Source organism: Chelonoidis abingdonii, chromosome 1, assembly GCF_003597395.2.
Source record: "Chelonoidis abingdonii isolate Lonesome George chromosome 1, CheloAbing_2.0, whole genome shotgun sequence".
Taxonomy (NCBI): Eukaryota; Metazoa; Chordata; order Testudines; family Testudinidae; genus Chelonoidis; species Chelonoidis abingdonii.
Genome location: NC_133769.1, coordinates 258,819,061 through 258,963,239, shown reverse-complemented (window position 1 = coordinate 258,963,239; position 144,179 = coordinate 258,819,061). Strand labels below are relative to the sequence as shown.

Sequence of the window (144,179 nt, the reverse complement as noted above, 5' to 3'; positions counted from 1 at the left end):
CTTCTACCTTGCGCCCTTCCCCATCCCCGAGACCCCACCCTGAGGCGCTCCCCCCCCGCAGGTTTGAGGCACCCCCCTGCGGCAGCTCCTTATCCCCCCATCCTCCACCCTGAGGGCACCCTCCCGCCCCAGCTCATCCCTGCTCCATGCATGAGCACCCCGAGCATGCCATCGCTGCTTCACTTCTCCCTCCTCCCAGGCTTACAGCGCCTAAGCTGATCGGTGCCGCAAGCCTGGGAGCTGGGAGACGTGAAGCAGCTCACCCCTGCCCTGCCTCCTCCCCAAGCACGCCATGGCTGCTTCACTTCTCCTGCCTCCCAGGCTTGCAGTGCCAATCAGCTTAGGCACCGCAAGCCTAGGAGGCAGGGAGAAGTGAGGCAGCCACGGTGTGCTGGGGAGAGGAGGGCAAGGGGTGCACTAGGTGTGGAAGTTCCACTGCAGCCGCCCCATCTTTACTTGCTGGCAAGGCATAAGACCTCACTCCTCTGCCTGCAGCTCCCTCTGCCTAAGGATCTGGGCCGGCGACCAGGGCAGCTGAAGATCCGGTCACCAATCGGTCGCTGCCTTGAAGAAATGGACACCTCTAGCACCCTAGGCGAACCACCTAGGTTAGCCTCAAAGGGTTTGCACCCAAGCCCTATACTCTCAGGCACATATTTCGGCTCTCACATCAGCCAGTAAGCACAATCTATAATGTATTTAATTCTCACAGTAGCCATGTGAACTCCTATTAATGCCTTTTAACAGATGGGAAAGAGGGTACGTCGACAATCACGGATTATTACAATTTTACATAACCACGGTTTTTGTAAAACAGATGTGTAAAAGTCGAGTGCACGCGGCCACACTAAGCCATTAATTTCGGCGGGTGTGCGTCACGGTCCGAGGCCTAGCGTCGATTTCTGAGCGTTGCACTGTGGGTAAGCAATCGGCATAGCTATTCCATAGTTCCCCGAGTCTCCCCCACCCCTTGGAATCCGCGGTTGAGAGCCAGTGCCTGATGGGGGCAAATCTTTCGCTGGTGGTTTCTGGTACAGCCTCACCCCTAACCCTTTGAAATTCAGCAGCACGCATTTCGCGCCTTTTCCCTGGGTGAACTGTGCAAACGACATAGCCAACAAGCAGGGAGATCCTGCTCAAATCCAGATCCGCAATACTGGAATGTTGTAAACCCTGCGCATTCTCCCGTAGCAGTCCTATGCTGAATCTGGGAACTGCAAGACCAGGTATGAGGAAGAGATGGCGTGGCTATGGCACGCGTGGCAACGAGAGTGATGAGGACATGTTGGCACAGAATTATCCTTTACAAATCAAGCAGGCCCCTACACTTTGGAGATTCGCTGCTGGTAATAGGCAGGTTCTAGCCGTTGAATGCCAGATTGGGCCCGGGAAACTAGTCCATTGACTGGTGGGACCCTTCGCATAGTGTTTAGCGGTGTGGACGATTTTCCCAAGTGGCTGCGAAACTTTTCGCATGAAGATCTATCTCGCGTAAGGGCACATTTTCATGGACTTTTGACTTGCTTTCCCCTGCCTCAAACTACCATAATAGCGACAAGAATGAGAGCAGCCCTGGCACAGTGGAGAAAGCGAGTGGCAATAGGCCCAGCTGGAGCTTGCAATCGCCAGACAGCTACTGGTCAGAATCGGGTATCCAAATTTGGAAGTGGGAAAATCTACTGGTGAGGGTTCTGCTGTGAAGCAAAGTAGCCAAAGCAATATTAAGGCTGCTGCTAACAAAAGGTTTGTGACCTGGAAATCGTGCAGGTCATAGTGGGATGGCTTTGCTGCAAGTTGGAATTCCCTAACTGTGTGGGGGCGATAGATAGGACCATATTCCCTTCTTAGGCACCCGGAGCACTATAGGAACACCCAGTACTATAAACCGCAAAGGGGTAGCTTTTCCAATGGTGATTGGCAAGCACTGGTGGATCACAAGGGACGTTTCACCAACATCCATGTGGGATGGCCAGGAAAGGGTTCATGACTGCTTGCGTCTTCCACGAAGCACTGCTCTGTTTAACTGCTGAGTAGGCAAGTGAGGAATTACTTCCCAGACAGAAACATAACAGTTGGGGCGATGTTGAACCATGCCTAAGTTACTGGTGACCCAGCTATTGCCCTTGAATGTCATGGCTTATGAAGCCATAACACAGGCACGCCGGACAGTGGTCAGGCAGCTGCTTCAAGATCTAGCAGGCTGATCAGGTGCTGAATGCTGGTAAGAATGTGCATGGAGCGATTAAAGGTGCCGCTGTGGCGCACATTACTTTACTCGCTCAGACCTCGGCCAAACCATTCCCCTTTGTTATTGCTGCTTGCTGTGTGCTCCACAATCTCTGGTGAGAGTAAAGGGAACCTTTAATGGTGGGGTGGGAGGCTGAGACAAATCACCTGGCCAGCGATTACGCACGCGCCAGACACAGGGCAATTAGAAGAGCACACCAGGAAGAGTGCGCATCAGAGAAAGCTTTGAAAACGAGTTCATCGGGCCAGGGTACGGTGTTGACTGCTTGTGTTGTTTTCCCCTTTGTGAAGCGCTTCCCTGTAGCAAGCCCACCCTCCCCCTTCAATTACAGCTTGATTAAGGAAATAGTGGACTATCGTTTAAAATCATTATTTCATTAATTAAAAAAGTAATTATAAAAGAGCTGACAAGGTATCGCGGGTGTGGTTTGGGAGGAGGATAGGAGGGAAGGAAGGCCTTAACACATTTCAATGTAATGACAGCCTTTGGTTGGCTGTCCACGGGAGTGGATGGGTGGGTGCACAGAAGCCTTCCCCCACGCGTTTCTTACACATCTGGGTGAGGAAGATAATGGAACATGGTGAGTGGTGAGGGTGGTTACAACAGGGCTTGAGCGGCAACTCTGTGACCCCGCTGCCTTCCTGAAGATCCACACAGATTCGGAGGATATCAGTTTGATCATGCAGCAGCTCCCAGTGGTTGCATCCGCCACCAAATATCTTCCTGCCACACCTCTGATCTTCTGCCAGCTACCGTCTCATCTAAAGCAATCCCTTCTATCCTCATGTTTGTCCCGTCTATCCTCACTTTGGTCCTCCTATTCGCTCACGTTCACTGGCATCTTTCCTTGTACTTATGCTACAATGGTCCTCCACTATTCAGATGAGCTCTTTCCATTGGCGGGTTACTTCCATGATTTCCGAGAACATTTCGTCTCGCGTCTTCTTTTCCTCGCTTATCTGAGCTAGCCTTCGGGAATGGAGTAGGGAGCCTTGAAAATGTGATAGTTCTGCCATGAAGGGAGGGAAAAGGGAGGAAGAAGTATTTAAGAAGATATGCATTTTTACAGAACAAATGGTTATACTCTTCACGTGGAACAATATTCACACTTACATTGCAATGTGATTTCACTTCAAAGGGTCGGCATTGTGCATCTCAATATTGAGTGCCGTGCACTCTGGTTGTTACAGATCTTCACAGACACAGGTCCAAGGCATTCAGAATTCAGCTTGCATGCAGCATGGTAAGCATTGTCTTTCAGCTTCTCCAGCTTCATATACAACAGTGGCCCTCTGAGCTTTCTTTCCTGTAACCATGCCACAGCAGACAGCCAACCCACCCAATCCAAATTCTCTAGGATGATTGCTTTAAACCTCCGCGCACCGCAAGGCTGGTATCAATGCAAGAATCACTGCTAATTCACCACCCCTTTCCCCGCCCACCGCATGGCTGGTAGCTGGGAAGATTCCTGCTAGCCAAAGCAAAAAAGCTCAATGCTATCCTCCTCCCCATCCCCCTGCTTGGCTACGTGCAAGGAAAGGATTTCGTTTTTCAAGCAACAAGCCCAGAGCAAAAAAAATGGGACCCCCAAATGTTTTTTTCCCTGTCCCTTAATTAAAATTCCTGTAATTTAGCAGGTTACCATGAACGATATCACTCTGCTGATGAGGATAATCAGAGGAGATAAAGAACCGGATGTTTTTGAATGCCAACAATCACCTGGGACCTATAATCAGCAGGCTTTATGCCAAATAATACCGCGATTAACTCTGACAATGCATGCGTGGTAAAGTGTCGCTACCATGTTGACGTGAACAAGCTGCCTTGCCCAGAAACGCTTCTGCAAAGGCTTTTTGGGATACCACGTCCAGGAGTGCACCTTCATGAGGATGTCGCTGATGGATTTCGCTCCATCGCCCAGACATGTTAACAAACCTTTTCCAGTAACTTTACTGGCCGCAAATGCATCCCAAGCCCCAGGGGGCAAATCAATCATTAAAAAATGCTTGCTTTTAAACCACGTTTTATATTTACAAGGTACACTCACAGAGGTCGCTTCCATGGCTTCACTGTCTGGGCTAGTGGCTTAGGAGGGTAATTCCGTCTGGGTCACAAAAAGCTCCTGGCTGTTTGGCTAACGGAGTTGCTATGTGCTCGCTGCAAGTCGTCCTCCTCTTCCCCCTCATCTTTCCTTCTCTGCAGAATCCTCCAGCCATGGTTGAGATTACAACCCACCCCACCTCGGAATCCACGACAGGGGTGGGTAGTGGTGGCGCAGCCCCCTAAAATTGCATGCACTCAGGCATAGAAGCAGCATGTTTTCGGCCCTGACCTGGACCTACTGTTTCTGCTTGGTTTCTGGTAGGCTTGTTTGAGCTCCTTAACTTTCACTCTGCACTGCACTGAGTCCGCTGTGTGACGCTTTTTCCAACATGGCCTTTGGAAATTTTTTCAAATATTTTTTCAATTTTTCGTCTTTTGGAAAGAGTTCTGTTAGCACTGAATCCTCTCCCCATATAGCGATCAGATCCAGTACCTCCCATGCGGTCCATGCTGGAGCTCTTTTTCGATTCTCAGGAAACTGCATTGCTACCTGTGCTGATGAGCTCTGCTTGGTCACCCGTGCTGATCAGAGCTCCACGCTGGCCACACAGGAAATGAAACTCAAAAGTTTGCGGGGCTTTTCCTGTATACCTGGCCAGTGCATCCGAGTTCAGATTGTTGTCGAGAGCGGTCACAATGGTGCACTGTGGGATACCTCCCAGAGGCCAATACCGTCGATTTGCGGCCACACTAACCCTAATCCGATATGGTAACACCGATTTTAGCGCTACTCCTCTCATTGGGGAGAAGTACAGAAACCGATGTAAAGAGCCCTTTATATCGATATAAAGGGTCTCGTAGTGTGGACGGGTGCGGCGTTAAATCGGTTTAACGCTGCTAAAATCGGTTCAAACGAGTAGTGTAGACCAGGCCTGAGGGACAGAGCTACTAAGTTATTTGCCCAAGGTCACTACAGGGAGTCAGCGGCAGGACCAGGAATTGAATCAAGGTCTCACAAGTCCTGGGTTAGTGTTCTAATCTCTAGATCATCCTGCCTCTCTGATTTATCAAACAGTCATTAATCCACTCATGTCCGTTTTCCCAACTGGCACACAAGCCCCAAAATTCGTATGCAATTTCTCCCCTTTCTTTGGCTGTAATGGCAGGGGAGTGGCTCAGCAACCACTGTGCATCCACACAGTGAATTTTGGGGAATACCTCTTCCAGCCCACTAAGATCTCCTGCCCAAAAGACCATTTACTTGGATAAGCATGGGAGGTGGGAGCATTTGGGCTTGTCCTTGTCTTTTTGCTGCAGACTCCTTTCTGATTATGCTCCTAAAAAGTCATCTGCTTTTTTCCTTGACTCAGAAAAGTTATTTAAACTCCACTGTCAAAAAATGTCATTTGTTATCAATAAACATATCGATAGGTACTGGATGGCTCAGGGGATTATTAGTAATGGAATATAGAGCCTTATATAGAGAGCAGAGCTGGGATTGAAATGCATCCAGCCTGCCCCAGGTCTCTGCTGGCCTACGTATGCTGTGCCAGTTACTGCTCAGCTTAGTTTATTGCAAGCCGGTCTGAACTGAGACCAAGAAGGTAGTGACTAAAGGTTGTTAGTGTCTGACAGAGGGTGACCAGATGTCCCCATTTTATAAGGACAGTCCTGATATTTGGGGCTTTTTCTCATATAAGTGCCTATTACACCCCCCCCCCCCCACACTGTCCTTATTTTTCATATTTGCTATCTGGGCACCGTAGTCTGACAGGTCTTTGGTGGCCTATGTATAATGAATCGGTGCTCTTGGTGCTGTTCCTAGTGGACAGTAGAAAGATCACTGAATGAATGATTCTTTAGTCTGAACCACTCTTCACCCTTAAAGGTGATTATCTCCGAGTGAGCTTTAAGGCATTTTGGTGGGGCTATGTACAGAAACGTACATGACTGCTGTCTGTGCTAACCCTGTTCTGCGACAGACAGCTTCTTCATTGCCAATGTTTTCGCAAGTTTTCTCTTCTTTACTGTCAGTTCTGTCCGTGCAGAGGAATTTGGGATCAGTATGGACAACGTGCCTCCCAACTGTCCCTCATTGCAGCCCAGCATTGAATTTCATTCTACACAGACCTGATGCTCTGGCACTTGCCACCCTACATTTGACCCTGGAGATTTTGAAACAGGAGGTTGGTGATACTAAATTTCTAAGGCTCCCATCATCAGAGCACAGTATCAGGCATCAGGGCAAGCATGTTGAATAAATAATCATTGAGCTATTAGGTTGAGCGTAAAGCCTTAAATGGTGTGTGTGTGTGTGTGTGTTAGGCGGAGAGAGAAAAATGAACAACTGATTGCTCCTTATTGAGATTTTGTTACTTTGCTCCTCTCTCCTTATCCACTTCTCTGCCTCTCTTCTCTACTTCTCCTTCTGCTCTGCTGCTTTTTTCCTTCTTTTCCAGGTGTTCTTTTGCCTTTTTCTCTTATTATGTTCTACCAATTTCCTCTCCTATGTCCGATCCTACTGCTGAGCACATCACTCTCCCTTGATCAGAATCTGCCTGCTAGCCGTGGGGTTGGGCTTTTTATTTGTGGAGACTGCAACAGTTTTCAAGTTGTAAGTTTAACTAAAAGCTGGAAGTTTAACTAAGGTTTTCCACCTTCACTACATTAATATCTTGAGGGTGGCTACTGTGTTAGACAGGCAATGTACATCTTATGTGCTGCCTCACATGTCCTGTTTTGAGGATATTCTTCCCTTTGAGCCGCTAAAGAACAACTCTGCAAAGAGTATGCATTTGTACTCAGCAGTGATGTTAACAGAAAGCATATGTTATAAGTTGTTTGCCTTCTGGTAAGTGTAGTAGAAAACGCTATCTATTTTAGGAATTATTCAAAAATTATTTTTCTATTTTTTAAACATGCCTACATCAGTACAGATTTGCATCTCCTCCAGTTTATTGCAATATTCACATATCAGATACTGAACTAAATGTTGTTCACTTTTCTCACACAAATAGTTCCCTTGACTTAGCAAGTCCATTCACATGCATAAAACAAGGAAGATTTGGCTCACTGTCAAATCTCAGATCATTTCAAACTATGCTTATTGCTTTCTTGGTATGTACCACTTGTGTATACACACACTAATGCCTTGTAAGGTTGAGAACTATGAAGTGCAGTTTATTGTAAGGTGGTAGATTCTAAGAGATGCATTCACAGAAGAGAGCTAGGGGCACAGAATAGAAAAATAATACTTCAAAAACTTTAAAAAGAATAAATAAGTAGAAAGACTAAATGCTGGTGACAGAAATTCACAACTGTACATTGGTTAGTCTATCTGTCCAGTAGTACTGTAATAATATCTACTAAATCTTTTGTTGAACTGAGCTTTGCATAATACTTTATTGAAGATTCAGCATGTCATACTTGCTTCTGTGCTCAGGACACTGAAATTTGCCAACCAAGTGAATGCTTAGGAGGATTAATATATTTGTGCACATTGTCTCTACAGTTAATTTGCATAATTATTATTCTACCAAAGTATTATATAGCCAAACTGATTCTTTTTAACCTTATGTAATGGTTATATATTAGAGAGAGCATAAGGAACTAAAATATTAGTGACAACTTTCTCTCTATAGATCTATCTAATCAACTGTTTCCAGGCTTTTCTATAAATATTTTTAGCAATACAGTGGGATTGAAACCATACAGTGAAAAGAATCAGTATTTGCCAGCAGCTACTATATTATTAAGATACTGTGTTTCTCTATACTTATCTGTAGAATAGGATGTAACTGCTTGGCTATTGGTTTGTGGTAATTGTTGGTAAGAGTTGATTTTTAATTGCATATATAATACTTTGATGTGAAATCTAAGATCAAAGTAGTAAGACGCAGGATCAATGGACAAAAGGTTTTCTACCAGAAACTGGGAATAAAAATGTGATCAGACTGAGCTATAGAGTGTATTTGTTATCTGCTATAGTGTTTGCAGGAGAAAATCAACATTAAGATTCAGCATGCAGTACAGTAAAATCAGAAATCTGGCAGGTCATTAATGGAACATAGTAATAGAGTTGCCTTAGCATTGCCCTTCAGCAAAATGAGATCAGACTTCCAAGAATGAGACAGATACATTTTTACAAGTATTCTTAATCTATAGTGGAGAAGTAGGGAAGCAGGGCCATATGGTGAGGCTGCACTTGATAATCTGTTATGGGCCATTTTTGCTGAGAAAGACACAATTAATAAAAACAATGCTGTCTTGGGCTTTAAAGATAGCGCTTAACAGAAGATGTCTTTGCTGATATTGTTGAAGTTCTGGATTTGTGCATAGCAGCCAGGTCTCACCATCAGATCACCATGTTTGATTGTGAATCTCACATTATTTTGTGTTCATTAAAGTTCTGTCGCTAACAATTTTCAGTTTGATCAGTTACATTTTGACATAAGAAATAAAATATTGATTCCTAACCTAACATGTGACATTTCTCCCCTTCATACGTGTTTCTGCTTCTGTTGAGGCAGACAGTCCAGTTCAAATATAATCAGACTTATCCATAAACGTAGAAACTCGTCACAGAGAGAAATATTCAGATCAGTTTTTAGGCATAGGCAGCCCAGATTCACCACGATTTCCACTGCTTGAAACAGTTCTGGAGGAATTCATAAATAGTATGCATCCTTCACTTCCATGGCTGCTACTGTCTATAGTTTTTGTCCAGTCTTATGTTTAGTCCATGAGAACATACTATGTATCCTTTTCCCTTATCTCTAGAAAAATTGTTCATGACTGTCAGGAAATGCTTGTAGATTATACATCTAGCAGAAAGATGATAGGTGGTGTTTAATGTATCCTGGAAAGCAATGACTCTGAAAAGGAGAGTGGGGTTATTGTAAATAACCCACTGGACACGAGGTGCCAGGGATACTGGCTGGCGAAAAGGGCTAACTCAATTCTTGGATATGTAAACAGGAATATTGAGTAGAAGTAGGGAGATATTACCTGTCTATACAACATTGAGCAGGCCATATGAGACTATAATAATATGGCCAATTCTGTTGTGAGCATTTTATAAAAGATTGTTGAAAAACTGGAGAAGAGTTACAATAATGATCTGTGGTCTAGAAAACATGCCTTGGAACAGGAGACTTAAGGAACTCCTATCTAGTTTATCAAAAGAAGGCTTAGGTGGCTTGAACACATTCTAAACATGTTCCTACACAGATATAAGATCTGATATTAAAGGGCTTTTTAATTTAGCAGATAAAGGCATAACAATATCCACTGGCTGGAAGTTGAAGTCAGAAAAATTCAAACTGGAAATAAGATACACATTTTTAACAATGGGGATAATTAACCATTGAAACACAAGGGATGGAGTAAACTCATCACTTGGTCTTTGCATCAGATTTGGAAATCTTTCTAAAATTTGTGCTCTAGTTCAACCACAAGTTATGAACCCAATACAGAATTTATAGGATGAGATTTATAGGCTGTTAGTTCTCTTACCCATTATGGTCATACTGGATAGACATAACACTGCTTTGTTGGATGTCTTTTTTTGTTTGTAGTGTCTGTTATCAAACAGGACCTCCCCCTAGAATTAATGCATTTGTCCACTGCAACATGAAATTTTCTGATCCTCTGGGAACAGAAAACAGGTTGTATCTGCAAGAGACAGACTCCTATTCAATTACTTTAGAGCTTGTAGACATGTGGGGGACTCATCCCTGTGGCACCTCCTGCTGATGACTCCTGGAAATTAGCTCGTTCCAGCTCTGGCATGCCCTCTGCAGGCCAGTAATCCACCTGTCCTCTGGATCCCATGTCCCTCCCTGGACCCAGTGCCCTTTTACACAGGGTGCTACCCCCTAGCAGTAACCCCTTTCTCTTAGGGTCTTCCCTCCTCAGGAAACCCTCACCCACTATTCCCACCTTGCCTCAGTATAAGGCTACTGCCAGTCATCATCTAGCCCCACACACTGGGGCAGACTGCAGTATCAGCCATTCATCACTGGCAAGGAGTGTTTGGACCTGCTGCCTTGGCCTACCCCTGGGCTGCCCTCTGCAACCCCAAGTATCTTTTAGCCCGTTGCTAGGCTGCAGCCTGGGGCTTTCCAGGCTGGAGCTCCCCAGCTCCTCTGCTTTTCCCCAGCCCTGCTTCACTCAGATACCTTGTCTAGCTCCCTGCAGCCAAATGCTTCTCCCTCTACAGGCAGAGGGAGACTTACTAGGCTTCTGGCTCCCAGTCTCTTATAGGGGCCAGCTGAGCTTGATTGGGGCATGGCCCTAGCTGAGCCTCCTTTCCCCAATCAGCCCAGGCTTCTTGCCACAGCCACAGCCCTCTCCTGGCTGTTTTAAGCCCTTCAGGGCAGGAGCAGGGGACCACCCTGCTAAAGAGCTCAATAAGTAAATGATGGGTTGTCTGGTGAAATAGATGAATGGTATCCATTATGTCCTTTTATAACATTAAAATGTAGAATAACATTTCCTACTGGAAAAAGTTGGATGCTACATTTTACTGTGCAGAACTCTGACTCTAAATCTTTGTGTCTTTACTCCTATAATCACAGTTGATAATGAATTCCCTTGGTGGGCTTTATAATATTTCCAGGATATTGATGACAAATTGTTACACAAGCTCATATTATATGTTTGCTTGGAAGTTAGGAGACAAAATTCACTTTCCTGCATTTATACCATCAAGTAAAACCCAAAAGAATAAACTGATACTCTGAATGACCGTCTCATTACAGCCTGACTACAAGTTCCATGTACAAACTAGATAAATAATGGTCTTCGGAACAGTGCTACAAATAACAGCACAATCCACTGCAAAAGGGAAAAAAGTCGGCAGTATCTTCTTCCAGATACAGTATTTCATTGGTCAATTTTCTCTGAGCCTTAGCTAGTATGTAAAGAGGTATGCGACAATTGATTCTTGATTGGAAGAAAGCCAGCTATTCCAACTGAACACCAGACACACAAGATGCTCACACAGTAAGAACAAATTCTATTCCATGGTTATAATACAATTAAGGCTGGTCTGAACCACTTCAGCAGACTTCATATGTTTGTACATTGACTCATTTAGAGGCTCACATGCACACTATTTATCAACACACATGTACTTGCCACTATCATTTTACAACTTTTGGAACCTGACAGTTTTTAAAAAGTACCACAGAGAATAAAGAGAGGGGAATAATCTGATTGCTGGAACATTTGTACATTGATCAGCCTTTTCGGATACTCCCCACTATGGGTTACATTGTTCCTAGCTGTAACACACCAATGGAGGAGACTAGGGACCCTGAGTCCTGCTTGGGCAAGGCTCTGGTAGCTCCCTGCGGCATGGAAAGACTCCACAATGGCGAGCTGCTGGAGCTTTTCCCTACTGCCTGCCCCCTGCCAGAGTCTTTCCCTGTGGCAGGGAAAGACACTGGTGGGCGTGAGGCGGGGGGACCCTGAACTGCTGAAAATAGCATTGTAGATGGAGGAGACACTGCTTGGGTGTGTACAGAGTCACTTAGGGTACATATCCACAGGGTTCAGGTGCAATCACCAGCTTCCTCCGGGCCCTGAAGGTGCTCAACCCCCTTCTCTGCCCCAGGCTCCTCCCTGCATCCAACCCCTTCTCCCAAGCCCCCATGCTTCCTCTTCCCACGTCCTCTCTTCCGTAGGTCCCGCCTCCACTTCACCCCTTCTCCCAAGCCCCCGCCCTACCTCCTCCCACTCCACCTCTGCCCTATCTCTTCCTGTCCAGTTCCGCCCCACTCCCTCAAGAGTGCCCTCTCCCTGCTACTCCCCCATCCCACCCAGGGCCTCCTTCATGCTGCCTGAGTAACAGCTGATCATGGTGGGAGGAAGGGGGAAAAATTGATCAGTGGGGCTGCCAATGAGTGGGAGGAGGGAGAGCTGGCTGCCAGTGGGTGCTAAGCACCCACTAATTTTTTTCCATAGCTGCTCCAGTCCTGGAGCACCCACAGAGTCATTGCCTATGTTCAGATGTGTCTTTACTCGCCTAAGCAGTGCCTTGCTGTCTACACTGCTATTTATACCCATGCCAGGGGGCATGCATTGTATGTACTCTTCACGCTGCCATAAGGAGTATGTAGTGTGGGTGTGCCTTATATTTTTTTGTTATCCACATATTAACTAGTAACTATCTTTAAAAGACTTCCTATTAACCATAAATTCAGAATATACAAAAATATGAGCCTGAACTCTCTATCCTCTGTTTTGGGGGTGGAGGGTGAAAACATTTTAGGTAGTTCACTTTTACAGGGCCTAATTTTCAAAGGGGCCTCTCTTTGGCTTCTTTTTGTGCATGCCCAGATTTTAAAATGCAAGTACTTGCATATTCCCTCACATCTGTGCATGCAAATACTAGATTCATATTAAAAATCCATTTATCCACAAATGTGTTTGTGTGTATAAATTTTAGCACCTGAACTCACTGGTGTAACACTTGAAAAGAATGCATGGATTTTCTTTCTCAAATCTGTGTGCATACAAGGAAAGACCACTTTCTGAAACTATGACCCATAATGTCCAGCATTTCAATAGTCCAATCTTCCTGCAGAGACAGAAACCTATTATATTGTATTAAACTAAGTCTTTAAAAAAGATGAAATACTATATTAATATCCCTAGAGCACAATACTAACAAGTATATGCATACAAAGGGTACTTACAAATGAGAATGAAGTACAGTAATCAATAGCAATTATACAGGATTCTGTGTTCATCTTCCATCTCTGAAATCTTTTTCATTGCCAATGTCACTTTTCAGAACTGATTTTTAGTGGATGGTTAGCTGAATTAATAGCTCAGTAAATGCAGGTTTTGTTTATGTACAACATTGTTATCTTGCTGGACAGAACACGCAGTCTTCAAGTTGAGGACCTGCTACTTTTATGCCACTTGCCAGGCACTTGTCAATTTTCCTTTTGCATAGTTTGCTGTCATAATCTCTGGATTTATCATTTCTCTCCTTTATTCCTCCCCCTCCTGGCCTCAAGTGATTCCCTAATCATCCTTCTGGGAAGGAAAGGGGGGTGCAAACAAACTCTTAAGGTTTTTAACAAGGAATATATTCACTTCACTGTCTTTGAGGCAATTCCGGTTTAACCTATAGATGAGTTGCCTTCAGGACTTTTAGAGTTTGGCTGTACGTATAGAGAGAGCTTAATATGAACAAGGCTATGATCGTACAATATGCTGCACCATGCATCGTGCCAGCGTCTTTGAGATCTTGCTGTTGAGCTGTCACATCATCAAGTACATACTAGTGCATTTGGCATGGATGTTACTACAGTGGCTTATATTTGCTTGGGAGAACAAATACTGGATGGTACTGGGTATTACTAAAGCCATGTTGTATATTTCTGTAAGTTATAAGATCTTCATTCTTGTGCCTTCCAAACCATTAGTACAACCTCATCACTTCATATCAGTTCTGTGCCTTTATTTGCGGGGATGGAGGTAGGCTCATCTAGTTCACTAATGGACTTGCGATGACAAGCTACTTTTGCTTGTTTTTGCTGTTGGTGGTGATGAAGACAGTTTAGCAGCAGCTTTAGCAGCTTTAGCAGCTTTAGCAGTTTTGTTGTGACAAAAGTATTACTTAGAACTGCAAGCAAGAGACGAACAATTTTAGGGTGAGTAGAGCTGCAAAGCCACTCACAGACTTAATGCCACTACTTGCATCCAAAACCCATGGGGAATGTCCACAACACCCCTTGAGAAGTGTGGGGCTAGTCAGTCACAATTACAAAGAAGCAACGCAGAAGCCCAGAGACAGATCAGGTAAAATAGGGAAATCAGTGGATAATAACCAGATAGTCACAATTAAGACTTATTGCATTGCGTGGAGGAAGAGGGAAAATCCAATCTGAGAAACCTGCCAGACCACCCAGCAGACTCCCCGCCATTTATCCTGGCAGCTGGATAGAACTATGGATCACAAATCATCATTATTGAAAAGAAAAGCTAATTTGTCTCTCATTCTCTTTTTAATTAATAATTTAATTTTAGTTTGTAAAGTCATCATAAACTTTTGTAAAATCATTGCTGAACATATAATCACTATTACTCTGACCTGGTTAAAATACTACCAAGATTAGACTATCTACTTCCCCCTCTTCCCCTCTGAATCCTTCCATTGGCCCTCTCCTTCTGCCACATCCCATCTCAGTTTCTTCAAGTACCTTCAAGGCCCTGCATTACTCTGCCTGTGGCTACTACATGTTTCTCAAACCATTGTCACTTATCAAGTTGCCCTCTCCGTTCTACTGATGATACCAACCTTATGTGCCATTTGTCCATTTCTCCCATAAATGTCTCTGTGCTGTCTTTCACAGAGAAATCTACCCAGTTGGTTTGTCCACAAATCTCCCCCTAGCCAAACCCTGTCTTTGGAGGCCATCTACATGGTTGCCTAATTCACCTGATGGGTTATTTTTGAAAGATCTGGGAGGCCCTCCGTTTCCTTTGCCCTTTATTTTCAGTGCTAAGTGCACTGCTATTATAATCACAGGATGAGCAGGGAAACTCAGACTTAGATCTCTCAGGTTGTCATAAGAGGAGAATATCAGCTCTTTGCCTTTGGCCTAGAGCTCTTGGGCCAAATCCAGTGCTCAATTAGGGTTGGCAGTTCCTAGCCCTGGCACCTCTGGGCTTGCTGCATCAGTTCTGAATGTAAAACAGTTGCTTGAGCACCAACACCTAATTTCTTGAGCCCCAGCTCCTCTTTCATTACAAATTAATCATGGGACAAATCATCTACTGGGCTAACTCCATTAACTTCACTGGAATTATACCAGCAGAAAATTTGCCCCATTCATTTCAATTTTGTTTTAATTTTGTTTTCAAATGAGATATAGGCAAATGGATTAAAGAAAGGGTCTGTTCTATTCTGACCCTAAATTAATAGTTCTCCAAACAGCATTTTTTAAATTGAAACTTAGACAAGTGCTAAAAATCGCCCTATGGAAATAAGCTTCTATTTATTCAATGATTGTGTTTAAATGCTACCTAGAATCTGGTTTTGCAAGGGGCTCAGTGTGGCTTCTAATTTTACAGGAACTATTTTGCCCAGTTAATTGTGTTTACGAATGCTAGCACTTAGATATGTAGCTATCAGATGCACACACAAATCAGGTACAGTAATCATTTGTTTAAGTGTCAGCAACTGCACCAACAATTAATTTGCAATTGTCTGTGGGTGTGGAATTATGCCTGGCGAAAGCAAGGTCTTTTTTCAAAATCAGTTTCTTAAACCTTGTAATAATTCTTCCTCATATGTTGAGACTAAGTTGCTCTGATCTTCATACTGTAGGTCGTTGGATATTTCTGTCAATACTCCTAGTCATTTATCTTTGCTCATGTTCTTGAAACCCTGTCTTACATTTGATCCTCATATATTTTACTTGATTTTTCTGATCAGTGTGAATATCCATTGTCCTAAGATTGTGAATAAGCAAGACATCAAAAATAGCTCATTTGACTTAGCTAACTTAGATTGCACCAAATTCTGACATAATATCTAAACATTTCAGGATGGATATATGAAGGGATAGATCCTCAGCTGGTTGAAATTGGCATATCTCCATTTAATTCAATGGAGCAGTGCAGATTTACATCAGCTGAAGATCTGGCCTCCAGAATCTTTATTTTATCATAAGTGTATTGACAAGATAGAGAGGCCTGTGGGTCTGATTCTACTTCCCTTGTGCACTCCAAACTCTCATTAGGTTCATTGGGAATGTGGGATGCACAAGGGAATGCACTACCTAATCTCATGAAAAACAAACATGATTTAAGAGCCAAAGGCTCCTCAGTGACAAAAGAGTAACTTTTGGAACCATATGTTTGCAACCTGTGTGTTAGTTCCAGAATAGAGGGAGTCTCAAAGGCAATGTTTCAGTGGATCAGCAAACTTAATTAGTGCTAAAAAGAGTTATAATGAGACTGGAAGGATTAAAATGACTTCCCCATAAAATAATTTCTAATAAATCTTGCAGTCAGGGCCTCATAAGAAAAAAGAAGGTATAGATTCTAGGCAAAATGGAACAGTTTGATAAGATATGAAATCTATTTTTAATTCTGGGGGAAAACAATAAAAATTTAGTAAAACTTAATACATTTTTATTAAGATAAGTGTAAGTTCAAATAAAAGGAATAACACATGGACAGATAATTATTAAATTGAGGAAAGAACAACATTTGATTTAATTTTTTCTCTTTTTGTCTTATTTCCGCAGAGACCCAAATACTGAAAGTGAAATTCTGCCCCATTTAACACAAGGTGAGTTTTGCCATTGACTTCAGTGGTGTCAAGATTTCACCCAGAGTTTTGGTGCCGTCATTATCTAAACAAAACTCCTGCTGATTTCAGTGAAGTTTTCCTTCTAAGTAGAACTTGCTGTATACTGCAAAATCAATATTCACAAGCATTGGTTCAGTTTAAATGACTGTTTGGTCAGCCAAATTTGTAACTTCTTGTGTTATTCACAAACCTTTATGTGAATGGTATTTTGTTTGCATGAATGTTTGAGAAATGGCTATTCTCTGTGTGAACATCTATATTTAGGGCCCTACCAAATTCACAGCCATGAAAAATGAATCATGGACCATAAAATCTGGTCTCCGCCCCATGAAATCTGACCTTTTGTGTACTTTTACCCTATACTGTACAGATTTCATGGGGGACACTGTTTCTCAAATTGGGGGTCCTGACCCAAAGGAGAGTTGCAGGGTGGTGGCAAGATTACTTCTGCGCTGCCTTCAGAGCTGGGTGGCTGGAGAGCGGTGGCTGTTGGCCAGGTTCCCATCTCTGAAGGCAGCGCCCCACCAGCAGCAGAGCAGAAGTAAGGGTGGCAGTACCATACCATGCCACCCTTATTTATGTGCCGCTGCCTTCAGAGCTGAGCAGCTGGAGAGTGCAGCTGCTGACTGAGAGCCCAGCTTTGCAGGCAGCAGCTCTGCCTTCAGAGCTGGGCTCCTGGCCTGCAGCCACAGCACTCTAGCTGCCCAGCTTTGAAGGCAGTGCCACCACCAGCAGCAGCACAGAAGTAAGGGTGGAAGTACTGCACCCCCCCCCAAACCTTGTAAACCCCCCTCCCCCGACAACTTCTTTTGGGTCAGGCCCCTACAATTACAACACTGTGAAATTTAAGATTTAAGAAGCTATGAAATTGACCATGAAATTGACCAAAATGGACCGTGAATTTGGTAGGGCCCTACCCATATTCATATGTTTGTCATTAAGCCATTCATTAATGGTTCTGATGTGCTCAGGTTCTATGTACATAAAAAACACTCTGATCTGACTCAGAATGTTTGTAGAAAATTTTGAATTTGACTCTGATTTAGGTGACCAAACACACATAACCAAAAAGAAACAATGAGGAACACATAATTGAGATGAACAGTTTGCTAATATCTTATTCTCTGAAATTTATTCTCAGGAATTATTCAGAGAATATTTGCAAATAAATACGTTAATTCAGGTGACCAGATGTCCTAATTTTATAGGGACAGTCCCGATTTTTGGGTCTTTTTCTTATAGAGGCTCCTATTACCTCCCATCCTGTGTCCTGAGTTTTCACACTTGCTATCTGGTCACCCTAACATTAATAGAAATCAGGACCAATTTATGAACAACAGAGGGGCTAAACTGATCGGGTGATCTACAGTATGTGTGATGAGCAATTAAACCAGCTCTAAGCCTGAGTGAGGACTCTGGAGTTTGGCTCACATATTTTATGAATCCAACTGTATGTGTTAATGGTTGTATGAGCATGTATTTATAAATATTTAAACAGATAGAAATAGCTATGCCTATATACATTTGTAATAGCTGTTTGATGGATTGCAGAGTCATATAATTATATTTATCATGAACTTTTGACTATCTCACCTGCACTCTTCTCCATTAATCCCTCTCCTTTGGGTCTTATTCTCATATTTAAAACTCCCGAAACTTTCAAACAGCTGCCACGAACCAACCAGCCAACCCACCAACCAACCTGAAACATTTTCTTCATTTCCCCCACAAGTATGAAACCTCTCAACTGCAAATTCCTCCAATGACTCTGTCAGTGTAAAAAGGGTAATAGTCAGTACTCAGACTATGATAGATTTAAGACCTTTTTTCTCAAGACCCATCAAGTCTAGAACTGAGAGCTTTTTACAATTGGAAAGAGGAGATTCTCAGCTTTTCAAGGTGTCTCATGGCATAGATGCTTCCAAGATATCAGACCTTAAAATTGAGATATTATGGTGTATGGAAAAGCAATTTTAGGTAACTGTCAGAGAATTCTAAACTTATTAGTTACACTTTTCATTTTCCTCTGAGTCTGATATTATTGTGCTCATGACACCTGGCTATAAAGGCAGAATGATGTGAAAAATAATGCCAATATAATTTTAAAATATCTTTCTAAAACATTTCAGAAATAGTTTGTCTATGAAATATGTGGCACATACGCCACACCATCATATACTGTGTAGAACTTTTATTGGCACTTGTTTGGGATGACCTGTGTAAATCATTTGTGTCTTTGCCATTCATGAGTAATGTGGTCATCTCAACTCAAGGCAATAAACCTTTATATCACACCACACCATTATAGATTTTATCTATATGTAAGGTGTATACTACTTTATGGGCCCCAGACCCTGCAGTGAAAGGAATGCTAAGGAAACCCATGTACTTACACAGAGCCCCACAGAAGTCAGTGGATCTCTATATAGGGGTAGGAGTTTGCCTGTATTGCAATGCATTATACAATCAGGGCCCTAAGAGCCAAAGTACAGTGAGAAGTCCCATTGAAATCCATGGGATTAATCACAGTGTGTAAAGTTAAGCACATGCATAAGTCTTTGCAGGATTAAGGCCTTAGTTTTCAGTTGTTTCACTGTACTTTTGTTTGATATAAAATCAGTAGAAAAATAATGTTAAAGGAATGTTTTCTTTGCAAATTGGCAAACATACTTTAAAACCAGTTGGAGACCATGTTTACTAGATCTAAATACATTTTTAGGTCAGAATTAATAAGTCCTTAAAATAAGGATTTGCAGTGCAACTATCGCCACAATTTAACTGTGTGGTAAAAACAGACAATTTTTAAAATGCCTCTTTTTAATGGTGACCTGGAAAAATACCTTAAAATCAAGCAACTTCAGAATTGTGTGCTGATTGCCCCAAATAACAAAATAAGAGAAACCTTGAGGGCATTATCATCTTAAAACTTACTTAGAGCTGCGAGGATACATTTTTGCTGTATCTCAGAATATTCTTGAAAATAAAATCTGACAGCTCACACTTTACTGGTATTTGCACCATAATTACAAATATTTAGGTGAGCAAGGTTATACTCACAACAATGTTAATTTGAAGGAACAGGGACAGAAATAAGTAACATGAATGAATATTCACAAGGGAGTATTTATGCTGGAATTGGGCCAGGATCCATTTTAAAAAGTTTTTTTATTATTTGCATAATAGATTCAATGAACAAATACAAACGTCTGTAGATAATTTATGAATCAAAAAAATGAAATGTCCTGTTTATACAGATCAGGTTCTCTATTCAGGCAACAGAAATACCATGGTCATAGATGATCCATCACATGGCACAAACAGCAAATCTTCGTAGAACCTGAGGAAGAAGTGCCAGAGATTCCATGAAGTTCACTTAGGGCTGTGTTATTGCTATTGGTTGTACTTGGAAGCCACTTAGATACTATGGTGATGGGCAGCAATATAAAACTCAGAGCTTAGATAGGACCTGATTTAAAAGCTTATTGAAATCAGTGCAAATGCTCTCATTGACTGCAGTGGACTTTGGATCAGGCCCATAGTGGCCATTTAGCAACTAATTGGTAGCTTAAGATTTGTTTGCACAAATGATGTGAGTGGACACATTTATAAAAAATTACAACTTATTCTCAGGTGAACTGTGAATCAAAAGGAGGGCTACATTTGTCCAATTAACTGTTTCGCTGTGTGCAGCTTGACCAGCTCTAAACTTAACTTACTTTCTAGGTCCAGGAAATCCAGACACATTGTAAACTGCTGGTTCCCTGTCTGAATTATCACTCAGCATGTCTTGGTAATGTCATACCCACATAAATCCCCGCTGAATACTTAGAACTGAGTTACAGGAACCAGATAAGTACCTTTAATTTTAACTACATTTTAAACATTGTGCAAAGTTTTAATATTTATAGAACGGAGGCCAGCTGAGGGTCTGGATGTCCTGGACCTGAAAAAGAAAATACTTTGATTAGGGGGTCTGTTCTTCCATTAATGTGAACTTGTAACTTCCAGGAGCTTTAACTGAAGATCTGGCAATACATCCAAAGTAGAATATATTTCTTTGCCCAAGGTCACACAAAAGATCTGTGCCACATTTCCTGAACCTCAGTCCAGTGCTTTAAACCCAAGACCATCTTTCCTTGCCCCTTTCCCTGACCATTTGAACACCTATTTTTTTTTTCTGAGCATGTATCAACTCAGGATGAAACTCAACCCACTCCAGACTAGTGTATAGTATTTGAGATCTGACTGCGAAGCTAATTAAAAATAATTTAAAAAATGGAATTGATTCAACATACAAGGATTTAACAAAGAGAAAATGATTGGTTATGGGTTTTTAATTATATCTGCCAAGCTCAAAAACACATTATCCAGAAAACATGAAAACTGTCTGTAATAGCTTTACTATTTTTACTATTTTACAAGAAAATTAAGTTTACAAAAACTGAGTTTAAAAATTGTTCATTATGCATACCTGCTCCATATATAGCAAACTGCAACAGGATTTTTGCAACACAGAAAAGATGAGGAAAGTATATAATTATCAGATTGAATAGAATGGCTGAAAAAAAGCCACTGTTGTCTCTTAGGTAAATTAACAGGTTTCTTCTTTTAAAAAAATCATAATGATGTATTTAACTAAAAGGCTGGAATGGCTTTTGCACATCAATATTTTCACATTTACCTCCATTAGCATTTTAATGAGCACAACCAATGCAACAAAATTCATGCAGTTTCTCTTTGTTTTTGTTCACCCTTATTCCAACAATCCTTTCACTCAGTAGCACTGGAAAAACACATGATGTAGAATGAGCCTGGTTTTCCTTCATCAGTGCATAGACTCTTAAACATTTCTTGTTTCACTATGTTAAAAGGTTCGGCATGTTTGCAGAGGAATAAAGAACCTGATTTAATGTTGGCTACTTTCAATTACTGCACTTTAAAAATATGCGAGGCTATTTTTGAGAAAAAGTATGATCTCTAGTCATTTAGTAACCTTTAGTATTATCTCTCTAGCCTGTCTTCCTTTATTTCCTTTTTAATTTTTACATTATAGGCTGGCCTTTCTCCTGTTCTAATGGGCAATTATGCTTAATTGCAGAAAGGAGAACAGAGGACAAGGCAAATTTTCAGTTTTGCCTCCTGTTGTGTTTCACTTTATTGGGGTCTGCAGGTTATTTTGTCAGCACTACCCAGGGCCGGCTCTAGGCACCAGCAAGCCAAGGACATGCTTGGGGTGGCATAATTTCAGGGGTGGCATTCCAGACACCTTTTTTTTTTGCTTCAGCAGTTGTGCTCCCAGAGGTTTTTTTTTTTTTTTTTTCTTGGAGTGGCAAAAAGCCTAGAGCCGGCCCTGACACCATCTTCATCTCCACAAATCCCCTTTTGAGCACTCAACTGAATCCAGAGCCTTAGGTGCTAGGCAGGGCTGGAGGGTTCCAGTGACACAGAGAAGGAAGTTTTGCTGCCTGAGCTGAAATATTCCTGAAACAGGTTATGAAGATGGTCAGCATGATAGTGTCTGGGGAATTCTGGGGTAGGGACTGGAAAGTTTACAGAGAAAGCATATCTCCACTGCACTGAGTGGGAGACCTCCATCACCGGGATTTAGGGTGACCAGATGTCCTAATTTTTATAGAGAGAGTCCCGATATTTGGGGCTCTATCTTATATAGGTGCCTATTACCCCTCCATCCCCTGTCTTGATTTTTCACACTTGCTGTCTGGTCATCCTACATGGATTCTGCTGCCTAGTATCTCAGAATTGTGCAGAACAGGAGGCAGCAAGTTCCAGTCATTGATTTCTTCAGCATCATTGAATATTGTGAGTGAACTGCTAAAGCAACAAGCCACAATGCAGGACACACATTAGTACATGCCTCATAGACTTTAAGGTCAGAAGGGACCATTATGATCATCTAGACTGACTTCCTGCACAATGCAGGCCACAGACTCTCAGCCACCCACTCCTGTAACAAACCCCTAACCTATGTCTGAGTTACTGAAGTCCTCAAATCATGTTTAAAGACCTTAAGGTGCAGAGAATCCCCCAGCAAGTGACCCATGCCCCATGCTGCCGAAAAAGGCAAAAAACCTCCAGGGCCTCTGCCAATCTGACCTGGAGGAAAATTCCTTCCCAATCTGAAATATGGCAATCAGTTTAACCCTGAGCATGTGGGCAAGACTCACCAGCAAGCACCCAGGAAAGAATTGTGTGGTGAGTTTTGAACCACCTGAGAAATGCATCAGCCTATACATCTCAGAGCTTCCTGTGTTTCCTAGCACCACATAAATGAGATCTGCACAACAAAATGGTCTTCACAGACTCTTCTGCTCTTCTCCTTTCCCTGTCTGTGGAAGGCTCTATTTAGTAGCTAATCTTTTAAAAATTATAATTTCAGTTATGGTGGGAAAACTTTATCAAAGAGGAGGCCTGAGTATGCCTTTACAATAGTCAGACACTGGATCATGCTAATCTCCTATGGAAGTTCATTTTACGGTTGGATCTTCTTGACCAGGAGAGATTTGTCTCTGGCTCTCATGTGCTCTGTCTTGGGCTTTGAAAGGTTCATTGTCCCAGAGGAACACAGCTATCTAACTGGGTCATGGACAGAGAGACATGTAGTTCAGTCCTGGTCCACTGATGGTTTTGAAGATCAGGAACAAAGTCCTTAACTGGCAACAGCAGAAGACAGGGCGTGAGTGGAGGAACAGGGACACAGAATGCTCACGGTGGACTAGCATCATCATTAGCCTATCTTATTTATTGCTATTAGAATATGTCTCCTTCCTTTTCCACTTCATTGAAACAATTGGGGTTTGTGTGGAAAAGGGAAGGAATGGGGTATGTGCAATTTATTCTTGAACTATGAAAATTAGTTTCTAGTAACTGAAAAAAATATAGAACAAAAAATTGTACATGCCCTTTCCTTACTAGGCTGACAATTTATTTTTCTTCTTCAGACATTTTTTCTCTCTGTAAAAGTTCTTGGACTATTAGCCTCCATCTCATTCTGCCTGTACCCAGGTGCCCAGGCTAAACTTTCAGCAGCAGTCTTGGTCCAACAGCCACTTTTATCTCATTTTCTATTATTCACTATTTATTTTTTTACAACACAGTGTGACTGGAAGAGCCCAAACAGCTGTTGAAAGGATGTCTTGGCACTATGGGAAGAGGACACAGTTTAAAGTGGTTACCTTTCCCCCCCATTACTCCTCCCTCTTGCCTTTATCTCTCCAAGTAGCCTGTGTTACCTTTATGATCCTTTAAAACTGGTATTTTCAAGTCAAATAGCAGAAGGAGGCCAATCTGAAACCCTTTCTTTGTGCTGCTATAATGAAAAAAAGCTAGGAATTTCCAAGATAAAGCTGGTATTTTAATATATAATTGATGATCTTTTTCCCCCACAAGGGTATTAGTTGAGGATGCAGTGTCACTCTTAACTTAAAAATTAAAGACCATAAACCTCAACTGTGTTGAGCTCTTGTGTAATGCAGGTGAGATGGGTGTGGGGTGGGGAGGGGAGAGATCTAATGGTGATCTGGATTCAGGTGCGGGACGGAGGCTGAAACAATCAGCCAGGTTAGAACAGTAGCCTCTCTAATTTACGCTAGCTAGCCTAAGGGCAGTTCTGCTGGCCAGGGAATATCACATTCTGGACCTGCCTCTGGTCCTCTACACGTTTCCCTAGCCAGCTCTGACACATCCCTGCACTGGCTTTATGCCAGCCCAGAATTCTCCCAAACCGGGGGAATCCTCACCTCTCACTAGGTCAGCTTTATAGACACTTTGCCTCTTTAGCACTCTCTTTAAATGGGTTTTTATTCAAGTTATCTTTATGGCTAACCCTTATTTGAATTATACAAAGAAGAGTATTGCCAACATAATTAATTTGTAAAACCGATATTTATTTCCCACAAGAAGTGGGGACAGTTCTTGTCAGTTGTAGTATGTAGCTGGAGTGAGCGGCATTTCTAGTGGAAGAGAGGAAGGAAGAGATCCACTGTCCATATTGTTTTGAATATGTCTCTGCAACTAACAGATCTGCTTTTATCATCAGAATCTTAGTCTGATCCCCACAAAACCCATTTACTCTTGAATCTCTTCTTCCCTCACTCCACCCTGGCCTCCTGCCCTGGTCTTACCCACTTATCAAGTATCTTATGATTTTCAAACTTTTGTTGTTATCCTTTTCAAGTAATTTTAATATGGGAGAAACTACAGTGGATATGAGTATTGTATAAGTGTAAAGTGTACATCACTAGAACAATTATGAGAACAGTTTGACAAATTTCAGAGCAGATTACAATAACTCTCCTTCATGTTTCTGAGATGCAACTCAGTTCTTTACATTCCTCATTTCAATTAGACTGTGAAACAGCCTCCTGGGGAAGCAGTGGAAACATCTTCCCTTGAGACTTTAAAACTAAACTGAACAAAGCTTTTGAGAATATACTGTAGGGAGAAATCTTGCATTAGCAGGGAGATTACAGGGACTAACAGGTCTTTTCCATATCTAATGTACGTGATTATTAATATTCTTCAACCTTAACAGTGTTTTTATGGTGGGAATTTCAAAAGCACCTAAGGGAGTCAGGCATGGAGCTCTCAAAGAAAATCACTAGGGGTTACATGCCTACCTCTCAGGTGCTTTCCAATCCTTAGCCTAAGCAGATAACATAATTCACCATTTTCTTAAAGGATTTAAGGTTCCTTGAGGTGGGCAAGTTAGCTCGTCAAATTTTGATTTTACTGCTTATAGGTACTCTTAAATCTATACCCACCCTAAGAAGCTCTTTGTTGTTCATGTATTTCACATTTAATAAGTATTCGGTTGCTTTTGCTAAGGACATCATACACTTTGTGTTTGACATATTTATCATGATTGCCTCCACATACACTGCAAACAAATCTGGCCTCCACCTGTTGTTTACCTTCTTGCATTCTGTCTTTATTCCTTAGCATGTATTTTTTATTAAATGAATTTCAGGGTTTTTTGACTGTTTGCAAACACTTTTAATTTGGGAAGCATAGTTTTCACTAGCCTAGCAACTGCCCATTGTCTTTTGAAAAGTCAAGCTCATTTCTCACAATAGCTTGGCTTTGATATGGTTAGTGATTATACCACAAATAATTCACTCTATAATATAGTACATTAGTTAACTGCAAGTAAATTTGATCTTTTACGGTGGTTGGTAACATAATGGTCAGTAATCTCACCTGACACCTAGTTTCTTGACAAGAAAATGTACTTTTCCCATGGATCTAAATATTCTTGACTTTTTTGGAAGACTAACAGTTTCAGTTTTCTTCTTGCTCCCGCTGGAATATCTTGTAGATTTCATTGCCTCTAGGACTGAAGCATGTAGCTGAAATAAAGCGCACAGAATGACACAACCTTATAAGAGCTTACAATATCAGTTCAAAAACACTGCTTCAGGCCTTTGCTGTGCACAATTTAATGAGTTAGCAGAAAAATCACCATAAGTAGAAAATAACTTGATTAAAGAACCAAACATGGTACAGTCAAAGCTTTCATATTTAGCACTCTTAGAATATCACAATATATTTCTCAATGGTTTAAGGTGATCACCAAGTTTGAGACTTACAAACAGAAGGACAAAATCCTTAGTGCCACCATTTCTATTCTATATAGGTTCTTATACCATGCTCATCATAGTGTCTGAGGCCCAGATCCACAGACGTATTTAGACTCCTAACTTCCATTGAAGTCATGTGTGTGTTCTCTCATGCCCCCACTCCCTCTGGGGAGAAGTGTATGCAGTGGAGTGTTTTGTTTTGGATATTTTTTTATAATACACTCTATGCCAAGTAAATATATGTGTGTATACATACAGTAGATAGATAGACATGTTGCTATATGTTTATTTTAGAGTAGGTTAGAACCTTGCACTTAGATCACAAGGTCATAGATTTGGAATGATCCTTAGTTCCCTTGGGAGTTCATTGCATAATCTTGGGCTGGCCCACAAAAAAGCTGTCACCTGTCATCGAACCAACTTCTAGAGCCTAGGAAAATTAACTCTGAACAGCTGCAAAAAAGTTATATTTCAGGAAACTGGAACAGGAGAAATACTACAATAAAAATTCCAAATAGTTATTGCAAGTGGAAGCGCATATTAGTTCAAGTGTGGTTGGCATTCTGTCACTCAATCATTGATACCCTCAGGGTAAGTCTTAGAAGGAACAGAAGACATGGAAACAAAGCGAAGGAGGACACTGACTGTTTATTGAGGACATACAGAATGTTACTGACAGATGTAACACATGTACACCCAGTAAGTAAAAAACACCAAGAGTGTAAACATAGGCTCCAGTTGGGCAGATCCACTTCAGCAGCTGAAGAGGGCAAGGTAGAAGGATCTGTTTTGGGAACACAAAGCACATGTGATCAGAAAGCCATGGAGGTCCAGAGACAATAGTTCTTGACAGAAGTCCAATAAAAAGACAGAATAACACTTTCATTTGTTAAGGGCATTGTTTTTTTACTTTGACATCCATCATACATATTTCAATTTGTGCGTTTTATTAGTGAATTCTGTGTATTTTTATTGTTGTTTTTGGTTGATATTATGTTTTATTTGCAATTGATTTAAAAAAATGGGTCCCACAGGAGAGATGTATTAGCTCTAGTTTATGCAACTTCAGTGTCTGTGCAACTTTAATTCACCACCATTCTGCTTATTCATTAGAATACAGCCTTTAATTACATAATCTCATGCAATATATTCTACAGGACCTTTGGCACATTTAGGGCACAGGATGGATCAGCTCTGGGGATGAATCAGGACTGCGTAGTGAATGAAGCTACTGTCTGTAGGACCCCTGCCTCATTTGCTGTGGAAGGTTGGTAGTGAATGAAGTATTGGATTGAAGGATAATCTCATGGGAAAAGCCACTGTATGCTGTCTTGGAATATCAAATTTCACCCCAGCTCTGCCACAGAGTCCCTATATGAGCTAGGAAAGACACTTAATTGCTGTCTGTCAATGTTTGGTTTAATTGATCTGATCTGCTGAAACACTGGGCATTGGGACTGTGCTTTAAACATAGGGAATGCTATATACTCTGAAAAATCAGGTCCTAGGTGTCTCAAATTCAGCACCCACAAATAGTGGATACTTTTGACCTTAATCTTACATGCTCACTCATCCACCTAAGTAATTAAAGAGGATCATATAACACAAAGATGAATTATGGGGCATGGTGAATTAAGGCTCCCCAGGGACCCATAATACTGGTATTTCCTAATTCTGGAATGCTTAGGGTGACCAGATAGCAAGTGTGAAAAGTTGGGACAGAGGGTGGGGGGTAATAGGAGCCTATATAAGAAAAAGCACCAAATATGGGGACTATCCCTATAAAATCGGGACATCTGGTCACCCTAGGACTGCTTGACTTGGAATCTCTCACAGTGACCCTTTAACACTGTTTTTTTGGGAGGGTGGTGGTTGGGGGGACTCCCCTTAGCGCAGGGCAGCAAAGTTAAGGTACCACGCCAGGGGACATTCACCCAATTTCTCTCAGCAACCCCCAGCCTAGGGAGCTGCGGCCCCATCCCTGCAGGGGGCAGAGGAGGAGCCGTGCAGTTGGCTAGGAGCAGGGCAGGGGGGATCCCTAGAGGGCACAGGAAGGCGGGGCGAGAGTAGCCGAGCGAGCAGGTGGGGCGGGGTGCGGGGCGTCTCTCCCGGCTCCGCAGCACTGAGGAGCTCCAGGTCAGCGCCGCTCGCTCCTCCCTCTGCTCCGGCCGCTCCTCCGGGGCTCGCCGGCGGCTGGCTCGGTGCCGGTGGGGGGAAAGCAGCAGGGAGCAAAGAGGATGCAGCCACCTCCTCCCGCCACCCCAGTGCCCGCTCCTTTAGCCGTGTTGGATCCCACAGGTAAGTCCCGGCGCTGGGCACCGACAGCAGCAGCGGGCGCCTCCGGCCCGTGCCCAGAGGCACCTGCGGGGCAGAGGGCGGGCAGCTCAGGCAGCTCCGGCTCGCAGCCGTGAGGAGCCCAGCGAGGCGCTGAAGTTCTGGGGGCAGTTCTGTGCCCCAGCCCGGAGGCAGGGCCGGTGCCTGGAAACCCCCGGCAGCTCCCGGGGTTTTGCTGGTGCGCTTCTCGTTTGGGAACACGCTCTGCTTTCGCCTGACCGAGGGCTGCTTAACCAGGTCTTGTGCTTTCTCCAACGTGCGGTCAAGCCGTAACTTTCCTGCCCTGAGAGGACTGCAGTGCACATCAATCTACTGGGGGGAACTTAACTGGGAAGGCTTCTCCCCCACCCCAGCTCCCTCGCCCCCAAACCCTGTAGCCGTGCAAGGAGTCTCACGCTACTCAGAGAGTTGACACACATCACCAGGCGTATTTTTTTATTTGTCTCGGAAACAGTTTTTAAATGTAATTTAGGTAATTTATAGTTCTTGTCTTACGGTTGTTCGGTGATTGTTTAACCAGCTATGGGCACAGATGCTGGGACTCACCTATGTAGCTGATACGCTGAAAGCAGTACACTTGTTGAGTATTATTAAATTCCGGATTTGACATTTCTGATCGCAACATTGTAAAGCTAGCATGAAAGTACTATTCCCCACCCGACCCCCACCCAATATTGCAACTCTTAATTTTTCACAGGGAAAGATCTGTTACCTGGTAATCTCTGTGAGATGCGATACTACTGATTTGCCTGTTCATTTATAAATGCATGCACTTGCAATGGAGGAAATAATTTTCTGCTCAGATGAAGCCCAATTGATCACCTTCTTAAATAGCAATCTAAAAACATATCACAGAGTGCCTGACAACGGAAAGAGGAATAAGGAAAGAATGTGGAGATAGTAAAAGACAAACTCTATATATCAAACTGAATTACCTATTTTAGTTAATACTTTTAAGGTTAAAAAAGGAACCTATTCTATGAGATACGTACAGTACTAGGGTTATTGATGGGTTGTCATAATCCCTCTCTACAAATTAACTCATTGTTGAGTGTTGTCATTCTCTTTCTTGATCCAAAACCTCTGTTATCTATAAGGTGCCACAGGATTCTCTGCTGCTTTTACATTCTCTTTCTTGTCACTCTCCTTTATCACACTGGGACATTTAAAAACATTTTCAATTTATTTTTTCCATTTAGCTGTTGCATTATTTTCATGGAATTGTTGTAAGGATAATGTAATATAGAAATGACTTTGTGTATGTATGCAATACATCCTTTTCTCTCTTTACTGAAAACATCCTTTTCTCTCTTTCCTGAAAACTAACAGTTGCTATGCTTGAGCAGTTTGGAGTGTCAGCCGATCAGGGTACAGAGTTAGTTTTGGCTTTTTTCCACTTACAGATGGTTTATGGCTAAGATGGGAGTATACTATATTCAGTAGTAGAAGCAATTCCACTCAAACTTTTGACTGGTGCCGTTGAAATACCCACATGACAATTAGTTTTATTTTTTTACATTTTTATGTTGCTAAACTAATCTGTCTCTGTAAAGGTTTGTTTTCCCTTCCTAAATGTACAGGTTTGTTTTCTCTTCCTAAATGTGTCCTGGAAAATACAAATGAAATGTAAAAGAAAGGTTCAATATTTGATTATTCCCCCAAGGTTCCTTAAAGTCAAGATAATCTAGAAAGTATCAGTGGTAGTTCTTGTGTACGTCATTCAGTATTGTATACAGAGACCTTGCCTTTACCCAAACATCAGGACAGCAGTCAAAAAGGATGTATTAGACCCTTTGTATTTCTGTTATTTGGCAGTTTTGAAGAAAACAGGGAATAAGTGGTAATAGCACAGATTTATTTAGGATATTCTCTATGTGATTTAAGTATTTATTCAGTTAAACTGTCATTGTAACCATTGATTAGCTAGTCATTTAATTATTTATTAGTGAAACAATTGTTGCCAAAGCAATGAAGTCATAGTGATACTGCACAGGATCACTTACTATAGCTAAACTATTTACAGTATTAAGATAGTTTTTTTTCTTAAAGTCTACTAAAAAACTCAGCAACATTTTTTAAGTACTAGACTATACAATATACTCATGGGTTCTACAACACAACTACGTAATGGAGACAAGAGCCAGATAAAAGCTGCTAGCTTGTGCCTGGAAACGAATGCAGTTGCGTATGGTTTGGTTAGTTTTAGCACACTGTTTTAGTCAAGCATTTAACCAGAAAAGAGGAAGTAATCACCAAAAGCAGGGATGATATCTTCTTTTTTAAACATCTCAGCCCATCATGTTTAGTTTTAGGAGGCAAAGCAGGATTAGTTCAATGTCATTAGTATAGCACATTTTTTAAAAATATAGCCAAGGAAGATATGGCATTGAAGGGAAGACTGGAGTAATGAAACATAATTAATTTAGCCCCAAAGACATACAAATCTCATTCCTTAAATATTAGCTTCATAGCTACAAAAAATTAGTTGCAAAGCCTGTATTAGCCCTTTGGTGTTATATATTATGTTACACAGGGTTAACTTGTATTACATGATTCTTTGTAACATTATGTAATGTAAAACATTGAAAAATTTTCCCCTTACAAATCTTTCTCCTATAGATCAGGGATGTTAATATACGTTGTGTTCAATATTAATTAGAGATCAGTCTCTTCACATCTACATCACCTTGACTAGGGCAAGACAACAAAATGGTGTGGTGTTGATCTCCCAATAAGTGTGATTTGTGCTCTGTACTTCCTCCCTTGTCAAATCATTCCCTCTTATTTTTCCCATAGACTTCCAATTGACCTGCTTGCAGGAGACTGTTCATTGGTTTTAACAGGAGTGCTTGCATTAGCAAAGCAAAGTGGATTTAGACATTCTGGAGTTGGACTGTAGATGGCTTTTCTAGCACTGACAAGTCATGCCTCACAGGTCTCTTTCTCTCCTCACACCTTCCATCATAGACCTACTGCATCCTAAAGTTATACCTTCCCCTTCACAAGCCTCATCTTTCCCTGTTCCAAACCCATGCCTCCACCTCTACGGTTGCATCATTTCAGTCTGGCAGAAACTGAACTAGGGTCTTCCCACCAAATCATACATCTTTTGTCAATGCGGACACACTTTTCCCCAAATAGATTTCTGCTGGCTGTTGTGAAAACCGGTCCTCTAGTATATTTTCCTCAATTCCCAATTGATTGATTGACAGGCGTTCTCTGACTCTGTTTACCCATCTTTAGGGTGCTGGGAAGGGTTTGAATGTCACTGTGTTCCCTCTCAACTCTAGGAATGATGATCTGTACTACTTATCCAACCCAACTGCTGTCTGTATATGTAAGCTCTACGTGCCTTTCTCCTGTCTCTGAGCTGCTCAGAAGAGGAGATTCTATTTTCTCTTCTCTGTGTCCTGATGGCTTTCTTTGTCCTTCGATGGAGGTGGGAGTAGTATGGTTTAGAGCCTCAAATAGATACTTAGCCTGATAAACGTTTATTAGGCAGAGCAGAAAGTACTAGTGGGTTATTGCTTTTTCTTGGGCAATTTAAGACCATACCTGGTGGAGCACAGATCAGTGATGTGGAGGTTAGCATTATCTGTCTATCTAATCTGTCTCTTAGATTTTTTTTTTTTACAGTATCACTGTGGTATCTATGCTTTGTTATCACATTGCCAGCCAAGATTGTTGAGGAACATTACCATCACAATGTAATGCTGGTAATTATTTGTGACAGTCCTTATTTGATTCTTGATTGGAGCAGGGGCTCTAGTAAAGATGACTCTACTGCAGGGGTCAGCAACCTTTCAGAAGCAGTGTGCCGAGTCTTCATTTATTCACTCTAATTTAAGGTTTCACGTGCTGGTAATACATTTTAACGTTTTTAGAAGGTCTCTTTCTATAAGTCTATAATATATAATTAAACTATTGTTGTATATAAAGTAAATAAGTTTTTTAAAATGTTTAAGAAGCTTCATTTAAAATTAAATTAAAATGCAGAGCCCCCCCTGGACCGGTGGCCAGGACCCAGGCAGTGTGAGTGCCAGCGAAAATCAGCCTGTGTGCTGCTTTTGGCATGCGTGCCATAGGTTGCCTACCCCTGCTTTACCGAGAAGACTTTCCTTTCATTTGCATGATTCTTGGAGTGGTGAAATACTAACAGAAAAAATTGGGGAATTCCAGGGAGGGACAATTTAATATTTTACAGTTCCATCTTGAGTAACTATGCATCAGTTAACAGGGACTGATAATTGCTACTGAGAGTGACTTCAGCAATAACAGGTTGGACAGTTAATGGGTTTGGTGAACAATCTCCTGTCCTGGCAGGGGCAGCTGCACGGAAGAGGAATTTGCCCCTAGGAAAGATGACAGCAGTATTATCTCATTCGTTGCCTTGTTGTTCTAAGGGCCACTTTAATTCATGGCTGACACTCTGTAACAGCCCTTGCCACTGGAAACTGACTGAGGTGTATGCTGAATCAGACCCTAACTATCTTCTCCCTCAGTACCACAGGGGTACTTCTGACTGAGTAATTTGAATTGTTTTTGGCTGCAGGTAACTGTAGCTGAACACTTCTTGCCCCACAATGGGTAGCTATATTAAAAGAAAATCCCAAACATATTGCATCTGCCCTCTAAAAAGCAAACAAAAGCCATGGAATATTTTTTTTTGAAAATGGCAGCACTGCTGCAGTCAATAAAACAGTATCGAAAGGAAATAATAAAACTTTGTACTTGCAGCCCTGTTCATTTGAATATCTCAAACTACTTTACTAATAAGCCTAATAAACATTTGTCAGGCAAAATACAGAGTTGAGGCTCTAAACCACACAAATAGTTAACATTATCTATGTATGTAGCTCAGGACGATAAGCATTACGTACATTTAAAATATTACTATTCTGTTAAGACAATATTAAATTATCTCTGTAAACACCAGGGTTGCCAATAAATGTTACAGCCCAGGATGCTGGAGCATTGGAAATGCTGAGTCTCACAGGTGAATTGGATAGTGTTCTTTCCCTGCAATGTTTATGAAGGCACTTGGTATTGTTGAGATTGTAAAAAGTCTTTTTTTTTTTTTTTTTTAAAAAGAAAGGCCATATGTGCTGCCTTAAACTTATGCATGCATGTCTCACTGATGTAAAATTATACAGACATTTTTCAAAACTGTGTGTAGTATAAGTTTTACAAGTGATTTTTCATTACTGGGAATTTTACAAACACAGAATTTTGAGGCAGTATATGACCTTTAAGCCACATTGTGTAGTAGATTACACATACTAAGGTCCATTTTGAACATAAAACATTTCTGTATTAGTTCTTTTGGTCTCCTCAGAATCAGTAGTTTCCAAAGTGTTTGAGATTTCATTTTATTTTCTGGTGTGATTTTGCTAGCTTTGGAGTGTCATATGGAATGAAGATTCAAAATTCAGAATTCTAGTCTGATCCTCAAGAATGTTGGTCACATTGGAGTGTTGCTCCAGTTCTCTTTCTTCTTTGAAATGAAATATTGTTCTTGAATAGTAGCACTGAAGATCCTTTGCTAGAGATGTGCCTATGAAGTAGCAGACTTTTAAGATAAGAGAGCTTTTTCAGGGTAATGTGACTATCCTAATTTTGTCCTTTGAATCACAGTATTTCATACGTAGTTTGTGTACATTACATATTTACATCTACAAGTGTTAGTAACATTGTCAAGTTCTTAAATGTCTAAATTAATTCCTTTTAAAATGTGTATGTATCTCCCTCTATAGTTCCTTCCACCTTCTCTTCCTTATCTGGTCAGTTTGCTTGAGGATTGGTGTGTGTATGTCTCTGGGGAGGAGGTTATTAGTGGGAGCTTTCTTTTCTCTCTTGGTTTGTTCTTTGTTTTTATGTGATGTGTTGGCTTGAGGGCAAGGGAATTAAAATTCCCACTCCAAGTATTTGGGCCAGATTCAATTCTGCACCAAGATGCACTCAGCACTGGAGAGAGGTTGGAAGGGAGTTGAGGGGAGGCTTAAGGAGGGAAATGGTCATATGTCAGATGAGAATTGCTGTAGGAACTCTGCTCTCTCCTTGGCCCTGTCATGCCCTTTTCTACCACAACATACATCCTATTCTGGGGATAAAGGATGACTGGCATAGAGCCTGGCTCTCTTTAAGGTAGTTGAGAATTCTCCACCACTAGGGGAATTCTCATCTGGCAAACTGTGGCCAGGTTACGTCCCCTTTGCGCTGCTGAGGTGGTGGAAAGAGGGCGGAAATGAGACTGAGAATCCTATCCCCTTTTCTGTTTATCTTTTTGTGAGATAGTAGGGTTTTTTTGTTTTTTTTTGTTGGTGTAGATTAGAAGATGACTCTGTATGTGGGAGGTTATGGTGAGCAAAGGCACTGAGGTTACTGAAGACTGTCAGGGTGAAATAAAATCAGAAAATCCCTTTGGCTTCCATTGAAAAATACTTGAGCAGCATAGATGGAATGACTAACTTAGAAACTTCTTGCAAGCAGGCTTGACTGGTTAATGCCTGATCTGTTGTTACTAAGGCTGACACTTGATGATTCTGAATTGCCATGTCATGCAAATTTGGCATGTGGTTAGATGAAGATGCCTGGCTGGTTCTACACAAATATTCAATGATCACTAGCCTCAAGCAGAATAAAGATGTGGGCCAATAACTGTGATATTTTCATGCTGCTTGTAATGTAGAAGTTAGTCAATGATGGTGTCATAGTATAATTCCCCACTCTGAACCTTAGTGTCCAAAAGATGGGGTACCAGCATGAATTCCTCTAAGCTCAATTACCAGCTTAGTACTTGTAGTGCTGCCACCAACCAGGAATTCCAGTGCCTATCGGTACCTCTAGTATCCCCCCAAGTGGCCCGGGACCCCACCCAGATCTCTGAATTTTAACCTGAAGTAACCCTTCCCACCGTTGCTCTCCAGGCTTCCCTCCCTGTTCCCTGGAGAGATCACGTGACTTCAAACCCTTGATCGAAGAACAGAGAGGAAATTCCACCATTCCCATCCTCCTTTCTATTCCTCCTCCCCGACTGCTCCCTGAGAGAGAGAGTAATCCACACCCAGAGAATTACTTTCTCTTCCGCTTCCTCCTCTCCCAACCATGTCTGAATTAGAGACCCAGTTCGTCGGTCTCACCAACATAAAAACATCAGTGTCTTCAACAAGAAAACTTTAATAAGAGGAAAACAGTAAAAATTATCTTTAAATTTACAATGGAATAGGTACGGTCTTTCGCTCAACGAGCGGATACCCTTCCCAGCTCCATCTAAGTAACAGTAAAAACTAATCCTTTACAACAACCAACACGTTTACCAACACTAGGTGAATCCTTCAGCCCAATAACATTTGCCAAATAAAGAAACAAACGTAACTAACCTCGCCTTATCTACCTAGTACTCCACGCTTCGGACTGAAGACTGTCGGGGCTGTTGAGAGAAACCTGGTGCACGTCATGGTCCCTCGAGCCCAGACGTGAATCAACACCAAATATACAGACACACACAAACTTCTCCCTCCCTCAAGGTTGAAAGAGTATCCTGTCCTGATTGGTCCTCTGTCTGTGACAGCCAGGCTTACTGAACTTGTTAACCCTTTACAGTCAAAAGAGATATAAAGTACTTCTGTTCTATTAACTCCTACTTATCTGTTTATGACAGATGGAGATGAGTTTGTTCAAGCATATGCCTGTTTTGCATATCCATGGGGCTGTACCAAGTATACTAAGTTTTGTGGTTCTGGTTACGCAGTACGCCTCACAGATGAGTTTGGTAAAGTGGTGCTGGCAATGCAGTTGAAGTCCTCTTGGATTAGAATCCTTGGGAATTTTCAATGTACATTTGGACATCAGATTGGATAGTCTGGTCTGTGTGCTTCTTGAAGTGATGGATTGTCTTGATTTTTTTTTTCCCCTTGGAGGCTTGAGGAGTGCTCTAACAGGACCGGCTATATGCTTAAATTGGGTCTGCAACTCTCTCAATATTTGGTGTTTTTCTTAAAGCCCCAGCTCCTGGAGTTATGCGATTATGTGAGAATCTCAGCTTTCATTTAAACAAAGTTTCTAGTTTTTCTATTTTCAGAGAAAAAAATTGAAAAAGTGAAATCTAAGCACTCAGAAACAAGCAGGTAGATAACCGCATGCCCCAACAAATCTTTTTAAAAATCTCATTGTTTTTAAGACAGTTTTTGATTTTGGGTGGCAACCTGACTCATGATTTTTGAATGCTTGAGGCTGGCCATACTGGGTCTGCTTTAGATTCTTGGATTTGTAGATTAGCCAGTTGAAAGATCTGACCATACCCTCATGTATTTCGGTGCATGGGTTATTCCATACTTCTCTCCTTCCTTACCACCAATGGACCACCATAGATTAAACGTTATTGCCAAAAGATGAACCGATTGGGGAGGAGATGGCAGGAGTCACCTGGATTAATTTCTGATTGTCTGTTGTTGTTGTTTTCTTCATTAAAGCAGAGCACACTTCATACTGAAGAAAATATTTGACACGTTTACTGGTTCTGTTTGAGGAATATCAACAAACATCTCAGTTTTTATGTATGAATTCATAAAAATTAATTGATGAATTGGTTTGCAAACTGAATCTGTTCTGTGGTGTGGGATTTGAAATTCAAAAACTGAGTTGTGTTCCTGAGTTTTACTTGGTCACATGAGTCACATTGTATTGCTTCTGTTCCCTGATTGGCTCCTTGTTTGCGATTTCTCCCTCTGATTGCTTTTTTCACATTTGCCCACAGTGGACTTCTTCTCTTCAGTTCATTTAAAATGTTAAGAGGGTGTATTTTTAGATGGCTATAGTGATTATTGTATTTTTAAAAAAATATATTTTTACAGAATTTTGGTGAGCTATGGGCAGGAGCTCTAATAATTATTTTAGAAACCTAGAGTTGCGACTCAAAGATACACTTCTGCCTCAAAGTTAAAACAACAAAATGATAAACAAGGTTATTAGTGGAGCTGGCTGACTACAGTAGGATTATCTGCAATCTTTTACTCCTGGGTACCTGAGTCCAAATTGAGATGAGATTAAGTAAATTTCACAGAACAGTTCCTGTTAAATAAAATAGTATACGTATAATATAGCACAAATTCATTAGCTGCAGTACAGATTTACTTCAGAAGATACCAACTGGTTTGCTTATCTGATAAATTTTCTCCTTATATTTATTTTCTTGACAACACAGCAGAGCTTCTGCTAATCTTCTTTAAAATTCACATATTTATGTGTTGTCCACATAGAGCCAAATGGGAATTTTGCCAAGGTAAGGATGGTTTGAGGTCTGCGGAATTGGCCTACAGATGTGAACAACAACTTCATTAGAAGATTTACCACAGATAACTGAAAAAATTGTCACTTCAGCTTAGTAAAACCTCATCTTGTATGTGTAAACAATCTATTAAAGTCAACTAAGCTCCCGCTAATCTTTACATAATTTAAGATCCTCTCTCTGCTGCAAAATATTATCCCTTGTTGGGAGAAAGGGTTAAAAATGAAATAGTTGGAATAAGCTTTCATTTCATTATTGTACTGCCAAGATTGCAATGAAAAACTATTTTATATTTGTTTCCCCCAACAGGACAGTTTGCAAAACGAAAGAAGACCTCTCTCTGGTTCACAGTTTCTCTGCTGGTAGTTTCTGTGTTCATACTGACCATAGGACTTGCAGCTACGACAAGAACAGAAAATGTTACCGTCGGAGGCTATTACCCAGGAATCATTGTGAGTAGAGAAATGTATTTTAGATTATCCATTATTACCAATACACTATTATGGCATAGACACAAGCAACCACAACTGATGCATTACTGTTGAGGGAAAACCTAAGGTGCATAAGTTTAGATCTAGTTCTGTTATGTTTGTGATTCAGATATAGGCCCTAATTCTGCAACTGGCGCATGAGGGTGATCACTGTGCCTGCATGGAACCTCACTAAATTTAATAGCTTTCTGCACAGGCACATGGACTCAATTTCAAGAATGGGCCATAATTTTCTACAGTATGTTAGTAATAACTTTCAAACCACTTAATTCAGTATCACAACCTTGATTCTTAACTGGACTTTTAAATTATTATTTAGTAAAAGAGAGAATATAAGTACCACTAAATACTCTACTTTTAACGACTTCAAAAGGTAGTTTAGCATTACCTTTAATTTCATTGACTTCAATAGAATGGATCATTCACTTGCTTAAAGTTAAGCACATGCTTAAGTACACTGCTGAATTGGGACCTGAGTGATTACAGTGTACTGCTAGCTCTTGTTCATAATATAATTGTACATTTTAAGAAAAGGGATGAGTATCTGTTAATACTATGCATAAATTTTGCATTGCCAATCGTTATTTGTAAATTACAATTGTTCTTTCTAGCTAAATTCTCTAATGTGTTAATGTCATGCTGAGAACATATTTGTTGAAAGGATTAATTTTAGGGTAGTAATCTATATTAAGTGGTGTTTAAAAATGGAATTAAAATCCGTGACAGGAATAAAATTTTAAAAGAATGAATTGTCTTTGGCTCAGTTAAAATATGTAGACTAATACAACGGCATAGTCTTTAAACAGTTATTTGTAATTGAAATTAAAACATTTAAAAAATAAACTTTCTACAGTCATTCCATTGGAGCAAATGTAATGGGTAATAAGTAATAAAGTTCATCTGCCTAAAGCAGTTAATTATAGCAATTAGTTTATTTTAGGGAGAAAATGTCTGTGTACTAAACAGAAAAATATATTTCTCTAGAGCATTTTTTAAAAATAAAGTGTTACAGGTTTTTATTTAATAGACTGATAGAATAGCTAGAAATATTCAGATGAAATCCTTTTAATAATGATTTTTCCATCTATTTTGTTTTAAGGCTGTTAGAGCTGATGACATTTTGTAAAAGCATGGTTATACTTTGCACATTTGTGGTTGATCATTGTAGTAACCGAGAAAGAGCAATGATTAATACATCAATGTCACTCTGTATTGATACAATTACAGCTTCTGATAGTGAGATGGCAAGCAACTTCAACTCCCATTGACTTCAGTGAGAGCTAAAGAAGCTGAGTGCCTTGCGGAAAGTTTTATCTAAGAGGAGTATTAAAATACCTATTCTGGTTCCATTTTTCCTTCACTAGTAACATTTCATTCACAAAGTCTGACTTGACAATTCCTTTCCTGCTCTGTGAATGCACCATACAATACATAGATTTATGGTGCATTAGCTTAGGAAGTATCAGAGCAGCTGAAAATGAACACATTTGTAAAGTAAAATTATGGTTTTTCATTCTTAATGTGATAAACTAAATGTTTATTTTTATGGAACAATGAAAAAATGACTGCTTGTGAAGAGAGAAATTTAAATTGGAATTAAAAGAAGGGTGGTCGTGGCTTGCTCCCGTGGAATTCAGTAACAATGCTCTTAGTTCAGTGGGACAGGATAGGGCACCAAAGGTGCATTAGGTTTAGCTCAAGTGACTTTGGCCTTTTAAAAAAATATTTATGCAAAATGACTTAAGCCCTCAGTTCTCTTAGTACTACTAAGACTACTTCAAATATGCATAAATTTACTTGTGTCAAAGTAAGAAAGGGGAACTATGCAGAAATGAAGAGGTTAGTTAAACAGAAATTTAAAGGTACAGTGACTAGAGTGAAATCCCTGCAAGCTGCATGTACACTTTTCAAAGACACCATAATAGAGTCCCAACTAAAATGTATACCCCAAATTAAAAAAACACAGTAAAAGAACTAAAAAAGAGCTACAGAGGCTTAACAATCATGTAAAAGAAGTAGTGAGAGATAAAAAGGCATCTTTTAAAAAGTGGAGGTCCAATCCTAGTGTGGTAAATTGAAAGGAGCATAAACACCTCAAAATTAAGTGTAAAAATGTAATAAAAGCCAAAAAGGAGTAATAACAAAATGTTCAAGTACATCAGAAGCAGGAAGCCTGCTAAACAACCAGTGGGGCCCCTGGTTGATTGAAATACAAAAGGAGCACTTAAAGATGATAAAGTCATTGCGGAGAAACTAAAGGAATTCTTTTCTTCAGTCTTCGCTGAGGATGTTGGGGAGATTTCCAAACTTGAGCCGTCCTTTGTAGGTGACAAATCTGAGGAATTGTCACAGATTGAAGTGTCACTAGAGGAGGTTTTGGAATTAATTGATAAAATTGACAGTAACAAGTCACTGGGACCAGATGGCATTCACCCAAGAGTTCTGAAAGAACTCAAATATGAAATTATGGAACTATTAACTATGGTTTGTAACCTGTTCTTTAAATCGGCTTCTGTACCCAGTGACTGGAAGATAGCTAACGTAATGCCAATATTTTAAAAAGGGCTTTAAGGTGATCCTGGCAATTACAGACCGGTAAGTCTAACGTCAGTACTGGGCAAATTAGTTGAAACAATAGTAAAGAATAAAATTGTCAGACACATAGAAGAACATAACTTGTTGGGCAAAAGTCAACATGGTTTCTGTAAAGGGAAATCGTGTCTTCCTAATCTATTCGAGTTCTTTGAAGGGGTCAGCAAACATGTGGACGAGAGGGATCCAGTGGACATAGTGTACTTAGATTTCCAGAAAGCCTTTGACAAAGTCACTCAACAAAGGCTCTTACGTAAATTAAGTTGTCATGGAATAAAAGGAAAGGTCCTTTCATGGAATGAGAACTGGTTAAAAGACAGGGAACAAAGGGTAAGAATAAATGGTAAATGTTCAGAATGGAGAGGGGTAACTAGTGGTGTTCCCCAAGGGTGAGTCCTAGAACCAATCCTATTCAATGTATTCACAAATGATTTGGGGAAAGGGGTAAACAGTAAGGTGGCAAAGTTTGCAGATGATTCTAAACTGCTCAAGATAGTTAAGACCAAAGCAACTGTGAAGAACTTCAAAAAGATCTCACAAAACTAAGTGATTGGGCAACAAAATGGCAAATGAAATTTAATGTGGATAAAATGTAAAGTAAAATGCACATTGGAAAAATAACCCCAACTATACATACAATATGATGGGGGCTAATTTAGCTACAACTTAATCAGGAAAGAGAGATCTTGGAGTCATCATGGATAGTTTTCTCTGAAAGATGTCCACGCAGTGTGCAGCAGCAGTCAAAAAAAAACAGGATGTTAGGAATCATTAAAAAAGGATAGAGAATAAGATGGAGAATATCTTATTGCCCTTATATAAATCCCATGGTACGCCCACATCTTGAATACTGCATACAGATGTGGTCTTCTCATCTCAAAAAAGATATATGGCATTAGAAAAGGTTCAGAGAAGGGCAACTAAAATGATTAGGGGTTTGGAAGAGGTCCCATATAAGGAGAGATTAAAGAGGCTAGGACTTTTATCTTGGAAAAGAGGAGACTAAGGAGGGATATGATAGAGGTATATCAAATAATGAGTCATGTGGAGAAAGGGAATAAGGAAAAGTTATTTACCGTACTTGTTCTCATACCATAAGAACTAGGGGCTACCAAATGAAATTAATAGGCAGCAGGTTTAAAACAAATAAAAGGACGTTCTTTTTCACACAGTGCACAGTCAACCTGTGGAACTCCTTGCCTGAGGAGGTTGTGAAGGCTAGGACTCTAACAGGGTTTAAAAGAGAACTAGATAAATTCATGGAGGTTAAGTCCATTAATGGCTATTAGCCAGGGGTAAGGAATGGTGTCCCTGGCCTCTGTTTGTCAGTGTGTGGAGATGGATGGCAGGAGAGAGATCACTTGATCATTGCCTGTTAGGTGCCCCAGAGGGAGTGGACCTGGCATTGGCCACTGTCGGCAGACAGGATGCTGGACTGGATGGACCTTTGGTCTGACCCAGTATGGCCATTCTTATGTTCTTATGTGTGCATAAGTATTTGTAAGACTAGAGACTTAGTAATTTACTCCATTATTGAAAAATTCCCTTTATCTACATCTTTAGTTTATATTAATTATCAATTTTAGTGGCCCTGATCCTGCAAATCGCTGTATGTAGGAAGACCTTTGTGCCCACGTGGAGTTTCACTGGAGTTTATGGAGCTCTGCATTGGCTCTGGGTTCCACCTATGTCAAGCAGCTTGTAGGATCAGACCCAGAGCTTGTTCAAAAACAAACACACACAAAAAAACCCCACCAGCCAAACAACCAACCAAAGGAACCCCTAACAGCCTCCCCTTCACTTTCTGTAAATGCCGTGTGTGGTGGTGTTTGTTATTATTTTATTTATTACAGTAGCACCTAGTGACCAACTGAGATGGGAGCCCCATTTTGCCTGGCACTGGGGAGACAGACAGCCCCTGCCTCAGGGAGCTCACTGTCTGACTAGACAAGGCAGATGTGGGATTTGACAAACAAACAGTGGGAACATTGTGATGGCTTACAAACTCCATGTCTGTGCCGTGATTTTTTTTGGTGGCATTTATTTGTTCATCCATCCATCTTGTTTTTTTCCCGTGATGGGGTGTGGGTAGAGGCTGTTAAAAAGGGATAGATGAACCAAAAGGTGGGGAGAAAAGACACTGAAGGGGGGGAGTAAGAAAAGAAGGCATGGAGGGAAAGTGGCATGCGGATGAGGTAAAGTGACCATGCAGAAGTAAATAGCCAACCAACACAAGGGAAAGGATGTCCAGAGTAAAATCTTGGGAAAGAGTCTGATGACCTCATTAGCCACTAGAGCTTCCTGTTGCAGCTGCTTCTGTGTTTGTTGCTGGCTGGTCTCTGGTTGGCTCCTCCCAGGAATTTTACTTTTTTCCCAGTCCCACATGGGCCCTCGTGTAGGTCTGGTTCAAGAAGGGATCTGGTTGGAAGAGGTAACCCTGGCTGAGTTTTATTTCCCCATCCTCCCTCCCCTCATGGTTCAATTGTGCTGCTGCAGTTGCCTCCATGTTTGCTTCTGACTCGTTCCTCCCAGGAGCGGGGGATGTCCCGTGCAATTCTGGCTTTGAGGGTATTTCTCCACTGCAGCTGGGAGATGTGATTCTCAGCACAAGTAGGAAGACTCATGCTAGCTCAGCTTGAGCTAGTGCCTAAAAATGGCAAAGTCCAAGCCTGCCCTTGGATGGCTAGCCCAAGCTGTGACCAGTGGCACAATGGCCATGCTGCTATTTTTAGGATCTAGCTCAAGCTGATTTAGTGCCAGCCTGTCCACCAGTACTTGGAATCGCACCTTCCTGCTGCAGTGTAGACATATCCTGTGAGAAAGGGGTAACTCCAGCTGAATTCCATTCTCCCTCTCTTCCCGCTAGTAGTTCAGCTGTTCCTGATGCAAGTGTGTCTGTTTGCTGTGGGATGAACGGTATGAGAAACACTGTACTCTTTAGCAATTTAAAAACATCTTTTTCTTAGGACCTGCAATATTTTGCAGTTTTTTAAAAAAGGTAAACATTAGGATTTTGGGGACTTGCATTAAAATAAAACATCTATTTTTTGAAGAAGTTGCGGTTGTCTCTTGCAGTTTCATAATGTCATTTCAAAGAAGATGTCTTAAATATGTATACTTTTATAGTATAACCATAGGTAGAACAAATGTGAAATGCCACATTTTTATAATTTATTGTTGCTTTAAAATAGACATCAAAATTACTTACAGTAATATCAGTACCTATGTTATTGAACATTGATGACTATTGTCTGTATTTTCTTGTCCCAAACTCCACATTGACACCAATGGGAAGATTTGCCTTGAATAAAGAAGGCAAAGTTGGCCACCTTGGAACTGCTAAAATATAAGAAAATTCCTATTCTGATTGTTCCCTGTTGCATCTCATGATTTCTGGCCAGTAATATATTTATATTAAATATTTTGCTCTTTCTCACAAATTGTTTTAGTTGGTTTATCTGCTCAACATCTCACTCTAAATATTGTGACATTCTTGTATGTTGCCAAATAAGCTGACCTGGTGTGTTTCTGTTTTTTGTTCTTTGCCTTAGCTTGGCTTTGGATCTTTCCTAGGGATTATTGGAATCAACCTGGTAGAGAACAGAAGGCAAATGGTAAGCAACAAAACCTTTTTTTTTCTTTTCCTTTTAATATTAAAAAGCTTAATTGAAGAGAGAGAACGGATTTACTATCTGTAGTTACCATGACTGACTCCTGCAGTTCTTAGTCCCAGGGTCAATTGATTTAAATCACTGCTTTTAATCATGATTTTAAATCTGCATGCAGGACACCTTGATTTTAATCATGATTTGCATTTGTACTTTAGTTATTTTCCTAAAGAAAACCAACAACCATTAAAACATGTTGATTTGCAACTAAATATAGTCAAAGTTCCCCCAAGCCAATGGGAGGGGGACATTGTTAAGGCATGTCATTTTCATAGCCAGTGGTACACAAGGGAGTGATGTGGCCAGCATCAAATCCGACTGCCCTAACCCAGTGGATGTGGTGCCCATTTTGCAGCTGGGTGAACTGGAAGGGGCCGCCTTTTTGCTAAACAGGAGGATACGCTATATCTATATACATCAGTTTAAGCAATTATATTGCTTGACTTAAATTTATTCAGATCTTTAATTTTTACATATTTTACATTGTTAGAAAATGGGGAATGATGCATTTCTTATTTACTAGATTAATTTTTTACTTGTGGTTTGTGTCAAGCTCTATTTGGACGGAAATTCAAATTCAATTAAAATGCACAAATGGCATTTTAATTTTTTTAATTAAACCTATCTTAAATCTTGGGTCGAGTGCTGTAGCTATTTTTAGAAATTTTCATTTGGTATCTTCTTCGTTTTGTCAATCTGCTGTGAAGGTGTTCTTAAAACAAACTTGTGCTGGGTCATCATTCGAGACTGCTATAACATGAAATACATGGCAGAATGCAGATAAAACAGAGCAGGAGACCTACAATTTCCCCCCAAGGAGTTCAGTCACAAATTTAATTAACAATTATTTTTTTAATGAGTGTCATCTGCATGGAAGCATGTCCTCTGGAATGGTGGCTGATGGATGAAGGGACATACGAATGTTTAGCATATCTGGCAAGTAAATACCTTGCAATGCTGGCCACAAAAGTGCCATGTGAATGCCTGTTCTCACTTTCTGGTGACATTGTAAATCAGAAGCGGGCAACATTATCTCCCATAAATGTAAATAGATTTGTTTCGCTTAGCGATTGGCTGAACAAGAAGTAGGACTGAGTGTACTTGTAGACTGTAAAGATTTACATTGTTTTGTTTTTGAGTGCAGTTATGTAATAAAAATTGGCATTTGTAAATTGCACTTTTACGATAGAGGTTGCACTGCAGTACTTGTATGAGATGAATTGAAAAATACTGTTACTTTTCTTTCATTTTTACAGTGCAAATATTTGTAATCAACAACAATAATAATATAAAGTGAGCACTGTGCACTCTGTATTCTCTGTTGTAATTGAAATCAATATATTTGAAGTGTTTTGAGTTACTTATGGAGTTAACTGTGATTAATCGCAGTTTAATAGCCCTATTTTTTATCTACCCTCCTTAATCCTTTCTCAGGAAAATCTCTCATTGGCTTTAATGGAAGTTTTGCCTGAGTAAAAACTACAGCATTTGTCCCTTAAATTTAGTTATTCGGTTCTTTCTATCAAGATTTTGGGAACTATAGAATGCATTGTAGCCTTGTATCTACTGAGCATGGAAGCCAGGTTAGCAATGCCTCCTGCAAAACTGTGTAGTCTCAAAAAAACAGAGCCACCACCTATAGCTCGTATTACCAAGGTGATAGCAGAGTTTCTCTATCTAGTTTAGACATGGCCTGACCATTACATTTATATAGGGGTTTGCTGAATTAGGTCTGACAAACCTAATTCAGGAAATGTCTACATAAATGAGTTGCTTTTACTTGTGTGAGCACTTATTTAGGTAATTGAGACTATTTGGGTGAATAAAGTTTTGCAGGATTGGGTCTCTAGATAGTGTAATACAGTTTCCCATCTCAGTGCAAAAAGTGGTTGTGCGGTGGATGAATATCACCTTTGTCCTATATACATTTTACACTAGAAAAATCATAGTTAAACTTCATGAAATACTACAACTTCAGTGGACCTACACAGAATTACAACAGCTGAGGAACTGACCTGTTACTTTTGTTCTTTGCTATGCATTTTAGAGCAGGTTATTTTTTGAGGCTTCCTGTTTTCTTTGTCAGTAAAAACTGAATTGCTTTTGCTATTTATAAACAAACAGGAAAATAATTTTGGGACATTTTTCCATTGCACGGTAGTTTTCATAATACATTTTCAAGTATTCCCCTATGTTTTTGAACTTTTGTTTCACATTTTTCACAACTGTTGCCCCTGATTTCTATATCCGAGTTCAAAGGTGCTAACACAGCTAATTCTGATCCCTCATCTAAAGGCAGAAGAATGCTTGGCAGATGAGAATAGGATTTTGTTTCCCACTGTAATCAGGATAGTTTACTAGTTGTCATCACTCTTGACAGTAGTGTTACCTCTCAATTTTTCTTTAATTCACCTCTGTTTTCCATCTCTCTTTTTTTTAATGCCCAACAAGCAGTCAAAAAGCTGTAAAAAGTGTGTTGAATGAGACAGTGCTTGAAATTCAGATTGCATGGTATGTTTGTAACATTCATGCAATAAGGACTGTGGGAAATGCATACCATAATTGCTTAGTACCAGTGTCTGTTTGCATATCCCAACGTGAAATAGTGAAAAAGCAGGCTTTCAGTGTGAAATATGCTATGGTTGAATAGAAGGAAAAAAGTCTGACAGATGAAGAACTGGGTAAGAACATAATTAGAAGTCCAATTAAACTTGTCATCCATCAGTAGATCCCATAATCTGCAAAAACATTAAATATTATCAAAGGTAAGGATGAGTCAGTAGCTTGTTTTTAAATATTACAGAAATAGCTTCTAAAACAAGAGGGATTATATCATAGGTTGTAAGATCCAGGGCTCTAATTATTCTCTTGAGTTTAACTTAGTGTGTTCTGTTGAAGGCTTGGGGGTAGCTGAAATGGGTTTTCAGCCATCATTAACAAAGCGAGTACAAAAGCCCAGATAAGTATAGAAATTTTACAGATGTATCATATTACTATAATGTAAAAATGGTTTATGAATTCAATCCAGTACGGAAGGCAAATGATTTATCAGTGGCTCTAAGTTTAATTGAACTTAGTTTGAAATGGACCTTCAGTGCAATTTGAGACTAACCCAATGTAGAACTGAAAATGATATAGCCCTGTCTAATGACTTGATTCATTTTTGTTGTTTCAAAAATCTTAACATGAAAAATCAGTGTAGATTCAGCCACAGCAGAGAATTTTTTTTTAACTTTTCTTGGTAAACCTGTTTTTTTCCCCCCAAGTATCAGAGGGGTAGCCGTGTTAGTCTGGATCTGTAAAAGCAGCAAAGAGTCCTGTGGCACCTTATAGACTAAGTCATATTTGAGCTTTCGTGAGTGACATGCATCCGACAAAGTGGGTATTCACTCACGAAAGCTCATGCTCCAATACATCTGTTAATCTATAAGGTGCCACAGGACACTCTGCTGCTGTTTTTTTTTCCTGCAAGTTGCATTTATTTTCAGTCTACAGATGTTCATTGCTGTTAATGATAGCTTTCTTATGACTGATATTTATAATATCACTCCTGGGGGAGTTCTGCGCTGAAAATTAAAAATTCTGTGCACAATATTTTAAAATTCTGCAAAATCTGCATATTTTATTTGTCAAAATAACACTATCTAATCATGCCAGTTTTAATTATTTTGATAATTTATTTCAAAATACCTGTCAGTCAGTATGTCTGTAACAATACAGACACACAAAATTCCCCCAGGAGTAGAATGTTAAAGAAACCCCTATGTCAACACAGTTCCTGTTTCTCTGTCCCCTACCCTCCGGAGGCCAGCTGTGGGGCACCCTCCGCCCTAGCCCAGACACCTATGCTCCCTACCCCCCAGAACCCAGGAATCCAGAGGGAGGAACAGCCTGATGCTTGAACCTGGGCTTGCATGGAGTTTCCTGCGTGCTGCCTCCTTCCTTCAGGGCATGCTGGGAACTGCAGCTTCTGGGAACCCTCCAGCTTGCTTCCCCTCTTCCGGCAGTGTCTTCTACGTGCAAGCTGGGCTTTGCCAGGTCCAGCAGCTCCTAGTGGCAGCCAGCAGCTCTGCAGTCCATTTATGGCGGGTGTTGGAGAAAGGAAATTCTGTGCACACAACATTAATTTCTGCACAATTTCTGCATTGCACAGTGGCACAGAATTCTCCCAGGAGTAATAATGTATGTAGATATATGCTATGGTTAGGTAGAGTTAGTTCAGAAGAAATCCAGTGCTGATTGAACATGAAAGAAGGTGAAAGTTCTGTCTGCTAGAATGACACAGTTTGATTGTGCTTAAAGTATAACATTGATGATCACCATAGAGAGAGTAAAGTGATCAGATACTCCACTATTTCATACAATTACCAGACATAGGGAAGAATTTTAAACCTGATTCTGTGAGATATTGAATACCCTCAATTCCCATTGACTTCAGTAGACTGGCTTTGGTATAACCCAAATTCAGAGGGAATTTGGAGTATTTAGTAGCTTGCAGGATCAGGCTTGTTATCTCACTGGCTGTTTAACATTTCTCTGCTGGTGTTAATTTGCTCCCCTCTCTATGTTGTGCTGAATTTCTACCAACAAAACAAAACAAAAAAATTGCTATCAGCCAGTCAGGGGATGATCTTCCACTGGAAGAGGTAATTTGGAATGCTTGGAACAGGACAACATGAAAATGACTGAAGGAAAAAATGATGTCTCCATCCCCCTCAAAAAAAAAAAAAGAGGGAGAGAAGTGTACAGCTGGTGACACTGATAACAGAACAGCATACAATTAAAAAAGAAGAGAAGTAGAACTGTTATAGTCAGAGTGACTGTTTATTCCAGTTTGGTGCCTGGAAAATACAATCACTCTAAAATCTAGATTTGATTGTAGGACATGAAGCAACCTTGCTTGCTGTCTTCTCACCTTGGAGTACAGAGTATTTGCAATTAGAAAGCGAGATGCTGAAATTAAATACAGGGATCTGAGAGGTTGAGAATAGGCAAGGGTATCCATGACAGCAGAGTATGAGATTAGAATGTAGAGTCAGACTGACACACAGGTGAAAGTGGATGCATTTTTCAGCAGCACTACCATTTAATTTCAGGAAGGGAAATTAGTAGCTCCATGAAAAGTCTCTCGTAGGCTTTGCCTAAAGTAGGATTTAAAGGTGAGGGGTTAGAATGCGTTAGTGAACACCTTCTAACACTTTCTAAAAGTATAGCATAGACAAGCCAGCATACACTTTAACATGTGATAAACTGGTTGGGTTAAAGCATGGGCTGTCCTTTAGCTAATCCTAGTGTTAGCTAACATGTACTAACCATACACCTTTTAAAAGCTAGCCTGGAGACAGCTGTATTGTTTAGGTGGCTGAAAATAAAATGTCTTCAGTGGTGGTGCCTACCAGTGGTGGTGGTATAAAGGAGGGGAGAGTAGTAACTAGCAGGTTTATAGGTACTTTTAATGTCACAATCCCAGCAGCCAACAATGGCTAGCAGTAAGGTAGCAGTGAGGGAAGAGGTTCAGGTACCACCAAAGTCACAAGCCTGCTAATCAGTAGTGAGAATACAACAGAGCAGAAGCAGAGGGACTAGGACTAGACAAGAAATGAGAGAGAGGAAAGGACAGAGCAGCACTGATATTCCCAGGCTAGGATGAGCTACCAGATTGTTACTGATAATGTTGTAGTTTGTGATTATAGTATAGAGAGCTGCCTACAGCAGTTCTGAGGTTGGTGTTTATCTGTAGTTATATCATGTTGTATGTTTCTTTAAAGAGAGACCCTGTCAATGTTCAGAAATTGGATTCTCTTAGACATAGAGTTTTTAAATTTTAGGTTTTCCCAGTAAATCTTGGGGATCTGCAAAAATAATCTTGAAGATTTTTCCATTCTTCAGATTTATCAAAAGATAGTTAGATAGAGCACCAACAGATGACTGGTTTTAAGATCTCTGTCACGGGGGTTAAATTTCAAATAAAATGTTGAAAAAGCAACTATTACAGAGTTTGTAGAAATGAAGCAATGATAACATTTATTTGTCTCCGTGTTTGGTTGTTTAGAGTCACATGCTAATACTATTGGTCCTGTGCAGTGCTTATGAGGTACTTGTGTGGTGCATTTTGTGGTAATACTTCAACAACAACTCCAGTTTTGCTGTTAGGTGCTGCAGATTTCTTTCTGAAGCTGTTGCTGTCCCAATGCAGTTACACGTGGAAAGAGTAGTCAGAGCCAAATCTCTTTCAATTTCTGACACTGATTACATTTTATAAATAGTTTACAACCATCAGAAGCTGTGTGTTTGATATGTATTGTAAAGAAGGCAGTTATTAAACTTCCCACAAGAGTTATTGAGATTAATGCCTATCTGGATCAGTGCAGTGAATTGCACTGTTCAGACGCAAACGGAACATTCTAGAGGAAAAGAATCTGAGTGGGAGTTTTGGATAAAGGTTTAAGTTGCTGGCAGACACCTTATATATAGGGTTGCCAACTTTCTAGCTGCACAAAACCAAACACCTGAGGCCCCACCCCCCGCTCACTACATTCCTCCTCCCTTGATGGCTTGCTCTCCCCAACCCTCACTAGCTTTCACTGGACTGAGGCAGGGAGTTGGAGTGCGGGGGGGCTGGGAAGGGCTCTAACTGGAGGTGCAGGTTCCAGGGTGGGGCCAGACATGAGGGAGCTAGGGCAGGGAGTTGGAGTGTGGGAGGGGGTGAGGGCTCTGGCTGGGGTTGCTGGCTCTGGGGTGGGACTGGGGATGAGAGGTTTGGGGTGCAGAAGGGGACTCCAAATCCCTCGGCCCCACTCCCCAGCCTGGAGTGTGGGAGGGGGCTGTGGGTTGAGGTGGGGGTTGGGGTGTAGGAGGGAGTGAGGCTCTGAGTGGGACTGGGGATAAGGGGTTCAGGGTGTGGAAGAAGGCTCCAGGCTGGGCCAGGGGAGGTGTGGTCTCTGAGGTGGGGCTAGGGAAGAGGGGTTTGGGGTGCAGGAGGGGGCTCTGGGTTTTGGGGGGCTCAGGACTGGGGCAGGCAGTTGGCGCTCAGGGTTGGGGCATGGGCTGACCTTGGGTGGGTCCCAGTCAGTGATGCAGTGAGGGGGCTAAGGCAAGCTGCCTGCCTGTCCTGGCATCATGCTGTGCATGCCCCAGAAGCAGCCAGCAGGTCCAGGTCCTAGGCAGGGAGGCCAGGAAGCTCCATGTGCTGGTCTTGCCCACAGGCACTGCCCCTCCCAGTTCCCATTGGCCCCCCTGCTTAGGAGCCAGACCAACTGGCCGCTTCTGAGGTGCAGCACGGTGCCAGACAGGACAGCCTGCTTTAGCGCTGCAGCCCTGCCAGCCGAACTTTTAATGGCCCAGTTGGTGGTGCTGACCGGAGCCTCTAGGGTCCCTTCTTGACCTGCTCGTCCGGTCGAAAACCGGACACCTGATCACCCTAATAATATATTAGACTAATGAAAGCATCTTATTTGCATGAAGAGAAATTGGTTTAACTTTCTTTGTATTCCTGAGGATAGGTCTCTCCCACTCTTACATGAATAAAGGAAGAGACTTGTTTCATATTGCAAGGGGAAAAAACAGATCATGTGACGATAATCATTGTCATTACCATGGTATTATTTCCACTCTTGAACTCACACTTATGAGGTGAACAGCACTCCTGCGTGTGTGTGGTTTTTTGCCACTGTCAATCCATACTTCATATTAGGACCCAGGAAAGAAAGAGAGACAATTAATGCTAACGTAAAAAATATCAATACGAATGGAACAAAATAATGTGACTAGTAACCATTCCTATATTGTTTAACTTCCTTTTTAAAAATGAAAACCCAAGCAATCCATTATCCATGGTTTGTTGGCACCATATATGTGAGGTAGAGATTGTAATATAAATGAATTGCATAAGCTGAAAACAAACAAGGAGGTTTGTAAAGACAACCTGTTTAAGGATGCTGATAGTGTCAGAGCTCAAATATGACTTTTTAAAATTTGTGAGATATACCCTAAAAATGATGCAGATAAAGTGGTGAAGGGCATAATACCTAAGCAACTTATTCCCTGGGAGCACTTTCCTTGTTGACTTCTTGGTCCCTATTAATTTCCCCCAGTGTAGGGTTATAAGCGCTTTTTTCCCCAGAGCAGGGCCGTAACCATGGCAGAGTGACCGGGGCAGCTGCCAAGGGAGCAAAGCTGCAGGGGTGGAAAAATGAGATGGCAGGGCTCAGTCCAGTGGTGATGCCAGGCTGCCTGAGATCGCTGCTTACCTGCTATTCTATTTTCAGTTTAGGGAAATATGTTCATCCTCTGACATAACCAAACTAAAACATATATGCTTGGTAAACTGCCTAGTGGTGGTGCTGTCCCAGAGTGGCTTTAAATTCTACAGAACCAAGTAGCTATTGCCCTAATGTGGCCTTTTTGCAACTGTCTGCATCTTTCCATCTTCCAGTTGTTAAGTGTCTGTTAGGTTTCCTCTTTCATACTGCTGAGGAGATGGCACATCCTTGCTGATATCTTTGCATAGTTTTGAATTTAGATTCTTGCTACTGGGTCAGCTGATGTTTGGACTGTCACGTGTTTGCAGCACTAGAAGATGTGGGGTGGAATCCTTTGCCCTGGTTCCTTCTCTTGGCAGAATGAGGATGAGTCAGCTTTGACTTCACTTCTGTACTTGTTTGAAGCGTCGTCTGAGGGTGGTTCGTTGATATAGGGGCCTACAGATTTGTGTAGCAGGAAACAGGAGGGTTCTGAATTAAAAGAAGGTATAGGGGTAAGTAGAGGAAAAATGAAATCTTTTGGTAAAGGCTTAATTAAGTCCTGGTACCTTTCCTACCTTCCTTTGCTACCATGCACCAGGATAATCATCTCCTTCCAAGTATGCACTGTGACAAGAAAAAAGCCAATCTGGCAGTTATCAGTGGTGAAAACGTGTTGAGGTGGAAAGAGGGACAATAGCCAATAAGAAAAGAACCTTCCACAATAAAGGCAAGTGAAATTTTATATTTTATTGCTGCCATCAGTGTGAAATACATGTACAGACAGTAATAAAATCAAGGTAAATGAAAGTCTGTGTTATTGACTTTCTTTCAATCAGCTAAAATGTTGAGACTTTTTGTTTTTACATAGTACTCCTATATTTCAAGACTTCAGCATTTACTAGAATATTTCCGGGTTGATACACACTTTTTTTGATATTTCATCTTTAAGGTGCAGATATTTCAAGTAACTTTACCAGTGTATAACATCTGAGAATATTAGTCATACTTAATGGATATTTCAGAATTTCATGATCCCCATTCTGTTTTGCTTGATAAACGCTATTATTAAAAGTGCATCTTGTCTGAATGTTGGGATTGGATTGGTGATGTCTCTTATTTTGGACTCATAGTAGCTGTATTCCTCTTCCTTCATAGAGAACAAAATTATGTTTAATATTTTATGATGTGTGATCTAATGGCAAGAGCATAGATCAGGATCTAGGAGAACTGCTTTCTGTTCACAGCTCTGTCACTGAGGACGCTATATGACCTTGGGCAAGTCAACTGACCACTTTGTGGCTGTTCTCCATTGGTCAGAGGGGTGCTGTGAGGCTTGCTTAATTAATGTTTGTAAAGTGTTTTGAAATCCTGGAAGTTCATGGACTCAAAGGCATAAGTAAATGCTTACACTCTTCTTCTGTCATTCATATTGTGAATCTGCTCTTCTCTGTTCTTTGCATATTTTCCTGTGGATCAAAGTTTAGATTGTAATTCAGACATGTGAACCTGATTTATATGTAAATATTTTACCGGCATACCTATGTCAGTTAGGGGAGTGATTTTTTTTTTAAATTTATTTTATTCTGACATAGCTATGCCAACAAAGGCTCTAGCACAGATAAAGTCATACCAGCTCCAACGTACTTTTGTCGATATGGCTTATTTTGCTTGCCAAATTGGAATAAGCTATACTTTCAGAAGCATTTTGTTTGCAAGTATAACTGTGTCTACACTACAAGGGTTGAGCCAGTTATAGATTACTAGGGAAAAGCTTTTAAGTGTAGATAAGGCCCTAGTGATCCTTACATTCCACCATCATGGCCATTCCCTTGCTTCCTCTGTCTGCCATCTTATGTACAATACATAGGTGTCTAAGAGCAGATTATTCCTCTCAGGCCACGTCTACACTACGAGATAATATCGAATTAGCTAAAATCGGTTTTATAAAACTGATATTATAAATTTGATTTCATGCGGCCACACTAGGCACAGTAATTCGGCATTGTGCGTCCATGGTCCGAGGCTAACGTCGATTTCTGAAGCGTTGCATTGTGGGTAGCTCTTCCGTAGCTATCCCTATAGTTCCCGCAGTCTCCCCGCCCCTTGGAATTCTGGATTGAATCATTATTGTCGCGGGGGTTCTGGGTAAATGTCGTCAGTCATTCCTTCCTCTGGGAAAACATCAGCTGACATCCTTGTCGCGCCGTTTTTCCTGGATTGCCCTGGCAGACGCCATTAGCACAGGCAATCATGGAGCCCGTTCAGCTTTTTTTTTTTTTTTTCCGGCACTGTATGGCGTACTGGATGCCCGCAGACGGAGAGGCGATACTCCAGTGGCTACACCAGCAGCATTCACTGCTTTGCAATGATAGCAGAGATATGTGACCGGTCGTTCTGTACAATCTACTGCCGGATAAAACTGGCAATGAGATGATGGTTATCTCTCTCCTCTGTGTACTGTTCCGCCTAGCTTATCATGAGTGCCCCTGGCTGTGAATTCGGCGGGGCGCAACGCATAAAAGCAAATTGGGATGACTTCACTGGACTGAGTCAATCCCTTCCCTTATGGTTTCTAAAAATAGAGCAGTCCTGGGCCTTTTAGTGAATAAATGACCATTCGGCAAAGTGATATTTTTACCGGCAGGGGTACTCAGGTTGTAATACAGGAGCACAGTCTGCCGTCGCCCACTGGTGCGAGGGTCAGGTATCACCAGGTGCCCCTCAGACGTACTCTCCTCACCATATGTATCCGCCTACTCCCAGCCTCCTGTTGGGGATGACGTCTTGCGGGGAGGGCTCCATGTCGGAGATCCTCGAGTGTGTCATGAAGCAGCTATAAAAGAAGTCGTAGATAAAAAACAACCTGAACTGTCTTAGTCGTACAGCGACATCAAACAACTGATGACGCGTTGAACGTTAGCCCTGCCCAGAGTGCCCGCCGTGATCAGTCTCCCAGACCAGAGCACAATTAAGAGCTCCGGGGGAACCGCATGCCCCCATAGTCTGAGTAAACCGCGAGCCTCCCTGCCTACTGCATCTCAAAGCCACCCTGTTATTAATGCTTTCAACAGTTCGACCGTATCTATACTTAGCTGATTAAAACAGCGTCGTGCCTCCCCCACTGGCTATGCTTCTAGGTGACAAGATGTCCCAATAAGAATTTGGGGCTGTCCGATATTTCAACCCTTTGTCCCGTTATCCTGATATGTGTGATCAGGATGCCTAATGCTGTGGAAGGACCAGCTCGCTTGATTTTGTGTGAGTAGTGAGATCGAATATGACATGGTGGCCGGGCGGGTATCTCGGGAATCGTTTTTTCCTTAGCCGTTTTATAGGCAGACCACTAGGAAGAAGATGGGGGGGTGGCGTAGAGGTCCCCTCCTTGGCAGTGGTTTATGGATGAGGCCCCTGGATATAGTTGAGGTCTCTGGGTTCCTCTTAGCTGCTGTATAGGGGCGTTTGAGAAGTAATCGCGAGCCCATGTTCGGCCTCGATGTCAAACAATGTTTAGATATCATTCGAGGGAGCTCTGTTTACGCGCCTCCTGGATTTTAGCGCTAATCGCCCCGTGAATCATGGGGTCCCTATGGCGCCCGTTGGTGGTAGGCGTTTGAAATGGGGTTTTGGGGCCCCTAGTGTTAGGGAAGGGTCTCCTGGAGAAGAGGATGGGGTTGTTGAGAGGCCCCAAGGATGGTGCTTTAGTTGCAGCCCCTGACTGGTGCTCTAGGCCCATGCATTGCGCGTTGATTGGTGGTGCCTTTGAAGTAGTCAAGAAATTGAATTTCGTTGTCCCTTTTTTGGCTTTCCCACCTGGGGTTAGAGGGCCCTAGTTAGGTGGTGGGGAAAGAACTGAGGAGCTGTACCATGAACCCACGCCAGGACACTGTGTTTTTGAACCTACAGACATGGGAGCTCGACCAAGAATGCAATACGTTTCAAGAGACTGCTGTGACGTGGGATAGCTGGAGTCTCAGTCCCCCTCCTTCCATGAGCGTACCATTTTGAGCTCTGGCTTTCCCGTTAAACGCCTTGTTCCATGCAGCGCTGTGAATATCCTGGGAGAAGATTATTTTCCAAAACACTTGGCATTATCGTATATACCTGTAACGGAGTTCTGATAGAAAGATTTCTCCCCATACAGCGATCAGATCTACTATCTCCCGTATGGATACCATGCATGGAGCTCTTTGGATTTGAAGACTTGCATTCGCCTACCCGCTCGCTGATCGAGCTCCCGCTGGGCAGATATTTAGGACGCCCTGGAGTTTAGGTGAAAATGTTCACCTAGGAGTTGCGGTGTTTGTGGGGCTTCTCTGTGTTTTTCCATTGTGTGTGCTCCCCTCTTGCGCCGGAAACCTGGGGTGTTATTCCGGAGGTTGCGCGCACTTGGATGTGTGGTGTGCACGCTTGGAAATGTGGCTCTGGTTCAGAGTGCGCTGTGAGGTATGGGGATGCACACCCCTCGTAAAATGGGGGTTGGGTCCCCTGAGGGGTTAGGGGGTCCCCTGAAATATGGGTTTTAGAGCCATGCGCGGTTAGCTGGAGTCTTCTCTGTGACAGATGGAGCGTACTGTATCCTCTGTCCACATAGCCGATAGGGCCTGTGAATGATTGAGTTTATTCGGGGCCACCTGTATTTAGTAGTGCGAGTTCCCCCTCGCTGACATATGAGGTTCTGTGCGGTCCCGTATGGGTTAGTAGGGTACTCCGTAATCAGATTATTTAGAGAGTAGTCTCGCTCCTTTTCGTATTTAAGGCGGCGATATATATGGAAATGGGGGTTGTGTCGCACTCTTAGTTCTCTCGGGATTAGGTAGCCGCCGGTATATTAGAGATGCTCTGATGGGACCTCTATCTTGTATTACGCTGGTCCTTGGAATACAATGGGGATTATTATAGGGGCACCCTACGTGTTGAGCAGCCCCTGGAAATGGGATTTGTGGCCCTGGGTACGGTCCTGGAGAGGTGTTAGTGAGGCCAGGCCTCAATTGTCTTTGCTCGCACTACTCTCTGTTGTGTTTACAGTACCCATCACGAAGAAACTATGTATATTGCCATGGGAATTGTGTGCGCGGGCTCTCCTGGAATTTAAATACACCCTCATACCAGGGTAGCAATGTTACCAAGTGTACCTTTCTGCCAGTTATAAGTGGCAGCAAGGAATGGGCTAGGCTCTTGATAGTCTGAGTGGTCGCTCGGTGTTCAACCTAATCAAGGGTGTAACCATGCCGCAAGAACTGAATGCTGCGGACGCCACCCTCTGGGACCCCTCGGGGTCCCTACCTAGACACACCTGAACACTATGAGAGAAGTTTCGCCAACCCTGAAGTTAGGGCCCTGGAAATGGTCTTTACTCGTGCTCTGCTTCGTGGGTTAGCTCGTCGATACCTCGGAAATTTAGATTTTTTCCGTGTCGCGGACAAAGCACAGAGGTCCTCTGAGGTGGATTGACTACTAGTGGGCTCCCTTGGGACAATGGTTGGTTTTTATGAGAAGGCGCTAAATCTTAGTTTTAGTGTGCTCTGGAAATATGGGGGGTAATATGAGCCACCAGGCCCAGCTGAGCTTTTAGGGTCTCCTTAGCTAAATGAGTGATCATAGGGGCGCAGCAACATAACCTCTCGGAGCCTCTCGCGACAACGGGGTAGATCTCCTATGCGGTCGCCCTAGGATTGAGTGCGTACTTTCTGTAAAGTGGGCTTTTGTGGCCCAGGGTTGCTGTGACACCTTGCACTCTACTCCTCTCGTCGGAGTGGAGTACAGAAATCGATTTAAAGAGCCCTTTATATCGATATAAAGGGCATTGTAGTGTGGACAGGTACAGCGTTAAATCGATTTAACGCTCTTTAAATCGATTTAAACGCGTAGTGTAGGCCAGGCCTCAAAGCTGTTCTTTCAGTCTCTCTGTTTGCAGATCCAGAGACTGTATTTGCCATGGGAATTTTCAGCACTCCTGGAAATTTAAATACACCTCTACCAGGGTAGCAATGGTACAAGTGTAACCTTTCTGCCAGTTGAAGTGGGCAGCAAGAATGGCTAGGCTCAATATCTAGGGGCGCCTTTTCAACAACATAACACAGAACTGGCTCGACACCCCCCGCCCCCAAAGTAACCTGAGAAAATTACGCGCTACCGTCTGGGTTGCCTCTGAGAGGCAATATTTCCCCTTTCGCAAGCACAGAGTCCGAGGTGGAAAGACTTTTCTTTAATAAAAGTAACCTAGTATTAATCAGGGAAAACAGCACAAGCAGGATTCATAAACATAAAAGCAAGGAGCAAAACACCGACCCCAGAGTACACTGGGCCATGTCTTTTGCCTCAGGTTCTTGAATCCAACACCAAAGTTCTTGTAGTGTGCTTCCTCCCCCACCCCACCCATAACACCCCACTCACAGTTGTTATCCCTGATCAGTAAAGACCCAGAGTTCAGAGGTGCATCTGCATGAATTCTTCACCCACCATGGCAGCGGGGAAAAGGGTAAAAGCCACCTTGCTCACTCTGCCATCCAGCCACCTGCTTGCCGCTTTCACATTCATCTTCTACTACCACCTGCCTCTCTGCTGTGACCTCTGGAGGTCAGCCCCTTAGTGATTGTCAGCTTTTAGTGATTTTTAGCTCTCATCAGGCTGGGCAGAAACACTTCACTACCATAAGTGATTTCAGCACTTAAAATAACAAAAGGTTCCTAATGAAGACTATTTAGCTCTGAACAGTGGGGAGGAACAGGTTAAACCAGACTGGGGACCATTAGGGAGCATCCACACCTTCCTGGCTGGGACACCTGTCCTCACCCCTCTCTGCTTTAATGGGGTCTGGCATTTGAGTCCCTGGCTTAACAAGGTCCTTTCAGCTGAGGGTGACCTCCTCATTTGGGATAGGTTAAGCACAGTTCTGCTCCCCTTTACTCATACAGTAAAGACAACAACATTGATAACAGCATTTCACTACTCCTACATTCAGTACTGAAGTGATTTGTAACCCAGCACCAGCCAAAGTTGATCACTTGGAACTACGCAGCTCCTGTCTGCTAGATACCTATGTAGAGTAGGTGTGTTCATGTAAATGCAGTGTGCTCCTGAAGTCTCTCCCCATCCCCAAGTAGCTGTCAGGAGTGAGTTCATTCAGAAACTGTTTGCAGAAGCGCTAGGGCAGTCCAGGCATAGATATTTTCACTGCTGCTTTTTACTGGCCAGCACCTGTTCTACAGTCATGTTTTCATCATTACTACCAACAAGTACCAGGTCAACATGGGGAGTGCTGAAAATTTAGTGCAGACCAGGCCAGTGAGACTGCAGTGCACGGTTTTGCATTTTGAGGGTTTCTTTTGCAATCAGAAGGGCTTTAATTTTCTTTTGTAAATAAATATTTAAATTATGTTAAAATTGGGGGCTAAAAGAGAATGACATCATTACTTACCTCCTTCATACCAGTTCACTTTAACCCTTGAGGATTAGCACTAGTCTCTGGCGCTAAAGTCTTACAATTGCAATGCAGTGTAAATCCTTATATCCTTAATAGGGTAGGTGAGCTACAGAGTATGGTCCCTGAAAAGTGAAATCCTGTGCTTTTAAAAATAACAGCACAGGACTAATTGTAGATTAGTTTTTTTTTCCACAATCCTTTCTTATGCTGTTTATGGAATGACAGCAGTGGGTACTTTACTGTCACAGGATTGAAAACAAAAGTAAACTTTATGACCTGTGAAATGTGTGTGTGGAACAGTAAAGAAATTGATTACTGTGCCTAGGAAATGCAAGTTAGAGGATAAACACAGCCCTAGAAATTAATCTGTGGGGGGAGGAGGGGCAGTGGCGGCGTGTGCTTAGCATTTACACTAACAGATGTGTGTATTTTGAGACATCAGTGGAGTCAGTCTGAGAGACAGTTTTGCAGGTTAACAGATCCATTATAGGATTTTCTGCTGTTAAAACAATATTGGATGTAATCATCTTGATCTGTTTAAAATTTCACCTTTCTTTAGCAGGAAATGCTAAACCTTTACAACATCCAGCATGCTACTTATTTCATTTGTATTATTCTCTTTTATTGCTCTGAACAGAAACTCTAGTTAAAGCAATAAAAATGCACTTTTCACATTTTAATCAGTAAAGGAGCATCTGTGAATGGAAGTTCCTGGTTGGTCTCTGTAATGCCATAGCTGTTGATCTGCAGACATAGATACCTTTTTAATTTTTATTGTCTTTCCTTTACTGCTGTAGTTACTTTTTGCTTCTTGTTTGTATTTCTGGTACCCTCCCATCTTGTAATCATTCTTAAACAAGTGGTTTTTGTTGATGCTCACAAAGGGGGTTTTAGCAGTTCTAAGTGCCCAGTAGGCTGCTGCTTGCTAATACTGGCTCCTGAATCCTAAATGTTTCTCCAGTCCAGAAAGTCACTCGGTCTTCTTTCCTTTTGCAGCACGATACTCTTATTTTTCTCTCCACTTACTTTAAACCAGGCATCTTATTTATTTATTAATCACAAAAGTCAAACAGTATTAAGAAGAAAAAGATTATTTAACTTTCTTTAATATGAGTACTGAGGCAGGACTTCTTTTAATTCTAGACAATACTGTTGACATTTATTTCTGTTTAATTTATTTTTATTCTTAAAGTGTATTTACTATATAAGAAAAATATTTTAATACAAAAATGAAGCATAAAATACAATTGTGAACAGTATACCATAAACTCATTCTGAGTATGATATCCCACACAATGTTGAGACACTCTGGAGAGGCACTGACAGTAGCAAACAGGGCTATTGTAGATATTGCAATCTGAGACCCAAAACTGGGTTTATTAATGAATTACAGTATATTGAAGGGACAAATATCAACAAAAGGAAAGAAGAATTGTGTAGTTGCCAAGCCAGCAATTATTGAAATCTTCTCAGAAAGGTTTTGCAAAAGAATAGAATGGTATAGTAACTACTGCAACAGTTTTGCTTTAGCAGTATGTTTCTCTATTCAGAGATTCGCAAACCATCTTTTGGTCTACCTTTGGTGTGGCCCATCCCTGTGACATCTAGGGTATAGAACACAACACTTTTTCCAATGATCATTTTAAACAATTGTCACTTCCAGCAGATGAAGCCACATGAGTTTGTGTATTCCTTTGTTTGCCCTAGAATGAAAGCAATCCTAGCCCAATAGTCAGAAAGGAAATTCTTCCTGTAGATATGTCTTAGTCTTTTTGTGCGCAAATTGTTGAGCATTTCCATCAGACATAAGTAAACTCCGCTCTTCCTCTGTGCTCCCTCGAGCATAATTCTGCAGAGAAGGCAGAAGTGTTCAATAAATATTTCTGTTTAGTATTTGGGAAAAACAGATGATGATGAATAACGTAAGGCATACACAAAAAAGGAGTGCTATGATCATACATGGATAACAAGTTTTCACAGTGGTTGAACTTTTTGGACACCCTCCTCACACACACACATTGTATTCTCCACAGGTTCTAATTTCTAGACATTCCTTACCCTTGCTGTCTGGTGGTGGTGTGATATCAAGGCAGACATTTTAGTCTGAGCCTTCTTTCATGCAGATCAGTGAGGCTCTCTCTACTCTGCATTACATGTGTGAGATAGAATCCTTTAAAGCATATGCTTATAAAACGTTTATTACCTAAATGTAATATGGTGTAAAGGACTACAAATATGAGGTTGTGGGGAAAAAAGTTGCAGTTGGTTGTTTTACTCTGTGTTTGGCCAGTCTTTAAACACTTTGTAATATAAAGAAGCAGAAAAGCTTAATGTTAACAGTGGAATTGGTCCAGTGCTAGGCGGAAATGGTAGAATTATCAACAATGTAGAAAAGGCAGAAGTGTTCAATAAATATTGCTGTTCTGCCTTTGGGGGGAAAAAAACAAATGATATAATCATATTCAATGATGATAAAACTCTTTCCATTCCACTAGTATCTCTGGAGGATGTTAAACAGGAGCGACTGAAGTTAGACATTTTAAAATAATCAGGTCCAGAAAATTTGCATCCAAGAGTTTTAAAAGAGCTGTTGATTAATGCTGATTTTCAGTAAGTCTTAGAGCACTGGGGAAGTTCCAGAAGACTGGAAGAAAGCTAACACTGTGCCAAGGTTTAAATAGAGTAAATGGAGTGACCCAGGTAATTATAGGCCTGTTTAGTCTGACATTGATCCCAGCCGAGATTATGCAGCAGTTGATACAGGACTTGATTAATCAAGAATTAAAGGGGGAGGACTAATATAACCAGTGACAATCAACATGGTTTTATGGCCAACAGATCCTGTCAAACTAATCTGATTTAAAAAAAAAGAAATTACAGGTTTGGTTGATAAAAGCAATAGTGTTAATGCAATATACCTAAACTTCTGTAAAGTGTTTGACTTTGTACTGCACAACATTATGATTTAAAAAAAACTAGAACAATATACAGTTAACAAGACATACATTAAATGGGTTAAAAGCTGACTGATAGGTCTCAAAATTAAGTTGTAAATGTGGAATCATCATTGAGCAAGTTTTTAGTGGGGTACCACAGAGATTGGTTCTTGGCCCTACACTACTTTACTTCAATGTTTTTGTCAATGATCTGGAAGAAACCATAAATCATCACTCAAAAAGTTTGCAAATGATCCCCAAATTGGGGGAGCGATAAATAAGAAGACAGGTCACTGGTACAGAGCAATCTGGATCACTTGATAAACTGGAACAGAGAGTCCTGTGGCACCTTTATAGACTAACAGACGTATTGGAGCATAAGCTTTCGACGATGAATATCCACTTCGTCAGACACATGATAAACTGGGTGCAAGTAAACAATATGCAGTTTACTACAGCTAAGTGTGAGTATATACCTCTAGGAACAAAGAATGTGTTTTTTGAGTCTTTAAGTCATTATTCTGAAAAAGATTTGAGAATCATGGTGGATAATCAGCTGAACATGATGTTCCAGTGTGACACTGTGTCCAAAAGGCTAATGTCATCTTTGGATGCATAAACAGGGGAATCTCAGGTAGGAATAGAGAGTTTATTTTACTTCTGTATTTGGCAGTGGTGCAACCACTGCTGAAATATTGTGTCCAGTTCTGGTGTTCACAATTCAACAAGGGTGTTGATAAGTTAGAACTTCAGAGAAGGAGACTCTTGTGCCCTAAATGGTCAGAACAATGCTAAAATACAGAGAGAAGGGGAACGAGAATAAAGAGAGAGAAGGTATCTGATGTAGATTGGAACAAGCCCATGGAGAATTTAAAAAACCAGGACAATCTTGAACTGAATTCCTGGGAGGTAGTACGGTTGTTCAAGAATCGCTGGTGTGGTTATTAAGAGCTGCTGTAACTGTGTTTGTGTGTGTGAAGGCCATAGAGAAGGGAGTTACAATTTTTAAGATACTAGGTGCAGACAGAAGTTGGAACAGATGGAGAGTTCAAGATGATGGACAGTGGAAGCAAGCAAGAGGCATAAATCATAGAGGAAGGTGAAGGGAATGAAGATGTTTGAGGATGCTTCTCTTTAAGAAAAGAACTTCTGTATTTGAAGCATTTATCTGAAGGAAACTGAACTGAAACCCCAGATTTCCTTATTCAAAAAAAGCAGTGTGTCAAAAGATATCTACAGCAGAATATCTTCAGCCCACAGTAGTAAGTCTAAAGTTAAAAATAGAGAGCACTGAGAGGGCTGAAGAGAAGAGAATGGGCACTGGTGGAACTCCATGTAAGAGGTATCTTCCTAAAGAAGCAGAAGAGGAGCCATTCCAGATAGAGTGAGAGAACTCTTAAGAATAAGATCGTGACAAGAAGGAACTAGATATGCCTGCATAGCTATGCAAGTCCAGGGAAGGCTGTGCTGAAATGAAGCAGAAAGAGGCAATATTAGTGGAAGGAGAAAGACTTTAATGCCTCTGGAGAATGGTTTCTCTGCTACTGTCAGAATGAAATCTAGACTGAAGTCAGTCAGTGATACTGCTAGGCAAAAGATGAATGGAGAAATGAAAGAAGGCTTCTTTTAAGAGCACTTGAAAATAGCAATGAGGTTATGCATGCTTGTGCAATTGCCTAATTTGCATATGCAGATACAGAGTTTGCAAGCCCAATGGAAGCTGCATCAAGTATGTAAAGCCCCAAATTCGATTTATCATAACATAATCTGATGATGAATAATCTTCCTTCACCATAATTTAGAAAACAAAATACAACTTCTGCATCTGTTTACATAGAACTGGTAATACTTTATGCACTGCTTTAGCAGAAGACAGATCATAAGTTGACTAACAAACAATACCCAGGACTTCGCAACCATCATTGATGATGCTGGTATAAAAACAGAGAAGTAAATGAAGCAGAACCACACTAGCTTGTACTCCATAATAAATAATAGTCTTAGTAGTTCAATAGTACTTGCTCTACAAATACTGGCTAAACTTCAAAATGCCCCACTGAGGTAGGTAAGGAAGTACTATTTCTATTTCCAAATGAGGAAACTGCTTACAGGCCAGGGCCGGCTCCAGCTATTTTGCTGCTCCAAGCAGTGAAGAGGAAAAAACAAAACAAAACAAACAAAAACAGATTGAGCTGCTGCCAAAGTACCACTGAAGAGTAAGAGACGGAGTGAAGAACTTACCGCTGAAGGCTGAAGTGGAGTGCTTGAGTTGCTGTCGAAGTGCCGCTGAACACCCGAACGTGTCACCCCAATACCGGACGGAGTGCCACTCCTTTCTATTGGCCACTGCAGGCACCAGCTTCCTTCACTCATGCCTGGAGCTGACCCTGTTAAGTGGGAGTATAGCCCTGAGAGAAAATTGTTGCCACTAAATAAGTGTTTGAGAAGGTTGACTGGTTTTATCAGTATCACTGGAGGAAAAAAATAGAGATAAATAAGAGCATGCTTTAGTGTCTGAAAAGGACCCTTGTATATCGTGCCAGTGACCATTGAGTCTGCCAGCATGTGCAATATTATGAAAGGAATTTTCTGAGGGGAAAATGGGAATTTTCATCCCGCAAAATAATTGATACCTCTGCTGTGCTCTTCATGTCCATTCCTCACACTTTAGTTTATTTAAGCAGTTGTGCATTTTGATTTATGTAAATTTTCTCAAGATTTCTCCTGGGAGTTCTTCCATGTGTCTGTTATTTCCATTGGGATTTTTCTGTCACTGTTTTGCCTAATTATTCCTGACATTTTGCCAAAGAGTGGACTTCTTCACAAAGAGGAAAACAAGTGTCCCTTGACCCCAAAGAACAAAATAATGCAACCCAAAAGCCAGTCTCCATCATTTATTCATTGTAACTAAAAACTGTTTTATTTTTGTAGTCAGCGAGATTCAAACATAAAAGCTATAGAGGAAAAGCTGTGACTGGAAGAACGGTATAGTTTGTCAGTGTAAAATTTCTTTCCTATGTATATTTTATAGTTTACATACTTAACAAACAATTTAAACAATATTAACATTTTTTATTACATTTTCCTCTGAAAGAAGGTATTGGACCAGATCCTCATCTGATGTAAATTGATTTAACTCCACTGGAACTAGAATTATACATTTACGTTATTACACGTGTTTCTAATTACATCACTGTAGCACTTGTAGTAATACTTGGCATTTTGTGCTTTATGGGTCAGTTTCTTCTCTTAGTTACACTACTGTACATCTAAATAACTCCATTAACATTGATGGAGTCACTCTGATTTACCCTAGGAAAATCAAAAGCAGAATTTGGTCCTGTGTTTGCCAAGTTCTTTACAAATATTTAACTTTTTATCCACACAACGTCTTTGTAAGGCCAGCATTATTATCCTTATTTTACAGAAGCAAAACTGAGGTAAATGGACATGCCTAAAGCCACACACAATGTCAATGGTGGAGCCAAAACTAGAGCTCAGGACTTCGTGCCTCCAAATCCTATGCTTTTTGCCTCCAGAGAATACTATCATTCTCATACAGTTTTTTGCTTTCTGGTTCTGCAGATGTAAAAAATGGCAGAACTCAGAGTGTGATGGAAGGGAGTACAGCTTTCTTTGATGGGCTTTGATTATTTGCATCTTTGCTGTAAACTTCTTACTCCTCATAGTTCAAGGCAACTACACCTGTATTTCCGCTCAGTGGGTCAGCAAAGGCACCCACTTCCAGTCTTGCAGCTGCCCTATTGTTACCTGTCTTGTGTGGAGACCCGTGCCTCTCCTTTCTGACCGAGGTATTTCCAACCTGCACAGTTCCTTGCCTTCACTGTGTATCTCCCAGCAGAGACAGGTTGCGCAAGGACATCTGCTAGCTCTCTCTTCAGAGGCTGGTATCGGAGAGATTGTCAACAATTATAAGATACCATGCAGTTCTTCCTATGCAGAACTTTATTCTCAAGGTAAAAAGTATTACAGATAATACATATTACAAACAGTAAAAGAACCTACACATATGCTAAGAAGCATTGGATTCTGGCAGGCCCAGTCATTCCGACCCTTCCTTAGGATTGGGGCCCTCCATGGAGCAGAGGTGTTGTTCGTTTACCTCTTTAGGGGGTGGGAGGCACTTCTCTTTAGAGATTACAACCTGAGTGAATTTACCTACTCACCCCCTGCTATTCTCCTATTTGCCATTCCCATGCAAATATATACATTTCCCCAATAACACATACACAGTTGCATTCTTAATACAATGGACTCCAAAGATTTTAAAACTCACTCAATAAGGTTTCAGATCATACAGGATATTGCAGGAAATTGTCAGTCTGTCACAACCATGATAGGACATTTCTTTGTTTTCAATATCCCTCACTGATTCAGCTCCACTCTTTCAAATGTCATGTTAATCCAATATCCTAAACTCCTAAAACACTCAAGAAAACATTCAGAGTCAGGGAAGTGGAAGGAAGTCCTCATGTTTTTAAGATACCAGTTACCACTATGAAAAGCACTTTGCAAGGTATCAGCTACCTCTTCTGTGACGTTGGTGTGCCATTTGCTGAGGTGCAAAGGTATTGGATCTGATTCTCCGTTTAAGCAAAATTAGTGTAAAATGCTACCAAATCAAAATAGTAGGTAGTGTTTCTACACCCACTTCATCCTCACATTGAGCAGAGGTGAATGACTAATCAAACGGCCAGATAGTGGGGAACCAAGCCCATGATGTTTATACAAACTTGCTTCATTGCCTAAACTTCTAAAAATACTTTGCACTTATATGACACTTTTCATATAAGTATCTGAAAGCTCTTTTCAAAAGTGAGTGTGTTATTTCCAGTTCATAGATGGAGAAATTAAGGCACCAAAAGGGTAAAGCAGTTGCCCAAGCAGACATACTGTGATGACGTTGGCAAGAAGAGCTAGCTTTCCTGACTCCATCACCTTATCCAATGGTTAGACACTCTTGCCTACCAGTTTGTTCTAGCCATATCATAAATAACCTTTTTGGGTCTACCTAGGCCAGATTTGCCTGTGTTGCTTCCAGGGATGTCCTCCTTTGAATCAGCTAAATAATATTAATTATGCCATTATGCAAATGGCCAAGAATGCTCCCCCCAGTTGTACCATTCAGAAAGCCATGTAGATTTTCTTTTGGAAAGGACTGTATGCATTTTTTGATATGTAACGTTTAAATTTGAAAGTTGAAATCAGTACTGAAAGTCCCTTATTTAGTTACACAGAACTTTCCGTAAGGTAAAAACATGTGCTATTACAGCTGAGTTCTTATCTTCACAAATTATAGTTTTCTACCTCTGGTTCTTTCAGTTGTTCCCAGTGCTGTAATTTAACATAATAGTATTTGGAGTTTTTTCCATCCCTGATCCGGAGGCCAGTCTAAAAAACAAACCCACAAGCACTGAATGGACAATAACAAAATTCCTTCATCATTAGAAATTCTGGTAATTGTACTCGGTGTTAAAACTAGCATTGACATTAATGAATAATGAAGCTCCAGTACATGACACAATCATTTCTCCTGTGGTCTGACAGCTCTCGAGCAAAGTCTCCATTACATCAATGCTATTACTGAAGAACTGACCTTTGGAAAGAATGGGCTGACAGGCCATAAATTGTGAGGCACATTACCTAGTGCAGCGATAAGCCTCCTTAATAACCCAAGAGTGAGCACTGGTATAAGAGTCTGGCCTGCTTTAATTCTCTCCATAGAGGCAGAGCAATGGTTCAGTTAATGATGGTGGCAAAAGCTGCTGTTGTGAAGAAGTCTGTGTAAAAGAGGCGGCAGATTCCCCAAATCAGAGTACGTTAATTAACAACTGAAGATACTTTTTTTTTTTTCTATCTGACAACACAGGTGGCTCTTTACTAGTAGCAGCACTTCAAGCAGAATGCAGTGAGTTTTATTCTTAGTTTTACAGGTTATTAATCTATGTCCCTGTTTAGTTGCCATAGTAATAGATGCAGTTCCTGGTGAGGATTGTGCCAGGTATTGAAAGTCCTTGTACGTTGTGAATGGTGATATAGTATGCAACCAGTTCGTAACCTTCTGCTTTTATGGTATTAACCAGTGAGCTGAAAAAGTGCAATAAACTTATTTGACTACATCTTGAGGACTAGCTTAGAGATACATGGAAATATAAGTAGTAAAAGCTCCACAGAACCAAACTATACATCTGATAAGTTAGTTTTAGGGACAGCTACAACAAACTGCCTCCTGTATTTCTTTGTTAAATGTGTTTGCTATGCCCAGTTTGACTATATAAAGTGCTTTGGAAGCCTGTGGTGTAACATTTATGCAGCTATTTCAGTGCCTTCTCCTTTCAGACCAAAAGGCATCAGATGACAGTAGTTCTCAATTTACATTGATGCAGATAATTGCGACTCTGCCTCTACTTGGGGGGGCAGGAAAAACAGGGCGATTTGATGAGGAGCACAGTACACAGACGCCAAAGCCTGTTTAATGCAAAAGCCGCCATTTACTGTTAGCTAAAACGTTCTTGATAGATATAATGTTACTTACATCTTATGCAGTAATGATTTAGAAAACAAAAAAATCCATATATTTTCTAGAGATTGAGCGGCTTAGCCTAAAAGCAGAGGGTGATGTATCTTGAGAAGCATCCAAGATATTGCCTTTGAGTAAAGATATTGCCTTTGAGTAAAGACAAGGAATGGTTGATTCACAGCCATGAAGGAGCCAGGTACATGTCAGAGCCACAATCTTGAGCCTAGCAGGACTTATAGGGCTGTACTTTTCCATGAAGGCAGATGGTAGGGTACCAGCATGTAACAGAATCATACACTGAGGTAGTTTATTCATACCGAGAGACTCTACACATTGATCTAAAATATGAAAGTCATGTCAGCAGAGGCAAACTTTTTAGGTTCAGAATTTTGGGTGCCCTTTATAGATGTTTCCAAAACTTGTAAAGCATCATCTCATACCAAAACATGCTACTTCCCGCTAGCTTCTTCCCCACTACAGGCTATTCATCTTTCTCCCTCTCACTGAACAGGCCCACTCGCTACCACATACTGTCTTTAGCTGCCATTGTGAAGAGATCCAATGGTCTTATATACCCTTCTATATGCGTAGGGGGGAACCAAATGGCTTGGTCAAACTTTCTAGAATTTTCTATCCTGTATTTCCAAAGTTTAACTTCAGCTAGCTTTCATTCATCCAGCTGCTAATTTCATTCAGGCATTGGGAAACCTGTATGCTGGTGGCTTTTGCATTTGACATGAACCATAGGTAAAACTGGATATTGTCTGCGAACTGCTTTTAGGCCCATGGCAGGACAAAATCTCTCCTAGCGATTTTATATAAATGGCTAGGGGAGAGTATTGAGTCGTGCGGAACTCCACAGATGAGATCTTTTGAGATATGTCAGCAGTTGTCTTTTGCAACCCTTTGGGTGCAATCAGTAGGAAATATCAAAGCCAGCTCAGCGCTCTTCCAGTCACCTGCCAGGTGTCTAAGAGGGGTGAACAATCTCATTAGACTTCATGGTCAATGGCATTGCATGTTACTGAGAGACTGAGGAGTATGTGCATGAGTTGAGATTACCCTAGAATGCAGTGGGCCATCTCACATTGCACGAGTGTTAGAACAACAGCCATGTCTGCAATGGTGAGCAGGAAGGAAACATTTCAAGTTCTGCTGCTTCCAGAGAGGCAGATTTGGGGCAAAATGGCGATCATGTGCCCCTAGTAGTCAGGTAGGCTGAAGAGAGAGCCCAGTACTCTTATTGATTGCGCAAGAACTCAGAGCTGACAGTATCCAAACTTCAAAAATGGATATTCAAAATTTGGGGATACTTAATTAAGTCATGCACACCCAGTGTGCTATATGACTAATAATAAGACATGCAATTTCTAATACGGATGGAGTCTTACACAATGAAACCAACACATCTGTTCTTTTAGAACACAGTTATGCAGCTATTCACTAATCCACCCTTTCCTTTGCTTTTCCCATTTTGGTATTTTACATTTCAGCTGTTTATATTTCAGCAGGGCTAGTCATGATAGTGGACTCTCTATCCAGTAGTAAATGCTTGCAGGACTGTTCCATACAGAGCGCTAGTCCGGTCCTTTTTTTTCAAAAATATCTCTGTTAAACAGCTGATTTGTTTTTCTTTTGATTATTCACTTAAGACCGTTTTCACTGTCTATTAATTGACTCTGGTTGTTTCCAGGGGAAACATGTAAATTATTGTATTCTGTACCAGTGCCAATAATATGTTCCAGTAATAATAGAGGTGGAAAAGTTCAGTTGCATAGCAATATAACAGTTAAAGCAGAGTTTTTTACGGAATCAGTGTTAAAAGGAATTCTTATTAATAAAGAAGAACTTACCATATAAAACATGATAGCCAATATTTAAATGCGTATGAGATTCTGTCACCGATCTGAACCTCTGTCGTTGTTTTTTTTTTTAAATTGACCCCTATTTTTCACTGGTTGCCACTTAGTAAAATTATCCATTACAATTTATTTACTACTGCTCTTCTTTCCTTGTCAGTCACCACAGCTGGAATGTTCGGTAATGTAACAACTCTAGCAGTCATACCAAATAAGCTTTTGAATTTACAAGATTTTTTCACTTTGCTGTCTTAGCTGTATTTTTTTGTGAAGAATCTCATTTTGTAGTTTAATTTTTGTCTCTTACTAAGAAAAGTAGGGTTGGAGAGACAATATTAGTTTGTAATTTTATTTGAAGATAATCTTTGTTCTGTTTTCTTTGTTTCTTTTAATCTTTTTCGTATCGAGATATTTTACATAAATTTTGAATGAACCAAAAGAACCCAGCTGAAGTAAGGCCTCATTTTGTCATCTTCACTCACCACGTAATACCTTACTCCACAAGTTGTTGTATTAATTTCAGTAGGAGATCTCTCTGAGTGAGAGTGGGATTCACAAAGGTATTTAGATGCCTAACTCCCTCTCCCTTTTGTTTTAATAAGAGTTAGGTGCCTAAGTAAGAATGCTACCCTCAATTACTACTCAATATGAGTAAGGGTGGCAGAACCTAGCCCAGAATCAATCTTTTTGAATCTATGAAAGTGTTTGCATGGGTAAATGATCATTAACATGAAGGAGGGCTGCAGAATCAACCCCACAATTTTTTTACAAAACCACAGTTTACTGTGTACCTTTCTGTAGGCATTTCTTATAGATGAACTCATTACTGGAACTGTGAAGCTGAAAGTTAGCAAAATCTTGTTAGATGATTTAAGTGATTCTCGTGAGGGGAAAACATTGATTTTGGAGTGTAAATCATCAATAAGCGGCTCATATGTGAAATAGGAAAGGCAACTCTGGGTCAGTTTCCAGTAATTCATTCTCAGTTCAGATAGGCAATTTGGTAGCATTCGGATGAGTACACTAATTATTTGAGTGACTGCTATGGCTTGAAAAACAAGATAGAGATATCTTGGAGCTTCATATAGATTGGCTTGATTTAGAGTTTTTGTATGTCCACTGTCTTTCAGATAAAGCGATCATAAGTCTTAGCAACTGTACTTACACTGTGACAGCACAGTCCAACATACCATAAGTAACTGGAATAAACTTTAATGATAGCTCTGTGCGCATGAAGAGGTGAAAAGATATATTAAAAGCACGCATGAATTATGTCATTTGAAAGATGTGGGTCATATTGTGCCATCAGTTGTTAAGCAGAATTTCTATTGATTTCATTTAGGTATTTTTATTTCAAAGTGGGTGGTACATTACCCCATATGTATATATCACATGATGCAGGATTGCAAGGTCATAATTTGGTACTGACACACTATCAGTTTTTCTGCTTGAAGACTCTAGTGCCCACCAATGTTTCTGTAGTTATGGGATGTGAAATTTTAAAGTCTAACCACTCTTTCAGGGCTCTAGAATGAATATGTAATGATTTGCTCTAGAGTGAAACATGATACTCTGTATAAGGCATCAGCTAGAGGGAAATTATTATGAAATTATAGGTGTCCAAAAAGCCAGTGATTTACTTTTATTCACTTGTGTTAATCCAAAACAGCTTCTTTGTTAAAATTCTAATTGTACAGTGCTGTATTCAGTTTTATTCTTCAGGATAAAAGGCTTTGTATAAATATTAGATCATAGTTAAAAGTGAATATTTGTATATGATCGTGAACTGGATCCTTCTGTTTTTTGTTTTTAAATTAAAGTGCCAAGTTACAGGAGTGATTTGTTACAGCAGTATCATATTGTCTTTATATAAATCCATGGTACGCCCACACCTTGAATACTGTGTGCAGATGTAGTCGCCCCCATCTCCAAAAAAATATATTGGACTTGGAAAAGGTTGAGAAAAGGGCACAAAAATGATTAGGGATATGAAACGCCTGCCATATGATGAGAGATTAATAAGACTGGGACTTTTCAGCTTGGAAAAGAGATAACTGGTGGGGGGGGGGGAGGAAAAATATGATAGAGGTCTATAAAATCATGACTGGTGTGGAGAAAGTAAATAAGGAACAGTTATTTACTCCTTCTCATAACATAAGAACTTAGGGGCCACCAAATGAAATTAATAGGCAGCAAGTTTAAAACAAACAAAAAAGTATTTTTTTCACATAACACACAGCCAACCTGTGGAACTCCTTGCCAGAGGGTGTTGTGAAGGCCAAGACTATAACAGGGTTCAAAAAAGAACTGGATAAATTCAAGGAGGATAGGTCCATCAATGGCTATTAGCCAGGATGTGCAGGAATGGTTCCCTAGCCTCTGTTTGCCAGAAGCTGAGAATGGGCAACAGGGGATGGATCACTTGATGATTACCTGTTCTGTTCATTCCCTTTGGGGCACCTGGCATTGGCCACTGTTGGAAGATAGGATACTGGGCTAGATGGACCTTCGGGCTGACTCAGTATGGCTGTTCTTATGTTCTTAAGATGGATGGATCAAAACAAAGAAGTCTGTCTTTCCCAGTGAGTGTTTGTTTATAGTGGCTATCAGGATTTGCAAAAGAGGCCAGAAGAAAAGAGAAAACGATGGTACAGAGGGAGCAGGAAGGGAGTATGGAATATGCCATAAAACCACTGAGGAACAGAAAGAAAGTACAGGGAAAGTCTACGTAATGTCTGCACAAACTGGCTTTCTGCACAGCATGGCTTAAACGATAGCATAGGCCAGTCAATTTGGTTTGGGAGAATGGCTTCTGTCTAGTTTGTCAAATTCAGGGAATGAGTCACCTCAACTTAAATGGAATTGATGCGTGTATGCCTAAAAATCAGCTACTACACAAGGATGTTCTATAAGATTTTCTACCTACCCACCCACTATCTTAAATTTTTAAAATAAGCCAATATGTATTAACATAACGACAATGACAGAATACGGTGGAGAATAATGGCTCTACAGCAAGCAGATAACATATTTAAAAATAAAGGCTTAAACAGAAATAAAGAGGGCCAAATTTTTCAAGTGTGTCTCTGATGCCATACCAGCAAACTTTCTGTGTGTGAAACCAGTAGTTTGAAATGCAAATATGAGGTTTGTGCATGCAAATGAGTGTATTATATGGAATGTGTGGGTGCCGTTTTAGAGGCCAGTTTGATAATTCAGACCTGGATTTTTCTTGGGTACATCATGTGCTTTTAAAGGAGAAATTACTGTCAATATAGCAAATAACAGACATTTTCAAAATTGTCTAATGGAACTGTGTCTTAAAGGTGCTTGCTTTCTAGCTAAGGTTAAAGTTGCAGGTGGGAACTGTGAGCCAGGTTCAGTTTATATGTATGCTGAATTCTGCTGATACAAACCCAGGTACAGAGTTTTCAGAGAAATAAGTTCTCTGAGTGGAGAGAGGTTGCAGTATTAGAAAGTATCCAAAACCTCTCCTCCACCTAAAGACACATGGTGGCCAGTGAAGTCCCAAAAATAAGTAGTGGCAATGGCCTGGAAAGAGTTGTGGCCAGGGCAATTGTGAAATACTCTGAGCATGTGTCTCCTTAATAGCTTCTGCCAATGAGGCTGCTCTGGCCGTTATTGGTCCTTTGTATCAATTTAATGCATGCTTGGAGTACTGGGAATTATGTGTTGTCTTAGTGTGGTTGATGTGTCAGCTGTGTAATATTTTTGTAACATGTTTTTAAGTAATGAATTATGTACTTGGAGGATGATGTTTGTGATAGAGTGCTCATTGGATCACAGGCAAACCACAAGTCTACCGAGCCCAATACTTAACTAAGTATAAGCAACTGTTATTGAGAGTGTGTGGCTGGCATAAGAATTGGTCTCTGTCTGTGCTTTCCTTCCACCTCTATAGTTTAGATTCAGACTGAGTAAGAGACTTGAGAGAGAGCAGAGGGGGAAAACCCATAGTCACTTTGAGGATGCCCATTTAAATGGAAGTCTTTAAAGATAGAGGATCCTATGATGGTGAGAATAAGGGCTTGTCTACACTACAGGGAAAATTCGATCTAAGCTACGCAATTTGAGTTATGTGAATAGCATGACCCAACTCAACATAGCTTAGATCTACTTACCACGGGGTCCACACTACGCAATGTCCATGGGACACGCTCTCCCATTGACTCCCCTTATTCTTCTCAATTTGCTGGAGGACAGGAGTCCGTGGGAGAGTGATCAGCGGTTGATTTAGTGGGTCTTCACTAGATCCGCTAAATTGACTGTCGATGCATCGATCGCTACTCGTCAATCCCCCGGTAAGTGTAGAGAACCCCTAAGGATCTGCATAGCGTCACCTGCCTCCTGCAGTTACTGGCACCAGCTCCTGTAAGGGGGAAGTTGGTCTCTGTTGGAGTGAATGTGGGGGAGAGCTAGTATTAAATAATAAAATAAACCTTAAACCTCCCCCTCTGACCTTAGGAATAAATGTTCTGATCCTGCAAAGACTTATGCAAATACTTAAGTTTATATTCTGTGAGAAGCCCTGTTGCGATCAGTGGGACTCTTCTCCGTACATAGAGGTGAATAGGATCAGGGTCGAGGTGAGAAGATTGTTGGGGCAAATAATTATTTAAGATATATTAATTGACTTAGGTGGCTTAAAAGGTTGAGAGGACACCTGTACGTGTACAAACTGTCATAACTCCTTTTTTTTTTTTATACTGTTTCCTTGCCACTCCAGCACTTCTTACCAACCATTGATACATCACTTTTTCTACTGTACTTAGCTACATTTCCATTATTGTAGCTGATGAGTAGTATGATATAGCATGTATGTGTGAATGATGTGATATAACATTTAATTATAGCAGACTACGGCATTTCAAAGTTGGGATATTTTGATGGTATTTCTGCTTTGTTTTTATTTAAATAAATAAAATGCTTCACTTAATGTATTCAGAACATCTTAAATGTTGGGAAATGTTTAAACAAACTCTAGGGGAAATGAGGTGATTCCAGGCAGTTTTGGAAAATCTTGTAAACAATATGGAGGAGCTAAACATGGAATATAACATTAGTCCTTGGATTTTTCTAAGGGAAAAAGAATCAATAAGCTGGTTGGGGTAGCAAAAGCTTTCTTACAGTTGACAGATGTGCATTTGGCTTATTAGGTCATTGCAAGGTTCTTATTTGTGAGCGGGAATTGTTACTGCTGTAACAACGGTTTACAGATATATATGAGCCAATGGGAAGTGGCTTTTGTCTTTGCCATGCACCCTACAGAGACCACTACTGGTTTATTTGATACACTTGATTTAGGAGAAATCATCACTGAATTTAATAGCTCTTACAGCTTTTTTCATTTTTAATGGAAAGATTTAAGCTTTTCCAGCTGATTGGGTTTTATATCAATTCAGAGGTACTGGTAGCTGCAAGAATTTCTGCCTTGTTGCCTTGTGCCGCTGGTATTCGCACTGAATTGGTGGCAAACTAAATGATTACATTTGATGACACAAGTGAAACGTCTCATTCTAGTTTGCCAGAACAATTTATTTTATAATTGTGGCTCAAGGATTGCAATAAACAAGTTGTTAAATCCGTTTTTCTCTTTCTAGTTGGTAGCATCCATCGTATTTATCAGCTTTGGAGTGGTAGCAGCATTCTGTTGTGCAATAGTTGATGGAGTCTTTGCAGCACGACATATAGTAAGTATGGTCCTTAATATTTTTTCTTTTGGTTCAGAATTCTCATGGCACTTCCAGTCGGAAATATTTTTTTCTGGGTTACGATAAGCGATGTTTTAGTTGCTTGGTAGCCCTTCTAGTTTGAGAAATGATTTATTCATTGACGATTATTCCATTTCTGTTGGCAGAAGATGAATAGGAAACCCCAATCAATGTCAAAACTTAGAGCTGTTGCCAAGAATATGTTCATGTCTATGTGAGTATCAGCTACTGAGGAAAAGTTAAATGACACAATGACAGGAATTCACAGACTAGCATCTGCTTAGGAAAGGGAGACTATTTCAGGCTCCCTCAAAAAGCTTTATTTCATTATTCAGAACTCCAGACATACAGAAGCTCTAAGCATGGCCAGTCAGGATGCGGAACACTCCAGATTCATATTGTTCAGGGCACATACTGTTCAAAGCAGTCGTATTACACCATGGCCCGGCACAGAGGTAGCTTTGTCCCAGGCTCTTCCAAGAAAGGGCGTGGGGTACAACAAAGGAGGAGAGATCATTTTGATGGAGAAGAAGATAGAGAGATGGTATGGCCATGGTTAGAGGTGGTAGAGAGGATGGAAAATTGTCTAGGGATTCCTACCAAGTGACAGACAACCCCAACCTGACTATCGCCCACCTTGCTAATGCTCCACCCACCAGAGTGACAAACATCCTCAGTCTATCTTTAAAAAGCCCCATGCAGCCCCTTGTTCCTCACTCTGCAATGACCTTGTCCTCCTTCCGACCGAAAACCTCATAACTGTTTACTTCACTAGTCCTTTTATTTGATTATTATGTCATAGAACATTTATTATTTGTGTTATTATAGCATCTGGAAGCCCCAGTCATAGACCAGGATTTCATTGTGCTAGGTGCTGTACAAACAAAGTAAAAAGACAATCCCTGCCCCAAAGAACTTACAATCTAAGAATAAAACAAGAGACAATCGATGGACGCAGACAGACAGATTTGAATGTGGGATGGTTTGACTATCCCAGCTCACATTCAGATTTTTATCAATCCTGTTTCTTTTTCCTTTGTATTTTTTTAATTCCCTTAAAAACAAGGAAATCAAGTGCAGAAATCTATATTAATGCACCCTTTGGATTGCATTCTTGACATTTATGCACATAAAATCTGAAAGTTAAGTTTTTAACAGAATTGTAACTCAGATATATTACACACAACATAACATTGACTAAAATACACACATCACACACACTGCTACAAAATTTTACGGGCTTGATTTTCCTCAGACTTACATTGGTGTGACTTAGTTGATGGGGTTCCTGATGTGTAGTGGCGGAGTAAGTGGACGCTAGGACCAGGATGCGTTTTCTTTGTCGTCATTTTCCCCTCCAAAACAATGTGGAAACTACAGCTTTTTTTTTGCTTTTTTTTTTTTTTCCTGAATCTTCTTTTTCTGAAAAAATGCAGATTTGGGTCCATGGAAACATTTAGTGAACTTGGGTCCATTCTGGTGAATTGTTTTGGTTGGAGAGAAAAAGAGAGAAGATTTGGAAACACTGAAATAGTTTGCTTTGACATGTTTCAGTTTTTCACCAAACCGAGGAGATGGTGGCAGTAACTCCTTTATACTCAATAGCCCAAGGCACTTACCTGGGATGTGGTTTGAATCCCTGCTCTGGAGTAGAGACTTGAACCGAAATCTCTCATCCCAGGTGAGTGCCTAACCATTGGGATATTTGGTATTCTGGGATGGGGTTTTCTGTCTCTTCTGTTGAAGCTGTTCTATTTTGTATAAATAATTCAATTTTCATTGGAGCAGGGACTGGAACCTGGCTATCATCCCCCCTCAGTGAATGCCATGAGCTCGGGCTATAAAGCCATTCTCTCTCTCTTTCTCTGGTTATTATTATAAATAAAAATTGCACTTAGAGAGGAAGAGGAACTTTAACAATTTATTTAAAAAAATTTTTTTTTTGCGGTTATTACATGGTCTGGTTTAATCTCCTTCTTACATGATCTGGCTTAATCTCCTTCACTTGTGGCTGGTAGATTTTATATTTCAGCTGTGCAGAGCCCCTGGTATCTCAGCTGAAGGTGATTTTATATTTATTATTAATTATTATGATTTTATTATTATAAATATGTGATGATGGTGAGCTTTCAGTCTGCTCTGAGCAATGAGGCCGCAGACTGTTGTGTTTTCCTTGAGTTGCCTAGGAAATATTGTAACTCTAAGATTCACAGTCTCCCTCCTGGTTTCCTTATTGCTTTGGGGAAGTAGTAAAGTGCTCCAAGTCGGTATCAGGTGCAGCATACAGTTACTGATGCATCAAGACAGCTATGCTGACCTGTGAGCTGTAGAGGGGAAGGCTGTCCTCCCTTCTCTTGTTCAGTCTGGGAACATAGACGTTGTGATGAGTGTGCTTCCCCTCTTGCCCTGTGAATGGTGGTGTTGATTGCTGGCTGTTTATACCTGTTTACTCCCATGTGTCTATGTACAGGACAGAACAGTGCCTAGCCTAAACTGAGCATCAGTTCAGTTTTTTGTGACCCCTTTGCCCTTCCTTATATTTTTGGCTCTATCTTATTTATGGTGTGGCTTCTTTATCATCTCTGATTTTATTTGCAAATCATTCAGAGGAATACAGCTGTTATTAATATAAATATCATATTCACATTCATGTGTGGGGTGAGAGCTACAAATATCTTAATGGGGCAGATTTATGAAATCTGTCAATAGGAATAGTGTAGAATTCAATTTATCAGCACCATGGTATCAGAGAACCTTTTTAGTATGATAAGATGTGTATTTTTTATGGTTCATTTCCTGACTCAACCCTCACTTTGAACAAGTGACCATTGTGTATGTATCCAAAAGCGTGTGCAACCCATCAAGATACTAAAGGGTTAGACAAAGAATGTCACCTTCTCTGATGTATAGTGTTATGTCTGAGGGCACTGGGTAGGCAAAATCTCAAACACAGAGACAAATAACACCCCTTTAATATTTCTAGGCACTTGCTTAGTCATTCTTCAGTCTTGCCTTTCAGCTCCCTGCTCTTACTTTACACATCTGTTCCAGAATCTACATTTCTCCCCTATCTTGGGCAAATAGTAATATCATGTTAGTATATGTGTGTATTCTCATATCTGAGGAAAAATATCTCTTAAGTAATACTCTTATATTCTTCCCAGAGTACAAATATCTTCACGCCTCTCTCTGTCATGGCATGACCTTAGAGTGGCCTTATTCGTACAGGGCTGTGAAGTTGAAAGGGGAGTTCTGGGGCTAGACATTCAAAGGCTTGTCACAATGCAATTTCAAGACACAAGGGTGTTGCACTGCCCCAAAGAGAAGGCCCATAGCAGTCTTGGATGTAATTCAGAATCCAGCAGATCAGTGACTAAGCCAATTAAGTCGCAGTTGTCATTTGCTCAGTGCTGGAGATTTAACAGTGCAGGACAAAATACAGACATTTGTCCTTGAGATTTACTCTAAAATGAAACAAGGCAAATTCAGGCCTAGCATGAGTGCCTTTGGGTAAATCAACGAAGTTTACGCTGTTTAGCTATTGATATTGTTTAAGTCTGAGTTTGATCCATCCATCTTTCTCCAATAATACAGTACAAAGACTTATATTGCTAGAAAATTAGAGATCATGCAAAACCTACCATAGTCACCATCCAACTTATTCCATTCTTAGCTGCCTAACAGAGAAGTGCAAGAACTTAATAAGGGAGGGTGAAATAAGGTGACAGCTCACCTAAATTTACTGACTACCAAGCGGTTGGAGGGTGAGTTGCTGCTCACTCCTATGGTATCTCATGAACTAGTTAGTGCATATCGAAGGAAGACGTATGATATAGCCCACCTTTGTCACTCTTGTGTTAGTAATTCTTTACCTTGCCCCATTTTACCCACATACTTTCTTCTTGACAGGGGCAGTAACAGTGTTTTAATTCCATTCTCTCACACGATATTGCCAGTAGTGCTCATACTGTACCTGTATCATGCTGCTCATTAATATCTGAGATGTGGTCTGGCTGCTACCATTTAGGAATCATTTATGGATTTTTGGTCCAAGCTGCTCTCTCTGCAAAGAGAAGCCAAAATCCCAGCCTACATAGGGGATTGCTGTTTCTGTGGCATTGTTCCCTTTCACCTCCCCAAATGTTCCGCCAGGGATCCATGGGTGTGGAGGAAGCTGGGCTTTCGGAGACAGCGGTCAGGGCAGGTAAGACAGCCAGTCTATGTAGCTCTTTACTTATCGCCTCCAACTCGTGAGGATTCCAACCTAAGTTTAATGAAGCTTTTGTAGAACTTGACAAGTTAATGCAGACATCTGTCTTGAGGAGGAGTCTGGGGCTGGTAGAGGAGAGGGAGAAAGGCAGAGGTGAAAGTAAGCCAGTACGGGCTGGTACGGAGGACCGGTGAGAAAAGGAGACTGGTTGGAGGGGGCGGGGAGAAGCCTGCCCCCTGCATAAGAATAGTTTAAACTCACCTGTTCCCTGAGTGGTTCAGCCCTTGGGGTTAGAAGCAGTTTCTGGCATCCTTGTTATTTTCACTCCCAGTTGCTGGGGGGAGTGGGGAGGGTGTGTTTGACCATGGCAAGGGCAGTCCTTGTCTGCCCCCGGGGATGAGGGAATCTCTCTCCAATACTAATATACACAGCAAATACAAGCATTTGGCTGCACAGCTTAAATCCAGAGCTAATAAAAGCAGGTGGAAGGGGAAAACTCACTGTCACATTGGTTTCTTGTCTCCTCCCTCCCCCTCCTCCAGCCAGACTGCAGACAAGGCTCTGCATTCCTTCCCCCACCCTCACCCCAGCAGGCTCTAGCTTGCAATAGGGACACTGGCTGAGATGCTGCTGCTGCTGCTGCCTGCATAAGAACAGTTTAAACTCAGCTGTTCCCTGGCCAGTTCAGCCCCCAGGGTTAAAAGCTGTTTCTGGCATCCTTGTTAATTTCACTCCCAGTTGTTGTTGGAGGGGGGGAGAGTGTATGTGACCATGGCAGGGGCAGTTCTTTTCTGCCCCAGGGATGAGGGGATCTCCTATACACAAAAGACACAATCAAAATCAGGAACCATTTCCAAGTTCAAATCTATCCCATTCCATCCCCAGCAGAGGATCATGGTTGTGATGTCCAAACTGCTTGCAGATCCTCTTTGAAATGTTACTGGAACTGCGCAGGGAACAGCTGAGTTTAAACTGTTCTTATGCAGGAGGCAGGCTTCTTTCTCCCTCCCTCCTCTCCCTAGCCAGTCTCCCTGCTGCAAGCTAGAGGGAAGCCCCTGCAGCTGCTGCTCAGTGCCAGGCAGGGAGAAAGCGTGCAGAGCCTAGTGTCCGCAGCCTGGCTGGAGGAGGAGGGAAGACACGGAGAAAAATGTGACAGTGAGTTTTCACTTTTTCAGGCTTATTCCAATAGTAAAGTTTTATTACAGACAGTACTGGTGTAGTAATAGTAGCTTTATTTTCTCTATCTATGTCAGGCAGTGGGAGGGATCCATGAAGTACGTAGGAGAGGTGGGTTGCTTGCGATTGGACCATATGGGTAAGAAATGTAAATTACTTTCACCCCTGCCCAAACCCCAGGGCTCCCAGCCACCTCTGCAGCTGATAGCTCTGGGGGTGATTTAAAGGGCCCAGCCCCTAGCTTCAGCTGAATCCCCGAGCCCTTTAAATCCTGACTTAAAAGCCCTGGGATTTAAAGGCCCCACCTCTTCTGATAGAGGCCACGCCTCTTCCGGTTGAGGCCCCTCCCTCTCCTCAGGACTCTGGAGTACCGGCAAGTCCTTTAAATTACTTTCACCCCTGGAGAAAGGCACTAGTTGAAGCCAGGAAGGCAGTTTAGAGAGGTACAGGGTTTCTACGCAGATGGCCTTTATCTCCATCGAGATCTTCTGGTTAGACTGGCTGAATCCCTTTCCAGTTCCATGTAGAGGGGTTGCAGCACAGAACGGCATTTCCTCCCCACAACGAAGCCATGGGAGGGAGTGCCACAAGCAGAAACCTGGCATTTCCAGTCACCTATGCAGCAATGAGCTGGCAGAAAGTCAGGGCATTCAAACCATTTTTTTTAAATGATCCAAAATTGTGAAACAATACGAGTATGAGAGCCGTAGGGACATGCATGCGGGGAAAGGTAGAATTAAGATGATAAAGTAGCCTGGTTCAGAACTCCAACAAATACAACACAATCCTTCACACCAATTAAAAATAAGAAATGTCCCTTATTTGTCTTTCATTCGTGACTTCGTTAAAGTAGGAAGAGATGGAAACAAGGCAAATAAATCACCACATTATAATTCTTGTCAGTTCGTGCCTGTTTCTGAATGTTGAGGCTTTTTTTTTAAGCCCAGTTTCTCTTGCTTTTTATGATGCTGTGGATGAAATCATAAAGTACCTTCTCTGTTTTTTCTTTTTCTTAAAAGACATAAAATTGACAAAATCCTGCTTAGAAGGGGATATTCTTCAGAAGAGATGTATTTAAATTATTTAAGACTCATTTAAAAAACACTTCACTTAATAGAAAGCTCTGGAGCAAAGCACTTATAAAATTAAAGACACTGAAGTAAAAGTAGCTTGATTTAAAGTGGCACTAGCTCATTTGAGAAATAATAGTGCAGATGTATTTTACCGTGTAAGGTTCATTTCAGCCCTAATCCATTCAACTGCACTCTTCACCTTAAAAAAAAAAAAAAAAAAAAAAAAGAGAGAAAAAAATTAGAATCAAATGAAACAAATCAAAGCTACAAGTAATGTGCAGTGATGTTATTTCAGAAAAATAGAGACTACAGGAATCCTTTACTGTATCTGCAAATCATGTTTGCTTGAGGCATGTTGTTACCTAGCAGTAGACTAGAGCGCTTATTCTGCAAACATCAGAACATAAGAACTGTCATTCTGGGTCAGACCAATGGTCTATCTAGCCCAGTAACCTCTCTCTGACAGTGATCAGTACCAGAGCTTCAGGGAGGGTGTACAAAACAGGGCAGTTTGAATGATCCACCCCATATTTCCCCTCTTGGCTTCTGGCAGTCAGAGGTTTAGGTCACCCCAAGCATCCCTGACTATTGTGGCTATCTTACATGAACTGATCTGGCTCTTCTTTGAGCCGAGTTATACTTTTGGTCATCACAATGTCCCATGGCAATAAGTCTCGCAGGTTAATTGTGTGTTGTGTGAAGAAGTACCTCCTCTTATTAGTATTAAACCTGCTCGAACTGTAGAGCCTCTGAGAGGAGGTTGTATGACATCTGAAATCATATACTGTAAATATCAGTGACCTTGTTTGGCTGAAGCATTTTAACCTCCACTGCAGGTGTCTGGAGGGAGGCTGTGGGGGAAGCTTCTGAATATTCAGACTTGATATCACTTGTCTCCAGATTAGGTTCAGGTTCCATACTGACCAGCACCATGTACGAAGATTCAGGTTTTGATTACAGAGGCGAACTCTCTTGAGCTGTTCTGAAGACTTCAAGTGAATTAGAACTGTGACAGGAAAATAAGCACATATCTGGGTCTCTGGTTTTGGCCCTTCTCTGACAATAATGTTTGTGATGGATTTAAATTTGCTGTCACATTACATTATTTTTGAAGTTATCAAAACTTTTAGTTTTGTAACAAAATTAACAGTTTATTTTCTTAACTTCAAATGTCCTGATTTCTTCCTCTTTTTTTTTTTTCTTTTTTCTTATTTTTTGTGGGGGGGTAGGAGATAAGTAAGGGGAAGGAATTAAAACTGAACATTACATTATGTCATGTTTTCATTGAAATGAATATACACCTTAAATATTGCTAAAAGCACAGCGAGGTGGACACACATTTGTGTCACAAAACCATAGCCTATGTTGGCAGTAGCAGTGAAAGCCAATGTGGCGTTTAGACGTGGTCAGGTTTAGAAGTGTTCCTTCCAGTTATTCAGCAGTATATGGGCCTGTGATTAAACTTGCATTGTTACCTCTTGCCCTATGTAGTGGGTGACATTAGAAATGCGGTAAGTATAACACTGCCACCCTGTGAAATGCCTGCATTTCTACATCTGTGCAACTTCGATACCGCTAACTGTTTTGACTTTGCAGTCACAGTGATCATGTATGTACCCTGTGCACACCCAGCATTAGCATGTGAGCAACCTGGGACTATGCAAGTACCTAAGTTCTAATTGCGGACGATTTTACTGTGATGACTTAGGGCTTGGCTACACTGGAGAGTTGCAGCGCAGGTGTTGGGTTTACAACGGTGCAACTCAGTAGCCGTCCACACCTGCAAGGCACATCCAGTGCTGCAACTCCCTGGCTGCAGCGCTGGCTGTACACCTGGTCTGCTTGGGGTATAACGATTGCAGCGCCGGTGATGCAGCACTGCTCGTCAAGTGTGGCCACCAAAAGCGCTGTAATTGGCCTCCAGGGTATTAGGAGGTATCCCAGAATACCTGTTCAGCCACTCTGCTCATCAGTTTGCACTCTACTGCCCTGGCTGCAGGTGACCCGCCCTTTAAATGCCCCGGGAATTTTAAAAATCCCCTTCCTGTTTGCTCAGCCAGGTGTGGAGTGCAATCAATCAGTGACCATACCTCCACGCTCCAAACGAGCCCCAGCATGGAGCAATGGCGAGTTGATGGACCTCATCAGTGTTTTTGGTGAGGAAGCTGTGCAGGAATTATGATACCTATGGGCAGATATCAAGGGCCATGATGGAAAGGGGCCATGACCGGGACGCGGTGCAGTGCAGGGTTAAAGTAGGAGCTGCGGAGTGCCTATTGCAAAGCCGTGAGGGAAACTGCCTCAGGTGCTGCCCCCCTACGACCTGCCATTTTTACAAGGAGCTGGATGCGATACTTGGGGTGACCCCACTGCCAATCCCGAGGACCACGATGGACAGTTCAGAGGGGAGAGGAGAGGGAGGGGGAGGGGGGTAGAGGAAACCGAGAGTGAGGGTACTGGGGTGGGGGGAGACACCCGGAGTCCCAGGAGGCATGCAGCCAGGAGCTCTTCTCAAGCCAGGAGGAGCTAGCCAGTCGCAGCAGCTGGAACTTGTTGGTGAAGAAGAAGCAGAGGAGCGGGTTTCCCGGTAAGCAGCTTTTATTTTCAGGATGGAAATGTTTTAGGGAGAGAGGGGGGGTTATGGCTGCATGCATGCATGCCTAGATGTGGAATAGCCCATTGATGTGGTCTATCACTCGCAGTAATCGGCCTCAGTAATCTCTTCAAAAGTTTCTGCCAGAGCGTGGGCAATGCGCTTGCGCAAGTTTATAGGGAGAGCCACTGTGGTCCTTGTCCCAGTCAGGCTAACGTGTCCGCGCCACTGTGCCAGCGAGGGGTGGGGGGGACCATTGCTGCACACAGGCAAGCTGCATAGGGGCCAGGGCGGAATCCGCATTGCTGTAGAAGACCCTCCCTTGCTTCCCAGGTAACCTGCAGCAGTGAGATATCTTCCAGGATTAACTCCTGTGGAAAATGTAGGGATAGTGTTCAGTGCAGGTCCCCGCAGCTGCTCTCTGCTTTCCCAATGCACAGAAACCCCAGTGCAGCCTGAACCATCAGTTCCCCTTTCCCAGTGACCCCAGCAGCGAGATGGGCTTCCAGGATAACTCCTTGGGAAAATGTAGGATAGATGTTCACTGCAGGTTACCCCTGCAGCTCTTTGCTTTCCCCAACGCACAGAAACCCCAGTGCAGCCCTGACCAATCAGTTCCTCTCTCCCAGGTGAAGCTGCAGCGAGATGGCTTCCAGGATTAACTCCTGCACTCATTACCCACTTACTCACCATGTCTTCGCTGCTGTGCTGTGTTGTGTTTGTATGTGGAAATTATGCTAAAAGTGAGACTGTGAACTCCTTCACTGTGGTTATACACAATGCTGCCTTTGTAAATGTTAAATGTTTCAATTTTTGTCTTTTTTCTAATAACAGTGTCTTGACTACTGCTAGAAATGGACTGGCCTCTATCACAGACTGCTGAAAAGCTACAAAACCTGAGGAAAAGCCCAAAGAAAAGCAAAGAAGATATGGTGAAAGCAGTTATGAATCAGTCTGCCAGAGAGAGTAAGAAGCTGCAGGACTGGAGAGAAAAATGCAGCACTGGAGGGGAAGAGAAAGCAGGAGAAAGGAATTGGCTAGAAGAAAAAGCACAAAGCAGCTGATAAGCCTCCTGGCACGCCAAAACGACTGTATCCAGTCACTCGTAGCCATGCAGGCAGAGCACTACCGTGCTGCCTGCCCTCCCCCATCCCAAAGCTCTCTCCCTTGTGCCCCAATGTCAGCTCAAAACCCCCTCTCCAGCATCCAGGTTCTTACCACCACCAGCTGCCCCCAACACCTGTACTTTCACCAACCAGCCCTGAGAACTACGACCCTTACCCTCTGCACTCAACCCCCATCACCATGCAGTATTTTCATCCTGAAGTGCAGCAGTCATTGCACAGCACTCCAGACAGGACATATTCAAACCTGTGACTGTACAGTTCACCCCCCACCCCTGCCCTTTTAGGTTCCCAAAATGTTGTGTTTGTCAATAAAGTATTTTTTTTTCAATAAATGAATTCTTGTCTTTGAAACAGTCTTTATTATTGCAGAAAGTGAAAGATACCATAGCCCAGGAAAGAAACAGGCACTGCAAATCATTTTAGGAAAACAGATTCCTACTAACATGTAACCACTGCACTTCACTCCCGTGCAAGGCACCAAACATTACTGTTGGTTTTCAGCCTCAAATTCCTCCCTCAAGCCATCCCTAATCCTTGTAGCCTGTGCTGGGCCTCTCTAGTAGCCCTGCTCTCTGGCTGTGCAAATTCAGCCTCCAGGCGTTGAACCTCGAGGTCCATTCCTGACTGAATGTTTCACCCTTCCCTTCACAAATATTATGGAGGGTACAGCACGCGGATATAACTGCAGGGATGCTGCTTTCCCCAAGTCTAGCTTCCCATAAAGAGAGACGCCAGCGCCCTTTTAAACGGCCAAAAGCACACTCCACAGTCATTCGGCACCGGCTCAGCCTGTAGTTGAACCGGTCCTTGCTCCTGTCAAGCTTCCCTGTATACAGGTTTCATGAGCCAAGGCATTAACGGGTAAGCGGGTCTCTCCAAGGATCACAATGGGCATTTCACGTCCCCTACTGTGATCTTCCGGTCTGGGAAAAAAGTCCCTGCCTGCAGCTTCCTGAACAGGCCACTGTTTCCGAAAGATGCGTGCATCATGCACCTTTCCAGGCCAGCCTGTGTAAATGTCAATGAAACGCCCACGGTGATCCACAAGCGCCTGGAGAACCATAGAGAAATACCCCTTCCGATTAATGTACTCGGATGCTAGGTGGGGTGGTGCCAGAATAGGAATATGCGTCCCATCTATCGCCCCTCCACAGTTAGGGAAACCCATTTATGCAAAGCCATCCAGAATGTCCTGCACGTTCCCCAGAGTCACGGTTCTTTTTAGCAGGATGCGATTAATGGGCCTGCAAATTTGCATCAACACGATTCCAACGATCGACTTTCCCACTCCAAACTGGTTCCCGACTGATCGGTAGCTGTCTGGAGTTGCCATCTTCCAGATTGCAATAGCCACCCGCTTCTCCACTGACAGGGCAGCTCTCAATCTCGTGTCCTTGCGCCTCAGGGTGGGGGCGAGCTCCTCATACAGTCCAATGAAAGTAGCTTTTCTCATCCAAAAGTTCTGCAGCCACTGCTCGTTATCCCAGACTTCCATGATGATGTGATCCCACCACTCAGTGCTTGTTTCCCGAGCCCAAAAGCGGCGTTCTATGGTACTGAGTATTTCTGTTACTGCCGCAAGCAATTTAGTGTCACACGTGTCAGGCGAACCGATATCATCGTCGGACTCCTCACTGTCACTTTGGAGCTGAAGGAACAGCTCAACTGCCAAATGTGATGTGCTGGCGACACTCATCAGCAAAGTCCTCAGCAGCTTGGTCTCCATTTCCCACAGAAATCACGCTGCACAGAAACCGTTGGGAGACTCACGATGGCGCCAAACGTGGACGGAAAAACGGTGACTGCTGGGATGTGAAGCAATACACTACAGGGCGTTGGGACAGGAAGCGGAATGACCCGTCCCCTTCCCACAACCCACGCGCGCCAAAATGGGACGAGGTTCTCTGTGGGATAGTTGCCCACAATGCACCGCTCCCAACAGCGCTGCAAATGCTGCAAATGTGGCCACATTGCAGCACTGGTAGCTGTCAGTGTGGCCACACTGCAGCGCTGTCCCTGCACAGCTGTATGAAGACAGCTGTAACTCCCAGTGCTGCACACCTCCAAGTGTAGCCAAACCCTTAGTATTTGACTTAGACTAAGTTTGGCTAAGGCTATGGCTACACTTGAAACTTCAAAGTGCTGCTGCGGCAGCACTTTGAAGTGCGTGTGTGGTCGCAGCGCCAGCGCTGGGAGAGAGGTCTCCCAGCGCTGCGTGTACTCCACATCCTCTGCGGGTGTAGCTTGCAGTGCTAGGAGCCATGCTCCCAGCGCTGCGGCACAGTTTACACTAGGGCTTTACAGCGCTGTATCTTGCAGCGCTCAGGGGGGTGTTTTTTCACACCCCTGAGCATGAAAGTTGCAGCGCTGTGAAGCACCAGTGTAGCCATGGCCTAAGATGACTTAGTTTGAACATAGTGGAGTGGCTGCCCGCTGCCATGTTTTCTGGGCTTATTGTCCTGCAGCTCTGTGTATCTTACATAGGCAACTTTGGGAGATACATATTTTGAATATAACAGTTTTTCTCACAAAGAGCTTGTGGAAATATTATCAGCCATGCGGTGTCTTTATTCCTTTAGACTGAGAAGCTGAGAAATCATCATGGCAAATGATTCTGCACAGTGGTGGATTTGATAGCCAGTGAATCTAGATTTACTTATTGTCTTGCCTGTAAGTAGTTATATCTCTTTAGAGTATCAGGTAGGCCATGGACTCTCAAACCTCTACTCTCTTCTGTTGTCTCATAGGGCCAGGTGCTGTCATGAGAACTGAGAGAGGTGCCCCATAATTCTCCATGACATCCAGAGCGTTACATGCCCAGATGGGTGGGATGGGACACAAGGTGAATATCAGTGTCTCGGCTATGGGTCCCAGAGCTGCTGCAGCTGAGCTGTTGCCAGATGTGAGCATTTAAAATGGGGATCTTCACCACCACATGATTTTCAGAGCATCTGGCAGAAAGCCAGCCAATTGTGTGTTATAGTGGATGAAATAATTTATTTCTGGTGAAACCTAGAACTGCTGGGTAAAAGTGAACATCAATAGTACTAAAGGGAGAAAGGGGCATTCCAGGAATGTGAGGGCAAAGTTGGATGAGTTTTTAGACTGGAGATTTACGAAAGTGTTGGAAACTGACAAGAAGATCAAAGCCTACAGTGAAAATTTTCCTTCAGCCCCCTGTGAGATACTGAATCAAACTGTGCTGTAGCTTGCCTCAGAATCAAAGGGATTGCTGGCAATAGCTGAGAAGGAATGTTACTAGCCTCCCATTCTTCTCAAACACTGGGGCCCAGCAAACTACAGTCTATGATGGGCTACAGGTGACTGTTACATCCAACAATGATTGAAATAATCAAACACTGTCAGCTCCGTACCCAGGGCATAAGTTTAATGCAAGACACACACTGCAATCTCAGGGGCAATGGAAGTCCCATGATAGTGAAGCTAAGATATCACTGTCAGCAAAATTTTGGAAGGACTCAACAAAGGAATTCACATGCACTGAATAGGCAGAAGCTCTTTGCAGTTTACCTATATGATGTGATAAGTACGAGGGGAATGTGCTACTGGCCTATCTTTTAGCCATTGTGTGTGCCTTCTGAAGTCCAGGAACTGATGGATTCCTTGACGCCATTGGGTGGTTATACTTGGAATGGCAGGGAATTTCCAACTTTTTTCCCCTAAGGTTTTCTCTCTTACACACTACAGAAGCTAAACAAAAACCAAGAACTTGGGGAATTTAGCACTGGTCACCACATTGGTGCACAACTAGGTGACTTCAATCTCCTGGGTTATCTCTCAGCACTGTTTATGAGCATTAAGTTCATACAGACATATGCTCCAAATTTAAAACCATTTTGTACAATCTTTTAAGAACCCATTAGAAAATATTATAATATTCACCTTTCATCTAAAGGAAAAACAAATAGCTTTATTTCATTTCTAAAGAAGTTGTTACCTCGATGACTGGTAATAGAAAACTGAACTCAAGTCATATGTAATTTCTAGCCTCAATTAAATGATAAAGCTTCTCTATGGAGAAAAACCATAAATGCATTTTACTTTCTCCGTGCTGATACATGATGCAAAATTATAGCTAATTACTTTTTATTTCGTTTCCATCCTTTATGACTCATTAATATAATGACATGGCATATATTGTAAGATTTTTTCCAATGGAATCAGAACTAATTATTCCTAATTGAAGACTAACACTTGCTCACTTGTGATGTTTAGCTCCTATTAAAAGCCTTTATTTTCAGGTGTATGCTTTTTATTTTTGAAGTAAGCACTTACAGATGCTTTTTGTAAAAACTGACGTTCTTAAAAGAAAAATCAGTGTAGGAGAATTGTTTTATTAAATGACTTTAAAATACAGTGTGGTAATTTAGGATACACTACATTTTGAAGCTGATTGTCTTGTGACATAGAGTACAGTACTGGATTTCACACCTTTATAGTACAATGGAAAACATATAGTGTCCTTCCCGGGCTGCTGCACAAATTAGATAGTGACCTCTAAATTGTGCAGCAGTCTGGGAAAGATACTATATGTGTTATACCTACTCTCACTGACTTAAACGACAGCAGAATCCAGCTCTTAATGCTGCCAGCATGGGTATTCCAGTCGATGGAAGCCTTTCTAGCAGGACAGATGCTGAGCCCATTCAAATAATAATCATTTTAATACAGCCAAGTGCACTCATGCATCTAGGAACAAAGGGTGAGGTTCAGTTCTGCACTTCTAAAAGATACAGCATAGAATTCCCAGGTCAGGAAGAAGTGGGGGTTAGGGGGACTTTCAGCAACCTTTATGCCCTTCTGATCCAAGAGAGGGCCCTGGCATTATTTAGACATCCCTGGAGGCCTCTCTAAGTTACAGCAGCCTTCTTGGGCGGCCCTCTAGGAATCTCCATAGTGCTGGGTGTTGTGGTCCCACCCCATATGACCCTTCTTCTCACGGTCCTATCCTGGCACACTCACTGGACTGGGGTCAGAGGTCAGCCCAACATCTGTCTTCCACAGGGCTTGCACCGGGGAAATCCTCTCAACTGATATGGGTTTTTTAAGGCCCTTTTATCCCAGTCTGGCCCTTTTACCTGCAGTGAAGGAGCTAGAGCAGTGGTTCTCAAACTTTTGTACTGGTGACCCCTTTCACACAGCAAGTCTCTGAGTATGACCCCCTCCTTATAAATTAAAACACTTTTTTTATATTTAACACTATTATAAATGCTGGAGTTGAAACGGGACTTGGGGTGGAGGCTGACAGCTCGTGACCCCCCCCCCACATAATAACCTCATGACCCTTTCTGAGGTCCCAACCCCCAGTTTGAGAACCCCTGAGCTAGAGGAGCAGGGAGGATCTGATCTAAAGAAGGGACCCTGGTTACAGGGTGGAGGTAGTGTATCCTGGAAAGGACTTAGGGGCCATGGTGGATGACAAATTGCACACGAGTTCCCATGCATGGCTGGGGCTAACAGGGCTAACGTGATCATTGGACGTGTAAGCAGAAATAGGAAGGTGGTATTACCACTGTATACAGCATTAGTGAGACCATTATTGGAATACCGTGTCCAGCTTTTGTGTCTGTCCATGCTTCAAAAAGGATGCGGACAAACTGGAAAGGGCTTAGAAAAGAGCTACAAGAATGATTTGAGGCCTGGAAAAACATGGCTTATAGTGAGAGACTTACGCTCAATCTAATTACTTTACCAAAGAAAAGGTTAAAAGGTGATTTGATCATGGTCTTTAAGTACCCACGTAAGGAGAGGATTTAGCAGAGGTCCCTTTAGTCTAGCAGACAAAGGCATAAGAAGATTCAGTGGCTGGAATTTGATGCTAAACAAACTGAAAAAACAGACACAAGTTTTTAATGGTAATGATAGTTAACTATTGAAACAACTTGCTTAGGGATGTAGTGAATTGTCCATCACATGACATCTTTAATGCAAGATTGTCTTACTAAAAGATATGATATAGCTCAGCCAGAAGCTAAAGACTCAGTGCAGGAATCACTGAGTGAAATTCTATGGCCTTGCTGGAAGGCGGGCTGTAGTAAGAGCTGCCCAGGGAGCCTGGGCTGCTATGAGGAGCCCTAGACCCTCCATCTGTTCTGGATGGTGCACTCGGGGGGGCAGGGACGTGTGCTGGGGGCTGCTCTAGGGCACCCTGGCTCCTCACCCAGAACAGGTGCAGGGTTCTGGGCTCCCCACAGCTGCCGGGGCTCCCTGCAGTCTAGGGTGACCGTACATCCTGTTTTGGCCAGGACAGTCCCCTTTGTAAGCCCTGTCCCGGACATCCCAACTTTTTTGGCAAAATTGGGCATTTGTCCATCATCTGTTGGCAAGAGCAAACAGGATAAATGCCCAGCTTTGCCAAAAGGTTTACAAATACAGGGAGCAAAGGAGCTGTGTGTGTGTGTGTGTGAGAGAGAGAGAGAGAGAGAATAAAAGACGTGGAATTTTGGCTGTTTAAAAGGCCCATTCAAATAGGGAAGGAATTAATCTGAGTAAGAGTGAGAAAGGAGCAGAGAAAAGCTTGGATAGCTTATATATAATGTATTGGACTGGCTGGAAAAGTCTTTTTTTTAAAAAAGTAGTTATGGGGGGAAACCAACTATCTATTGAAGACAACAAAGGAACCGTGTACAGTTGCTGAACTTTATTTTACTGCCTTGAGTGTTTTAAGTGAGTTAGATCTGCCTATCTTATTGCAACTGGTTTAATAAAGAACATGTAATGATTTAAAATACTTCAATTATTCCTGTGTAACTTAGATACGATATGTAAATTTTTCCTTTTTAAGTGGTTTGCGAAGCTGATGTAGATCACAGGCTGCGGAGCCTGAAACATGAGTTCTCGTTCTCACTAGGTGATGTTTGCTTATTGCATAATTTTGCATTGTCCGAGTTTCCACATCATAAAATGTTTTTTACTTATTTACCTCCCAGCAGGGAGTGAGGATTAATTACTTAGCTTTTATAAAGCAGCTTGAAGTTTAAAACCATTAAATATAAGCTACATATTTATATGTGGACGTCACCACATCCCTGTGGCCCCTGGGGGAGGCAGGGCAGAGGAGTCTGTGCACTGCCCTTGCCTGTAGGCAGTTCCTATTGGCTGGGAATGGGGAACCACAGCCAATGGGAGCTTCAGGGGAGGTACCTACAGATGAGGGCAGTGCGTGGAGCTCTCTGCCCTTCCCCCCACCCCCGGTGCTGCAGAGACGTGGTGCTGGCTGCTTCTGGGAGTGGCGCGAGGCTGGGTCCAGGGCAGGTAGGGAGCCTGCCCTGGCCCTGATGTGTGTCACTGCCACCCTGAGCCACTCCAGTTAAGCAGCACCAGGCTGGAGTCTACACCCCAACCCCCTGCCCTGAGTCCCCTCGTACATCCCACACCCCTCCTTTGCCCTAACTCCTTGCCCTAACTCCTTGCCCTGAGCCCTTTCCTGCACACTGTACCCCCTTTCACACTCTGCATTCCTTCCTGCACCCCAACCCCCTGCCCTGGCCCTGCATGCAATTTCCCCACCTAGATGTGGCCCTTTGGGCCAAAAAGTTTGCCCATCCCTGCTGTAGACAATTCACTTAACCTCTATATGTTTCACTGTACTCATATGTAAAATGGGAGGAAGGAGAGGGGCTGACGGGGGCAGCTCCGTGAGGGAAGGAGAGGAGAGGTGTTGTGGAGTGGGGGGCTCTGCATGGGAGGGAGGAGGGAAGGAGAGAGGCTGGGGGGTGGCAGCTCTGTGCGGAAGGGAAGGTGAGGGGCGGGGAGGAGGCAGCTTCCTTCAACATTCATCGTTTAAACAATCTTTCCACTTTGTTTTTTTAATAATTGAGTAACTTGAACATATATTTATTTTGAATGTTCATATTTGTCATAAAAAAAGACAATGAGGAGTCCTTGTGGCGCCTTGGAGACTAACAAATTTATTTGGGCATAAGCTTTCGTAATCCACTTCATATATGTCATGTATTTAGTCTTCATTGGGAAATACATGCTTTGCCAAATTTAGAAAAGTTTGTTTATAAAATGAAGGCGTTATAAATTAATGAAAATAATATATTGATCATGCATCAGACATTTTCCATACTGGTTTGCATGTGTCCTGGTGCAGTTATGTAGATACACCTGCACACCGGTGCTTTTTGTTGAGCGCTGACACAGTACATTTCAATATTCATGAACTTCTGAGATGTACTTGAACTTTGAAATTTGCAGTGATGATCGGAAGAGACAGGAAAATACTCACAACACCTGAACAATCAAGACACACACATGAATTGATTAATTGATTACTCAGTTTAGGCCATCTTAATTCATAGTGTCATGGATTCATAGAATTAAGGCCAGAAGGGACCATTAGATTATTTGGTATGGCCTCAGTACATCGCAGGCCAGTAACTTCACCTTGTGCTCACTGCATGGAGCACAATAACTTGTCTTTTACTAAAGCATAACTTGTGTTTGGCTAAAGCACATCTTCCAGAAAGGCATCCAGTTATGATTTAAAGACTTCAGGAGATGGAGAATCCTCTATTTCCCATCCTGACTATTCCCCACTTCCCTTCTCTACTTGTATAACCCACATCCTTCCTCCTTCAGCTTCCATGTATGTTGTCTTCTTGCTTGTCAGTTGGGCTGTGTTCAGGCCCCAATCTTGAAATCTCATCCATGTAGGAAGAGCTTTTCACCCTTACTGAGACCTATTGACTTCATTGGGGTGCTGTGTGAGTTTGAGGGTTTACTTCAAATGGAGATATGTTTGCAGGATCAGGGCCTTTGATTGAGAGTGCCATGGAGTAGGCATCCGGCTTCCATTTGTTTTCTAAGAGCCTTGCACATTTACAGATCCTATAAAATAATAAGTAATAAACAGGGACGACTTGGAGCATTTTATTTGGATATGTGATCATTCAAGCAAATGCACTAGTGCAGTGGTGGGCAACCTGCGGCCTGTCAGACTAATCCGCTGGCGGGCTGCAAGGCAGTTTGTTTACATTGATCGTCCGCAGGCACTAGTGCCTGCAGTTCCCAGTAATCATGGTTCACTGTTCCCGGCCAATGGGAGCTGTGGAAAGCAGCCAGCTTGTCCCTACAGCCTGCGTCTTCCCACAGCTCCCATTGGCCAGGAATGGTGAACTGCGGCCACTGGGAGCTGCGGGTGGCAGTGCCTGCAGATGGTCAATGTAAACAAACTGTCTCGTGGCCTGGCAGTGGATTAACTTGAAGGGCCATGGGCTGCAGGTTGCCCGCCACTGCACTACTGTTTTCCTTTTTCCTTCTCTTTAACATAAAATAAAAGCAAAAAGGAATTATAAATGTAAAAGACCTACCTCAATGCAGCAAAAAGTTTTATATGATTAAAAGTTGGGAACTTCCAGAGTTGTGGTTCCCACCACAACCATAACTTTTTGATTTTTCTGATTTATGTTTTTAAAGACTGAGTTATTGTAGTATTAGGAGGAGGTTTTTGTGGGTTTTTTTGTTTTACTTAATATAGCTCTATGTTATATTGCCAGCAATAGATTAAATGGTTTGAGTAGTTCATGTGATTGGGTGATTGCTCAAATGACGCAATGAAGTTATAATCAAGAGACAGCGGTCAGTTTACAGAGTGAGCTCTATAATCAAGCATTGTAAGTAATCAAATATAATAAGGAATTAAATGTATAATTGCATGAAACAATAACTAAAATCACAGCTCTGAATATCAACTATTTAGTTAAAATACTACATTAAAGCCAAAGTAAGGAGCTCAAATATACAAAATTAGTATTTATTATTTCTATTATTGGCAGTTCTAACCCCTCCCCCCTCCCGGACTATCTAGGTGCTAATGCTCAGAAAATTAAAAACAGTATTCCCAGTGCAACACGAGGGCTTGTCTACACTTACATTGCTGCATTGACACAGCTGCACCACTGGAGTGCTTAGTGAAGATGCATCTGACACTGACAGGAGAGCTTCTCTCCAAGAGGCAGTTGCTATGTTGATGGGTGAAGCCCTCCCGTCAACATGGTGCTGTCTACGTCTGGGGGTTATTTGGTATAATTGTGTCTCTATGGGAGGTTTTCACATGGCTGAGCAATGTAGTTATAACGACATAGGTTTGTCGTGTAGACCGGGGATAAGAAGCCAGAGCTGCCTATTGCTGTGCAGTGTGGAAGGTAACACAACTGGCAGCATTAGTAGCCAAACTGGAGGAGAAAAAGTAGCTCCATTGCACTTTCCCTCCAGACTCCCAGACATCCTTGCATTTAGCAGAGGCCCCCTGAATGCAGGCAGTAGGGGAATGCACTATATTAGGGGTTGGGGGCAGTCTCTGCATGCTCCCTCTGCCTCCCCCCACACTCTGTATCCAGGTAGGAATCTCCCTAGGCTTCACGCTGGTCACAATCTGGCCACATGTTGTTTTAAGGTTTCTTGTGAATTTTGTTTTGAGGTCTCTTGAGAGGACTGTACCAGCTGAAACACATATACGCGTTTTGGGGAAGATCCTGGCGATTACCATGACAGTCCAAAGCAACTGGAAATGTGGCAGCTCTGGCTTCATGAGGATCCTCATTGCCCTAGGTAGAATTGCAGCTGCTCTGTCCTAACCCCAGCACAAGGAGCATTCCCAGCAGAAAGGGGCCATGGCTGAGATACTTAGAGGGCCACCATTTCTGGAGTATCTGAGCACCACGTAATCTGTAATGTCTTTAAAAGCAGCAGAGAATCCTGTGGCACCTTATAGACTAACAGAAGTTTTGGAGGCCTGCGTCTGACAAAGTGGGTATTCATCCACGAAAGCTCACGCTCCAAAACGTCTGTTAGTCTATAAGGTGCCACAGGATTCTCTGCTGCTTTTACAGATCCAGACTAACACGGCTACCCCTCTGATACTTGTAATGTCTTTATATTTGTAATATTTTACAGATGAGAAGCTGAGGCACAGGGCAGATAAAAATACATCTATACAGGTAGGGCAGTGAGCCTCCGAGCCCTGATCGGCAGACTGGTGCTCACACTACAAATAGCTGTGTAGATAGAGCTCAGAAGTCCACCCCCATCCTTAGCCTTCAGGGTCAAAGCTGCAACTTCTACACAGCTATTTGTAGTATGATAGCACAAGCCTGAGTCTATTGACCTGGGCTCAGAGGCTTACAGCCACAGGCTGGGTTATGACTGCCAACTTTGTAATTGCACAAAACCGAACACCCTTCCCCAAGACCCCGCACCCCCACTCACTCCAGCCCCCCTCTCTCTGTTGTTTGCTATCCCCCACCCTCAGTCACTTTCACTGGGCTAGAGCAGGAGGTTGGGGTGCATGAGGAGGTGAGCGCTCCAGCTGGGGGTGAAAGCTCTGTATTGGCCAGAAATGACGAATTCAGGGTGTGGGTGAGGGCTCTGGGCTGGGACAGGTCGTTGGAGTGCAGGAGGGGGTGAGGGCTCTGGCTGGGGGTATGGGCTCTGGATTGGGGCTGGGGATGAGAGGGTTGGGGTGCAGGAGGGGGCTCTGGGCTAGGGCCAAGGGGTTTGGAGTGTGGGAGTAGGCTCTGGGGTGCAGGAGGGGGTCCAGGCTCCAGCTGAGGGTGTGGGATCTGGAGTAGTGCCAGGGATAAGTGATTTGGGATGTGGGAGGGGGCTCAGGGCTGGGGACAGGGGTTGAAGTGCAGGAGGGGGTGTGAGGCACTAGCCGCAGGAGGGAGTTTGGGTGCAGAAGGGGGTTCCGATATGGGGCAGGGGATTGGGGTTGGTGCGGGGTGCAGGGTCTGGGAAGGAGTTAGGGTCCAGGAGGGGCTTCTGACCTGGGGCAGGAGGTTAAGGATGTCGGCACTGGTTGGGCAGCACTTACCTCAGGCAGCTCCCAGTCAGTGGTGCAGCAGAGCTAAGGTAAGCTCCTTGTCTGCCTTGGCTCCACGCCGCTCCAGAAGTGGCCAGCATGTCCGGCACCTAGGCGGAGGTGCAGCCAGGTGGCTCTGTGTGGTACAGACTGCCCACCCCCGCAGGCGCCGCCCCCGCAGCTCCCATTGGCTGTGATTCCCAGCCAATAGGAGCTGTGGATCTGGCGCTCAGGGCACAGGCAGTGCACAGAGCCTCTGTGGCTGCCCCTGAACCTAGGGGCTGGACATGCTGTCTGCTTCCAGGAGCCACGTTGAGCCAGGGCAGGCAGGGAGCCTGCCTTAGCCCTGCTGCACCACTGACCAGACTTTCAGTGGTGGAGCAGGGGTTTGAGCACCTCTGGGACCCTGAGGAAGCCAGCACCTGTGGGAACCATCATTGGAGTGGACTCGCTCTCCAGCCACAACCATCTTCTAGGACCTCCCCTCCATACCAGGCTGGGATTAGAGTTGCAGTGCTGGTGTGGAGGGTGCCACAGGCATAATATGTAAAATACACAGGCCCAATAACGTATGAAATTAACAAGCCAATAGTGTAATTGGCCGCACCTCAGAAAGATACATTAGGATAGGAAAAAGCACAGAGAAAGGAAACAGAAATGATTAGCAGTATGGAACAGCTTCCTTATGAGGAGAGATTTAAAAGACTGGGACTAGTGAGCTTAGAAAAGGGATGACTAAGGGGGACATGATAGAGGTCTATAAAATCATGAACAGTTTGGAGAAAGTGAATAAGGAAGTGTTATTTACCCCTTCATATAACACAAGATCCAGAGATCACTCAATGAAATTAATATGCAGCTGGTATAAAACTAACATAAGGAAGTAATTCTTCACACAATAAACAGTCAACCTGTGAAATTCATTGCCGGGAGTGTTGTGAAGGTCAAAAGTATAACAGGATTTAAAAAAGAAATTAGATAAGTTCACAGAAGATAGGTCCATCAATGGCTATTAGCTAAGAAGGTCAGGGTTGCAACCCCATGCTAGATGCTGGGACTGGATGACAAGGGATGGACCATTCAATAGAACGCACTGTTCTGTTCATTCCCTCTGGAGCACCTGGCATTGGCCCCTGTCAGAAGAGAGGATACTGGGCTAGATGGACCTTTCATCTGACCAAGTATGGCCGTTATTATGTTCTTGAGATGGCACCGCCATACATCACCCCTCCCTCATCCCCTCCAGTTGCAAAACCTAGCTCTGCTACTGCTTGGCAAGGGGTTTCTTACAGATTATGTCCATGCCTCCTTCACTGGGATACAATTTCCTGTCCCTTCAGGAGCACAAGGTGATCATGATGAGTTCTATGATGAATGTTCTGAATTCTTTATTCTTTTCCAGGGATTTGTCTCTGGGAGGGGAATTATGGTCCATAGCCAGAAAAAAATCAGTTATTTGAACTGAACTCTTTGTCTGTTATTTTTATGTTCTCCTATTCTCTAAAAGCACAAAATACTCAGGAAACTGGCAGTGTGTTTGTGACTGACAATAAATTGGGATACTGTGATGCAACAAAACCAAAAGTCTTGAAAGTGAAATATGCAATTGAAAGGAGAAGTGTGGAAGCCCATGGACATCAGAGGATAAGGTCACTAGGATTGTGCAGAGAAGTTTGAAAGAAAATAATTGTGAAAATCCTCCCAGAGGGAGGAAGAAAAAACAGAATAAGGCTGGCTGTGGGAGGGAAAATTGACTTCTCTGATGACTCATACCTAGTTTTTGTTCTGGCCATTCTACCAGAACAGCTCTCTCTATAGGTATTAATATTTTGCTTCTGGCTAATACCAAAGATCTCACTGCTGTTCTTATCCTACCTGACTTATCAGCAGGACCGCCACTAGAGTTTTTTGCGCCCTAGGTGCACGACCATTTCGCCGCCCCATGCGCCACTCCCATGGCTCCGGTGGAGCTGCCGCAGCCATTTCTGTGGAGGGTCCGTTGGTCTGCAGCTCTGGTGGAGCTGCCGCAGCCGTGCCTGCGGGAGGTCCACCGGAGCCGCGCGGGACCAGTGGACCGTCCACAGGCATGCCTGCGGCAGCTCCACCGGAGCCGTGGACCAACGGACCCTCTGCAGGCACGACTGCAGCAGTCCACCGGAGCCGCCTGCCGCCCCCCCAGCAAAATGCCACCCCCCGAAAATCCTGGCACCCTAGGCTATTGCCTAGTTCACCTCAATGGAAGCGCTGGCCCTGCTTATCAGTTGCTTTTGAGACGGAGCATCACTCTCTTCTCCTTCGTTGCCTCGGCACCTATATCTTGCTAACTCCACAGTGCAATGGTTTTCTTCCCCACTAACACAATTACTCTCTCAAGTTACTCTAGGATAATAATTCTTTTTTCTCCCCTCTCTCTAAATTGGTGTCCCACAGGCCTCTGTTCTTGTTCATATAAACTTTATTCCTATTTTGCCCTGCTTGTCAATGTTATCTCTGCTGACAGGCTACAAAGTTATGGGCCAATCTCTGGCTATGGTTAAGGAGCAGGCTGAGTGGGCATCAGCAAAGGGATGTGTGCAAAAAAGCATACAGCATATATTTGCATTCCCGAAATCCTGCTGCTGTGCATAGGATGGGCCCCTCAGGCATCAATCAGAGTAACCTCAAAGCTAAGTCATTGCAAAAGTGCTGCAGAGAGCCTTAGAATCAGGGACTAAATTTTTCAATGTTTGACCAATATTTGTGCAAAAAACTATAAACATGATATTGATCAGTTGAGAGAGGCTATCATTAGCACAATAATAAGATCCCGTACCCCTTTGGAATTAAAACTGAGCACAGGCTGTCTTGAGACATATTGCAAAACTTTTCCCACACACTATATCTCTTAAAATAGAAAAGGAAATAGGGAAAGGTCTGATTTTTAAACGAGTGAGATTCTATTGGCAAGCCATTTTCTGAAGCTTTCGTGCTACTCATGGGACCACCTGTGCTTCTCACTCTCATAAGTAACAGATTTTCTAGTCTGATACTGCACACATTTATGGGTAGAGTTTGACCACCTATTACTGCAGAGGCACTCTGGTACTATAGTGATAGAGACAAGATAGATGGGTAGACAGACAGGTAGGTCAGGAACAGTGTGAGTGTGCGGGTTTCATTTTAAATTATAAGAGGTTCAGAAATCATCACAATATACTTAAGTACTGTATTGTGCTTCTCTACCCATCCCATACCACTGTACATGTTGGTGCCTGTACGACATTCTAAAAAGCTAGCCTGTCATTTTTGCTGTTCTGAACTGAACTAGTTCCAGTGCTGAAGGCAGAACAAACGCTGTGGTTTTAATAACCTCATTTCCTCATAAAATAGATTTATTTCACCATCATTCCTAGGAATGATTTATCTTTCTTACATGCTGCACTTTCAAGGTCCTCTTTTTACAATTCGTATTTAACTTGACAGACTGGGTCCTTCTCTTCTCTTGACACTTTAGACTATTAAATAATCATTTAAGCTCTCCCTAATCATTTGGCACTTAAAGAGAGCTAGTGTACAGTATTTTAAGAGTGTTGAAATGGACATGAGGTTTAATATGTTTGATTAAACTTTTCTTCCAGGCTTTTGCTTCCATTTAAAAGAACGTTGTGGAAGTAATTTGCATTAAATTGTTCATCTTCGTTGACCAATTTAAAGAATAACATGCACTGCATATGTGTGCGCACTTTAATGCACTATATGCTTTTAGTCTGAGCAGTACCACTTTCCACTGGAGTCAAAAGGAGGTTCTGGTACTCATCACCTTTGAAAATCTACAGCATCCTTATTAGCAGTATCCTCATTGTTCCTTCTGCTATATTGTCGATGTTCTATCTATCTCTTCTTTCTCTGCCATTCACTAGTAGCTACTGAATGCAATTCTACAGAGATCCTCCTTCACAACAGATGCAGAGCCCTTGCAAATGCAAATTAAAACTGAAGTGTCACACATCTAACACAAAGATAAAAGGCTAGATCCTCTGGTCGGTGCAGGACAAGACTGGGAATGAGGAGGGAAAAATAGAGCTGATTTAAAAAAAAATGCAGAAAATATATGGAAAATTTTCAAAAAATGTTCAGCAAAGATTTCACATTTTTGAAAAATGTTGACCACCCTTTAAGCTGGCCAAAATCAGCAAATTAAAAAAAAAAATTTATATTGTAAAAAGTTTTTTCATTGACATTTTAAGAAATTTATATTTTTTTCTAACTGCTCTAGGGAGAAGCAAATTAAAGGTGGCTTCATGTCATTTTATGCCCCCCTGCCCAATCACTGTACAAATAAATGCCAATCTACTGACTCTGTAGAGAATTATGGATACAAATCATGGATTCTGGTACATCAGCAAGAAGAGACAGCTTTGTCCCTCTGTTTCCATCCTCCCCTAGCCCTGCACCTTGCCTACTTTCTGAGGGGCATGAAGGAGACATGATGGTGGTTCATCCAGTGTTAACTGCCACATGGATTCCTGCCTGGAAAACCATTGGGGTCAAGTGAGTATGACACACAGAGAGGCTGCTTCTCAGTTGACACACAGAGCTCGAGGCAAAATGGTTCTGTGGGATTAGGTGAGAAGTGGGATGATGTCATGACAACCTCTTTTTGAGACTTTTCCCTTATTCACTAACTTACTTAGTCCCCAGTATGGCACAAAATGAAGGGGAGCATGAACAGAAAGAAAGAAAAGCCCAGAGTTTACATTCTGTGGCTTCTAACCTTTGGTTGAACTTTACTGTATTGGAGAGGATACATATATTTTCCTGTAGAGGGCACACAAGCTCTGCCTAATGTTGAAACTGCAACAATATTTAAAGTAACACCACCTTATTTTTAAATGCTATATAAAACAGTTACTTGGTTAAATTGATATCATTTGTTTGTTTAAATAAAATTCTTATGTAGCAGCACCTATGGTTGCTGGGATTTATAGTTTTATATACTACAAGTAAATAGTACATTTGAAAATATAGTTTTCTGCACTACTATTTTCAGAGCAGGTTGAACAAACACCTGTCAGGGATGGTCTAGATAATACTTAGTCCTGCCACGAGTACAGGGGACTGGACTGGATGACCTCTCGAGGTCCTTTCCAGTTGTACGATTCTATGATTACTGGCTGAGCATTCTGTTAATCTACCAGGCCGCCAAGGTTTCTTTCTAGAAGATGTGTGACCAATATTGTTATTTATTGTGTATTTTATTTTCTTGGGCCCTACAAGGGGTAAACCCTATAAAGTTCTGGTGGCATGGAATGGGAGGGAGAGTTCAGGGGTTCACAGTTTTTACTTTTTTCCCAAGTGGTGCAATTATGCAAAGTGTGTGTGTGTGTGTGTGTATTTTACAAGAGTACATGAAATGGTCGTTTTTTACTGCAAAAAAATTGCAAATTGCAGACTGAATTTTGTACCTCTCTACACAGAACTTCAGGAAGAAGAAGCTGAAAATAATTGCCAGGGAAAACAACTTGTTCATGGCTCCCCAGTGTATAATTTTATGCTTAAATTAGGAGTTTCCAGGGTCAGGTGTACAAAGGGAGGTAGAATATTCTATTCCTATAAATTACACTCTCTTTACGACAGCACTGAAAATTCTATCCTACATATTCAACCCAGATATTCACTAATGTCCTGCTGGTCATAGGGAAGAGAAGTTTCCTGTAACATTTAAAAAAACAAAAGATTTTTATTTATATATGAATCCAGAAAAATTAGGGAACTGATCATTCATAAGTCACTGGGATTTTCTAGAGGTTACCTTACTTAGCAGCCACACATCTTCCTTTGAGCTTTGTCCAAATGATTTAATGTCCTCTTGCCAAAGGAACAATTCTTGATCAGAGAGATTTAGGAATGGCAGGCGCTCCAGAACACTTCCCTTCATATTAATGTAATTTTTATAGTAACTGAACACAAAAGCAGCCTGCCCATTTTAGTTGGCAGACGGATGATTTTGGAATTCACATTTACATTTGCCCTGCTGCTGTAATGATGAGGTAACATACACTTGTGTATTTGCATGTATGTTTCCAAAAAGGCAACGGATGGCCTGATCTTGAAGAGAATTAGAATAACTAGAAACATACATGTTTGGAACCAGAGTTTAGTTGTTCTTACACAGGAAAACTGTCTCTGGAGAAGTCTTGTCTTCTCGTGTGTGGTTTTAGATTTAGATCATCTTGAAAAATCTTGCCTACCACCTGTAATGTGCTCACAGCTAAACTCAAGGAGTACTCAGTACAAAAACCTAACTTATCAGCAAGAAACAAATGAATGAGAAACTCAGAACTTCTGAGCTTCTGTAGCCATTAATCGAGTATTGGAGGATAAAAAAAAAAATTAGCACTTTGTGTATAATCATTTTTAATAACGTTTCACATCCATAATGTTTATGCTTGTTACAGCCTTCAGAAACTGTAAGATGGGGCTCAGACAGGAGAACATGGAATTTTCTTCGTATTATCTACTATATATATGGTTTTTCCCTAAGGAAACAAAAATTGGGATAAGAAAACCTGCATTCCATACCTGAGCTAAACAAACAAACCCAAAAATCGGTTGTGCCAAATCTGCTGGAGATGTTGTTCAAAGGCTATTTTATCCTTCAAAAATTGCAATGGGATGCTGCCAGCATCCAGGAGAATGTGGGTTTCGTGCCACGTGCTTTTAAAAACAGCAAATCAGCCAAACCAAAACCATATGCACTTGAGCCAGAATCTTCTCTTTCTATGCTTAACTCTCCTCTCCCAGCCTTCTGTTTGTCAGACCTATATCCTAATATGTGCACCAAAAACCAGGTTGGGAGAAGACTACAGTTCAGTCCCTTTGTGTCTGAAATTACCGTTCACAAAGGCTGAGCCTTTTGTGATTTGGCAGAAATTAATAGGAATTGAGCGTTCAAATCCCTTAGATGGTTATGAAAATCTCAGCCTAAAATGTAAATCGTAAGAGGTCCCTGCAGGATCCAGGCCAGTCAAACCCCAGAAGTTCACAGGTGCTTTTCAGCTGCCTCATCTTGTAAAGTGCTAAGGCAAAATCTTGGTCCCACTGTGCTCAGTGACAAAACTCCCCTTGACTTTCTTGGGGACAAGATTTCACTCTGAGTGCCCTGTGTTGAAAGTAATATCAGCGGGAATGTAAATATGCTCAGCACCTTGCAGGATCAGGCCCCATGGAGAACTGCGTCATTCCACCTTTGCAGGGTCATGTAACAGGGTGTACACACAGCGCTATTCTTTCCCTTCCCACTGCTTTTCAAGCAGCAAACAACATTGTTGGAGTAATGCCCCTTTAACGGGAGATGGTTCAGAGTGGGCAGATTGGAAAGCACCACTAGTCATAGACCTGCTGAGGAGTGCACAGGTGAAACCCTGATTTACTGACATGAAGCTGAATTTTGTCTAGCTAGTTAGTTATGTGCCACAATGAATTAATTTTCAAGAAGAATTGTCATTTTACCCAGTACTCTGGGGAACTGTAAAAGAGTAGTTCTTAGCCCATGCTAAATATACATGTTGTTTATATGCCCTAGTAATCTCTTCATCTCTCTTTATGTATATTAAATAATGTCTTTTTATAATGGCATTTTTACTGTGTGTATATAATGTGGACACCCTAAAAATAGCATCAGTCTGTTTTTAATAGAACCTTTTTAATTTATCTTCAGTACTATTTGGACATGTTACAAAAGTATATTCTTGGTGTGAAATGTTAGAGTTAATGTTAATAGGTTAAAATAATACGTATTAATAGACTATAAGAGTAGATATACTGTATTTCTGCAAGTGTTGCTATACATATTAGTGTCAAGGATTGGTAATTATCTCTTATGTATATGCTGTCTGCAGATAGCAATATAAAAAAATCAGACAGCATTTTATGAGCAGTCCAGTAGGAATACTTTCACAGCTTTGAAACATGGTTCATTTTCCTTTGTCATTACATGGAGCAATAAAAATCATATAAGCGTTAATAAAGTATGACATATTGTAGGATAATTTTTAAACACTTTTTAATGTCTCTGTGATTATATTCTGTATGTTCTTAATCTTCAGGCAGACCGCATTGTATATGAGCAAGTTTAAAAACAAAAAAAAGTCAGATCACGGTTCTTATTTATTCTACTTTTCAGCAGCCTTAATAGACTGCACAATCAAACCTTGATGACTGTATCCCTGATTTATTGATTTATGTGGATATCTGAATAAACTAAATGTTAATTAATCTTTAGAATCTTGGTGGGTCATTGATCTGTTAAATCTGAACCCTTCACCCAAATAAAAATGTAGTTTGGCAACTAAATTTAGGCTAATGTACACATACGTACATTGAGAGGCATTGATTGTGATCAGAAAATTTGCCCTCTATATTCAGATGACTTCATTTTCAAAAGTAGCTGCATGCAAAAACATATGGGGTTACTGTGCTGTTGCACCAAATGAATTAATTGTACTCTCAGTGGTCACTGCAAGTGAAAGGCCTGATCATTTTCTCCACACAACATTCCAGTATAACAATGATTATTTTGAACAGTTTGGTTCATCACCTCTGTTCTGCTCCTCACCGGGACAGCCATCCAGTGTGGACACATCAAGTGCCCCCTCAGTGGCCAAAGCAATAGGGAGGCGATTAGCAATAATTTGTTTGTTATTAAATAGGAAGGAGATGTAAAGGGATAGGAACATAATGTGAGCTGGGAGAGTAGAGTCGAAGGCCTCTTCCTATTTTTGGTGGTGGAAAAGGGGAATTCTCTCACTTCCTCTAAAAATATGTAAGATCAGCTGTGTTTGACAACATTAGCACTGAGTATCTCTTCTGACAGTGCAAGATATTAACACAAAGAAAGGTTAGCTCCAGTGCTTCCATTATCATATATGTAGCTTGCTTCTGCTGTGGGCATAACAAATGGCAATTTTTAATTAAGTTACCAATGTCTATATTGGGAGCAAGCATCCTTTCTCTTGGTGGTGTGCCCCTTTTCAGCTCTGCTCGCTACTCCTCTCTTCCTCTCCCTCTCCCCAAGCAGTGAAAAAAGTTATTGCTAATGCCTAATGTTTTCCCAGAGTAGAAAAATAACATCCTTTTAGTTTTGCAAATGCTAGAAATGACATGTTATTTCCACCACTCTGGTATTTCCTGTTCCTCCAAAGAATAGGAGTTATTGAAGCAATTCGTTCTCTACTTGTGTGGTATAAACAAATATTATTGGATGCAATGGTAAGCTTTTACCCAACCCTTAGGCCAGTTGTCTTCAAGCTATTACTTTAGCTTGCCAGGGTAATCAGAAGGTCAAAGCAAGTAACATGATGAATGAGCTGTATTAATCTACCTGTCTCATCCTGCAGGGCTCTGCATTTTCTCTGATTGCCTTGTTGGGTTTTACAGATTTATGCAGTTCATTATAAAATAATGAGAGCTTAACTAGCACAGCCCTAGCTCCAGCTGCTAGTTTACACCTGGTTTTAACAGGTTTAGAAACCAAAGCTGCCACAGTAAAGGACAGGTGAGGGAGAGTTGAGTTTTTTCGAATGAGTTATGAGTCCTTTGCCTGTAAATTTGCAGGAAAAGAGGTTTTGGTGGATAATGGTGTTCCCACCCCTTTCCTTGCGGTGGGCTCACTGACACACTGTGATGGAGCTGTCTCAGAGCTCTTCAGTTACTGGACTAGGCTTCAGCAACATATTAAAAAACCTGCATGGCAAAATGCTGGAATTTTTTGTGTGCTAGCTTCATTCAGACCCACTCCTCCCACACTCTGCTTTGCTTTGTGAAGTACTACTGGTGAGAGAGATCTATGCAGTCATTAAATCCCTCCCCTGCACACACACAATCCACAAAAGGGACTTGGGGATTATGACGTTCATTGTCACAATGCCTAGCTTTTAGGTGCCTAGAAAACTCACAGGAACAACACTGTAATCCACAAAGCCTGAGTTCGGCACTGATGCTCCCCATACAATGAATTGGGAGAGAGAGGGGATCCACAAAGCAGCACTCTAGGCAAGAACTGCCTAAACTGTCCAATGAAAGAAGTTGACAAGAGGGGTGTGTCCTAAACAGCGAGTGCCCCTCTGGGAGTTCGGCACCTCAGTCCAGGCTGGAGGGAGGAACCTATCTCTGGGTACATCTACACTACGGTATTATTCCGATTTTACTTAAACCGGTTTTGTAAAACAGATTGTATAAAGTCGAGTGCACGCGGCCACACTAAGCACATTAATTCGTCGGTGTGCGTCCATGGTCTCAGGCTAGTGTCGATTTCCGGAGCATTGCACTGTGGGTAGCTATTCTGTAGCTAATCCATAGTTCCCGCAGTCTTCCCCGCCCCTTGGAATTCTGGGTTGAGATCCCAGTGCCTGATGGGGCAAAAATCATTGTCGCAGGTGGTTCTGGGTAAATGTCGTCACTTATTCCTTCCTCCAGAAAAACAACGGTAGACAATCATTTTGCGCCCTTTTTCCCTGGATTGCCCTGGCAGACGCCATAGCACGGCAACCATGGAGCCCGTTCAGCTTTTTTTTACTGTCACCGTATGTGTACTGGATGCCACTGACAGAGGCATTACTGCAGCGCTACACAGAAGCATTTGTTTGCTTTTGGATGATAGCAGAGACGGTTATCAGTCATTCTGTACCATCTGCTGCCATTGTAAATTGGCAGTAAGATGACGGTTATCTGTCGTTCTGTACTGTCTGCTGGCTATCGTGGGTGGCCCTCGGTTAGGTAGTTGTCGGCCTAGGCGAATAGCAAAAACTAGGATGACTCCCTGGAATGGACATGATCCCGTCCTTTGAGTGTTTCTAACTAGGTCAGTAACGTCTTGGCGGCTGAAGTATTGGGCAAGATGTGTGTCTTGAGAACGCATTGTGATCAAGAGAATTGAGAAGCTGCTCGTGTGATTCGATCCAGAGCGAACATTTAGAGTGTATGCTGCATCGCCATTCACAGTGCAAGTACCTGCAACAACCCCAGCCGCTGCTTCCTTTCGCTCCGCAGAGCGTTCCTGGGTGTTACCTGTTTGAGTTAGTCCCCCCGTTGTGGATGTGTGTATGAGAGATATAAGGTGGCAGAATAGACAAACAGGCTTGTTTAGTGAGATAGAATGATTTGAGGGCAGCTCAGCGGGCTCTGGGGTATGACTATGTCAGGGGGTCATTAAGCGATGCGGGAGAGGGAGTGCCCACGCATGCAACTGCTGATGATAGTGTCAGCAGTAGGATCTTTCTTTTGACATTCGTAAGGGAGTTGCGTGATTGTTGCGTAGGCCCCAGTTGCGTGAGTTGATGAGGGATCAGTTGACCATCCGTTCTGTACCGATCTGTGGGAGACTCGCGGATCATTCATGATTAATCCCAGCCTCTGCTCTCGCCTCACATAGGCCAGTGCAGGGACTAGCGACTCACGTGGCCTGATGACAAGGGGATGCTAGACAGTCTACTGCACCATCTGCACCGAGGAGGGGGAGAGCGGATACTGCTCCGTTCATCTGCCGCGGCTATCGCGTGCTACAAGCAGCTCAGTAGACAGTAGGAGGGTTGACTATCTGAAGAGGTAGTCAATGATGATCTCGATTTTATTTCCCTTTTTCTTTTCCGTGGGATGGATGAGAAATTGGTCAGCTATACCTCAAGCCACGCCGGCAGATGGTTTTGATACCTACAGGCATGGGAGTTCAGCCGAGAGAGAATGTAAATATTTTTCGGAGACTGTCTTGCTGTGGGAATAGTGGTAGTCCTACGAGGACCACCCGCCCTGCCGTCCGCATGGAGCGTGGCACATGTTATTCTGTTAGGCTCTCCGTTACGCTTGTTCGGCAGGGTCACCTGTGTACCTGGGAAGATTTTTACTATAACGCTTTGCATTTCGTCTGCTTTAACGGGTCGTTATGATATAGTACGATTTGTCTCCCTCCAGCGTCAATCAGTCTCTCTGTCAGGTCCATAGCTGAGCTCTTCTTTGGATTGCCACTGCTTGTCACTGGTTGTATCGTGCCTCCAGGCAGTCATACCTTGGAATCGAAATTCTAAACGTTCTCAGGCTTTTCCTGTTTACCTGCCCGCTGCATCCGAGTTCAGATTGCTGTCCAGAGCGGTCAGTGGTGCACTGTGGGATACCGCCCGGAGGTCAATAACGTCGATTTCCGTCCACACTAACCCTAATCCGATATGGTAATACTGATTTTAGTGCTACTCCTCTCGTTGAGGAGGAGTACAGAAACCGATTTAAAGAGCCCTTTATATCAATATAAAGGGCCTCATAGTGTGGACGGGTACAGCGCTAAATCAGTTTAACGCTGCTAAAATCGGTTTCAATGCGTAGTGTAGACCAGGCCTCCGCTTGTGATTCCCGCACCAGGGGAAGCCAGGCATTCAGCTGCTTAAGTCATGTGCAGGGCCCAATCCAGTAAGTGTGCCCAAAGTCTGGCTAATAATACACAAAGCTGGGGGAGGAAGGCCTCTCTGATAACCTTTAGCCTGGTGGTTAAGGTACTCACCCTGGGATGTAGGAGACCCCTGGCTCAAGGCCTGCTTCTGCCTGATGAATAGAAGATGGGATTTGAACAGAAATCAGCCAGCTCGCAGGTGAATGATCTAACCATTTGGCTATGGGTTAGTCAGATGCGGGGCTTCCTCAATCTCTCCTGTTGAAGCTATTCCACCACAATTATATAATTGAATAATTAAATATTAATTGGGCCAGAGATAGTGTTTGAATGACTCTGTATCCCAGTGGTTTGAGCACTCATCTGAAGGGTAACAGATCCCTGTTCAACTCCTTTCTCCTCATCAGGCAGAGGTGGGGTAGTGGGGAGGCTTGAACTGGGGCTCTCCCATGTAAGAACCCTAACCATTGGGCTAAAGGTTATAAGGGAAGTCATCCTCTGACTTATTTTGTGTGAGCTCACCAAGGGGCCTAGTCTGATAGGCAGCCTCTGAGCATACCTAGTGGAGTGGGCCCCATGTGCCATTTAGGTGGCCAGACACCTATCTTCCGCAATTCGTGCATCGCTCTGGGTCAAAGGCAGGAGATGGGTGCCTGGACACCTCAAGAGAGGCAGCAGATTACATGCTCAGAGTTTGAAATATAGGCACTAGGGAACTTTTATTTCAAAAACATAGGTGCTGAGTGACTTGAAGCACCCACAGGGTTAGGCGGTAGCTGAACAGGTGTTTTGTGGATTGCAGTGGTGCCTAAAAATGGGATTTAGGTGTGTAGTACTTCTGTGGAACCCACTCAGAGTCCTGAATTTAGTAGGGGCAAACATCAGTAGCCTTCAAGTGGTTATTTGCTAAGTGGCTGCTGCTTGAAGCATGCCCCTCCCTGCCAGCTGGTGGATATTCCTGTGAGACTTTCCCTTTGTGTTATCACTGAGGAGATTTTTGCATCAAGAAAATGTAATAAATTTGAGTAGTGAATATATTTGAGAAAATCACAATCTTTTTGCAGATATTCATGAACAGAAAAAGAAGCAAATATTGATTCATTTTGAATTATGAGCTCAGCTCTAGATTTTCTCCTTCATATCATTATTGTCTTTTCTTCAATTTATTTAGTTAGTCAATGAGAAGAGTTAGTGCACCGAGGCCCTATAGTATGAAAAATTGAGTGGTATATTTAAAGATCCTATTTTATTTTCTATTTTTTCTCTATGGCAAAAGACTCTTAAAATCTTTAAAAGTAAGGCCTTGTATTTTAAAATAAATTGCCAAATACTTTTCTTTCATTCTAAAATTAATTGGATTAGATTTTATGCGTGGGGAAATAGTGGCCGTACCGTTCTCAGAAGAGTATGTTATTCATCTGACCTCTGTGTGGAAGAAGGCAGTAGGGGGGAAAAAAAGAGTATTAAATGATTGAGATGCTGGTCTGTCAAAGGAGGCCATTGGGTCAGAGAAAAATAAATTATCCGTGCACAGCCTAGCGGTAGAGAGGGCAAGAGAAATGGTAACTCTTTGCAACTGATTTCTGAGCAGATACAGATTGGAAGGCAGACAGCACTGCAGTGCACTTAACTGGTCACCCAGCATGTTCCTTTGGTAGTGGGGGATGATATTATGACTGCACAGTTATTCCAGATTAGATATTCTCATGAATATTTTTTCTCCTTGCAGGACCCTAGACCTTTGTACACTAGAAGGTGTCAGTTTTATTCAAGTGGAATAGGATTCTTATACGATGCCTACCAGACAGAGGTAAACAAAACGCTATCCTAGCTCATTCATTTCCTTTGGGATGTTCTGAGGGGTTCATTAGAAGCCCAAATGTTTTTTTCCCCAGTAGCACCCTCAATAATGTATTTCTTAGAAGGTCTCTGTCAGTTGACTATAATATTTACATCATGTATAGCCATTCTCGTTCCATCTTTATTACATAATCCTCTGAGGAGGTTTTGCTGCCTGGACTATTGTAGTAAATATCTCAGTTAATAAATTTGCATTAGCCAGAAAACTTCAAATCTCTACTGTAATCATCTAATATAAGCCAAGAATGTCCATATTCTGTATTCAGCTTCCCTTTATTATCTCAACCATATTAAAATGGCAGGAAGAATAACCGTACCCAAATAAGTTGCCTCCTGAAAAACCTAGACTTAGTCCCCCCCCGCCCCCCATGTTCCTTAGTATTGCTATTAATTCTGTGTTTTTCCCGCAAATGTGAGATTCCAAACTGGTGGTAGCAAGAAGGAAATAAAGCAGAGCTGATCTGAAAATAGACAAACAGTACTAGGGCTTACAGGAAGCCAGAGATCCGTAATCGCAGTTCTTTCCACAGCTCTGAATGAGCTTATGGGAAATGTTACTGTTAATAATATTAGACAAGTCAAGTCTGTTACAAATATAAATGAGTAATGCAGTTGGAACTAGAGCATTCTGTAGTTTAAGAAAATATCTTAAAGGAATATTTTACTGATCTTCTTGCTGACCTACCTCAATAAGATATAGGACCTGTGTCAGCATTTTTTCCCATAATTTTAATTCCCTATTCTCCTCACAAAATAAAAAATACCAGGGATATGTCTACCAAGTAAACAGAACTATTTCTCTGCTAAAGTGAAGTTGATTAAGCTTCCCTGTGGATTTTCTCAAGCTGACCTCTTGATTCTAAAAGGCATCAGAGATATAAGACTATGTCTAGACCACCTAGGAATGTATAAATTTGAGCAGCTCTGAGATCTTTGCCCTCTTCTGGCAAAAAAGGTAATATGGGTTTATAGCATCTTTAGTTTAATGCCCTTGTAATAAATTCTTGTTTGGTTGTCCACTAGCGTGTTTTTCCAACTGAATTGATCTGGATCTGGATTTCTGTACACTAATCCAGAGATATTGATCCACAGCTGTCAAGTTTAGCTTTTGGGTTTTTTTTTTATTTTAACCAACTGGTTACCACCTGGCATAACTCACATTCCATGGAAATTTCTCACTAAGAAGGCAGATTATTTGCTTCATGCAATTCTCCTGAGCACAAGTTTTCTTAGAAAAGCCATTGATAGCATGCAAGTGATACATAACTGGTGGACTTTGCTTGTTTCATTTCCTTCCTTTGGCAGAAACAGATGGAATTTGATTTTCTTGCAATTACTATGAGGCAAGAACATCTCTTAAATTGGTGTTGAGGGCACGGAGAGGCACAGCCAGGCAAAACATGAAAAAGATAATTATCTGGTCTCTGAAATGAAGGAATGGGACTTGACATGCAGAATAACCACAAGTGACACATGATTTAGTGCCTGATTCTGTCCCCCTTTCTCACGTTGAGTATTTATTTGTTTGGATTTATTCACTAGTCTCATAAAAAGGAGTACTTGTTCTTGGCACTCCAAGCACGTTTTAAAAATGCAGTTTTAAAACAGATAACTCCAGTAACCCTCTCATCCAATAATTAGTATATATCATAACACAGAAACTGAAAATATATTTAAGCTCTTTACAATCTTCTTCTAATATACTCCCAAACTCTTTCAGACAGGGCAAATGTATAGGCCTTGCAGCATGCCTTGAATGTTGATAAACTAGGACAATTTCAAACCAAGAGTGAGTCCCAAAACCACAGGGTCATCACAGAGAATAGCCTCCCAGGTACCCCTCCTCTCTTGTACAAATGGGGCATCAACTCTGGAGTCCCTCCTGATCTCGACTCTGGCAGCATGGCGTAAGGAGAGATGTAGTCTTTAAGATACATAGGTCCCAGGCCAATACGAATATATGTGATAGGTTAAAACCAACCAGCAGCTTAAATTTTACCTAGCTGCCAAAAGGTAGTCAGCACCCATCCAAAAGCACTAGTGTCATGTGCTGCCAGGTAGATGCCCCCTGTAAGAAACAAGTGATTAAGTTCTGCACCAGCTTTATTTTACAGATAGATTTAAGATGCTGCCACATGTCATGCAACATAGTGGCACTTGATTTGATTGCTGTAGTCACTGAAACTAGTGGGTCTCCTCATAAAGTTACTATTCAGCGTGAGGAAGGGCAGCAGAATCAGGCCCTTGGTGATTTTTGCCTTCAGTTCAGGAAAGCACTTATGCATGTATTGAAGTCCCATCGACTTGAAGTAAAAAAGACAGGGGTAAACAAAACACACCATAACTCAGTGGGCTTGTGACGGAGTAAGCTATATCTGTATCAAATTGTGAATTCTGTTATGTATTGCAGCCTCCATCTTGGATTGTGTCCTTCATTGTGACCTTCATTTCATAGTGTAACCTCCACTGTGGATTAGAGCATCCATTTTGTATTACAGACTGAACACATGTATACTTTTCCCAGGGCAGGGCTATTGTGATATATATGAAACAGACACCTTACCCAGGAAAGGGGCTTGACACCTGGTTGAATGAGTGTGATAGTGAAGTTAGCACAGAGCAATCAACCTTTGATTATCTGTCAACTACTAGACCATCTTCATGGGACAGTGGACTCTCTGCACATAAGCCGAGCTGGGGGAAGGGTCTAGAATTTCCCAGCTGGAGCACATGGGCAAAATAGGGACAGAGACTGTATTCAAGGGTAGGCTTCTCTGATCAGGAGGACCGACCATCACCATGTGCCAGAAAACAAGGTTGGAAAGAGAGAAAAGGCAGGGGGGACTCTGCCTTGCCTGAAACGCTAACCAGATCTCAGGCTCACAGAAGGAGAGAGAACCAGATCTCAGGACTTTCGTTATTTTGCAAAGATTTGTAATTCTCTGGTGATTTCTTAAGAGTAAAGTAGCTGTGGTTAAGAAATACCTTTGCTAAGCCTGTATTCCATACTTGCCTGCCACATTTTTCCTGAAGGGGTTAATTGAGACCCTCAAAGTGCCCACAGGAAGGTGGACCTCTGAGGGGGAATGTATAAGCAAATGTGGGGGCAGGGGGCTCAAGAGGGCTGAAGTGTTGGCTTCAGAGTCTAAGGCAGACAGGCTGTGGGACCCCACATCCTAAGGAAGGGGAGCAGCCATGAAGTCTGCCCCTGGGAGTGGGTCCCAGGGACCCAGAGGTGTGAACAGGGACCCAGCTCTTCCCAGGCTCAGGTGGCTTAGTAGCATGTGAGATCCAGTGGTTGGGTCCACGCAAACCAGTCCTTGCAAAGGGGGGCTAGGCCAGGTTGTGACAGGACTCATTGAGCAAACTCATTGACTTCAGTGAGATGTAGGTTCATACAGTGAAGGATGTGCTTAAGTACTCTGCTGAGTCTGGGACCTATATCTATGTTGTGATGTTCTCTCAGTCAGCTTGTATTCATTGTATGGTATCTGGGCCTACGCCAAGGGCACACTGCTTTTCTTTTTCTTTTCTTCTCCAGCCTCATCAGTTGTGCACAAAGTCCACTGGTTTCAGCAGGAGTAAGGTATTACTTAATGTGAGCTAGGGTGGTAGAATCAGACCCTAAACTATGTGCCATTTGTGTGTGTTCTGCATATCAAGTCCTATGTCTGCATTTCAGTGACCAGACTGTTACCTTTTTCAAGTTCTGGCTATTGTGCCTTGACCTCCTCTTAGCACCAACTGAAGAGAGATTCTTGCATTTAATATGAGGCGAAAACATCAAATTCTCTGTTGCTGTCACTGACTTCCTTTGTTCACTCCTTAGTCTTTGTGTGGCCCCCCGTCTTCCTCCCCAGTCTTCTCTGTTTTTTTTTCTTTGAGCTGTTCACGTCTTCCAGAGTCACCATATTCTCTCAAGGAATAATACATTATTGGATGGGCATGCATGACAGAAGTAATCTGATAAATGCTTTTCAAAGGCAACAATTTTTTCCTAAGCGTGTTGCTACCATCTCTTTCATGAGGAGAAAGGCTCCATTCACTAGTAAATGCTCTTTTCATAGTACAAACAGAACCTTTCTGAATGGTCACAGCATACTTAAGAAAGAAGGTAGCAATATTGTATTTTCCATAGGATTAGCAGTTCCAATATTTGAAACTCTATTAATAAAGCTAAAGCCCTCAAAAAGAAACTTGCCTATAAAATATTACAGTTAGCCTGCTATATCACATAGAAATGATGTATGCATATTACATTGTAAGGGTCATTAAAATGATCTTTTGTCTGAATAGAGAGAGACTTGCATATGTCTGTATTTATATGTCTGTTCTCTAGAGTCCATAGTCTCACAAATGAACCTTTTCATTTCTGTATTCCAGAGCTTGCTGGAAATGGTACTCGTTTGCTTAATTGCTTAGACTTTTTTCCTATTGTATTTTGTTCTACATTTTTTTATTCTGGTGTAATAAAAGCTGAAGGGAGAAAGAGTGAGACCTTTAGGAGCAGGGCCGGCTCCAGGCACTAGCGCAGCAAGCAGGTGCTTGGGGCAGCCAATGGAAAGGGGCGGAAAGTCTGCGTCTTTGGCGTAATTCGGCTGTGGGTCCCTCAGTCCCTCTCAGAGCAAAGGACCTGCCACCGAAAAATGAGGCAGTGCGGTAGAGCTGCCGCCAAAGTGCTTTATCTTTTCTTTTTTTTTTCCTTCACCGCTTGGGGCGGCAAAAAAGCTGGAGCCGGCCCTGTTCAGGAGATGCAGGGGGTTCTAATAGGTAGACAGAAAGACTTAATATCATTCACTAGAGAATATTATTATTCACATCTCTGGCTGCAGAAAGGGGCCTTAGTGTAAATGACGATCAGGCCCATGATATCACGTTTAGATTATAAAAAATTGTGAAGAGCTTTGATCCAACAAGTTCATGCCAGCAAAGCCTTATATCATCTGAGGGGAAGTATTTTCAGTATTTTTATGGTGCTTTCAACAAAAAATGCAAGAACCTTTTCTGGGGTTGTAGGGATTGTGTTTGAATGCTGAAGACACTCTGGCGGTTGTTTGTACAGTTACTCTCCAGTTTCCAATCCAAAAGGAATGTTTGGATACCTGTCAGTTATTGTCGAATGTTGTAGTCTCACTGTGGCCTCTCTGCCTGCTTCCTCTCCTTTGGGTGAAAGATAATTTTTGTACCAGTGCAAGCACCTGAGAGTAAACCAAATGTGTTGCTTCTATGTGGTCAGTGGGATGACTTGTAAAATGGTGGCCAGGTTTTGGAACTACAGTATTAGACTAAAGAATGGTCCCTTCTCTTATTCCCAGGTAACGTGTTACACCTTAAGCAGCAAGTGCGAGCTGAGAGTAAAGAGCAATACATGCTATTGCTGTGACCTGTACAATTGTGAAAAGTAAGTATGTGCTCTATGAGAATGTGTATATTTATTTGTACAGTATGTGGATTCTAGAGTACAGACCCTTTGCATTTAGGCCAGTACCCTGGGAATCAGCACACAGCTGGCTAGCAGCTGTGCACTGGTGATAACTCTGTGAGAAGGCACATGAATACTCTCCGCCCCAAACTGCAGAGCCAGTGCATGGCCAGAAGCTGCAATAGCACCCACATTGCCTGCAGCACCGTTCACATAATACAAATAGCCCCCCTGCATTCAGCTGCACAGTAGGTCCCTATGGTGAGGTCTGTACTGCACAGGAGTGTGCATTCCCCAGATCCTGTTCTCCCTTCCCCAGGGACTTGTAGGGTAAACTGTCTTTGGGGGCCCTGCTCACAGTGGAGAAGGGGACATGGTTTGCTCCTCAGTGCTCTTATTATTTCAGTGAGTTTTCTTTAAAAATTGTCGGTAGGATTTTATGTGGCCACCTAAATAAATAAATAAAGCACAACCTTGTAAAGACTCTTTGGTGAGCTTGCATTACAATTTTCAAAATGGATGTTATGTGATCATTTATGCACAATCTCTGAGAAGCAAAATTAATGGAGATATCGTTTCCATGTCAAAACTTTACATCATATGCAGGGCCTTGGCGTTTTCACAAGCATTTATGTGCTCAAGGGAGTTTACTCAATGGCCATGAGGACAGGATATGGTATAAAGGAAAATGTTGATCATATTTCCAAAAGATTTCCATTTTAAGTCAATCTTACCAAAACACAGGCTGAGAAGACATAACAGTGGAAGTGCATGAATATGCTAGTCATGTAACAGTAGGTGACTACATCATCCCTTGGAGAGAGGCTAGCCAAAATGGGCCCAGAGTGGTGGTGCAGCAGACTGATGTGGCCTCCCCTACCTGGCAAATAACACTATTGCCAAACAAAATAAACTCATGAGATTTATTTCCAGCCTGAAATCCCTTTCCAGTGCCTTCCTTATTGCACACATGTACATCAGTACCATTGCAAGCAGCATCATGTTGTGTAAAGAGCAGGAAAATCTCCTGGGGTGGGATGGGGTTGGTAGGGAAGGGGGGATGCTGGCTCTTGTGCTTTCTGTGTCCCAGCTGGAAAGTGCTTTTTCACATTTTAGTGTCACACACCCTAGATTGACCTCCTGAATCCTGCCTGGTTCACATCAGAGCTCTCATTTTTTAGTTTTTACCCAGGCCTGCAACCCTGAATGACCCAGCCCTCCTCAAACCTAGGTTGCCACATATGGGAATTCCAAAAGTCATACAAGTTTGAGAGAAGGTGATTTTCAGTGAAACTGGCAGAGAAACGGACAAATATGTTTTGCTTTTGCAAACTCTCCCGCCCCCCCAAAAACAAACAAACAAACAAACAAACAAAAAACAAAACAAAGAAACATTTTGTTAAGCTGTACTTCCCTGAATGATTAAAGTGAAGTTTGGGACTAGAGGAAGATACGAGTTTCCCCAGAATGCTAGAGCAGTGGATGAGTTTCTGGGGTTCAGGTTTATGGAACCAATTTGATAAAGTCAAAGCCTGGATAAATGCTTTTCTTTCCTTGCCTACGAGATGCTAAATCGAACTGCTGTGGTATGTCTGCTACTGATCAGGGTAGTGCCATCTGTACTTTTGTAATGTTAGTGAAAGCAATTTATTCACTCATCCTAGTGTGTGTGTTTTATTTAACTTCAGTCTTAAGGTTTTCAGGAAGCGGTTTGGCCTGGTTAGAGAGGTGAGAAATAAGAGGCTAACAATAGAGGTGCACAAAATAATGCATGGCATAGCAAAGGTAAAGCAGACCCTCCCATTCGCCCTTTTTATAGTATAAGAACAAAGGGAAATCCACCTGAATTGGAAGGCGATATATTGAAACTGGGAATATTTTCTTAACAAGACATAATTAATGGTGAATCTCACTGCTGCAAGGTGACATTGACTCCAAGAGTTTAGCAGGATACAACAAAGAATTGATCCTTAAATGGATAAATAGAACACCCACAGTTATGAGAGAGAGTGAAAAATATAAGGGATTGAAAGTTAACCCTTTTGCTTCTGGGCATGAACTGCTAACTTCTAAGAGGCTTGGAAGAAACTCCCCTGTAGGCAGCCCATGTAGCCTGTACATTATGGGCCTTCTTGCACCTCCCTGTGAAGCACCTGGTACTGGTCGCCGTCCAAGACGGGAGATGATTTTATTATCTATTTATATTGTGATCGTGCGGAGAGACCCCAACCAAGATCAAGGCCCCATTGGGCTAATCAATGAACAAACAGACTGAGAGACCATCTCTGCCCTAAAGGCTTCAGCCATTTTGTCTGTGCAGATTGTACAGGTTGCGAGGGAAAACAGACAGAGAGAGGTGAAGAGCTAGATTCACAAAAGTGCTTTGGCACTTGCATTCAACATTTAGACACCATGGATATTGTCAAAGCCATGGCTCAGCTGCCATCTCATCCTGAAGTCCCCAAAACACCTACATTTCTGCCAGCAGGCATGTGCAAAGCCATTTCAGTCCCAGTGCTCAGACCATCCCTGCAGGCTAGGGCTTTGCAAAAAAGCAGGTCTGTGGGGGTGCAGAGGGGTGTGTGTCCAAGAATACCCTGTAAGCTAGTGGTTTAGAAACTCACTTGGGAGGTGGAACATCTCAGGTAGAATCCCTGCCTGAGAGCAGGCGCTTGAACACAGGTCTCTCACCTCACAGGTGAGTGCTCTGACCACTGGGGTGCTGGATATTCTGAAGCGGGTCTCTCAGTCTCTCCTGTTGAAGCCGTTCCACATCATAGAATCAATTAAATATTTACTGAAGCAGGGACTTATGCCTTCCACCCCCAGGGGAGTGCCCTAGCCACGAGGCCATAGGGACAATCTTTCTCTAACCCAATGACTAAGGATGCCATTAGGGAATAGAGCACCTAAGTACTTTTGTGAATGTGACCAGTGCTAAGGGGACCATTGGCTTTATCTGCTATAGGGTTGATATTTATATAAATACTCGAGGCTGGCTTGGCTCTGCACAGGAGCAGGGCTGGCGCTTCCATTTAGGCGACCTAGGCAGTCGCCTAGGGTGCTAGGATTTGGGGGGGGGGCGGCATTTTTGCCAACCTCAGCGGCAATTCAGCAGCTGGGGGTCCTTCCGTGCTCCGGGTCTTTGGCGGCAATTCTGCGGCGGGTCCTTCACTCGCTCCGGGACCCGCTGCTGAAGTGCTCCGAAGACCGGGAGCGCGGAAGGACCCCGCCCCACCACAGAATTGCTGCCAATGACTGGGAGCGCGGAAGGACCCCCGCCTAGAGTGCCAAAAATCCTGGCGCTGCTCCTGCACAGGAGCACTTTAGGTTTCTCCATGCCTTCCCTTTCTCCTTAGCATCTTCCCTACCCAGCATCCCCAGTTGCACTCCATGAGCCTCACTGGAACTCAGAGCAAACATTTCACAGGACATTCTTCTCTGCCTTTCATCAAAATGTCCCCATGCTGAAAGGAAGGACTTCGGAGGTAGCATGCATATCCCTGGAGCAAGCAGGCAGAAACTCTCCCCAGCTGAGATAGCTGGTATGGAAGTGGGTGGGTGGGAAAGTGTTACTACTCGGCAGTTGTGTTTGCCTTGTGTTTGCAAATAGAATAGCAGGGTGTTTCAAAACATGGGATTTAGTTTCTCCAAATACCACATAGACTCTGCAGCAAACAAAGCTTGGGTTCATAATTTGCCTGATTTGTAATAGCAGTTGCTATGTATGAATGTAAAATATTATTTCTAGATAGCACAATCTGCAATTTGAAGGAACATCTTTTTGAAATCCATTAGGTCCTGAATTGTGTTGCCTGTCAGTTTGAAGCCACAGACACTGTGCAAATGTAGCCAGTTAGTAAAATCTCCCTTCCCTGTGCTTGGATTCACTTCTTAAGCAACATGCCCATTCAACAAGGATCTCTGAAGCAATGCTTACAGGTGAACTAAGGAGGAACCTGTGCTAGGCATGTTTTAGCTGGTAGCTGCTCTCAAACACATTTCTAATTTGCAAGCACTCTTAGTAATGTAGCATCATCTATTAGTGCAGTAGCTATGCTAGAAAATGGTACCAAAAAATCCCCACATGTGCTAATGCTAGTCAGCTGAATGAGGGGCAGCACTGGGGGCTCCCCTAGCATGGCCATTGGTAGCTTTATTTTTTGTTAAACCAGTTTAATTTGACATAGTGATTAAAAAAATGTCAGGCTGCAGAGAATCTATACCAGAGCTCCCAGGAGTTTAGCTGAGCAATGTTAGCTCATGTGGGAATGTTTGTGTACAGTTTCCTCGTCCAGACAAGGCTTGACTACTTGCTCTTGGTTCAGCTATTTTGCCCAAGAAAAAAATAAACATTTTAGGATTTAGCTGGGCTGGTGCTCTGTAAATCACTGATGTAGCAGTGACACCATTTCTATCCCACTGCAGTTCAGAACAGTCAACCAGCTACTACGAGTTTCTGGGAGTGAACAGCTGTCAGGATGTGGTTCACTTGTACCGGCTGCTGTGGGCCTCCACAGTCTTGAACATCCTTGGATTGTTTCTTGGGATAGTCACGGCAGCCATACTCGGGGCCTTTAAAGACATGGTAAGACTTGCAAGTCCTGCAGCTTTTCATCAGTGGTGATTTCTGTATGTTGCTAATTATCCTGTTACATAATGTGTTCAAAAAATGGACAGCGGAACCATACACAGCAAGTGCTCACAAAATGTTTCCTGTATGAGCTTTGAGTTCTTGAACTGTGCTCGGGCCAGGTGTTATAGCTAAGTAGGGTCTGGCCTGGTTACTACATATGTGTAGGTAAGAAGCTGGCATCTGTAGCAAGTCATGGCGGTGGTTCAGTAAGTGGCCTCTCTTTTCTGAGTCAGCACTGAACTGTTGGCCCAACATGGTGCTAGGAGGTGCCAGTTTGGTGCAGGTGGTACCAATTTAATAGATGATGTATGAAACCGAGGTCCTAACCACTTGTGAATATTAAAGATTGTGTGATAGTGTTTCAAAGAGCAGGGATGAGCTCTGGGGTATCAGCCGGGTTCTGATGTGAACTATCACATTCTGCTAATCTAAATCCCCTTTTTGGTTTCCATAAGAGATGCCGTTCTTCTTCCCTGCCTCAGCCTGCCCTAACCTACTGTGCAGTGGTGGTGTGTGAGGACAGTAGCTGCTGCGCTGTGCTGAAGAGGTGGCTGTGATTAAGTGTGGATAAAATGATTCCAAAATACATGGCTGTATGTTCCTGGCTGTTCTGCAAGGGGGAGCGGATCAAACCCAGGTTACTGTGATTACACGAGGCTAGGGAATCAGCACAGATGGAAAAGACATACTTCCTCCTTTCCCCTCAGGAGCAGCCACCACCATAGCAGTGTTTACTTCACAGTATTCATAAGTCTTTGGGATATCACTTGCCAAAAGCAAGAGGATGGCAGAGGGACCAGGGAGCATTGTCTCCAGCAAAGCTGCCTTCGTTTAGCTGCAAAAGACCATGCATAAGTTAATGTTGCTTGTTGCTACATTAATTCCTGGTGTGCATGTTCTGTGGCCAGGACTGACTCAGACAATGCTGGTCAACCTGTAGCTATAGAGGCCCCTGCCTAAAGGGCACGTTGAAACAGTGATGTGATGTTTGCCTTTGCTGCGTGATGGGGAGTGTAAGCTATTTTGTGCTGACTTGAGAGCTCAGCAGTGATGATAACTTAAGGCCCCCCTGAGGAATTGTGATTTCTCCCCCTTTATTGCTACTCTGGCAGGCACCTGTCACTAGCTCCTCTCCACTCCCCATGAAACTGGCAGGTCAGATAAGTTGATTAGGAAGGGGGTAGGGTTGGATAATGTTACACATTGAATCTTGGGCCTGGCAGCTCCCATGCCCATGCTCATGTGTTTGCACAAGGCAAAAGATTTGCTTGAACTGCTTCTGTCAGAGGAATGGGTAGTGGACAGCTGTAGTGGGGAGTTAATGCAGCATGGCCACTACCCAGGCTGCAGGGATGAGGTGGGGATAGGCATAGAACACAGAAAAGCTGCTGCTCTGCACAAATACCCTGAGATCCATCAGCTTGGGGCTAGCATTTCCCACTGATATTTTGGCTCCATGTGGTCTGCAGGTCATGTCTTTGCCACTGCCCCCCTCCCTTCCCCCCTGCACTGGTGTTAATCCTTCCTTTAACATGAAATGGTCCTCAGAGGGTTTATTCAGGAGGGGATGATATGGCCCCTCATTTGTAAAGTACTTCAGGACCTTTGGGATGAAAGGCTGTGTGTAAATATAAGCTGGCAGATTGTATTTACAGGAGATAGGAATTGACCAGGAGCTGGCAGGAAAGATGATTCAAAGTACATTTGACCATAACACTGACACTTGGAGACATTCCTTTATAACAGTGGTGCTCAAACTTTTTCAGTCGTGCCCCTTCCTACCAGTGACAGAATCTGTCTGTGCTTCGCTTCCCCCTCCATTACTGCACAGCCAAGGCTGCCTTGGCAGCTGAGCTTGGGCTGAAGGAGAAGCTGAGAGTGGAACTGGGGATGAGGGCGGAGCTGGGGCTAGGGGCAGAGCTGGTGTGGGGTGGAGAGGGCCTGGAGGTGAAGCAGGACTGGGGGCTAAATAAGGTTGGGGGAGGAGCTGCACGCCCCCCCACCCCGGATGTTCCTCCACACTACCCTAGGTGGGCACGCTCCATGGTTTAGGGATCACTGCTTATAAATATATTCCTCCTATTCAGGCACAACCACCCCAGTGTGCTTCCTTCAGCAAAACACACACAGGAAAACAAGCTATCAGTAACTAACTCTGTGTCATGATTCAGGGATTTTAGAAACATTTTATTACAGCAGGACCATGTGAGTTATTTAAAAAAACCTCATTGTTAAAAGGCTGCACAATGTACACCAGTACACAATTGCGCACCTACATTTGGCAAACAACCACACTCAGCCATTTTGCACAAGCAGTGTGTAAACACACAGCAGAGTATCTAGGCGTGAGGGGGACTTGGTGACTCAAGGGGAAGTGGTATGAAGAGTGTTCCTATAGTGCCGGTAACAGAACACAGCCATCTAGTAATGAACAGCCTGTGCCTCCTTTGCTGAAGGGAGAACAAGCTGCTTTTCAGTGTTACTCATGTTCTCATTGTGTGCTCCATAGTCGCGCATGGGGAAAGGTCACATGTAAAAACCAGCGGGTAGAACAGGAAAGAGAAGAATCAGGAGATTCCTGAGCAGAGAGGAGAATTACAGAGCCAATTTTAACCAATGCTGACACAGTTCTTCTGCCTCATTCTTTCTCCCGGTCTTCCCTTTTTTTGTCTCTACTCTTCCCTCTGACTTTGGAAATGATTTAGATGTTGCTTTTCCTGGGTTCCTGGGCCAGTAGCTTTGCTCAGGCCAGTCTCTTGCAACGGTCAAGATTTATCTGAAACATAGTGAACATCAACCACATTGGATCCATTTTAAATGTCCTGCACTGGGTGTGTCAGGTTTGACTACCCTCGGGTGACCAGACAGCAAATGTGAAAAATAGGGACGGGGGTAAGGGGTAATAGGAGCCTATATAAGAAAAAGACCCAAAAATCGGGACTGTCCCTAGAAAATCGGGACATGTCACCCTAGACTACCCATTTCAGCTCTTGTCAGCTTCTACTCCTTGGGATGCATTGGCCAGGGCAACGAGGTGAAAGGAGGAAGCCTTTTCAGTACTTCCCATGGGGAGGTGGTGTGGCTAGTGCCAGATTGTTGTGAAGTCTTTTTCTCTTCTGAAGCCCTCACTTAATCAATTTGTGAGCACCACTGCTATATCAAGAATTAAATTTCCATCTCTAGAGACTGAGACATCATAGTCTTCTACCCAGCACTGGAAATCTCAAATTTGTTTCTGTAACACCTGCTGTAGGTGCTCTGAAGGACAATGGCTCTATTGCTAAATGCTATAAAGATGCATTTAATTTTTAACACTACATTTCTCCAGGCTAGCAGGGCTGCTGTGGGCAGAGGCACAATGTACATTAGGAGACAGATGCAGATAAGTAATGGGAAGGTGGTGCTTAAACCTTACAAGGCAGGTTAAAAGGTAATTAAATTAAATTAAGCTTTACCAAAACCAATAGGAGTTGCGAATGTTCCTCTGAGAATTAGACTATAATGATGAAATTCACCCCTGAGCGGAGGGCCAACACAAGGCTTATACAACACATAAATCCCACTTTTACTTAAGCTAAGGCTTAAAGGGTAACTTAGGTGTTGCACAGACTTTGGACTTGTCTTTTGCTCCAGAAATACTCATTGGGGTGAAACTCATCCCTCTGCAAGCATTGATTTACTGTCACTGTTCATGAGGGATGCAAAGCTATTGAAATGTTCCTACAAAAGACAGAATAATTGTGACCAAGTTTCATACCCTCACACATCACAATATGCTGGAAAGGCTGAGCTTGCGTTTACAGATTTGGGCACTCAGGCCAAGCAAGCATCCAAGCAGCAAAAAGCAATGGAATGAAACTACAGCAGCGGTCATGCAACATCATCTAGTGTGGAGCAAGTTTGTTCAGCTCCCCACAAAGCTGAGGAAATCAGAGAGCTGCTTAAGTTTCCTCAACAGCAGGAGTGGAGGGGTGGGAGCAAGCACTTTATCTGCTTACGACTAAAGCTGTGTAAATCACCACAAACGTGTTGAACAGAGAAATCCCACAATAGTGTCAAACAGTATAAGAATCAATACTAGAACTGCTGTTATCCACTACAGCAAATGATTTTCCAGTCTCCTCTTGGGCAACCTACACTATCTGGTTTATTGATTTGCTACTTTATTTCAGTAGCTGTGTATCAGTAAACAGTGGTTAGGAAACTGGGGCCTAAGAAAATACTAAGTTGGGCAAGGAAAGGCACGGAAAAGGGGATGGGGTTGATATAAAAAAAATAAAATTTGGGGTGAGAGAATCATCATCTGTTTTTTCATGATGTAATCTTCTCAGAAATACCACAGGCATTTTGAAGGTTTATACTGAAATTGTCCCTTACAGTTGCTAAGGGCATGTCTTTAAGGATGAAATCTAAAAGAGACAGCTAGGATGTCTAGTAAAACTCATGTGTAGCTTTGGGGAGCTATAGCTACCAGTTATAGCTATGGTGGTGCGAGAATGAGCTAAAAAAAAAAAAGTGCAGTTGCTTTGAAACCCATCAGCTTTTCCTGCACAGAAAATATTAATTTGTCTTTCAAAAATTGGAACATAGTTGCTTCTTGTGCATGAGTTTCTGGCACAGTGGTTTTAAAAGTTTTCATAGAGATTGTGGTGAGAAGGACCAACATATGTAGCATGTAACAAGTAAAGAAGTTGGCTAACTGCAGTGAATACAAATAGAATACCCATGTTTCATGTTGCTGTTGAAAAAATGTGCCTGTCTTGGTTTATATCAACAGATTGATAAGTCTCAGCCTACATTTCATGCTTCATTCTGATTCAGGACTGAGCCACATTCTGGCATGAGTGACCCATGTATTTCTTCAGCTTGAAAGGCCTTACTCTCTTTAGCTTGTTCTCACTATTTCTCTGGAGTAGGGGATGTCTCTGTTCCACACTTTCCTTTCTCCAGCCATGGCGGGAGAGAGGCCCAGCTCCACAAAGATATTTAGGATCTGGGCCAGAAGCATGGGGGAGGGGGCAGTTCTGTATTACCTTACACGTTTGCATTAGATGTCTATGAAACTCATGTTAATTAGAAAAAAGCATCCCCAGACAGCTTAGATACATGTTGAAATTTACCTAGAACAGGGCTTAGTCAACTGTTTTTTCTGTTGAAACCAAAGGGAGGCTGATCCTTGCGATTTCAGTAAAGCGATTTCACAGGGACATTGCTACCTCCATGCAATAAGCTCAGAGTCAGCCCCTTCTGTAGAAAGACCCAGTAAAGTTATTACTGTAATTACATTTATGTATTTTTATTATTTCTATATAATTATGTATCGATCCAACGTTTGCTAGAAAAACATTCTTCTTATGTCCCATTTTATGTGTTAAGCACTGACATAGTCCTTGGTGTTACACAAAATCCAAAGGAAGCCTTCAGCCCCATCATCGTGGAAATGGTTGTAGGTGCCACCTTCCCAGCTCAGCATGGCTGTGAGCTTGTAGACATTCCCTCACTTATGCCTCACAGACAGAATGGAATTTTAGGAAGGGGCAGCATGAATGGCTAGAGTGCAGCAGACAGAAGTGGAGATGGAAAAAGAGTTACCAGGGCCGGCTCCAGCGTTTTTGCTGCTCCAAGCAGTGAAGAAAAAAAGCCGCGATCAGCAGCACTTCCGAAGCAGCTCTACCCTGCCGCTTCCTTCTTCAGTGGCAATTCGGCGGCAGGTCCTTCGCTCCAAGAGGGACTGAGGGACCCGCTGCCAAATTGCCACCGAAGACCTGGACACGCCGCCCCTTTCCATTGGCCGCCCCAAGCACCTGCTTGCTGCGCTGGTGCCTGGAGCCAGCCCTGCTTATAACCTTTGAATGGCAGAGTGTTGCACCTGGTATTTCAACATATTCCTAGGGAGGACTCTGGACTGCCTCCACTTACATTTTGTGAAATTTCCCTACTCCTCATTAACTAGCCTGAGTCTGGAAGACATGGATGCTGTCCCCCAGGGCTTGCCACAACAGCCCCTAATCCTTCGAGTTGCTCTACAGGATCAGGGCCTACGTGGCTAAACAATACAAATCAGACATTAAGAGCCCTGGGTGCCGCAAGGGATTGTTTTACAGTGGAGTGGGCAACCTTTTTGGACCGAGGGCCACATCTAGGTGGGGAAATTGCATGTAGGGCTGCGGCAGAGGGTTGGGTTATGGGATGTGCAGGAAGTGGCTCAGGGCAAGGGACTGGGGCCAAGGAGGGGTACAAGGTGTACGAGGGGGCTCAGGGCAGGGGGTTGGGGTGCACAATACGGAAGGGGGCTCAGGCCAGTGGTGCACAGAGGTGTGTGGAGTGCAGGAGGAGGTGCAGTAGTGTGTTGGGGGTGTAGGTGGGGGGGGCTCAGGTCAGGGGGTTGGGGTGCAGGAGGGAGCTCAGGGCAGACAATTGCGGTTCAGGGTACAGGGCTTCAGGGTCCAGGTTCCAGTCTTGCTCCACTTACCTGGAATGGCTCCGGGGTGGCAGTGGGGCTAAGACAGGCTCCCTGCCTGTCCTGGCCCTGCACCGCTTTGGGTAGCGACCGACACCACGTCCCTGCGGCCCCTGGGGGAGAGGGGACAGAGGACTCAGAGCTGCACTTGCCTATGGGTACCTCCCCCAAAGCTCCCTTTGGCCGTGGTTCCCTGTTTCTGGCCAATGGGAGCTGCAGAGGAGATACCTTTGTCCTTTCCCCCCCCACCCCCGCCTAGGACGTGGTGCTGGCCACGTCTGGGAGCAGTGCGGAGCCCACAGCGCCACTTGGGTGGCAAATCCCACGGGCCAGATCCAAAGCCTTGAGGGGCCAGGCCCGTTTTACATGTACAGAAACTATTAGTAAAACAGCAGCTGAAATCATGACTCATATGTCACCTTTGCAAGATGTGATGATTTGCCAGGTTAATTTTAAAAGAACCTCCAGAAAAACACTGGCTACTCATTGGATCAGGCCCATGGGGGTAGAGAGACAACAAAGCGGTTCTGGAGTAAGGAGTGCTGCAACGTATCTTCCCTGATGGAACAAAAATGGTGGGAGGCCAGGCCTGGAATAGCAAATGCTAGAAAGGGTATGTGCCACTGCACATGTCTCAAGAGAAAGAGGGGGAAAAGCCTTATAGCATCAGTTCATTTATGCAGCTGCAGAGTGAGTGCAGCAGCATGCTTAGTGATGGCAAGAAGTAGGGCTGTTATGTGCCTGGAGGAGTGGAAAATTGTGGGTATGGGTGCTTTCAGGGGAAGAGGTCAAGGCTGCCCCCACACACGCTTCATGGGTTCTAGGCTTGGTGCTTCCTGGCCTGGAGTCCTGCCCACTGCATCGTCAGCTAGGCTGAGGAAGCGCTGGACATTTCTTAAGGTGAAACAGAAAGCAGCTATGTAACTTCAGACCAAAACGCCCCCAGAACACCCTATTTCTAGAGAGTAAAGTAGAAGTGGGGGGGCGGGAAGGAGGCTTTAATTTCAAAGTTCTGTGGTTTCCCAACTTACTTCTCTAGAGGGTACGGTGGTATCATGAGGGTTAATGTATTAATGTTTGAGATTCGTGGATGGCTGGTACAGGCAAAGTAGAAAATAATTTTTATTAATATAAAGAGGGAAATGACTTGTGTGTATTTTTTATGCTGGGGAAATAAGAAAATAGAAAAATCAAACATTGTCAAATGATCTGATCAGTCAGTTTGATGTAGTCAAATTAGTTTTCCTTTTTTCCTAATCCATAGTTGCATTTTGCTAACATGTTGTTGTCTTTTTGTGTTCAGCAGGCACCTCTGTCCCAAATTGCCTTTAGTTCTGTCCCCCCTCCTCAGATCTTGTACAATCCAGCCCAGCAGATCCTGACATACGCCGGTTTTTGTCCCTCTGCCGCAGCTCTTCCTGCATATTCATCCTATCCTTTACCTCTTCAGGTACAGTACAAAATGATATTTTCTTGTTAATCCTCTTGAAAGCCAGATACTTCTCTGTAGTAGAACTCCTGCGCTGCTAAATCTTGTCTGCTGTGGGGTTTGTGGGGAGTTGGAGATGGAAGGGAAGATGGATTGGTTGCCTAAAACACAGACTCTCCTCTATTTTTACAGAGAAGGTCAGTCCAGATACCGTTTTCAGATCTTCCCCCTAGGTTCCTTCATTGATCATTATTATGTGTTCCTTGGTAGTGCCTAGGAACCCCAATCAAGGATCAGAGTAACACAGTGTTAGGTGCTGTATAGATAAACGAAGACAATCCTTGCCCTGGAAAATTCACTTTAGAGCAGACAGGATTCAGTAGATGGACAAAACAGAGGAGTGGGGAAGGCTGGGAGGATGAGAAGCATAAATGAGACCAGTTTAGCAGAAAAGCAAAACTTCCCACCTCACCACTTCCTACGCAGTGCCAGATGGGAGTGATTTGTAAGCATGGCAGCAGAGGTAGGTTTTAAGGAAGGATGATAAGGTGAAAGCATTACAGTTTTTCCCCATGTATAGGGAACAGTCTGGGTTGTTAATAGCATCAATAGCAGCATGAAGGGCCATTGCTCTATATATGAGGTATTAACTTTGAAGCACAGTTCTCATGGTCACTAATCCTCTATATTGACTGAAACAAACTGAATCGTAAAATGGCAATTGCCTGAGAATAATCTGAATTTTGAACAAGCCTGCAGTGAGGAATTCACTTTGACACCTGGACTAGCAAAATTAGCCAAAGAAATCTAATCTGCACCCCCATCTTTCTGCTGCTACTCTGGCTCCACAAACAAAAACAAACAAGTCACCTCTCTGTAACTGTTGTTGAGACGTGATGCAGACATGTACTCCGTGTACAGGCATGTGCACATCCCAGCCTGGAGAACTTTGCATAGCGGTGCCTGTAGTGGCTGCACTCGCCCCCTGCGGCCATAGCGCCTCCCCAGGCCGTATAAGTGTGGCGCTACCCTGACCCCCTCAGTTCCTTCACCCCCGATGTCTGGAGTACAGCCTCCGATGCAGAGGAGATGGAGGGCAGGTCTTAGAACAGACATCTGTCTCGCATCATGAAGAGCAACATTTGTGGGTAGGTGACTGTTCTTTTTTCTTCAAGTAGCTGCAGCTGGGTATTCCATGTGTAGTTGCTTCCCAAGCAGTGCTTGTAGGGGTGGGGCTCATCCCTCCCTGGGTCTTTGGGACCAGGAAATACCAATAGAACTCCTGCCCCTGATGTTACAGGGGGACCTCCTGTATTGCCCCCAAAGCCAGTAAAAACTGAACCTGCTCTAGTAGCAGTCTCTCATGAGAGGGTCCCTGAAAAGGGATGTGGGAGTGGGTGGGGAGGAGGGTTGGAGAGGAACTGTATGGCATAACCCAGGGGTTCTCAAACAGGGTCGTGACCCCTGAGGGGGTCATGAGGTTATGATGTTGGATGTCACAAGGTCAGCCTCCACCCCCAAACCCCACTTCTCTTCCAACATTTATAATATAGTTAAATATTTTTAATGTATAAGGGAGTAGAGGGTCACACTCCGAGGCTTGCTGTGTGAAAGAGTCCCAACCACTGTAAAAGCAGGCCAACATGTCTCTGAACAGGGGAGATGGAGGAGAGATTACCACTGGACTGCTGTCCTGGACACACACATCAAAATGGGTGCTTGCTAGGCACCAGGAGCAAGAGGTCCAGCTAGTTAAACCCTGAACAACAAGACCTTCTCTTCTGGGATCTGTGGCTCTTTATGGTATAGTCCTGCTGCCGCACAGGAAGGGACAATTGTCCAAAAAACCGCTGAGAGCTGAATTGCTGTTCGGCTGCTGACCGTTACAGTGGTGTCTCTTAACCGCCAGAATATACACTCCCAAAGCATGCAAAGTATCTCGGGATGCCTCAATGGTCTGCCACACATGGGGAGCAGTGCCATAATTCTCCAGCTGTAAGGCCCTCCTCATGATGACAGCTGATGCCATAATTCTGGCTGCTGCAATAACATCTTGGCAACCACGCTCCTTTCCTCAAGAACTGTCAAAAAAAGCTTTTCCCTGGAGGGTTCTGGCAAGTTGTCTGCAAGCTTAGACATGGCTGTCCAATTGACAAAGTCATATTTAGAGATCAAAGCATGCCAGACCCCAATGTTCATTTGATTTATACCTGCCCTGCTGAGCACCGTCATTTGCTGCAATCACCAGCAGAGAGGTAAGGGCCAGCTGGGAGTAGAAATCCTCACACCCTTGCGTTGGAATGAAGTACTTCGCCATAGGGGACAATGAAGCTGAGGTATTCCAGAAGGCCTTTGCAAACTTCTTGAGAGCCTCATTTAGCAGGAAGGCTACTCTCCCTGGAGCTGATGATTGGGGAACATCCAGCAGCTTGTGAGTGCTCTCTGGCAGGAATTCTGCCTGGATACCTGAGGCATATGGCTGCTATCTTGGGAGGCCCTGGTATTCCTTAAACTAAGTCCTCAGACACTGAGGGAGAGGAAGATTCCAGCACAATAGATTCATCCAGGGAGGATGAAGAGGCGGTTTGCTGTACCAATGATGGATTCTATTCTTGCACCACAGGATCTGGCTGGAAGAGCTCTATAGGTCCCAGGGGATAGGGGAATGGACTCAGCGGTCAATTATAGCTGAGATGGTATGGGAGCAGGAGTCACTGTTGGGAACAGTGATTGCACTCTGGAGTGCGACCTCAGGAGATTCCAAGGAAGCCACTGGGCATAGGCGTAAGGCATTGGTAGCCAGCAGGCATCGGGCTAAGAACCACTGTCCCGACTGTGGAGTAGATGCCGACCTCAGTGTGAATAATGATCTGAGGGTGATCTCTGATGCCTATCCGACGAGAACAACCCTGACCTTGACCTTGAGGGATCCCGGAGGTTCTGTGGTGACAATACGGGAGCCAGCACTGATACAGCAAAGAACCACTCACACTCATTTGAAGCCCAATCAAGAGGCAGCATCAGTGCCGAAGAAGAGTGGGGAATCAGCACCAGTGGCACCAAATGGGACATGCTCCCACTTGTTACTGGGAGAGGCATCGGCACGGAGGCTGGCACTGCACTCAATGATGGGATCTGCTGCCAAGACAATGATGGTGCTGAAGGACACACCACTTCAAGGAAGCCTTCTGTGCCAATCCCAACCTCGAATCCAGTCTGCGGCACAGGTGGTAGGAACTGCAGTGCCAAGTACTCGGTATCTCTGACACATAGCCAAAGGGTGTCAGGGACACAATGGAGGACTAGCTGGTAGATGCCATACACCGGAGAACTCATGAACTAGTAGAGGTCCAGGATTGAGAGGCAAAGCAGGTCTGATGCTGGCTCATGTGCCATCAATGTGAAGACCATCAGCACTGGTGCCAACAACAGACCCAATGGATGTCCCACGGTCGGAACTGGAGTCAACAGTACAGGCCCTTGCTGCTCACCACACGGTACCGAGGAGTGTGTGGATGGACCTGCTTCATCCCATATGCCAGAGGGAGTGGAGTGCTGGTCAGCACTCCTAGAAGAGGAGAAGGAATCTCGCTGAGCCCTGGAATGGTCCCGGTTCATTTTATGGGACCTCTTCCTGGCCACACCAGAGGGGAGTGAATGACCCCTTTTCCTCTTGAGGGAGACGCCAGATACCAAGTGCAGAGTGGCATCATTTGCCAGATCGGAAGGTGACCAAACTATCAGATGAGGGCATCGGAGCCAAAGTGGGCCTCATGGCTTGCTCCAGAAAGATGCTGCTTGAACCGCAAGTCCCTTTGTGACTGACTTGCAGAGTGAGCCACTTTCTGTAATGTGTCCTTCAACAAGCACCTGCTGTGGGGGTTGCTCTTGGGGATGGCCCCTTCTATGATGAAAAATGCTTGAACCCTGGTGAGGGCATCACACAAGGCTGCCAAATACTCTACTAACACTTAAACTAAGCCTCAGGTACTAGTCAGAAAACGGAGAGTGAAAGTGGGAGGTGAAGATTCCATAAAGCTCTGACTCTAGCCACGATCGATAAGGAACTGAAGGGATCGGGCTGGCACTGCCCATACACAGCCAAGGGAGGGGCTATGGCCACAGGGCATAAGCACCGCCCCTGCAGGTACTGCTAGGCAAAGTTCTTTCTCTCTGGTGCAGAGGGCATGTACATGCACGCACAGGGAATTCAAAGCTGCATCTACTCAAAGAGCTAATGTTTGATCCTTTGCTGCTGCCCTGAAATTCCTGGCCTTCCTTGCTCCAGCTGCAACTACTGGCTCCCTCACCTTTCTGCTCTTCCATGACATTGGCCTGTGACAACAGCAGTGTTTAAAAAAAAAAAAAAAAAATGCCCTTGAGTTTGCTGTCCCTGCTGGTGTTTCTCTGCTGATCTAGGTGCTGCTGCTCACTGCTTTAATTGATTGACAAACTGCTGCCTGGGGGAACAGCAGAGCAATACAGTGTAAAGTCAGTGAAGTCCTGATGGAAAGGAAGGTCATGTGGGTAAAGCTCAGGACTGGACTTGGGGGCCCTGACGTCAGTTCCTAGCTCTGCCACGGACCACCTGTGTGACCTTAGGCATGTCACTTAATCTCTATATCTTGGTTCCTCATCTGTAGAATGGAAATAATTAATAACTCTGTGCCTCGCAGGAGTATTGTGCAGATAAAAATTCATTCATGTTTGTTAAGTGCTCAGATACTACAATGATGAAGGCCAGGAAAGTAAAGTAAAAAGCACCACAGAAAAGCCTGCATGCAAATAAAACCTGCATGCCTGAAAATGATACCCTACAATCTTAGAACTTCAGATTCTGAAAACTGAATGTGGTCATTTAATTCACCACAATTACTCCTGTGTGTGTTATAGACCTTACTGTTCTAGAGAGAGGCTAGTAATCAGGGAACATTTTCAACTGGGAATGGTGCTGAGAGTTTCTAAAGATTATAATTAAGTTCAAATCAGTATGACCTGAGAGGAGAGAGACAGGCGTAAAGAACAACCAAAAGATATGACAAAGAAAATAACCAAACTGAAGAGATGCACATTAAGTATTTAGTGATTTGGCATATAAAAACCCCCTCACGGTTCAAAAATAAATCTGTCACTATTTTATCCAAAATTCTTCAACATTTTCCAAAAAAACCTCAACTTTGTATTTTCCTATATTGTTCAATATTTTTGTAAGTGTGTTCATTTGCCTTTTCTTCTGTTCATGACAATCTGAGGCAGGAAGCACCTGCACCCCAGGAGAGATCAGATGCAAGCTTTAGTCTCCACAGGTGAAAGCTATTAATCCTTCTGGAAAAAACCAGCCTTGCTCCATGTACATGAGAATCACACTGCTGGGTGGAGGGAATGAGTTACAGCACTAGTATAAAGGCTCATGTATGTGAGCAAACTCATGATTGACGAAGATGTTCAATGCAGGCTGTCTAATAATTGTTTCCATTTTTGGACATTTTGTAAATAATCTGTTCTGAAATGGCCAAATTCTTAGACATCACCCACCCCCCCACTACTGAGTAAATCTTTGGTCCTAACCCAAAGCTTAGCTCACATTTACAGAAAGCAGAAATGACAGTTACCACCTGTGGGTCTGCTTTCACACTAAAGACCTAATCAAACTGAGGGTGCCATGTTAGTGACTTGTATAGAACATGAGCAAAATTGTCAAAAGTGCCTATATATGTCCCATTTTCAAAAGTGACGTAGGGCAGGATGTACAAAGGGATGTGGACGTTGCAGTGCTGAGCACTGCAATGTCTAACTCCTAGGTACCAGCCAGTGGAATCCCCACCACCACCTGAGGTGGTCAGGCTCCCATGCACTTAAAGGGGAGTTTTCTGCCTCAGAAGGGAGCTTGAGAGAGCTGAGTTGGAAGCTGGCTATGAGCCTGAGACAAAAGGGTGCCTGGCTCCACAGCAGGGAGTCTAGTAGCCCAGAGAGCCCTGGAGCTAGCTGGGATTCTCAAGGCTTCCAGGCTCCTTGCTGCAGAGCCAGGTCTCCTAGCTCACTTGCAGATACCCTATACACCTGGAAAGCACCCAAGCTTTCCAGAGGTACCTGCTGCAGCCCAGTGGTTAGGGCACTAATGTAGGAGACACATGAGCAGGGATCTGAAGTTGGGTCTCTCACATCCCAGCTGAGGGCCCTAACCACTATGTCAGGACACACACACCTGACTGTGGGTGTGCTCAGAGTTAGAGACAGTTTCCACAGATAGGCCTATGCAAAGCCACCTAAGCACTGTGTGCAGTGCTCTGTAGACTTAGGCCTTGGGCACCTAAGTCAGTCCCACTGAGTCTCTCTGAGACCTAGACTCAAAGGTATTTAGGCACCTACCTCTGATTTCTAGAGGCCTAAATTCTTAACTCTGCAAAATGGGACTTAGGCACTTTTAATAATTTAACTCCATAGCAGTCTCTGCTTGGTTAGGTAACAGCTAAAAATTCAGGACCTGAGTCCACATTGTGCTGAACTCAACCGGTCAACATACTGAGGGGCTCTGGAATAGCTAGTAGGGAATCATAAAAAGGTAGAATAATATTTCTGAAAACAAACTGTTTTATACAGATATAAGCCAGTGTTTTTTGTTTACCAAGGGGGCGGAGGGATAGCTCAGTAGTTTGAGTATTGGCCTGCTAAACCCAGGGTTGTGAGCTCAATCCTTGAGGGGGCCATTTAGGGAACTGGGGTAAAAATCTGTCTGGGAATTGGTCCTGCTTTGAGCAGGGGGTTGGATCTAGATGACCTACTAAGGTCCCTTCCAACCCTGATATTCTATGTTAGAGCTATTTCTAAAATTGGCTTATAGCACAGTTTACTCTAATGCTACCATATAGCCATTCTCATTGGCAACACCCCTGATCAAGTGAATGGATAATTGAACAGATAATTATGATTGCAGTAATGGTGGTTGGTCTAGAGGTTACTGACAAAGGAGAAACTAGACAAAAGAGGAGACTCTAAGCCTATTGTGAAAATATCAGAATATTTTAATTTTACACTATGGTTAACATGTGTTGTGAGTATGTGTGCTGTAACCATGCATTTGTATCCTTAGAAATAAGATTACATTTTTATTACAAAATCCCCTCTCTCAGGCCTTGTTTAAATCAACCACATCCGTAAACAGAGGAGGAAATTATCTTCTCAGAAGCACACAGAGGCTTCTTGACTCCAAAGCTTTAATGTCTCTGCTTGCACAGAATTCTCATGGAGAGGTCCATGCCTGTAGAGAGTAGAATGAACAGCACAGGGGATCCCAGATCTGACAAAGGAGAAATTTACCTAGGTGCAATGGTTACCAGTACTAGAATACCACTATTATAGAAAATTACGATTTTTAAAATGTTAAGTACCTGGGACAGTGGCATTTACTTGTCAGATTTTGCATTTCCCTTTTCTTGAAAATAGCTTTTTTTTTTTTTTAATTGAAAAATTTCAGGGTCTTTGAGCACTTCAGAACTGGCCACTCAACACTTCAGCTGACACCCTGGGAATGACAGGTGATTAATCCTGGCCCCTCTGAAGTCAAGGGCAAAACTCCCCCACATAGTGTCAATGCGCCCTTTTGTTTTTAATAAAGTGGGTGAAGCATTAGTGGGTGAAGATGGGCTGCTTTCGTAAGCACCTAGAGTTCCTCACTCCAGTCCAAATCCAAAGGAGCCAGAGTATTACAGTCTAGTCAGTCATACATTCTATACATCCCCCCCCCCCCCCCAACTTACACAGGGGACTATAAAGTGGATCAGAGAATAGGCATCCTATACTGACATAAGGTTCAACCTTATCCACCATCTTACTTAAACTGTTTGATTTCTACCCCTCATTTAAAATAGCTGTAAGGTGGAGCTGTGTGGCTGTCTACAACAAGGGGCATGTCAGCCTGCCCTGTAATTTGGAGTGCGTGGGCAGAGGACTCCATCAGGGGAAGTAGATATATGTGAGTGAAGAAACACAAGAGACAAAAGCAGACACAGCTGGGAGCACAGAGCTGGAAAAAGCCTAGAGACCGAGCTGTTTTGGTGGTAGGGAGGTTGCTTGCTGAAAGAGGTTTTGGTGCTGAGAGCAAGGATGCTGCCCTGGTGTTTGGTTGCTCCTCTGTTCAGGGAAATAGAATTTTGTATATGATTTGTAGACAAGATTGCATCAAAGATACCAGACTCCACCAACAGTTTGTACAGAGCCCTAAACTTTGACTAGCTTATGAGATCAAAAACGGTAACTATAAAATGCCTATAGCCCTAGGATAGTTTCCAGGTAGCAATATGAATTTTAAATAAACGTCTGCATAATCTCTTAAAGCCCACTCTGCTACACTGATTTACCTGGGGGACTAGAGCATTCTCTTTTTTGTGTGTGTGCACGCAAAAGTATTTTATTCAGTTGCCTAGATGGAGGGTGAATTGCATGCATAAAACTCATATTAAGACTAACAAGTGATAAGTGTAAACTGTCTCACCTCCATATGCACTGTATGTCAGTCTTAACGTGTGCATTACCACCACCACAGGGATGTCCACATTACAGATGTGTGAGAGGTTTAATGGTACATACTATATACATTTAATACAGTATAGCTGCAAACATGTCTGTAATCCCTTACTGAAGACGGTATTTTTTCCTTGTTTAATTACAGCCTGCAAGCCATTTTCCAGCATCATCATCTACTGATATTTCTTTATCTGATGATACTCAGCCTCCATCTCAGTCCAGCTCGAACTATGGTCTCCCACCCAATGCCCCACCACTATACACACCAACGTATTTCCTGCCAGAAGAAAAGCCTCCACCATATGCACCCTAGAACACAATTACATTTTAACTGATTTTTTTTTTTTAAAGACATCTTTGCTTCCTATGCAGCTCAGAGTTTCCAAACTATTAAGGAAACTGTTCTATGTTCTATGATTGTTCTACTTTTAACTCCAACTCTCTCTGAGCTAACCAGAATCCTGGAAACCTAAGGCAGGCGTGTCACCAGAGGAAGGTATTGGTCACCACACAGTTTGCACGTAGTCAATTGGGACAGTGCTGTCTGGCTAACATGAGCATGATTTTCTCTCTCAGCATAATACATTGTTTCTTCTAGTGGGAAAAAAAGTCACTAAGAAACACACTTAGGATACTTGGTTCCATTTTCATAAACCCGTATAGAGTGATACTTTTGAATTAGAACTCATAGTCTGGTGAATATACATGGGGAATCTGGATTGAAAGAAATGAGATCTTTTTCCCCTATACTATTCAGTTAAGAGCTCCTTTTTGGTAAAAATGTTCCAATAAATACTGTGTGACAATTGTTTGACAATAAAATATGCTGTGTTTGTATATTTATACTGTACCTAAGTCAGTGTACACATCACAAGAAACTGGATGCAAAATTCAGAGGTCAAGATCCCAGTTAGTATTGTCCTATTCTGAAAAGGTACAAATATAAAATTTTATTTGAACAAGGCTGTTTTAATTCTGTTTGAAATGTTTGAATTGTGTACCAGTCCAGCTAATGCTAACAAAGATAAAATGTCATATCAGTGAGCTAAAGGTGCAATTTCCAGCTAAGTATTTAACCTGTATATAATACTTAGTACAGTACTGAACTCTGTATTTTTCCATATACTGTAAAAGGCAGATGAGATGGGGGCAAATGATTCCTTTTCTAGTAAAAATGGAAACTAAAATACTGCGTGTTGACCTAAATTATGTAAAAAGAGACCTGTCCAGTAGTTTTGAAGCTGTTGCAATGCATTGGTGAATGCTCAGAGTGTTCCTTTTTCCCCATCCAGCCTTCCACTACAGAGAATTTAAAAATACATATACACACAGTAACTCCTGTGGAGGTAGCACCCAAAGGAAAGACATGATCTTGTACTCCCTCTTCTGGATAAGTAGCAAGCACTATTCTCAGCTATATGCTGCCATAATCAGGGATGACAGTGCTTAAACAAGGATGAAAATAATTAATGACTTTCTGAGTTGCCGATTCCTCCTGCACCACTCTAGGGCTTCAATGTTCTTTGCCACATCAGGACTGTGGGACAGCACAGAAAATGTAGTTTGCTCCATGGACCTAGCTCATTGGGCAGCAATTAATCCAGTGCCACACTGGAAACTTAAAAAACAAGTTTCCCAACAGTCAGAGTGCAAAATGGGAAGGGGGACATATTTTATCCATAAGTTTTTAAGCAGTTGTTACAGTAAAAAAAATTAAATATATTAAGAACACTAGATTGCTTTCCTTCAAAGGATGTGAACATTTGAACAGCTGAAATCACAGCAAAACATCATAAAAAATGAATTCAATACAAAATATCAAATGTTATTCAACATGCACCAGAAAAACCTACCTATTCAGTTTAGAATGGTTTCTTAAAAGGATCAGGATCAGGGCAGGAGCAAGGCAAACAGAATTTTTGCACTCAAGCTAAAAAAAATAAAAAACTTTAAGCAAGGTGGAGAGAAGAGTAAATTACTTTCAAAACACATGAGCTAATGATTTTAGTTTATCATAAGTGCTTGGATTTCCATGACTGTACAATATAACAACAACAAACAGCTCAATTTCTCAGGCACAAAATAAACTGCACATATCCAATTTTGTAGAATGTGAATTTTGGCTGGTTAGAAGCACAGAAGGCACAGGGTGTGAACTCTAAGTTTTAGAATGGACAGACACCATTAACTTCAGTGGCTTAGTGAACTACTTGAACTGCTTCAAAAGGGAGGGTGGGGGGGAATGGAGATTTCACTGTTTCTGTATAATTGATTGAAGAGGAAGGTATGTGTCCTACTCTGATGTCTCACTGCTGCCAGTTAGAAAGCAAAAAATGTGTGGAAGAAACCCCCCATCATCACCCTCACCTTTCCCCCCAGGGTGAGTGCTGCTGTATAGAATTACAGATGTCATCAGTTTAGAAATAATACACATTCCCACATCCTCCATATTTTTATACTGTAAATCATAACTTTTTGTCCACACAAAGCAGGTATATAAAGTCTTTACACACACAAATAGTTGGAGCAATTTTTGCATCAAAATGATGCATTTCCCATGTATGTCAATTATTTCAATTAACTTTTTTTAAGCACAGTACACTGTTATAACCTCTTTCACTTAATATCGAGTGTGGAATTGCACAGCACCACCTCATACCACAAAATTCTTATTTCCAGTATCCAAGATACTTCTGGCAGTATAAATATAACCACTGGCATTAATAAAGGTCTCACAGATTTGTGACTCGTACATGCCACACAGCTATTTGTTTGGGAAGTATTGCAGAAATATCACAAATGCTAGAGGTGAAACTATTTTGCTAGCAGGTGCTCTTTGAAAAGAACAAAGCTTAAACTGGGTTTTATTCCTCCAATTAGTAGGAAGTGTCAGATGTCTTCCAAGCTTGTGCTGTTTTCTTTAGAGTTACTTCAAGTTGGAAGGATGAGATACTGATGAAGGAAAAGACCTGAAATGACCAGAAAAAAAAATACAATAGAGAATCACCATAGGCTATGATACATATGCATTCCCTAGTAAGGCTGGAAATGAGAAACCTGAATAAAACATTTCCTAGGTCCTAATCATGTCACCAGTTGATCCATCATCATCTCCTAACAGAAGCAGCATCTGGAGTATTTGGATTTCTCTCCCCTCATTCCTCAAAAGGTAAGACAAATGAAATTATGACTGGTATATGCAACTTATTCACATTCCTCTGTAAGCCTGTCTCCTTTTTCATTTACTTTCAGTAAATAAATGTCCTTCAGAACTTTTATCTGGTCCCTTTTGATTGTGCATGGACTTCTGTGCTTTAAAGAAGGACAAATAGCAGAAAGCTTGTTGCCTGACTGAAGCTGCAGACCTGACCTTTTCAGTCTTGCTGCATCACCCTTGACTGTCTGGCTCAGGGAACCAGTCAGTCTTGATGTTGCATTATCTAGTGGCTAGATACAGTACAGCTGCCATATCACTCTTCCAAACACATTTGACAGTAAGGATTTTCTTAACATGGGATACTCTATCCAGTTGCCCATCCTTTTCCTGGGGAAAGTTCTATCTGGATAGCTTGGCTACAACTGCGGGCAAATTTGGAAGTTATTAGGTTAATCTGTTGTCTCTCTCTCCAACTTTGATCAGGTAAAACACTATATATAAATGCTACAGAATATCTATAAAAAGATTAGTAAACTTGGGTCTGTGCCATACTGACCCTTGCAAGCCCCAGACGTCATTGCTCTGACTCTCTTTGTAAAATAATTTGTCACCTAACGAATCTAGAGTGTATTTAAAAAAATTCCTGAAACCAAAAAAAAAACAAACCTCAAGTCAGACCACTGGCATACCCAGTGTTATTTGCACTATGCATGAAATTCTAGCTGTACTCCAAGAGATCCTCATCCATAAAATGTTTGAATTCTAACCATAACAAGATACTTATCACTTTCAATTTATTACTCTAATGCAAAATATGGGCCAAGTGCTGCATGCTTTCAAGTGTCTCTGGAGGAATTGCAGTCATCCTAGAATCCTCTGGATGACATCATCTGAAGAGATGCTCAGCACCTTGCAAGAGCCGTCCCCATGCTAGTAACC

General features: G+C 42.6%; 1 protein-coding gene across 2 annotated transcripts; it reads left to right on the top strand.

Annotated features, from left to right (window-relative positions):
* Positions 1 to 28,404: 28,404 nt before the first annotated feature.
* Positions 28,405 to 140,437, top strand: TMEM255B (transmembrane protein 255B). 2 transcript variants are annotated; one of them, XM_032777807.2, is made up of 9 exons: positions 28,405 to 28,522; positions 38,154 to 38,296; positions 44,479 to 44,541; positions 77,219 to 77,308; positions 113,483 to 113,563; positions 118,929 to 119,014; positions 123,464 to 123,623; positions 131,435 to 131,581; positions 140,229 to 140,437. In XM_032777807.2, exons 1-9 carry the CDS (start codon positions 28,462 to 28,464, stop codon positions 140,394 to 140,396), a joined length of 999 nt encoding a protein of 332 aa, XP_032633698.1. In that variant the 5' UTR covers positions 28,405 to 28,461; the 3' UTR covers positions 140,397 to 140,437. The 2 variants fall into 2 exon arrangements, with proteins under 2 accessions (XP_032633698.1, XP_032633699.1); XM_032777808.2 differs by lacking the exon at positions 77,219 to 77,308.
* The last annotated feature ends 3,742 nt before the right edge of the window (positions 140,438 to 144,179 follow it).

Excerpts from the sequence above, each read along its gene's own strand:
- TMEM255B (XM_032777807.2), top strand. The coding sequence starts at position 28,462 with ATGCAGCCACCTCCTCCCGCCACCCCAGTGCCCGCTCCTTTAGCCGTG. Across the intron at positions 119,015-123,463 it reads GACCTGTACAATTGTGAAAA|TTCAGAACAGTCAACCAGCT; the intron begins GTAAGTATGTGC and ends ATCCCACTGCAG. Across the intron at positions 123,624-131,434 it reads TCGGGGCCTTTAAAGACATG|CAGGCACCTCTGTCCCAAAT; the intron begins GTAAGACTTGCA and ends TTTTGTGTTCAG.